Source organism: Lotus japonicus, chromosome 3 (assembly GCF_012489685.1).
Source record: "Lotus japonicus ecotype B-129 chromosome 3, LjGifu_v1.2".
In the NCBI taxonomy this organism is placed as follows: domain Eukaryota; kingdom Viridiplantae; phylum Streptophyta; class Magnoliopsida; order Fabales; family Fabaceae; genus Lotus; species Lotus japonicus.
In genome coordinates this window covers 65,981,125-66,118,730 of record NC_080043.1, presented here as the reverse complement: position 1 = coordinate 66,118,730, position 137,606 = coordinate 65,981,125, and the positions used below count along the sequence as shown (strand labels likewise).

The 137,606-nt window shown below is 35.8% G+C and overlaps 12 protein-coding genes, 1 long non-coding RNA gene and 2 pseudogenes across 19 annotated transcripts; 6 read left to right on the top strand and 9 right to left on the bottom strand.

Annotated features, from left to right (window-relative positions):
- The first annotated feature begins 16,173 nt into the window (after nucleotides 1–16,173).
- LOC130709485 (WAT1-related protein At5g07050-like) lies at nucleotides 16,174–20,035 on the top strand. The gene is made up of 7 exons (XM_057558856.1): nucleotides 16,174–16,580; nucleotides 16,878–16,940; nucleotides 17,047–17,163; nucleotides 17,913–18,183; nucleotides 18,660–18,821; nucleotides 18,920–19,071; nucleotides 19,637–20,035. Exons 1-7 carry the CDS (start codon nucleotides 16,372–16,374, stop codon nucleotides 19,806–19,808), a joined length of 1,146 nt encoding a protein of 381 aa, XP_057414839.1. The 5' UTR covers nucleotides 16,174–16,371; the 3' UTR covers nucleotides 19,809–20,035.
- Nucleotides 20,036–21,296: 1,261 nt separating this feature from the next.
- On the bottom strand, nucleotides 21,297–28,332 carry LOC130745362 (65-kDa microtubule-associated protein 5). Its single transcript, XM_057597549.1, has 11 exons — nucleotides 28,098–28,332; nucleotides 27,810–28,013; nucleotides 27,096–27,338; nucleotides 26,781–26,996; nucleotides 25,107–25,262; nucleotides 24,865–25,024; nucleotides 24,515–24,666; nucleotides 23,155–23,242; nucleotides 22,514–22,587; nucleotides 22,363–22,437; nucleotides 21,297–21,665 (listed from the first exon to the last, which is right to left on the bottom strand). The coding sequence occupies exons 1-11, from the start codon at nucleotides 28,164–28,166 to the stop codon at nucleotides 21,402–21,404; spliced, it is 1,701 nt and encodes a 566-aa protein (XP_057453532.1). The 5' UTR covers nucleotides 28,167–28,332; the 3' UTR covers nucleotides 21,297–21,401.
- A 3,616-nt stretch (nucleotides 28,333–31,948) lies between these two features.
- On the top strand, nucleotides 31,949–34,991 carry LOC130745360 (cysteine proteinase inhibitor 12). The gene is made up of 4 exons (XM_057597548.1): nucleotides 31,949–32,352; nucleotides 32,704–32,926; nucleotides 33,648–33,793; nucleotides 34,646–34,991. Exons 1-4 carry the CDS (start codon nucleotides 32,146–32,148, stop codon nucleotides 34,781–34,783), a joined length of 714 nt encoding a protein of 237 aa, XP_057453531.1. The 5' UTR covers nucleotides 31,949–32,145; the 3' UTR covers nucleotides 34,784–34,991.
- Nucleotides 34,992–36,020: 1,029 nt separating this feature from the next.
- LOC130745359 (uncharacterized) lies at nucleotides 36,021–41,330 on the bottom strand. Its single transcript, XM_057597547.1, has 6 exons — nucleotides 41,074–41,330; nucleotides 39,983–40,055; nucleotides 39,805–39,898; nucleotides 37,470–37,598; nucleotides 37,317–37,374; nucleotides 36,021–36,794 (listed from the first exon to the last, which is right to left on the bottom strand). The coding sequence occupies exons 1-6, from the start codon at nucleotides 41,104–41,106 to the stop codon at nucleotides 36,330–36,332; spliced, it is 852 nt and encodes a 283-aa protein (XP_057453530.1). The 5' UTR covers nucleotides 41,107–41,330; the 3' UTR covers nucleotides 36,021–36,329.
- Nucleotides 41,331–44,643: 3,313 nt separating this feature from the next.
- Nucleotides 44,644–55,099, top strand: LOC130744539 (mediator of RNA polymerase II transcription subunit 15a-like). Its single transcript, XM_057596713.1, has 13 exons — nucleotides 44,644–44,804; nucleotides 45,655–45,786; nucleotides 47,561–47,669; nucleotides 48,124–48,223; nucleotides 48,815–48,867; nucleotides 50,667–50,741; nucleotides 50,845–51,220; nucleotides 51,338–51,528; nucleotides 51,639–51,789; nucleotides 51,882–52,030; nucleotides 53,095–53,295; nucleotides 53,381–53,469; nucleotides 54,654–55,099. Exons 2-13 carry the CDS (start codon nucleotides 45,689–45,691, stop codon nucleotides 54,847–54,849), a joined length of 1,788 nt encoding a protein of 595 aa, XP_057452696.1. The 5' UTR covers nucleotides 44,644–44,804; nucleotides 45,655–45,688; the 3' UTR covers nucleotides 54,850–55,099.
- Nucleotides 55,100–57,681: 2,582 nt separating this feature from the next.
- LOC130745357 (uncharacterized) lies at nucleotides 57,682–60,531 on the top strand. 2 transcript variants are annotated; one of them, XM_057597544.1, is made up of 2 exons: nucleotides 57,682–57,803; nucleotides 58,561–60,531. In XM_057597544.1, exon 2 carries the CDS (start codon nucleotides 58,576–58,578, stop codon nucleotides 60,289–60,291), a length of 1,716 nt encoding a protein of 571 aa, XP_057453527.1. In that variant the 5' UTR covers nucleotides 57,682–57,803; nucleotides 58,561–58,575; the 3' UTR covers nucleotides 60,292–60,531. The 2 variants fall into 2 exon arrangements, with proteins under 2 accessions (XP_057453527.1, XP_057453528.1); XM_057597545.1 differs by lacking the exon at nucleotides 57,682–57,803 and adding an exon at nucleotides 57,831–57,977.
- A 485-nt stretch (nucleotides 60,532–61,016) lies between these two features.
- LOC130745358 (uncharacterized) lies at nucleotides 61,017–62,825 on the bottom strand. The gene is made up of 3 exons (XM_057597546.1): nucleotides 62,712–62,825; nucleotides 61,966–62,106; nucleotides 61,017–61,877 (listed from the first exon to the last, which is right to left on the bottom strand). The coding sequence occupies exons 2-3, from the start codon at nucleotides 62,008–62,010 to the stop codon at nucleotides 61,353–61,355; spliced, it is 570 nt and encodes a 189-aa protein (XP_057453529.1). The 5' UTR covers nucleotides 62,011–62,106; nucleotides 62,712–62,825; the 3' UTR covers nucleotides 61,017–61,352.
- Nucleotides 62,826–65,828: 3,003 nt separating this feature from the next.
- Nucleotides 65,829–71,312, bottom strand: LOC130745356 (cysteine-rich receptor-like protein kinase 10; annotated as a pseudogene).
- A 371-nt stretch (nucleotides 71,313–71,683) lies between these two features.
- On the bottom strand, nucleotides 71,684–75,090 carry LOC130745354 (cysteine-rich receptor-like protein kinase 10). Its single transcript, XM_057597542.1, has 7 exons — nucleotides 74,241–75,090; nucleotides 73,798–73,920; nucleotides 73,540–73,709; nucleotides 73,231–73,441; nucleotides 72,730–72,967; nucleotides 72,490–72,640; nucleotides 71,684–72,131 (listed from the first exon to the last, which is right to left on the bottom strand). Exons 1-7 carry the CDS (start codon nucleotides 75,076–75,078, stop codon nucleotides 71,823–71,825), a joined length of 2,040 nt encoding a protein of 679 aa, XP_057453525.1. The 5' UTR covers nucleotides 75,079–75,090; the 3' UTR covers nucleotides 71,684–71,822.
- Nucleotides 75,091–79,052: 3,962 nt separating this feature from the next.
- On the top strand, nucleotides 79,053–87,693 carry LOC130745355 (SAC3 family protein C). Its single transcript, XM_057597543.1, has 8 exons — nucleotides 79,053–79,347; nucleotides 82,235–82,335; nucleotides 83,403–83,624; nucleotides 84,561–84,782; nucleotides 84,866–84,951; nucleotides 85,091–85,187; nucleotides 86,407–86,499; nucleotides 87,179–87,693. Exons 1-8 carry the CDS (start codon nucleotides 79,077–79,079, stop codon nucleotides 87,341–87,343), a joined length of 1,257 nt encoding a protein of 418 aa, XP_057453526.1. The 5' UTR covers nucleotides 79,053–79,076; the 3' UTR covers nucleotides 87,344–87,693.
- A 6,825-nt stretch (nucleotides 87,694–94,518) lies between these two features.
- On the bottom strand, nucleotides 94,519–99,650 carry LOC130745353 (transcription factor MYB33-like). The gene is made up of 5 exons (XM_057597541.1): nucleotides 99,374–99,650; nucleotides 99,104–99,195; nucleotides 97,434–97,808; nucleotides 95,530–96,526; nucleotides 94,519–95,148 (listed from the first exon to the last, which is right to left on the bottom strand). Exons 3-5 carry the CDS (start codon nucleotides 97,788–97,790, stop codon nucleotides 94,844–94,846), a joined length of 1,659 nt encoding a protein of 552 aa, XP_057453524.1. The 5' UTR covers nucleotides 97,791–97,808; nucleotides 99,104–99,195; nucleotides 99,374–99,650; the 3' UTR covers nucleotides 94,519–94,843.
- A 7,636-nt stretch (nucleotides 99,651–107,286) lies between these two features.
- On the bottom strand, nucleotides 107,287–114,708 carry LOC130745352 (uncharacterized). 4 transcript variants are annotated; one of them, XR_009021705.1, is made up of 8 exons: nucleotides 114,488–114,708; nucleotides 114,277–114,398; nucleotides 114,090–114,167; nucleotides 110,245–110,414; nucleotides 109,804–110,130; nucleotides 109,625–109,714; nucleotides 109,474–109,549; nucleotides 107,287–108,040 (listed from the first exon to the last, which is right to left on the bottom strand). It is a non-coding gene; the product is annotated as an uncharacterized LOC130745352 (long non-coding RNA). The 4 variants fall into 4 exon arrangements; XR_009021704.1 differs by having other exon boundaries at nucleotides 109,474–109,714; XR_009021706.1 differs by having other exon boundaries at nucleotides 109,474–109,714; nucleotides 110,245–110,324; nucleotides 114,488–114,707.
- A 3,475-nt stretch (nucleotides 114,709–118,183) lies between these two features.
- Nucleotides 118,184–123,700, bottom strand: LOC130745351 (ABSCISIC ACID-INSENSITIVE 5-like protein 2; annotated as a pseudogene).
- A 4,979-nt stretch (nucleotides 123,701–128,679) lies between these two features.
- LOC130745350 (uncharacterized) lies at nucleotides 128,680–131,844 on the bottom strand. 3 transcript variants are annotated; one of them, XM_057597539.1, is made up of 2 exons: nucleotides 130,886–131,844; nucleotides 128,680–129,498 (listed from the first exon to the last, which is right to left on the bottom strand). In XM_057597539.1, the coding sequence occupies exon 1, from the start codon at nucleotides 131,783–131,785 to the stop codon at nucleotides 130,916–130,918; it is 870 nt and encodes a 289-aa protein (XP_057453522.1). In that variant the 5' UTR covers nucleotides 131,786–131,844; the 3' UTR covers nucleotides 128,680–129,498; nucleotides 130,886–130,915. The 3 variants fall into 3 exon arrangements, with proteins under 3 accessions (XP_057453522.1, XP_057453523.1, XP_057453521.1); XM_057597540.1 differs by having other exon boundaries at nucleotides 128,680–129,436; XM_057597538.1 differs by having other exon boundaries at nucleotides 128,680–129,397.
- Nucleotides 129,262–130,048, top strand: LOC130744538 (CO(2)-response secreted protease-like). The gene is made up of 2 exons (XM_057596712.1): nucleotides 129,262–129,469; nucleotides 129,789–130,048. Exons 1-2 carry the CDS (start codon nucleotides 129,262–129,264, stop codon nucleotides 130,046–130,048), a joined length of 468 nt encoding a protein of 155 aa, XP_057452695.1.
- Nucleotides 131,845–137,606: the final 5,762 nt, after the last annotated feature.

Genomic DNA, 137,606 nt, shown 5'->3' with positions numbered 1-137,606 from the left:
AAACCAGGTACATCGCCAGGAAAAACATCCGCGAAGTCCCTCACAACTGGAATATTACTCACTTCCGAATTCCCTTTACTCTCCAAGCTTAACAAAACTGAATACTCTTGAGATCCTTCATTCAGAGAGACGCTAATATGATTGGCGGATAGATACTCGGAAAGATCCGAGTCAGGAAATACCACTCTCTTTCGGCTGCAGTCCAGAAGACAATGGTAGTGGGACAACCAGTCCATCCCTAGGATAACATCTAGGTTCTTGAGAGTTAGGCACACTAGGTTAGCATGGTAAACTTTATCCCTATAGGTTACTGGGCAATACATGCATGCAGTATTGGCAAGCAGAGTTTTGGCAGGTGTGGTAACTATAAGATCGAAACTCAAAGTAGTAACGGGAAGTTTTAATCTAGCAGCACATTCCCTAGAGATAAAAGAGTGCGTTGCTCCGGAATCAAAAAGTACAGTTAGGAGATTACCGTCAATCTCGCAATCTCCCCTGATCAGACCATCAACCCCTTCAGCTTCTTCACCATCCATGGTGTAAACTCTTGCCTTGGCGGCAGGACGCTTCCCACGAGCAGTGTTAACAGCTGGTTCTGTCTTGGGTGCTCTGCATTGAGCAGCAGTATGCCCCAACTTGTTACAGTTAAAGCATTTGGGCCTCATGTCAGTACAAGCATTGGCATAGTGCCCAGGCTGCCCACATCTGTAACAGGTCATCTCCCTGTTCACAGTCTGACCTCCAGAACCTCCAGCAGTACCCACCATGGGCCTATAAGATCCTGAAGCAATTCCTCTACCTGCAGGACGTTGATACGGCCTCCTGCTCTGAAATCTCCCTCTGCCTTGAAAATTTTGAGAGCCCGACCTCATCGGCCCTCCTGTTCCAACACGGTTCAGTCTCCTGTTCTTCATTATCTCCACCTCAGTGGCTTTCTCAACCAAAGTCTGAAAACGAGTGATTCCCAACGGTTTCACCGAGTCTTCAATATCGGGCCTCAGCCCATTCACAAAGCGCTTGCACATGTAGGGTTCATCGACCCCATTGCGGAAGAATCGAAAGTGCTTGGCCAACGATTCCAGCTTGGCAGCATATTCCGGGATGGACATGCTACCCTGACGAAGTGTCAGGAATTGCGACTCACGCTCGTCCCGAGCACTATCTGGAAAATACTTTTCCAGAAAAGCAGCACGAAACGAAACCCAGTTCACTTCCAAGTTGTTTGCTTCCATCATTCCTCTGGCGCCTCTCCACCAGTACTCAGCATCACCCAACAGTAGAAAGGTTGCCATTCCCACCTTGGCCCCCTCAGCAGTCTGTAATACACCGAAGATCTTTTCAATCTCCTGGATCCAGAGATCCGCTTTGTCCGGGTCAGTACCCCCCGAGAACTTAGGTGGATCCTGTCTCCTAAAATCATTCAGGCCTCTGTTTTGATCCATCGTCACTTCCCTCTGGCGTTGGTGCTGATCACGTGCCTCCTCAGCAGCACGCCTCATAGCATTATCGTTTGCCTGTGCAGTCACAGCTTGGGCCATAGTGGCCATCATCTCAGCTAGTTGGTTAGCGTTCACCATGTTCTGCGAAATTAACAAACAGTTAGTGCTCATCATAAGATAGCATCTAATATAACTATACAATATGATTAAGCAATAACTTCAAACAATTCTAAGCGAAAAATCGCTTGGCAGACAATCAATTTTTTACTCTTTGCAGAGTCACACAACCTAGCACAGAAGACCTATTCCCCACGACTCCCAAAAGACTCGACTAAGCTCTGATACCACAATTGTAACACCCCGATTTCGGTGGCGTCACTTTAGTAACCAAAAGAAATACTTAAGCGGAAAAACGTGAATTATTTTTTTTCGACATTATAACTAAAGACAGAAAGTAATAAACTTCCCAACAAAAGATAAAAGAAACTACTATACAACTATATATACATGCCTCGCTAAATACAACCACGTCACGAGTAACCTCCAGTGACGGGTGACAGAAAGAAAGTAACGCCCGAAGGCAATATGTACGGTCCAAGGTAAAAATACTGTGTCCGCAACACTAAACCTCAAAATCTGAGAACAAGTTGGCCCAGCGGCCTAAGCAAAGACCCCCTTAAATCCAACCAGCTCCCTGTGATCTCCATAAGAAACCACACAAAAAGCTACCGGTAGGAAACTACCCTGTCCCCAAAACTGAAGCATGACGGTCAGAGCATCGACACTACTCCTACACTATCCCTACCCGAGGAGCCCACACTAGCACTCGATCCTACACACTAGCGCGGTCGTCATCCGAATCTGCATCCAGGACAACTAAGTCGACATACTCAACACTGCCCTCTCTGTCCACCCTAATGCGCTCCTGCACTGGCCTCTCGGGCTCGGGGCCCGGAACGAGATCCGCGACGACAGCAGCAGCAGTAGACGGACTAGACTCCGTCGAAGCCCCACCTACTGGCACCTCCTCAGAGGGGTCCTCATCATCCGAAGGGGATGGTGGCGGTGGAGGTCCTCCCAAGCCGGGTCCGCAGTGTACACCTGGAGGCAGGTTGAAGCTCACTATGTGCCTCCTCATCACTCCCTCCGTCAAGCGTCCGAATCGGTCGACACGGTCCTCCATGACCCGACCGGTGTAGGTCGCACGGTGGCCCTCGGAATCGACCACCCATGCACCTGGGTCGTCTTGATCAAGCATCTCGTACCTGGTTCCCCCCGAGGGGCTGACCATGGTAAACCAATCCCCCATACTCATCTGACAAATGGCGTAGTCCGCCCAAACACACACAGCAGACGCGAGGGTCAACTCCAAAGAATTATATAAATAATAAAACCAGATATAATATAGGGTAATAAATATTTGCCTCTCAGGCTTATAATTTTTGGGATAGCTTCCTAGGGTTGCATGTATCACAATAAATATAAAGAACCATAAAAACAAGTAGCATGCCTCAAAAATAGGATAAACAGTTACCAATCACACTCTGCAACTAAGTCAGCATGTATGATGCATGAAATGCAATGCTGGGTAACAAAATGCATTCCGGAAGAAGGATGGACATCAACGAGGCGGCCCTAACACCAGCCACGGTGGGTACCTTCCTGCTCGCGTGTCTCTTACACCACACAAAAGTAGTCAGATCAGCAGTGAACCCGTAGGTCTGCCATTCCGTCTGCTACTGAGGACCACCGTAGTGTCCTAAATATGGAAATCCGGGTCTTATGACCATTTTGGAATCCACCGAGGTCCGGTATCACGCCGTGTATTAACCTCAAAATGAGTGCATGAATGCAAGTGATTAGCCAAACAACGTCTCCGACCTCACCCGACACGTCGCCACGTGTTCTAGATAACTTAAAGTCTCTAAAAGAATACCCTAAGGTAAATGTCGATTCTGCGACAAAATACAATTAATCATAAACAAAAGAGTGCAACCACTCACGACAACTCTTCGAGTCATCAATGCTCTCACGAAGTCTCACGCTTCTGTGGAGTCTCACACATTCACAAAGTCTCACGCTTCAGTGAAGTTTTATGCTTTCACAAGGTCTCACGCCTCAGTGAATTTACACACTTGCACGAAGTCTCACGCTTCAATGAAGTTTCATGCTGTTCACGAGGTCTCACGCCTCAGTGAAGATCCATGCTTTCCACAAGGTCTCACGCCTCAGTGGAGTATCACGCATTCACAAGGTCTCACACCTCCGTGAAGCTTCTCGGCTCATCCCTTGGATGGCTAAACAAACTGCTCCCAGAGCGAATGAGTATCAACATACCCAGAACTCGCAATCTTCTCAACACTTGGATCCGACGACACTTCTCGTTTTCCAAAACTAAACTTCAATCCAAAGCTTGCATCCGAGATTGTTATCTTTATTTAAAGGTTTAGAGGTTGTTTAATATCTTATGAATTTTCTTTGTAAAAATAGCTCCTTTTTAGTCTTATCGTATTCCCTATGAGTTTCAAAGTTCCCATAATCCCAAGTAATTCCCTGAGAAGGTCTCGATCCATTGGAGCATGACAAGGTCCGAACTCCGTTCGTCCTTTTAAAACTCTCTCAAAATCTCATAAAAATTTGGCATGACCTGCCCGTAAACCTCACTCTTCAGAATCTCAGGTACAAGTGGAATAGCATAAATAAAACAGCTCAGTCAAAAGCATAAACAGCATATTCCAACACATCCTAAGTTAACCATGTAGCACATAGCATGTGAATCATTTAGCACACAATATCATGGCATCAATTACTCAACAAGGTCGGCCGAAGCCTCAGAGAACAATTCAGACATTTAGCAATTAAGTGCATAACACATAAATCAAGTCGAACTTGTCGACACCTAAAGCATTATCTAGTAATTCAGAGAGTAGCCCTCACCGGTGGGTCTTCCAGCTTCCTCCTCAAAATGTTCTTCAAGCTCTTCTCCTTGATTTCTGGGAATCTCCTCAAACGAACCTTATGCAAAAATCACAGAAATCAACACCAAGAGTCAGAAACTCAGCAATCAAAGAGTCCTAGGGTTACACAGTACACTACTACCTCCGTGGTACGACAATCTAACGCGTTAAGACAAGTTTTCGAAAAATCGGATTCTCCTCCCCCCTTGATATAGCTCTCGGCCACTTCCTCTAATTGGGAGGGTCGATTTTTCTTCGATCAAACTTGGTTCCTAGGTTAACATAAGCCGTAACTAAGACGGTTCTAGGCTCGGAAAAATTTTCGGATCGAAAACTGATATAGGGGTAGTTTGGTCATTATTTTTAGCTCAGAATTTCAAAATTGGATTTTTGAAAAACAAATTGGATGGGGACGTCCACAACGACGTTTATGACGACAAATCCTACTAGCACTAAGCCAAGTCGATAGATTAGAGCGTAAAGGTTGCGACTTTGCCGAAAAATGGGTATTTAGGGTAGAAATTGATCCCGGCGGCATTTCGTCGACATTTGACAAAATCTAATCCGCAGAACACGCTCAGGAGCATGCAGGGAAGAAGTTTAGACGCTGAAATCAGCTGATTTGAACAGTTTTTCAAAAACCTCAAAATTTTGAACTCAGAAAGTCGCAGGAGAAGTGGACAGAAACGACGATTCGAAGGAGAGTATAGATTACCTACCTCGGGGTCTTCGATTAGTGACGATCGGTGAAGCAAACGGGCAAGAAACGACGAAGATCCGGATCTCTCTCTCTCTCTAGAAGCTCGCGGTTTTGGGGGAGGGGAAATGGGTGTTTTTTCTCAAAAAATCTAATTTTCGAGCTATTTATAGGTTTTGGAAAAAACGGAAAAATGATTTTTTTGCGATTCCGATTTTTCCTGCGCATTCTAAGATAGGTTCTGGCGACAGAATTCCAGAACTCAAAACAGGATTCTTGGAATTAAACCAAAAGATCCAAAATCGGCATAAGTCGGTGTAAGTCGGATTATCCCGAAAAACTACTTTTTGCAGTGATCGTCGGATGAGAAAACTTCCTTCTGAAGAAAGATTAGGATTGACGAGAGAAATAGAAGAGCGCGGGTGGAATCTTCTTTTGCAGCTCCGAATAGAAAAAGTCTTCATCGTCTGTCGATCTTAGGTTTTCTCGAACTATCAGGGATTCCGTTTCGGCAAACTTCCGAGAATTGGAATTTGACGTTCGTACTTTCCAGGATTTCGCATCGAAATGATTGTTTAAGGACGGAAAAGAGAAGTTCTAACATTTCTCTGAGGATTTTTGGAATTAGTTTCCATCGTGTCCTAAAGCGTAAATTAACTATTCACTAATACCTTTGACCTAGGATTAAGCGTATGTTAGTCGTGCTATAACTCTTTCGGTTTTTCGATAAATTCTTGGACTTTTCCTGAACCTTTTTCCTTCCCAAATTTATCTTAATCAAATAACTCTTTTATTTTATTCACTTATCCAAAGCGTTAAAACTTGGGCCTTACAGAACCAGAGGCGGCGAAACCCACCGCAACAATGGCGGGTAGAGGAACCACAGCTGGAAGTGAAAACAGGGGCGAAGGCTGGACGAAAACAGGGAGAAGTCTGAGCGGAATATCAGGAGCTGAAAAACCCAAGAGATTGCCGCCACGAGAAAGCGAGCAGAGCCTCCACGAACCAATGACGGCGACGCCTCTTAAAACCAGAGGAGGCGCTGCCAGAGAAGGGGAGCGGCGGAGCGAAGCCTGAAATCGAACACTAGAAAATGAGGAAAAGAACTAGGAAGGAAGAAGGAGAGGCCCGCAGCCGTGAAAGGGAGAAGGAGCAGAAGGTTGAAGGAAAGAGGAGCCCACCCCATGAAGGGGAAGGGGCGGCGCTGAGAACCAAAAGCCTAACCCTAGATTCGTTTACTTAATAATAACTAAGATTATATAAAATTCAATAATAGTAATAATAACAACTATAAAAGACATTGTGAGAGCATCTCCAATGCATTGTTGCTAGTTGGGTTGCTTAAATGTTATTCTGGTGGGCCCAGACTGCCACATAGGATTTAAGCAACTCTTAAGTAACTCATGCAGAATTTGCTTTTGTCACGGTTGCTTAGTTTTTACTTTTAGTTGGGCCCTACCATATATTATATATTCATATTTTTTGTTTCTAACTAACCATGATTTAAATTTAAATACTAATTAATATTTATAACAATTTAAAATTGAACACAAGGATATTTAAATTTGATTTCAAATATAACAAAATTTTCAATTTGATTTCAATTTATCTGATTTTTTTTTCTTAATTTGGGCCAAAATCCATTCACTCAATCACTAAAAAATTCCATTACCGTTTCAACCCAAAAATATACATTTTTACTCCCAAATTAAACCTAAGCCACTAATCTCACCATTCATTCACTCAGCCGTTTCTAGTTTCAGGAAAAAATCACTCAGTCGTTTTTCTCTCTCACATGCTCATCACTTTCTCTCATCGTTCTTCCTCTTCCTCACATCACAGCCTGACTTCTCTCTTTCTCTCTCACTCTTCATCTTCCTCTGATCGAAGCCTCCCTCCTCTTCCTCTCCTGTGAAAACGATCGCAGCCTCACTCCTCTTCCTCTCATCTGAAAACGGATCGGAGGTTCCCTCCATGTTTTCCTTCACAAATCACCAGATCGAATGATCGAAGCCGCTAGATCGGACATGCAAGCCTCCTCTTCCTCTCCTTTGAACACGGATCGGAGGTTCAAGACATGCAAGCTGCCAGATCTAACCCAGATCGGAGATTCAGGACATGCAAGCCTTCTTTTCCTCTCCTCTGAATATGGATCGATGGTTCCCAATCAAGATCGGAGATTGAAGCTCAGAGATCGGTCATGATTCAGACTTCCTTTTTTTATTCTGTGTATTTTTTTTTCATAACAATTACTCTGTATATTTTTTATTTGATTCATGTCATGCTTCCTTTTTGTAATAAATTTTCTTTTGTTGTTTATTTTTTCTTCCGTCTGTGTTTCCCTCTTCCCTTTTAGCAAGTTAAGGAACGTTGCTTATTTAAGCAACGTTGCTTAACTCTGGGCTTTAAACAACTCCAGGTCAGCAAGCTCCAATGGAGCACAAAAATAAGCAACGCATCTTATTTTAAGCAACCCTGTTAAGCAACCTGCGTTGGAGTTGCTCTAAGGGCATGCCTTTTAGTATATAAATAAAAGATAATTGTCTCCACATTTCATGCTAAATGAAGAAAGTTCAAGGAAGCACTTGAAAAGGTCTCACATAGTTTAGATTGGTGGAAGAAATGGGAGATCAATGTTACATATTGACCTAAGTTTTTATTTGAAGATGTATCGACACCAGAAAATACTTTAAGCTTATATTTTGTGTTTTAGTTTTCATATATACTCTTGTTTTAGAGTTTTTTACATATCATTTAAATATTTGCTTTGGAAAAGTGCAGGGTCATGTATTGGATCAGGTAATATAGTTAATTGCTTTAGGCTTCAAAAAAGTACATGGTTTTCCCAACAGTAATATGAGAACCGATAGTTCGACCGTACGACTTTGATGATAGCTTCCGAAGAGAGACACAATAACATTGTGAAAGTATTATTTAAGAAGGTTTTAAGTTTTAACTATAAAAGACTTGGTATTTTAGCGGGTTTATTGTGCCTATTGCTATATAAATCTAGAAAGGTTTTGATGTCCATTGTACGCTTAATAATAATCTTTTGTTTTTTTACAACGAAAAATATTTATTGAAAGGGGTTGTTTAAATGATATATGAGAAAGTTTGGTTTAAATAATCCTTCATCCAATCACATTTAAGATAAGGGAATTGGAATATCTATATTTTATTTATTAATAAAAAATCTTATTGGTCCATTGGGTAGTGGGTTAGTACGTAACCCACATGTGTCATTTAGATAAAAATAGAAAAAAGAACATGAGAACACCTCTCTCATGAACCCCTCTTTAATCTTATCTTTATATTTACTTTTACAAATTTACTAGATATAATACTCGTGCGTTGCACGGTTTTACTTACAATATTTTTATACAATAGAGATAACACGTTGTACGGGTTTATTTACAACATTTTTAACATTGTATAAAATGATTATCGCTTAAATTAATACAAAAATAATAATTGTGTTTACACATTTCAATAATTTAAAAAAAAGACATTTCAGTAAATAGTATTAGAGTTCTATTTGTATAAATAATTAATATTACTCTAATTTAATAATTAATATTTATTAAATAAAATTGAATAGTTTTAAAAATATAATGATTGTTTTATTTAATAATTTGAAAAATAATTCAGTCAATTTGTAACAAAAAAAAATCAAGCAATAAGTTTTTAGTACCATCAAATAACTTGTATGAACATATTTTTATACCTTTTACTGAGAAAGTCATATTTTAGGAGGGTCAACTATAATTTCTCAAACTCGTTTACACTTGTCAAAATCGAGAACAATAAAGTAATTTTAACTTTTACAACTATAATAAGATATAACTTAAATTTATTCAACTTTAGTGATAAAAAAAATATTCACTATTAAGCTTCCTCAAAATCGTCTTTACTAATATATAATAAAATCAACAAGTTATATGGAGATTGTTTTTTCAAATAAGACACACATACATTATAGTTAATAGTAAATGCTCTACAGTGTCATTTTTAAATTTAACAATCTAAATTATTTTTGATTCGTGATATTTTTCACTAATGCAAAATTTAAGTCAATTTATAAGTTTATAAATGTTATTAATTAATGTAGGTAGTTGAAAGATTTTGACAATATAGTTTTTTTCGGTTTTTTATTTTATTAGGTCTAATTGGTTATTTGGTCCCCCACTTTTACATTTCTCACGACTTTGATCCCTAACAAAATTTAACTGCATTTTATTACCCCAACGTTGTTTTCCGTTAGCAACTTTGGTATTTCATCCAATTCCGTCCAAAAACTTATAGGTTTAGGGGTAAAAATTTAGAAAACCCCGAAAAATATTCTCTTTATCTATTCTTTCCACATCTTCATCACTCTTCTTCAAAACCCAGAAAATTAAAATCAGATTATCAAAAAATAGTTAAAATATTTGCTATTGGTTCATGTATTTTAATACAAATGTATGACGCTTTTACTTCTTAATGTATTTAATGAAATTTTTTACGTTAATTAAATTAAAAATAAAAATATTATGACTAATATATTTTTTAGTTTTTTTAAGTAAACAAATATTTTTAAATTATTATATTAAGTTATTTTAAACTTCTTACCACAAACAAATATTCTTGCACTCTTTTTTGCGCTTACATGTATCCTCCTCCAGAGGAATCCTTCTTTATAGGAAATCCTGCTCGAGCCGAGAACTTTCACAATATCGTGGAGTTAACTCTTTCAGCGAAGTTTTTTCATTCACAAAACTCGAACCTGAGACATTGCTTAAGGAAAATCAAGCATCCATATATACATATTTTTTTAAATCAATTAATGTTTTATATATTAAGATAATTATTTATATAAACTATTTTTTACTAACTAATTAAAATTTTTCACGTGTAAATTATGAGTACTTTTATCAATGTACTTTTTTGGTCGATAAACATCAGTTTGATTTTTTTTTTATTAGTGCATGTTTCATTCTTTTTTGTTTCACACTTTTTAAAGAACTAAAGTGTTATGTCATGTTCTACCTTATACAACAAACACTAAAATTAGTTGGTAGTTGATTAACTTATTGCGTTGTAAATTTTGTTGATTTGTTTTTATTTTAATGTATATAATGTAAAATGATTTTTTTTTTATTTCTTGATGTATTTGTAACAAACTTTCAAGAGAGTTTTACATTTAGTAGGTAGTTGAATAACTAATGACTTAACCAATTTTATTCATTTTTTATATTTTAAGGTTCAAAGTGACTTTTACAATTTAGTATGTATTTCATATTGTTTAATGCATTTAATGTAAAGGAGTGTAAAAAACTCAAGTCTCCTTTATATATATATATAGATTTGTACAATTTTCACTCTAATATTTTATGTAAATCATATCATTATTGATTAACAAATATATAGCTGTTGGAATCTTGAGTTCAAGTTAGCTTAGTCTCAAGTGGAATCTCGTCTGAATAATGAATGGAAAGGGTACATTTTTAGCTAACTCAAAACAACTACTGCATAAGAGAATAATTAAACAAATGCACCGTTTACATTTGAAATATTATGAAATGCAATCGTTGCCGTATAAAGTTTTTTTTTTTTTCAAATCACATGTATCAATCATATATTTTTTTAACTACATGTATCATTCATTAATACAACAACTGTTGCCGTATAAAATTCTTTTTTTTTTACCATCCATTAAAACAATGATATTTGAGTTGATTATTATTGTAATAATTAATGAGACCTGTCGCAAATGAAGATCTGAAGTTGTACCTTCGGCTCTACAACTCTTTGAAATGGTGATGACGTTGTGGTGCCGCCCAGTGATAGTACTTGGGATGACACTTGTGAGACTCAAGTAACAAAGGAAATATAATTATAGAAATATAACTTGAGAATTGGTGAAAGGATATTTGATGAAGAGGTTTTTCTCTACTAAAATTACTATCAATCTTTCAAGACTCAATCATAGTATAGTATCGGATTTTGTCGTCTCCACAGGGATTGTGTTGTTACGTACTAGTTTCACTAGCTAGACATTGTTTGAACAGTTCAAACGTGATATGTGTTTTATTTTAATAAATAAAGAAAGCAATAAAAGAAGTTTCACAGAGATACACAAAGAATAAAGCGTATTTTGAAAATGAGTTCACTTGGTTTAAACTTACTCTCAACCACTATACTCTTATAAGATGGAATTAACATTTAAGGTGCCGATAAGAGCTATTCACTTGCTAATTTCTTAGCTAAGCGAATGTACCCGTTGAAATTATACCCTTAATGTCTTAAGTCCTAGAGATAGCAAATGGATCATTATAGCATAACCCTACTCCATGAGACATTCCCAAACTTTGTTCCTAACCCGAGAAGTTCATGTCCTAGTTGATAGAATCTATGATAATCACTCAAGAAATCCTAATAGCTCCTAACTAGATAATCCTATCTTAGAGAGGTGAGTGTCCCAACTTGTCATTCGGTTTAGCGATCGCAATCCCAACTCATGATATTCATACTTAAGGGCTAATGTTTCCTATTGTCACCTAGAAAACCTCAACCCAACCTAAGACAAAGTTGTTCTTAAGATGACTGATGCAAGGGTGGTTCCTCTCATTAACTAAACACACACAAACTTCTCAATTGTTTGCAAATCCTAAAAATAATCACATAGATAGATACATGAATGCGCAAATAGAATTATTAAACCTAAGACATAAGTGTTTTCTCCTTTTTATGAACTAAGCATACATCGATTCAAATCACTTTCTTAATCTATTTATGAATTAATATAAACTCTTAAAATCACCAATCGGTCAATTGAAGCATTAAGCGTGGAGATAAACAACAAATAATGAAAATTTGCAAATTATAATTGCATAAAGATGTATCAAATAAGAGTAAAATCAAAGTACATCATCACAAATACTAAAATAGAGTCAAAAGAGGACAAAAAGTGGTAAAGAGGAAAGTGGAACCCAAGATAGAACGTAGACATGGACGTCCGGAGAAACTGTCACCTTCCTCCATGGTGCCCTAACATCGGCTCTCAAAGACCTATCCTTCCTCTCTACCAAGCAAGTGTCTCCAAGAGTCTCCCAACAGTGTTTAATAGGTATAGAATAAGAGAAAGATTAATAGATCCTCCAAAAAATATGTCAAAAACGAATTTTATTGTGGTTTTCGTGTTATGGTACGTGTTATGGTACGTGCATGCTTCTTTTTTTCTTTTTTCTTCAAATCTTCTCCTAAACTAAAGCAAATAAAAATATATAAGTGATAAAAATAAGATAACACCTTAAAATAAACTTATCTAATCCTAAATTAAAGCAACGAAATCCAAATAAAAATAAATAAGCCTAATGTGGCAAAATACTAAAACCAAATAAAAACATTAAAATGCATGAACTAAGCCTAATGTGAAAATTACCAAATTACCCTAAAAAATATGTTAAACTACATGCAAATAAACTAGGAAAATAGTCTTATCGGGTCATCAAGAACTATGAAACATACTCACTACTTACTTATTTCTCTCTTTAAATAGGTTGAGGTCGACAAGTTTGAGGTAACGCCAACGTCTTGCACTTCCCTCCATGTAGCGTGCTTTGGTGCGGACACTTTGATCCATTAGGGCTCAAACCAATCGCATGATTGTGAGTGTCTTAACTTGCGTGTCGCGAGGGATGTCATGGGTACATGAACGTCGCTCGTCTGCTCGTGTACGGAGATTGAAGGAATCAAGGATATGTCTACATCGCCTCCTACTCATGGGTGATGTACTTTGCGGCTGACTCTTTGATCTTTTTGGTATCTCCTAGAGTTTCAGGGTAAGCGATAGAGATCATTATGGATAGCTTCTAACCAATTCTTGGTTACAGTGCCCTGCCTCGTATGTCCTTGGTTACAGTGCCTCACCTCGTTTAATGGTTTTTTGGTCAAATGGTTTGAAGCGAAAAATTATTGTCTTTGGTTACAGTGTCTCACGTTGCTAATGTTGATGAAGGAATAAAGAGGTTAAGGAATGCATCTTAGAGAAGCCTCACATTGCCTAGCGTGGTGAAGAATGGAGTAGTTCAAGACTTAAAGATCTCAAGCTCCTTGTCTCAACATACCAAGTACCAACACCAGGAAACACTTTAATTAAGCTTATATTTGTGTTTTGTTTTTCTCTTATACTTTTTCTGTAGAGTATTATGAGAAAATGTAGTTTAAATATTTGCTTTGGGAAATGTTGGGGTCGTGTGGTGGTTGAGAGTGAAGTCCATGTGTTTTAACAATTTTCACATAGTGTTTATTCTCTGGTTGTCAGTTTTGACAACCACCGTGAATTTTCTCAGGTTTTAGAGTTTTCCACGTTTTATTCTTATTTTGTTGATTGTGCTCATACTTATTTTATTTCTTCAGCTCTATTATTTCATAATTGTGGTATCAGAGCTTTCGGTTCGATGGGATATTACATGTTTATATTCTATGTGGTTGTAGTGGTGTTTGGTCTTCCACATCAGAAAGAAGTGTGATATTGTGAATGTGTTAAAGACGAGTGAAACTGTGGAACTGTTGTTTAGAAAAGTTCTAGTTAGGAAAGACTTGGTATTTAAGTGTGTCTGTTGCAACCCCACCTCTCTTTCCTGGAAACCAACCTGGTGCACGGTTGAAATTTTGTCTTGCGACAAGTCATGGATAGGCTAATACAATCAAGATTACACAAGGCATTTTGGGCATGTAAAGAAAAAATTGTCCAAGTGGCACACATACATTGGTCGACATTGATGCAAGGTGTGTGTGGTGAAAGCGTGCACGCATTGGTTGACAAGGATGCAAAGTGTGTGGAGATAGCGCCTGGGCATTGGTTGGCTTTAATGCAAGGTACGTGGTTATATCGATGGCTGAAGAACTTCTGGAGAAAGCTAGCATGGAAGTTGCACTATAACTTTTCAGCATGGTTTCGACATGTAGAAATTATTGGGATGGTTTAGTTCCAAGTAAAGTGAAATTTTTAGGATGCATGGTTTAGTTTCAAGTGAAGTGTACTATTTATGGTGGAATATGATAGTATTCTTTGTTGGTGTACGCAGTAAAAATAATGATTTTTTATTAAGACAATGAAAACTATAATTGTCATATTAACGATGAAGGTTGAAGACCCAAGATGGAGAATATTAGAGTAAATTGTAACTCCCTCTGTTCCTGATCTTTTGTTGTTTTAACTTTTGGTCTAAATTCCAAAACTTTTATTGTTTTACAAACTCAATGCATTTTTTCTCAATTTATTCCATGTATACCCTTATTTAATATTATATCTCACACCTACCACCTCTTATTTTCACCAATCAAAATCATAACAAGTTTCTTAACCAATAACTATCATTCTCTTTCTTCACTTTAACTCAACATTAAATAAGGGTGTTTATGTCAACAAATATATCAATGATTGTGTTCTTAAACAATGTGCATAATCTTAAACAACAAAATATCAGGAACGGAGGAGTAATATAAGTCTCATATTTGATGAAGGAAGAATGTCTCGCTAAAGTGTGGGGTAAGTTGGTTTTAATGTTTGATATCTTGATGGCAAGGGTGTGGATCGCTTCTCTTCCATGACCGGGGTATGTTTTCCCCTGCTGCAACAATATTAATGGGTGATCTTTGGAACACATTCCAATGTTGTACTCCCTCCGTTTCAGAAAGTTTGTAGTTTAAGGTTGTGACATAAAGAGCAAGAAAACAATTATTAATAGTATAATTTGACTAGATTGCCCTTATTTATGGTGTTCTATTTTCAAGGATAGTGGTAACTATATCAAGAATTGCAATGAACATAGTGGATATAGAGAAAGTTTAATAAATAAGGGTATAGAAGGAAAAAAATTGGGAAAAGTGTATTGGCATCCTAAAACAACAAACTATTTGGAATATTAAAATCATAACCAAAATATAATTATAAACTTTCTGAAACGAAAGGAGTATCTGTTTATCTTGTTTGAAGGTTTCTACCTAATTATTAACATATGCATCGTTGACCTGCCTTCCATTCCAAGAGGGGAAGCTTTCTATGTCCTCTCTTTTTTTCTTTTTGTGCAACTCTCATATCGATATTTTCTAACTCAGAGCATGTTTCTCTTTTCTTATTAATATTACAATATAAATTTAAAAAGGTTGTTTAAGTGACTCATTAAAAATTTTGGGTTAAAAATCCATCATACAATCACATTAAAGAGAGTTGATATTTCTATATTTTATTTATTAATTATTTATAAAAAATCTTATTGGTCTATTGAATTGTGGGTTAGTAACCAACATAAGTCATTTAAACAACCCTAACATATTACTCCCTCCGTTCCATATTAACTGTTCATGGAGTAAGCAATAACAAACGGTTTCTTTGCAAAATGTTCAATTGAGTTCAATTTGTTTTCATCAATCAAATATTAAACATGCAGGGTTATATATGTAATTAAAATCATGGTTCTGTTCTATTGACTTGGTGTTACCAAACACAACACACAAAACATTATTGTCATGTTCCATCTTGTTCTATCCCGTTTCGTTCTGTTCTGTCATGTTCCATTCCATCACCAAACGCTACCTTAGAGTTTCAAGAGAGCATTAATTGATGTTTTTCTAAAAAATGCCCTTACAGAAATAATAAATGAAGAAAGACAAAATAAGTTCTAAAGGGTGATATAGGAAAACAAATAATATTTTTATGAAAATCAACATAATTAATTGATTTCCTTAATTTGTGTGAACCTTCTCTTCCTGGTCTCCTGGATAAATAGGAACAGAGGAAGTATTATCTTTCATGACATAATAAGCAATTACTTATTTATAGAAAGAGGAGAGCACGAAAAAGTTTTCCTTCCAATAGATCCCTAAGCTCACCCTATATTTTTTATTTTAATACATGTATAGGCATCTTTCCCATAAGGCAATTTTGTTTAATCTTACTTCAATTCATATCAGACCAGTTTTTTGAGCAGAATTTATCTCATATAATATTTGAATTGAAGTCTAGAAACTTATTTAAATTGAATAAGCATGTAACACTTAAACCAACCATCAGTTGTTATTGGTGGTCCAAATTAAACCCACATTGAAAGAGAGAAAGGAAAGCAGCATTGAAGAATATTACTACATGACGCGTAGCTGGTTGGTATAAATAGGAGGAGCCTTTCCGTTTCCACTTCTTAGGAAGAATCAAAAATCTTCTAAGTGTTCTTCCTCATTCTCCATAAGATACTCCCTCTTTGTCATCACTAAATTCTCCTCAAAAGCAGACAAAAAAATGAAAACTGAAAAGCTTAGGCTTAGTGCAAAATTCCTTGAGAAATCTAAACCCTACTTAGGCATGACCCTATTACAGTTTGGCTACGCTGGCATGAACATTATTGCTAAGGTTTCCCTCGACCAAGGCATGAGCCACTATGTCCTCGTTGTTTATCGCCACGCCATTGCAACTACTGTCATAGCTCCATTTGCCTTTATTTTTGAAAGGTATGTGTATGATAGTTGATAAACACACTCCATAGATATGTGATCACATTTGTATTATATTTGTCAATAATTTACAACAATTTCAATTATAATGTAGTTATTACTGCAATTTGTAACTACAATTTCAATCTAGATTGTGTTACAGTCTCTGCAGCGGTAAAATGACAAGTAATTAAAACTTTTGACTAATTCAACTTTTTATTAAATGAAGAGCTAATAACTGCTGAGGATCATGTTGTTATTTTTCTAGCATGAAGTTTTGTAGATTAATGGTAACTAATGGTTTCAATTTTACAGGGAGGGTCAGCCAAAGATAACAATCCCAATTTTTATGCAAATTTTCATCCTAGCTCTCTTGGGGTATGTTGCCTAACTAATTTAATAGTTCTTGCTCTCATATGAAAATGTATAAGGGTGCATATATACATCATGAATATGTGATTATTGTACTGGATTGACAAAACAGGCCTGTGATTGATCAAAATTTCTATTATGCTGGGTTGAAGCTCACATCCCCAACCTTCGCATGTGCAATAAGCAACATGCTTCCAGCCCTGACTTTTGTGATGGCAACGTTATGCGGGTAATTGACCAAAATCCATTTCCTTATTTTCTTCTATCTAAAGCATTGCTAAAGCCTATTTGGTTTTTTCAAGAATAATTTCTGCTTTCATTTTTCCTGCAGGTTCAGTTTTAATTACAAAAAGACCATCTTAAATATTTTCCCTCTTTTTAACTTTTAAAGATTTGTATAAGAAACCGTTAAAAATACTCGCTATCATTGTTTTTATTTGTAGGTCAACAATTGAACGGTGGATCAACTTAAAAATTATTATAAAAATTAATATTAGTTACTATGGCTTTATCTAAGGCCGAGTGTCCACCCATCTTAGTCTGTTTGAACAGTTAGATGAAAACAATTTTATTCTAATCTATAAAAAACAGTTTGGTTTTTTTTTTTTAAGTGAAGATTGACGCGTGTTAGAACTGGTGCTAACGAGTACCCAAACTTAAATACTAAAAAAGTCGTAAGGTAGTATCTATTAGTTTTATCTCTAATTAGTAACGGAAAAATTTTAGGGTTAATTTTTTTCTCTAATTAGAGATAAAATAGATGAAATTACCTTATTGTTGTACCCTAAAAAGCTCCATTTAGTATATATTATTCATATGCAAATAAATTTTTGAAAATTTATTTCTGATCCAGATTTTCTTACTTTACACCAAACAAATCTAAATATTCGGAAATAAGTATAAAGTGGAGACAATGTGATATTTTTGTAATATGCAAACTTGGAAAAACAAAACAAACCTTATTAATTGTTTTTAAAGGATGGAGAAGATAAACATAAAGAAGGTGAGAGGCCGAGCAAAGGTAGTGGGAACATTATTGACAGTAATAGGGGCAATGCTGATGACCTTATACAAAGGGCCTGTTGTGGAGATGTTATGGCGACAAATCAAACATGGCAATCCAGATCCTCACAATGAAACAAATGCAACAACCACCACCACAGGAGGATCTTCAAGTAAAGCTTGGTTCTTAGGCAGTATCTTCCTTATTGTTTCTAGCTTTGCCTGGGCTTCCCTTTTTATTTTACAAGTAAGTCATCTTATATCATATGATCACAATCCTCGATCTCTAAAAAATTCTCATGTTTCTTGAAGTTTGGTGTCTATCTCCTTTATATGTATATATAAATGGGCGCTTGAGGAATCCTTTAAATATTTATAAAGATAAAGATAGATGCAGTGTTTCACTTGACACACATGAGAGGATTTAAATTTCATATTAAGATCATATGTTCTCAAATGGTGTCTTATTTCTTATCTCAACTGAGGGAATTGTAACGCGTCAATTAAAAACTGCAAGAAATTACATTTATAATCTTACATGAGTAGTGGTTTTTTTATTGAAGTGAAGAAAAAGCAAATTAAATTTTTTTTTTCTTCCAAAATCTAAACCTTTGGAGGGCATTTTGGGAATATGAAAAAGTCAGGTGGTGTAATTTGAGAGAGGATTTTTTATATATATTACACAATTAATAACAATGATATATGTTTGATGCTATTCGGCAGACCAAAGCTCTTGAGACGTACAAGAATCATCAGCTAAGCCTCACTTCAAGTGTTTGCTTCATAGGCACTCTTCAAGCTACTATTGTTACTTTTGTTATGGAGCATGATCCTTCTGTTTGGAGAATTGGTTGGGATATGAACTTACTAGCTGCTGCATATGCTGTAAGAATTGAACAAGAACTTAAAATTTCCATTTTATAACAATTATTCATATTTTTTTATGAGTTTTTCCTTAACATTTTTTGTAATGTTTTAATTAGGGAATTGTGAACTCAAGCATATCATACTATGTACAAGGGCTAGTGATTAAGGAAAAAGGACCTGTCTTTGCAACTGCCTTCAGCCCTCTTATGATGGTTTTTGTTGCCATCATGGGATTCTTTATTCTTGCAGAAAAGCTATATCTTGGAGGGTAAAATTCTATGTCGCCTTACTTAAAATTTACATTTGTGAAAGAGTAGTTAATACACGACTCATTTCTTCTTCTTTTTTGTATATCGGAAAAATAAATTGTATTTGCTAAGAATCGAACCCTAAAGGCCAACGACAACATTATAAATCAATGATAATCATTTAAGCGAAGTTAAGGTAGGGCCATCATTTGAAAACAACCAATGAAGTGGAGTCGTTTAGAATCATGATTAGATTGTTGTGAGTAGGACTGAATAGTCCAATTGTGGAACTACAATATAACATAGAGAAAAATGGGTCATTGCCGAACTACTTTCATCAATATATTGGCAGGAAAAGAAAATATCCAATCACTTATCATTTCCAAATTTAATACAAATTACATAACCCTGATTAATCTAGTCGGCAAAACACATTATATTTTAACAAAATTGATTTTAGTAGGTCAACTTTTTTATCAAAATAATAAGTCTTTGTTCCATTATTAACTAACTAACTTTATAAGAAGTTCTCAACATTCATTGGGTGACTTACTGAATTTTTTGTTTTTGGCCTTTGGGATGCAGTGTGATCGGTGCCATCTTGATTGCTACAGGCTTATACTCTGTCCTTTGGGGGAAACACAAAGAAGAAATAGCAGATGATATTCCCTTGGCTATAAAGGGTGCTCAAGTGACTAGAAATGCAGGACTAGTGAATGATACCACGGATCATTTCGCTGAAGTCAAATCTGGCTAAAGAGGAGAAGCCAACATCCATACACATTTTTTAATGCAAACAACATTAAGCTTCTACAAACCTTGCAGTGTCTAAAACACCAGGAGTGTCCCATAAAGACATCGATGAAATTGGTCAAATCAAGAGTTTGATTTCACCAGGAGTGGGGTAAGGTTGCAAAGCAAGAAAAAAGAAGGGTTGTGAAAAGGGAAATTGATTTTTTGAATCTTGGGGTTTGTAATTGTTATGAATAATGCTTAATTGGTGAATTGTTTTCTCAATGCTCTTATGTTCCATTTGGTTTATGCATATTTTTTATGAGTCAGCCATTGACATTAGTTTCATTACAACTTTCATTATGCTTTTTTTGTACTCTGTGTGCATATTGTTTCAAGTAATAGATAGATTAGAGTCAACTCAAGCTTATGAGAGTCCTTGTTGCCATGAGTGGATAGAAAGTAAATGCAAACTTAGACACTTGGTCTTACAGAACTTTTGACACCAGAAGGTCGAAAGTTCGATCCTTATGAGTCACACTTCTAGAGAGATTTTTGACGTTCACCACACCGCATTGGAATTGCGAGAGGAATAGCTAAAAAAACATGTAGCACACGAATACATATGTAAAGTTCTGGCAAAATGGTCAGGGTTACATGCATTAATGATGAGTTCATCCTTCTACATATACTAAATAGAGAAAGAATTTAATGTTTTTTTACACTTTCACAATGCCAAATGCATTAATACTTGCCCCACTTAGTACGCAGAATGATTTGTATGAGGATAAATTATAAATTAAAGAAAAATAAGTGATAGATTTGATGTGATAGAAAGACAAATACATATGTAAAGTTCTTGCAAAATGGTCAGGGTTACATGCATTAATGATGAGTTCATCCTTTTACATTCTCCCTCCGTTCCTGATCTTTTGTTGTTTTAACTTTTGGTCTAAATTCCAAAACTTTTGTTGTTTTACAAATCCAACGTGGTTTATGTATCAAAACTCGTCGGGTAACAGCCATCTTATGGCAGATGTATTGGATGAGATTGAATTTACACCCTTCTCCAACTTGCAAAGATTAGCAAACCTAATTTGACCGTCAAAATACCATTTTCATTGATTTTTGTGGCTTTTAGTACACCATAGCATGCTACCATGATAAGCAAAACGTATAATGTCAAACATAGACGACATGATATGGTGCATTGCCTAATGGATTCTCTCAAAATTTCATATAAATTTATGACTTGATTCATACCATCATCATCGAACCTTACTCCAGCATTGTAATTTCGAATAATAGATCATAGATGGCACCTGATAGTTTGGTTGAAAGAAGCTATTAAAGACCAATGGTTGTATTTTTCTCCTAATTCTATCAGCCGACCACTTGTACAATTTTTCATATCAACCCTAGAACAGGCCTTGTCATCTTTCATTTACAGTCGATCCACAAGTTAAGATCAGCATCTATTTGACCAAAAAAAGAAAAGAAAGATCAGCCTCTATTTTGTTGCGAACTAGGCTAAATATAAAGTTTCAGTAAAGGAACAGAGCTTGTAGAATGAGCACATTTACAAAGCTGATTTACACAAGTCTAATTTTATGGCAGCCTAACTGCCTCTAGAAACAGAATCATCTTTTGGAAGAGCAACATAGTTCACGGGAATTATGTTATTCCCTCGAACACTTTCTCTACGTTCCTTTCCACCGGAGGTTCCATAACGGCTCGAAGGAGTAAGCATTCTGCGCCCATTTGGTGTCCCAACTATGGTGTTAGCAGTAGTGCTCTGACCCAGAGGCTTCTTTGTTGCAGACCTGGAACCAAAAAGTGCCTCTTGCTCTACAGCATGTTGTTCCTGCAGCCTCTTCTGCTCCTGTTTAGTGTTAAGAGTACCAGAATTACCAGATTCATGATTAAAAGTTCCAGGTTGATGAAAAATACCATAAGACTTTGTCAAAAAGTGTAAATACTACACTAGTCTATGAATTCTCAGAACATGAAACAAAAAAATCACAGCTGCCAATAGAAGTTTCAAACTTAATTTAAACCTTTGTCACTTAAGGTAAACATAATAATAGGGTAGATGGTGATCTTTGAAACAAATATGGTGGATGCACTGCTAGTCCCTTTTCTTATTTTAAAACATTTAAACTACATATTCGGTATGCCATTTTCATTCATTGTAATGCGTAGCCATAACAAACAAAAAATTGCTTATATAATTTTTTGGCAGGAATAAATGGAGAAAGACCACCATAAAAATGGCAGTAATAATCAGTTTACTCAATGACATTGTCAGCCCTTTGTGAAAGATGGAGAGTATTTCCGCATACATAAGGATTGAAGAGATTTCACATGCATATCTACAATGTTCAAGTCCAATTAACAATAAGCCAATGGCAAGGTCTGCAAGAATTCAAAGGTCCTTCCGTTCCGTCCTTACGAAGAAAACCAAATCATTTTTCATTTTGTACAGCCTTAGAACAAATAAGTCTAGTTTTCTTTTGCCAGTGATATAGAAGTGAAAGTAAACATTAGAAGAAAATAAATACTATGACTGCAGGCCATACCCGAGATTTTCGCTTCTCTTCTTCTCTCAGCTGTCGTTGTACATGATATTCCTCTAAGCTTTGTAACAAGGGAGCCTGAAAAGTAATTGAGTTGAAACCTGACTAATCTTTCCCCATATCATAATCAAAAACATAAAATATATATCATCACCTTCTCATACAAGAAAGGTATTCCTTTTTCCAACTCCCAGGCTTTTACTTTTGTAGTCAAATTCTCAACAATAGCTGCTCAGTAAAAACAAAAGTTGAAGGATAGTTAGCGTTAAACCATTAAAGAAACTAGCAGTACGAATATTACAACTTAGCTCCGTAGTATTTTATATTTTGCATAATTTTCTCCAATGAACTTTATTGTCAGTCCATTACATATGATATTATATTTATTAAACTCGAGATTGCACAAACAAATAGCACAGTTTTGTTGATAACAATTTTAGATTTGAACCAGAATTAGAATACAAAAACATATTCACAGGCCTAAACCCTAACAAAGAGTTCCCTCTCTCAAACATAAAATAAGAAGACTGGTTTTTTAATTGGGTAACTACACCCATTCATTTAGAAGAGATGTTATCATTCAAGCTTGTCCACAGCTTGCACTGATCTTTTATCTAACTGTTCATAATGGTTTAAATACCATTAACATTTTAATAGCTTTCTGATTCATGTATAAGAAGCAACTAACTTATGCAGGTCTCCCATTCCCATAAATGCATAATCATCGACCAAAAGAATTTGTAGATCATCATGAACATATACAAATGAAAAAAAGTTAAATAAATCATGACTTACATGGTATCTTGCTGACGACAATCCTAGCTTTCTCTGCACGTTTTAAATTTTTGTGTGCTCCTCTCACTGCACTGTATCGATTTTCATCCTAAAAATGGGATGAAAAAGAGTAAATGACGGAAACAGGACTATATTTCATGTATGTTTCTCTAAATAGATCTACAAACTAATGCAGAAATATGCATTTTTTATTGATCAATGGAACATAAAACATTGTAATTGCTGAAAATGACATAAATTTCAACTTAAAAAGTGGCAAAACTGTTGAAGTTCAAGGTGTTAAGTTCCGGTGGAAGAACAATTTTGTGCTAACGAGACATTCTCAAAAAGTATTCACGAATGATCATCTAGATTCTTTTATAATTCAAAGATAAATGTCACTTTACTGGTTTAGAGGTGATGTATTACATTCTAATATCAAAGTTAAAAATAAACAAATGACTTTGTCCTAGCTTCGTATTATTGTCAGTAATAATTTAAATTTAAACATTCAAGATAATGCGAATTGACCGAAGTAGATAATGCTTCAAAGACAATATTTCTTTTATAGATTTAAGCACCATAGACCGACATGTGAAATACCATTACCACATTTACACAGGTCACGAACAACCAAATATAGAAAATTTAACTACCAACCAATCAAAATCAACAAATTCCTTTAACAGAGAAAATATATAGCGTTATACTATCAATATATACTAGTAAACTGTCAAATACCAATGATCAAGCTCCTCTAATAACTTAAGCTGTTAAATAAATGCTCATAACTTATTTTATATCCCCTACGCCCCCACAAAACACAAGAACTTTTGGGTTTTAAAGCCTATGCAAGCAAACATACTCACATATACAAAGATATATGTGTGTGTGTGTGTGTGTGTGTGTGTGTGTGTGTGTACATAGTAATAATACATAGAAACCTATACACATAGGCGTGTGTGTGCGCGTAAATGAGTAGTGGGAGCAGCAACTCACAAGGATCAAACTTTTAATAACAGGTCAAAGACCAACTCTCCTAAAAATTGAAGTAGTTGAGAGAAAGCTCATAAATTGTTTACTATAAAAAAATAAAAAAACTACAATTGAATCACCGAGAAACAATTAAAAACTAACAACTTACAAGTATACAACAATCACTAGTTTGACATTGTACTTTTTAAGTCAAATTAGTGAAAGAGACATAAAGTCACTAGCTATGCCCAATAAATTTGCATGTATTTTGGTGACACTAAGATAATGACAAAGTTTATGAACTAAATATTTGTATATTTGTATATATAAAATGGAATCTATTGTTCTCCATGGCAATAAATTTCAACGGCATTAATTTAAATAAAAAACTCAAAGAAATATCTACCCTTTCATATTCATCTAACCACTTTTCCTCCTCAGCTGCAAATCTCCATTTCTCAACCCTATCTAAGATCTCTCTTCTGCTTTGAGCTTGCTCTTTGGCTTGTCTGATTTGATCATCCATGCTTTGAAGCAAATCAGACAGATCAATATTACCTGCAAAGCCATAAAAGCTTGTGTTTATAGGAAAATAAAAATTAAGAACAGACATTATGAAAGCATCTACTACAATAATCCTAGAGAGAATTTAATCCTAGTTTTAAGCACTCGCAAATAGATTTCAAAAGAAAAAAAAAATCAATAGCAATTTAGGGTCTATCAATAAATCATTAATAAAAGATATAGGCCATATACCAGATTCTATAAGGCTGGTCAGAATCTGTCTAGCAGCTTCACTATCCACATCCATGTGAACACCTCTATAAATTTCTTCAAGTTCATTCTGCCTCTTAAACACCAAATCCTTCATTTTACTGGCCTTCAGAGCATTTAAGCGCTGAACTTCAGCCTCAACCTGCAAAACATTTACATAATCAAGCAACTAAAATTCACATTATGCATGTGAAATTGCACGCTCAAGTCGATGAAAGTTTAACCTGCTCAATGACATCTGAAGAAAGACACCCATGTGTTGACACTTCGTCAACTGATGCTGAAATTAATCTAGTAACATGGTTAAAGGCTTTTTGCTCATCAATTGGCGTCTCTATAAGATCCCATAGATCAACCAGGAATTTAGTAAGTTCTTGTACCTACAAGAAAACAAATATTGATTCATAAATCTTCAAGAACATATTGGAAACCAAGTGCTCAATCAATGACCAATTACACCTAAGATTTTAGACGTTTACATGTATTAAAACAACAATGCACTATCATCCTCATGATCCCATCCTCAAGCCATGCAAAAAGATCCAAACTCATCCCGTTCACAAAAGACTCATGTCATTTGTATAGAAAAGAAAAAGGTATGGCTTTTTTTCATCCATCCTGTCTTAAAACTTCTTAAAGATTGATATTTTATTTTATACAAACTGCAAGAAAATTAGAGACCATGTATAAAAAAGAACTGCAATCAATGCCAACACCTTTCACATCCACTTTTGACTAAAATACAATCAATTAGATGAGGAGTTCTAGCTAGCAAGGACAACAAAAGCATTTACGTGCAACTTTGACACTTAACGGACCCCAAAATATAGCTTGAAACTTGAAGCATACCACTCTTCTAAAGAAGATCATTTTATTTTTAAATAACTTTCAGAAAAAGTTAACTGAAAATATAAATATGCAAAATGCTAAAAAAATGGACTCAATAATATTTCATTTGGAAATATTGCTCCTTCATTGTTCATCATTGTAACACTAACACCCCCACCCACCCCACATAATACATACACACATGTGTCTGTTTATTTATGGGGGGCACATATTAAGTGATAACATGAGAACTAAAAGAAGATAATCTTGGCTATACATTTATACATATATAGTCAATATTAATTTTTAAGTATTGCACATGTTAGTGTGTCCAGGTCATGGCCAGCATCCAGTTTGTGCTCATGCTTCATAACCCAAGGCATTAATACAATTTTAATCCTAGAAAACACAATCCGCTACTTAAAATTAAAATTGAACCAATACTATTTGGATTACTTTAAAGCATATACAGTAAAGATTGTGGCTTTAAGCTTCAACACTACATAGAAATTTTCACATACAGATCATATCATATGACGACCAAAATAGGCTCAAATCCTTTGTCCTTAGCCCCAGATCAACTATAACCAAGGTTGAATAGTTGGTAATGACTGGTTAGACCAACTTGAGTTAAAACACACTTATTGAGACTAATACACACTAGTCTACACATACAAATCCACCATTCCATCTCAATCCAATGTTAACTTAGATATAATTCATCATCTTGCTCGGTATAGAAGTGTTTGAGCTTCAAATGCAAGCATATATGCAATTATAATTCAGAACACAGTTAACCTCCTATGAATAAAAGGGAAGTGAGCAAATATTTCAGGCTGCCCCTTTAAAAATATGTCATGCAAAAAAATTCAATGTGAGAAATGTAGAATTTAGCTTAGGTAAATGAAACAGTAACTAACAACACAACTTTTACAGTGATCATTTGCAGTACATCAATTGAGATGATTCATGTATACTACTTGCAATTGCAACAGTAAGGAAAATACTACACATGAAGAAACTAAGCATAAGTACAAGCGAACTATTTTATCTAGATCATCAGAAGTCACCTTGAGTAGCCGTTGTTGCTTCTCCTGCTTTAATGAATGAATATACCCAGTTAGACTGGCAAGAGTGTCATTGCTAATGCTCTGTGGTGTACCTTTTGATGAATCACCCAAGCTTGGGTGAATTTCACTTAAAGTCTTCCAAAAATCAATAGACATTACAGCTGAAAGCTCACTAATAGTACTGATATGACTTTTCACTTTCTGCTGGCGCAAGATCTGGTTGGAGAGAAAAAGGAAGCAATATTAAGCAAAAAAAAAGAACTAAAAATCTGGAATTTACAATATTATATGACTATATTTTGAATTCGGCAGAACCTTTTCATTCTGAAGATCCTGGAGATGCGATTTGAGTTCGCCCAATTTCTTAAATGTCAGATCACTCTGATCAACTTCCTCTGAGGAACTTTTGGGCTGCTCGTAGCCAGCTATTTCAACACATATCTGAGAAATTTGGGACTTTATCTTTGAAAATTCCTTAACTCTCTCATCCTTCTTTGACCTCAAGTCCTCTAAGACAGGTCTTATGGTAGCTAATTGCTGCTTAAGCGTGCCCTTCCCCTTTCAAATGCAGAACTGAATTAGTTGAATAGGCATCTAGCTAATTCCAACAGTAACATGCTAATCATGCAGCCACAAACATGAGATGTTGGAATTCATCAAGCATGAATTGGAAGAAAATAATTAATAATAGAATCTGTCTGATACTATTATGGTAAATACAATTTTGAAAATTGTAGGCAATAGCATATGATAAAAATAAAAATAAAAATAGAATACATTTGTAAAATTCACTTCAAGAAATTACTATAATGTATAGATTCTATTAAGAGTTATGAACTACACAATCTTCTACCTCCATAATAATGAGGAAAAGTGAGAATAAATACTAAAATTGTGTTGTGATTTACATTAAAGCAACATCATAATGCTATTTTTTTAACACAAATTTTACTGCAAAACGGTGCATGATGTTGTGGTCTCGATAGCGAAAGCAACAACGCAGCAAAATGGGATGTCGACCGAACCTACCCGCGAGAACGAGGAAGACTCCCCAAGGGAAGAAACAAGATTGATGAGTTCAGCTTCAGCATCAGCCAACCACTGACATAACTCAGCCTTGTGCTTCCTCGTGGCGTCGACCTTTCTGCGATAAATGTCAAGGCACTCCTGCTCCAGTTGAAGAAGCATGTTGTCTCGATCACTATCACTCTCCCCAATCTCATCCCATATCATCTATAACAAAACAAACAACACTTGAATTTCAAATTCAAAAATTGGAAATTGGAGAAGCGAAGTGGATGGAAATTGGGGAAGAACCTGCAATTGGCTGAGGAGAGAAGCGCAGGTGGTGCGAGAGGGAGAGAAGGAAGGAGGCGTGGCCGCCATTGTTGTGAAGAAACGAAACCCTAGCAGAGACAGAGAGAGTGAAGAAATGATGAATCAGAAACGGCGTGCGTTTTGAACGTTGATGAAATTCATTGGTAGTAATGATGATGAGTTACGCAAAATCCCTTGATTTGAGTTTTGTCAAAACAGAATCGCGTTTTTCAAAACACACTGCTTTTAGGTTTTGGCGCCAAACCTCGAACCCCTACCTAGTAAGAGAATATTGGTAAAATAAAATATTGGTATTTCCTAAATCTGAAGATATTTATAGGTTTTTCTCAACATTTTTATTCTTTCGGACGATTTTTAGTGTTATCTCTACAATTTCTACAATAGTTTAAGTTTATATTCACAACCTAACATAGCTTATTTAAGGTGATTATTTAATTTTTTTTCATCTCAAAAGGTTAAGTTCTTTATTCAGTTCATAATTAATGTGAAAACTTTGGAAACTCTTTGGTTTCTAGTTAGATTTTCATGGAAAGCTATTCCAATTTTTAGTAGGAAGTTTTTTCAATTTTAAGTGGGAAGTTTAAAAGAGATATAAAATTGAGGAAAAAAAATATAGAGAAAATAGATGATGGAAGACATAGTATAACATTATAACGTTTGACGGCCTATCTAATCGATTACAAGACCTAATATTATTTTTGATGGCCTAAAGATTTTACACCTAAGTGAATATCATGTTAGTTAAACTAGGACGACTAAAGCGTGACTTATCTTGTTCAATAATAAGCCGAGCTGAATAAAGCCAACACATTAATGAAAAAATTGCAAGGTTGTCTAATAGTAGTTTTCATCTCAGAAGTCATACATAAAGATTTCATTACAACACACAAAGCCTAAAATACTGATTAGTGATCATGTTTATAAATATATGTTTAATCCTTCATTTACATAAATATTGCTCATTTTGCTAATACTCTTTTAAAACATTGAGTTTCTCTCTTCTTACTAGACTTGTACGTTAGATCGTCTTGGTAGTGCTGAAAGATCAGGATGGATCCCACAAGAAAACAATCTTGTAGTGATCGCCAAATCAGTCACGAAATGGGTAAAATCGGTCACTAAAATATTTAGTGACTGATTTAGCAACCGAATTATATCGGTGGTTAAAACGTTGGTCGCTACAGTTAGTGACCGAAATAATGGCTGAATTTAGCAACCGATTTTATAACCGATTTAGTGGTTAGAACGTTGGTCACTCCGAAGCACTACCGTGAAAGTTGTACTACTTAAAATGAAGGCTACTTCACATTTATAGACTGCGTCCGATTACTATTATTTGGTGCAATGACTAATTTTAAAGCTCACTCACTCTTGGCTTCCATTTTGTGTAATTACGGTTTTAATGGATTTCATGTGAGAAACTGCAAAGCTTATCAAAAAAATGTGAGAAGCTACAAAGTTTTGTCTAGTATTTCGTAATATTGTTCATGAAATGATGAATTTGCGACGAGAAGTCAAAAGGAAATGCTTAAGAAGAACACAGACTGAGACTGGTCCATGGTAGATGAAGATTGAATTATGATTCCACAGTTAAATATTATGGACATACATATAAAACGTATTCTACTGTAGATTGTAGATTGTGACTCTTCATAGATTTTAGATTAGCACTTCAAAAAATATTATGTAACCAAAAAAAATATTAAAATTAATATAAAAAAGTTCAGCATTAAATACACATGAAAATTATATAGTAAAAAATAGGTTAATAATGGACGGTAGAACGAACGGTGTTCCGTACTAGAGGCTCACTAGATCTAAGAGAATATTATAGTAAACTCTAGTAGACCCCGAAACCTACTTTCTTTTCTGACAAAATCAACCAAGCCTACTCATTTGGCATGGGCCTACTACTTCTATTGACTTGGATTCCTTTTCTATTGCTTCTCTCGCTTTCTATGGAGTCAAAAAGGCTGTAAATCAGGCTACTTTTGACGGCCATATGAATGCACACCCAAGGGAAAGAGCTTCCAATCTTGTTGCTACTCTTCCATAAATGGTAGTTCAATAGATGCTTCGTCACGTCCATTCTACTACAAGATGATGACATAAAGTGTATTATATTATTAATGAGTAAAAAACCTATCTACAGTGGAGGACCCCACTTTTTATAGTGGTGGATCCATGGTCCTATGTGATTTGAAGAATTGGGTCTCATATTCGAGGCCCAATTATACAAGTGAATAAAATAGGCGGGCAACTCTCCTTACTTGACCAATACCGTCCTAATCTGGTGACCATGTCCTTGTCGAGAGCCCACCCCTAACGATTTTAGGTCCCTAATCTTGGATCCTGCTTGCATCTATGGCGAGTCATAGGCTGGTGGATGACTCGCTCAGCCCACAAGATATTGTACTCGAATGTTTTGAGAGTTAAAATGTCTTAAGTTACTTCATTTTTTAATATTTTTTCATGAGTGCACTTTGTGCCTACAATCTCCAGGCGCTTGCCTAGCCCAAACGGAAAGGGGGAAAAATAAACTAAGAAAGTCTTATCTTCATTATTATTGAAGCTTAGTTTCCTCAATGCTTAATTGCAACTTTGGTCCTTGACGTTTACAAATTCCACAATGTTAGTCCCCCACCTAATTTAATTACACAGATGGTCCCTGACTTTGCTGCCCGTCTGCAATGTTGGTCCTGCCGTTTATTTGTTAAAAGAGGAGGCTTATGTGGATGTCCAATTGGAGAGAGAAAGAAGGACTAAAGAGAGAAGGAAGCACGTGAGTTGCACGTGAGACCTGCAACGGTCATCTTCTACCCTCTTCCTCCTTAAAAAACAGAGCAACGAGAGGAAGATGTTTCGAAGCTTGAGATTTAGCGAAAAGGGAAGAGATAAAGGACAAACGAGTCCCTAGAGGCGAGGAAGAAGGTTGAATCAGTTGCTGGTCTCTTTCTCTCTCCAATTCAACTTCCCCAGCAGCTAAGTGACTGTTGGATTAATGACACATAGAAAATTCATGTGATTCCTTTTCAGTTACACTATCATATGTTAAACACTATAATTGAGATTTAAAGTATCCTTTCGGTTACTGTTTACTGGTTTTGTAATATTAAACGGTTTCAAAACATAATCTTTATTATGATTTAATTTGATAAGAGAGGAGTTAGACTATAAAAGGGGATGCACAACTTGTGTGTGATATAGAAGAAAATAGTTGAGAACAAGTGATGATAGAAAATAGAATAGTTCTTCCTCTCTTTGAGAATTATGAGCATTGTTGTAGAGACTCCAACATGTGTAGGTTCTGAGTGCACAGTACCTTGCATGGGGTTGTGTTAACCTTGGGGAGCAAACCCGGCAATAGATTGCACCGGAGGTCTGCCGGAATTTTTGCTTTCAAGGCAGTGGTTCGTCCACGGCGCAGCTTTCTTCCTAATATTTCCAACAGTGACCATCCACGTAAACCTCCTCCATTAACAAACAAACGGTAGGACCAACGTTGCAGACTGCCAGCAAAGTCAGGGACCATTTATGTAATTAAATTAGGTGGAGGACTAAAATCGTGGAATTGGTAAATGTCAGGGACCAAAGTTGCAATTAAGCCTTTCCTCAAGGCTTCCTCAATAACAAAATGTTTACACATGGTTTCAATCCAAGAACAAAACCCGTCGTACAACGCGGGTAAAAACTTGAGTTTCCCTCTTCTTACTCTCTTGCACGATAGAGTGTCTTTGTCGTGGAAAGATCAGGATGAAGCACTACCATCAGGGCTTTTAGCCAAAGCCCTCCACATTAGCAAAAAAAAAAAGAAGCACTACCATCAGATATGGAGAGCTTCCTCTAGATGGGACTCAGGATACACTTGTCGACGTCTTAACACAATCTTGAATTAATTAAAGACAACGCGTATCAGACACGTGGAGTCCAAACTAAGCGACACGGATAAATCCAATACATCGTGTGTGTACTACGCCCAGAAACTGTGTTCACTGTCACTCTGCGTCAAACCAAAGCAAGAAACCGCATGAGATCTTCTTCTTCCATTCCCTTCTTTCTCTTCCTCTTCTGCGCCCTCTTCACTCTTCCACGATCATCTGCTGTCTGTTCCGAATACGATCACGTGTCAATGGCCACCAAGCTCGGAGGCATCCGCGATTCCCAAGGGTTTCAGAACTCCCTCGAAATCGACGCCCTTGCCCGTTTCGCCGTCGATGAGCACAACAACAAACAGGTTCTGCCCCTTTCATCGCTCTCTTTTAATTTTTGTCTAGTTTGTTTAGAATTTAGAGAAAAAAATTGGGTCTTTTTGATTCTTTGTGTAAAGTGAAGAAATGAAGAAATTGATTTGTTTGTTTTTTATATCGGAAACCCTCCGGAGTTTCGATCAATATGTCCGCTAATTCTGACCACTTGAGTTATCATTCGGGGACGAAGAAATTGATTTTTGTGAAGCTGAAGTTGTTTCTATTTGTAGATAATTGATATTTATTTGTTTGTTAATTATGATAAAAAAAAAGTGTGCTGCTTGTTTGTTTGTGATCAAATCAATGATTTTGGTGACTAATGTTGAGTGGTGTTGTAGAATGCGCTTCTGGAGTTTGGAAGGGTGGTGAAAGCACAGGAACAGGTTGTTGCTGGTTCCATGCATCATCTTACTCTTGAGGCCATTGATGGGGGTGAAAAGAAGATCTATGAAGCCAAGGTCTGGGTGAAATCCTGGTTGAACTTCAAAGAACTCCAAGAGTTCAAGGAAGTTGCTGGTGATGCACCATTGTTTACCACTTCAGATCTTGGTGTCAAAAAAGGTATGCATTTTCTACATTACTTGCGAGTATTCAACAGTGTCTGACTACAATAACCATAAGTGATGGTATACATGAAGCAAGATTCATCAATACCATGATTATATTAAGCTCTGGAGGACTGTAGTCAAGTAGGTAATTGGTAATAAGTACAAAATATTCAATGCATTTGAGTGATTGGAAGGCTCTGAAAAGGCCAAAACTTGGATAGTGTTAGCTTTGGCAGTGCAAATAGAGGTGAGGACTGAGGACCAATCAAATGGGAGATGGAGTCTATTGTTGAACTTAATCTAAATACGTTGAAGAAGTCATAAAGCTGTGGAAGACGAAAAAATTATATGGTTCCATGTCTTATGGGTATATCTAATCTAAATTCAGTACAAGACTAGGATACAGTTACATTAAGTTTCTTAAGGTGGGATTCTGTAAACTGCTACTTATCCATTAGCAATTTTCATTGAAAATGTAAAAGAGGATTTTAGGAGGGGAGGGGGAGGTCTGATTTTACTCCTCTATAAACCATCTTGAAAAATGGTACTTTCCGCATCAGTTATTTTGTTAGTACCATGGACAATCTAGCTCATTATAATCACTGTCATAAACTCGTGATGCATTAAGTTCTGTATCATTTATGGATGCTTCCCTTTTTGTGTATCTTCTGTCGATCATTTGAAACGCCAAGTGTATGTTAATATCTTCTGCTACTGTCTGTTTTTGTTAACAGATGGCCACAAACCAGGATGGCAATCTGTGCCCATAGACGACCCTCAAGTTCAGGATGCAGCAAATCATGCTATCAAGACCATCCAGCAGAGGTCTAATTCACTAGTGCCCTATGAGCTTCATGAGGTTGCTGATGCCAAGGCCGAGGTCAGTGCCCTTATTCTGTATTCTTTGAAATTTTCTTGGTCTATTTCGTTTCGTTAACTGGTTTTGATATGTCAAAGTCAGTTGGGTTGAATGGCTGGTTGTAGTTTGATGTTTGAATTTGCAATGTGGTTTGGTCATGCTGGCAAATATAGTGTAAAGAGAAATGGACTTGTCTATATCTGGTTTTATGAACTCCCAATATTACCAATTTCAAATGTTTTAATTTGAATGTAATTTAAATCTCTACTGATTGATTCATTGTCTTTCTCACTGTTCATTTTTGACACATGCATGCATAATTAAGTAGTCATATAAGGATTCTTTACTTAGGGTCAGAAAGATTGATATACAATACTTACATAGTTACTTTACATACATTAATAGTGTTTGGATACCAGTTGTGTTAAAGTGTTCTTTTTAAGCATTTTGAATTCGAAGTGGACAATAATGTTTACATATTTAAAATTTTAAATAGAGGAATGCTAATAACATACTTCTTGACACACCATTAGTGAGATCTGAGTCTGGCAGCACCAAATTACCTGAGACCACTCTCTTTAGTGGGGCTCTCTTTTTTGTGGGGCTACATCGGATTTTGTATTATAATAGTGTAATGAAGGAGAGATCTTGTTAGGGAATTCATTAGTTCTTTCCCTTTCCATGTTGGCATGTTCTTATTAGTATAGCATGAGAGAAATGTTAGTATCAGTGAGTTATTGCTCTCAAAGATATGTAAAATAGTAATTAAACCCGTAGGTAAAAAATTCTGCATATTTGGGCTGCTACTGGATTGGTTACAAGATTCTTTTATGATTGTTAATGCATATCCATTTTGACTAAATTGCTATACAGGTTATCGATGATGTTGCCAAGTTTAATATCCTTCTCAAGCTCAAGCGTGGGGAGAAGGAAGAGAAGTTCAAGGTAGAGGTACACAAGAATAATGAAGGGAGCTTCCACCTAAATCAGATGGAACAAGATCATTCCTAATCCTGATTTGAAGCTTGATCATATGGAAGCAACTAGCAAAATGTAGGAGACCCGGTTGACTTCTACATTTGTACTTTATCTTGATGTATGGATGTATGTATGACTCACATAAATAGTACTTATCTGATATTGCTCGTATTATTTAGAGTATGTATGTGTTTGTATAAATGTTGGGTGAATGTAAATTTTTACCCAATTCAACCCCTCACATCTTGGCTTTAAGCTTTGATCATTGGCTCCCTCACCAACGAAAAACAAACAGAGCCTATCAGAGCTTTTCCCTTTTCCCTGTGCTCTTTTTTTTTGGTCAAACCCTTTGCTGTGTGCCTTGATACCAATAATCGTTTTGCAATCTGTATGAGCTCATTTAACCAAGAAGCCTATAGTCCACGTTTTGACAAAAGAAGTTATGGTTAGTCTTACGACAAAATCTTTATGGTTAATTGACCTTTTTTTAAGAGCATAAGCCTAATTCATATCAATTGTTTTAAAACTTGAAGTCTTGAAGTGTTACGAATATTTATTTTGGCTTTAAATTTAGACTACTAGATAGTAGAATTATCATTGGTTTTAATTTTTACTGAATAATACATTCTCATATGCTATGATCCTGTGAAAAAAAATGGGGAAAGCCAGTGAAAGCAATAATCAATTGCAAACTCAGACTAGTGATGGTAATTTGGATCAAGGATTTACAAAGATTATTCATATATTACTTGCATCAAATAGTACTTGCAGGAGAAATGTAATGCTAACCTTCCTCTTTTTGGAAACACATAATTTGATGTCACTTAAAAAAGACCGAAGTATATAATACTATACACCTTAATGTGAGTTTTCTTACACCACTCTCACAAAGACGTAGCTTGGATAAACCTCACTAAACAAAGAAGCAAAGGAAATCTTCTTATCACACCACCAAGAGTATTCCAAACAAAAGATCCTTGCACTAGTTAAAAATGAATTTTAATACAACGGGACACTTACTATCATGCAGAGCTCGTTTGCATTGGCTTGATTCATGTCAAACTCTACATCTTAAGATCAATGACTACTTCACTGACCTAGTTCGTATTCAAAAAAACTTAGCTCATTTTAACAAGACGAGAGAAGGTTAATAATGCCACGATCTAGACATGTGCAACTTCAAATGATTTTACAGATTTGTCAATACATTGAGATTTAAAGGATATGCGAAATAACATTGAGCTTCCCATATGGTTATATGGAGCAATAGTTTTATGGTTATTCCCAATTATATTAAACTAAGTTTTGATGCATAAAATCAACTCCATATGGAACTTTGATATACATTATAGGCCTACAACAAGTACACAAAGCTAACATAACTGGTTAACATACATAAGCTACACATGACGTGAACATAGGCTAACATGGATAAACCATATTGAATTTTTTTCTTGAAAAGGACATCAAGATCACTTTTTTTTTTCAGCCAAAAGCATGGGACATGTTTCGACAGCTAGTGGATACTCATAATTGTCCATGAGCTTTTAACTAACTAATAACTAATAGATGATATTATTTACCCTTCCTCATCATAATCTTCTTCATCCTCTTCTATGTGCGTACCAAGGTTTGCAAGCTGCACAGAGTCAATAGCCATCTTGTCCACATCTGATAGTGACCAACCCGGAATTTCTTCATGCTGGCTCTCTGTTGGAGGTTCTGATATCTCCTGTTTAGCTGTTGTGCTTGCCTTTTTGTCCTCGTTTTCGTTGGTGTTGGCATTCAGATCAAGATTATGGAACTCTGCGCTTTCAGCAGGAACTGCAGCGTTCTCCTTTGGTAACTCCTTTGTCTCTGAACTATCATGTATTGTCATGTCTGTATTTGTGTCATGCTGGATGCCCTGCTGAACAGAAGCACATGGCTCAGGTTCAACTGCCTGATGGGGTGTCTCTCGCACAGCTGTTCGGCCTCGACCACGCCCTCTTCCTCTACCTCGGCCTCTACCCCTACCAGTACTGCCAGTGTGGCTCAACTCGGGCTGGAAAAGGAACATCATTGAACAAAACAGGCTAGGTTAAGGGACTTAGGCATGCAGATATTCATTCCTGCAAGACTTCAAGATTGTCTTGCGTTCCACAAGTTGCAAACAAGTATGGTGAAAACAGTTGTTGAACAAAGACCTAAATTATGTTTTTTCGTACAACTTAGGGTGCCCGACATGAATATTGTGAAGAATGAGGTACACATGAACATGTGGAGGAGTTGTAGGCTTTTTGGGTGAAAACATTAGTCAAGAATATAATATACAATTGTGAAGATAAAACATTTTTGTAGAGATTTTCTCTTCACATAAAAGTTGTTAGACATAAGTTAACATCTATGTTAATGATATGGACATTTTTATGGAAAACAGATTCAGTTTAAGACACATTTGAATGATTGCTGCCAACCCAATGGTGCTGAACGATGTTTAAGAAATTGAAGGCAGGGAATTGTAAACATCAATAGAGAAAAATAATGAAAGACTGAAGGTTTTCATACAAAGGAAAAGTGGAATTACCATCTTGCCTCTCTTCACCTCTTCATCACTGTCATTACAGTCATCACCAGCAGCTTTCCTGCAAAAAGTGTATACTATTGTTAAGTGCATAGATAGCTAAATGCACATCAGGAGGGTACAAAGCAAAACAATCAAGGATATTGGACTTCATACCTTCTTTTCGGAATGGTCCGATCATCAGCACTAGGCTCAGAATGGCCATGGCCATGGCTGTAGTCAGGAACTTTGCTGACTACGTCTCTCAGAAAGTCAAAGACGTTATAGCTTTGTACACAATGTTTTCTGAAAGTTACATTTACAACTCATCAGACTTCAGAGTTTGTAGTAATTATATGAGCTCAGAAAGCGGACAAGAGAAACAATATAATAGCATAATCAAACAGGATCTAAATTAGTTAAATTAATCAGTTTAGACAGAGATCTTAGGACTTGTTAAAGGCATTAAGGCAGTTCCCCAGTGTACTCAATTCTTTAGTTGTGTTAACAAGGTAAATTAATCAGTTTAGACAGAGATCTTAGGAGTTGTTAAAGGAAGTTCCCCAGTGTCATCAATGCTTTAGTTGTGTTAACAGGGAATGATTATGAACAAATCGGCCACCTCAAGAGGCTCTTGACTAAGGGCTTTGAGGTTATGGACCTCGGACGGCTTAAGTACTTCCTAGGAATGGAAGTTGCTCGAATAAAAAGGGATCTATGTGTCTCAAAGGATGTATGCATTAGATCTTCTGCAAGAAACGGTATGCATGGGTGTAAGACTCCCAACACCCCTATGGAACTAGTCAAGAAAAGTGGCGTTGAAGAAGGAGGCCATCCAACAAACAAACATAGGTACCAAAGTCTGGTTGGAAAACTAATCTATCTAACTAATACCAGAGTCAGACCCGATATCGGGTTTACTGTAGTATGACAAGTTGCTAAAGGACAAATCCCACTGAAACTCACATGAAAGTTGTCAACAGATTCGCCACTAACTAAAAGGCACACCAGAAAAGAGGACTTTACTTAGGAAAATCTCAAACAGGGGCATTGATGTATACAGGAATGCAGATAGGGAAGGATGCGTGACAGACCAAAAGTCATACACTGGCTGTTGCTCATTTGAGTGGGGCTATATAGTCACATGGAGAAGTAAGAAGCGGACTGTGGTGGCACGTAGCAGTTCAGAAGCCGAACTTAGAGCACGGCACATGATACTTGTGAAGGAGGTTGGTTAAAAAGGATGTTTGAAGAACTCGGAATTTCCACAAACTACACTATGATAGTATTATGAGACAATTTCGCTTATTGATAAGTCTTGTCCTAATCATAGCAGTGCCAGTTCGAGTTTGGCGAGTTGCTGAAAATATGAAAGCACTGGTGCTTTTTCTTTCGCCAGCGAGCGAAGACCACAGGCCAAACTGGAGAGGCTAAAAGATGGCGGGGGGATTGGTGGTTGGCTGAGACGCCTGGGTAAGCGACAGAATCTTACCTAGTGAAGGGGAGGCATGAAGGAACAGGGGCTATAGACTGGAAAATAATAACACGTGCTACAATTACCCTAACTATCACAATTACACGGTTCTACATTTCTACTCAACCTACATAGTGCCTAGATACACTATTTACATAAATTTCCAACAATAACCAGTGATAATTAATAGAACTTGCAGAGGTAATTAGGTTATGAAGTTAACCACTATATTATAGGGAATCAAAGAAATACACAATTGAATGCAAGTCAAACCATAGTTATTGGAGCTTCCATAAAGAAACCCTTATGTTTCATTGAACATATGTTTAATTTACTTTGGACCGTCTACCTTCAATTGAAATGAATATTTTCTCCCAATCTGATTGTCTGGATAACATAAGGATCTTGTGAATCTAGTAATTACCAATTAGTTTTTGAGGGAATGACTTATGAGACTAGGTTGTCAATCGAGCGCGACCTCGCCAGGATCGCAGCATCGTGTCGCAGCCACCCACAGAAACGGTGTGCCCCGTCGCGTCTCACTTCACCATCGAGGCCGATTTCGCGGATTTTCGCGTGCGATCACGGCGGGACAGGGAAGTTTACCCGAACTTACAGAAATGAGCTTGACTTTAAAACATAAAGTGGGGACTTTTAGGGGTCTTTTTCTGTGATTTCCACGTGGAAAGAACCCTACATGAGAAACTCAAAGTCGAGCACCTCTGCCTCCTCGACGAACCTTCGACAACCACCGTTTCATAGCCATCCTGCTATCCCAGTATTTCCGGTGGCTGCGACGCTCCGGGATCTGTGAGTGACAACTACGATTTGAGACTTGAACCATATTTTACTTGTATGACGAGGCACACTTCCTTAGGTCATTAGGTGTATTTCATGGGTATTAGGAGCAGTGGAAATTAAAATCAAAACTAAAAACATTGAAAGAAGCCAATCAAAAGAGACATTAAACTAAGTTTTTGAGTTAGTTCTTCACTACAATGAGATTGAAGAGAAGTAATAAATAGCATATATACTTACAAATGCAACGAATTCATGGTTTTTGCTCCTCTTTGGAGAGTTATTTCATAAGTGCGATCACAAAGATCTTGCAGAAATAGCTCTAGAGCTTTAGCTGTAAGGCATTCAAGAGTACAGTTAACAAAAATGAACAAGACAAACCCTAAAGTTAATAAGACAGCAAGTCGAAGAAACTCACAAACTAAAACAGGCACAGCGAGGGCTATCTTTCCAACATCCTCATCTGCTTGCATTATCTTTTTTATCCGAGCCTGCAATTTGATATTCCCATCACATCAAATAGTGTTCCTTTTATAAAAGCTCACTCCTTATAATACTTAAATACAGAGAAGATTTTAACAGAGTAATTTCAATTTCATAGAAGCAGCCTCTCTCCCTGTCTCCCCACCTAGCTCCTGTAGTCCTGTTTCCCCCCTCTTGACAATTAACATAATGAAAAATCATTATCATGTTATGCCTGTCAAGACTTAACATATGTTTTTGATTAATTATAGGTCACTTCTGTGTGGTGGGAAAATATGACGGCCAAAACAACTAGATAACACATGGCTAATTATCAGAAACCCAAGGATGTCTTCATATGGCTTCTCTCAAATGCTCTGTTCACGGTTGCTTACTTGCTTCCATGGACTTTCCATTACTGAAATCTAGAAAGAATGAACAGATTTTGTGTCATATCATTTTTGTTATCATTGTAGCAATCTGTTTCCTTTTACTTTCCATTTTTTTAGGATAATCTTATCCTCCCTCATCCGTCCACTTTTTTCTCCAAGAAAAAGAAAAAACAATAAGACGGCAATTACAGGTTTCGAAGATAATTACGCTTCACATACAAAAAAAAAAAAAAAGACAACCCTATCCTGAATTGATGAATTTATCATAGGTTAGTCCAGTGCCAAGCCAACAATGGAAAGTAAGTTCCACACTTGTCTAACACCAGATAACATAACCCCATCACAACTCTCATCACCATTCTCATTTGACACAACACATGCATCAATTAATTATAAATCAAAAAACTCCAAACAAATCCAAATTCAGAGCCCAAACTAAACCAAGCACTAAAAGTAACATCACACATCTCCATAATAACCACATCACTAAAAACCCATTTGCTTAAATTATCAATCTTCATAAAGCTAAACAAATAAAACCCATCAATTATACTAAATTACAATTTTTTTTATACCCATCATGTAAAACCAGAAATATCATGTTCAGTTGAATCAAAAGATTAAAACTTGGCAAAGAGAAAGCGGAAATACTCACAGCAGGGAAACGGGTATCGAGCTTCTTCTTCATGGTAAGCGATTTTGAAGGAGCACGGTGAAGTGGGGAATCAAATGAAGCAGAAGAAGGAGACCCAGAAAGTGAAATCGAAAGCTTTGAAGAAGAAGAGTGCCCCCAACGTCAACGCGATGAAACCAACAGCACCCATTGGCAGATCCGAAGGACAAGACACAGTGCAGCGAGCGACTGAGTTCGATTTCTCAGATTCGTTCAACGTAATATGCCTCCGTGCGGGTTTTGTCAGAGTCACACGTTGGTGACAGGAAATGTGTGACGGCCCAATAGCTGCAGAGGATTGAGGCAAAAGGAAATGAAAAACAATGACGTGTTGGTGTTGTGCCATGCTGGGGAATTTCCTTTCTTACTATGTTCATTGTGTTTGGTTGACGAGGGAAAATGAGAAGAGAGAAAGTGAAGTTACAAGATCATTCAAGGGTGAGATTAGGGACATTCACTTTTGTCACGATTTTATGCCACCACAAAGTGAAAAGTTTAAAGAAAAAAGAATAGAATATTTTGTAGTGATATAAAATCGCCACAAATGTAAATGTTACAAATGTTTTCCACTATGTTGTTATTCACCAATTATTTTTTTTATAGTATTTAAGTCGTTTGGTTTATTATGAAAACTAAAAACTATGGGTCGTTTGGGGTGGTTGCTGGTTTTCGGTTTTTGGTTTTCAAATGCAAATTTGAAAATGCAAATTTGAAAACAAAAACAAAACATATTCATAAGGAAAATGGAGCTGGAATGAGATTTTATTGTATTTCAAAATTGTTTTAACTTGTTTCTCAAAATCACAAAATATGACTTTGTGATTATGGTTTTTAGTTTCAATAACATGAAATTTCATAACCGCCGCCAACTCCACTACAACCACCGCCACCTTTACCACCACAATCGCCACTGCCACAACCAATACTTCGTTGTTGCCACCATCATCATCACGAAACCAGGTAACACCACCACACCTTTGTCGCCATCATAACCACCTCCACTGTCACAACCATTGCCATCGCCATTTGAACCACCACCGACATTGGCTCCACCACCACCCCTGGCGTCACCCTCCCCCAACACGGCCACGACCACCACCGCCGTCGTCATTGCCACCATCACCCTCCACCCCACTACAGTCAGTGTCGCAAGGTAACATCGAAACTCTACCACCAATGTTACTTGTCCCCTCCATTATCATGTCGCTACTACCACTCATTATCATGAATCCATAAAGTTGATCATTGTTGTGACTATTGAGAATTTACAAAGTTGACGATACATTTTTTAGAACTCAAAACCACAAAAAAAAAAACCGAATTTATAAAACTGAAACTAGTTTGAGTTTTTAAAACTTTCAAAACATAAAACCAAAAACAACCCCGAACGGGCCTAAATAATTTGGTTTGTGAGTCAAAATATTTTAATTTTCAGTATTTTTTAAATCACTAGTTATCAATTAGATTTATCATTTTATAATTTTAATTATAATCACAAATATTTTTATATATCAAATTTCATGTTATATATTTAGTATTTATTAATTTATAGCATTGGTTATTTTTTCAATTATTTTTATTTGATTTACTATTACTTGTTAAAGTTAGAATAATTTTAATTCTTCTTTCAAAAAAAATTAAAATTCTTAGTAATATTAAACATCACATTTTGAGTTTTTTTAAATTTGTAATAATTCCTTTCAAAAAAAATTGTAATAATTAATCCAATTTTTTTTACTAAACTACTTTCATAAATTTAATATTAATGATTCATACTATGAAAATTAATTTTTATATTTTAATAAGGCTTAATAGCTCTTTTGGTATCACGATTTTACACTTTTGGTCCCTCTAGGAAAAAATTAGCAAAAATAGTCCCTCACATTTACACACTTTTGTCATTTTAGTCCAATCATTTTTGCAAACAAATAAGCAATGTGGAGGACCAAAAGTGCTAATTTTTTTATTGGGGACCAAAAGTGCAAAATCATGATAAGTGAGGGATCAAAAGAGCTATTAAGCTTTTTAATAATTGAAACTTTGGCTTGTAAAATATCATTTAATGAATTTTTAATTTTTAAACTTAGCTCATCATCAATTCTTTCATTAATTAATGTTTCTCATCAATTTATCATCAAATAGTAATTAACTTAATTAATAATGTAACTCCTAATTAATATTTCAATATTATTATTAATACTTTTTTGAACGTTTATTATTAATACTAAGTACAAGTTATTTGTACTTTTATATATGATAAATGTAAGAATTAAATCATATATAGCAAAATATAATTAGAATTAAACAGTATTATATAAGCACTATTATTTTTTAAATTATTTAATTATTACGTGAAGGTCAGATTTGGTTGGGCATTTTAAACCCCAACCCATCCTCGGTTTCACCATTTGACAATGTTTCATAAAGAAAAGGACTAAAACAGCTTCATTTTAAAAAAAAGAGAGACATAAACCATTGAAAAATAATTTAATATTTATATATGTATTATTACTTATTAGAGTAAAAAAATTTTATATCGACACCCAATTATGATTGTTTGTCATGTCAAAAACAAATTTTAAATTTAATAAAATAATTAATCATATGACTGTTCAAATCATGTAGTAGACTATATGAACTGATTGGATGTCAATATAAAGAAGTTTTACCCCGACATTACATCAAAAATCAAAATTAAACTCTTACATAATACATAATCTTTGACTAAAAGCAAAAACTCAATAAATGTAAAGATAAAAAATGTATTCAAGTCAAAAGATTAATTATTTCTTCATTTTTTTTCTAAAAATATTGATGAGTATTCTAAAGATATTGGTTAATAAACTTTAGATACATTCTATTAGTAATTTTTTATTATTCAAAATAATGAATATTAAATGATTTCATGTTTTTGTATAATAGAGTTTGTCTTTCTTAACAAATGTTTTCTTTTTGGTGCTGTCTTTCTTATCATTTATTTATTTTTTCAAATTAAGATCTAAAAAATATTTTGCTTAATTTTATTATTTTTCGATGAATCATGTGGGTTATAAAATTAAAAACAAAGACAACTACAAGCCTCAACAGAAACAAAATAAAAAATAGTAGAACAAAAATAAGTAACAACCTTATCCTCAAAATAAAATAAAAATTAACCATCTTCCCTTTCATGGCAAACGCTACATCCAAACAAGAGACATAATCACACGAATTTTTTTTTGGCACAACACAATCACACGATAGTGACAAAGTCCCTATTTTATTGATTAATTATTTTATTTTCTTTGGACACCGATCTCCACAGGCAAACGCCCACATGATTAATCTGGCTCGGAATACAATAGTAATGTCTCTGACCATAAATATATTATTTTTGACCAAAGAGGGGATCGAATCCGGATAAGAGACCTAAACGAAATCCCTAAGAAAACGCACATTCAACACTTGTGTCACCGTATAGAGTTTAATTTTGTTTTTCGAAAAACCACAACAAATAGAAATTTTTCTACTTTTGTTGAGTAAAAGACCTGTTCTTTGGGGCCGTGACCAAAGTCCCCTCCCCGTTTTGAACGTGACACACTCACTCACTCACAATACCTATATATTCGCTAAGGTTCACTTTTCTCAACTCTCTCTTCACTTCATGTGCCCACTCTCGTTGTCACACCCAACACTCACAATCTTGCGTTCTTGATTTTACTCTCGTAACAAAGGTGTGTTCTTTTTTCTCTGTTTTTTTTTTCCTGAAATTTAATGTTATGGCTTCTTCTTGTTGATTGAGTGAATTCATGCATGTAATCTGATCATAGAAATTTTCAATTTTGATGTGGTTACAAAATTGATTTTTTCAATTTTTTACTGATGAACTTGATCAACAAGTTTTCTTTGTGAACGTGACATGTGAGGGGTTGGTTTACCTAAGTGTTGGTGAGTTTGGAGGTTGCCCTAGTTCTTCATTGTCATGTTTGGAATTTGCATTTTTTACATGTTTAGTCATTTTTCCTGTAAATTTATTGGCAATGCAGCAGCAGCAGAAAGCTATGTTAACATTTTTTTGTGTCTTTGTTGAAAAGATTAGGGATTTCACTAGTCTAACCTAGGTCAATTCCTTTTGTTGTAGTAGTACCCTGTGTGGCCTGTAGCCAATTTTCACTTAATTGAGGCCTGCGCGTAATTTTGTCTTTACCTGAGATGATGCTAAAATTAAGTACAGAAAGTAGTTGCTCTTCCTGGTTATTTAGAACTAATGAATTTCGCACATTGTAGAGTGGTTGCCAGGTAAAATGTATGAATGTTCATGCGTGTTATGGCAATGTAAAAGCTGGAAAAGAAAATTCTCTGTTACTAGTATCATCTCGGATTGTTATGTTGATAAATGCTGAGTCCTGTTTTTACTTGATCAGATACTGATGTAGTTTTTTCACTTCAACTACATAGCTAAGATATTTTTGGGGCTAGGGATTTTGCTACATTGGATTGATAAAGATATTGAAAATATTGGAGATTCATACTTTAAATTCTCTCCTGTTTTTTTTTTTTCTGACAAATATTTTGACCTTGTAGGGTTAGGGAAATATTGAGTACTTTTGCATACTGGATGGATGCAAACAAGGTAAAACCTAATGCACAAGGGAGCAACATTGAGACCAGAAGGTGGAAATTACCAGAGTTTCGTAAAAGAGTTGTGAAGAAAGTGTAAGAAACATACCCATACCAAAATATGATTCAATTTTCTCATGTTCTTTTCAATTATCATAGCCCTATGCATCATGTTGTTTAAATATATAAACTATCAAGTTGCCTAAGGGTGTGTTTGTCAGAGTTTTGGAGGGGAGGGAAGGGAATGGGGAGGGCTTCTGAGAGGCTTAAGAGAAGCCCTCCCCTTGTTTGGGAGATTTTAAAAAAGGGGAAGAGTTTGGAGTATTTCTGAAAACCCTCCAAGACCCTGTTTTAGTTTTGCTTTTTAATTCCCCCAAATTTCGGGGGTTTGTGGAATTTGGAACATCCAAACAATCGAATGACTTACCCTCCCTTTCCCCTCTCTTGCCCTTCCCTCCTATGTTTGTGACTTTTGGAGGCCATGGAAGGGAAAAGGGAGTCTAATGAGAAACCCTCCCCTTGTTTGAGAGTTTCTAAAATAGAGGGAAAGGGTTTGGACAATTTCTAAAGACCCTCCAATACCCTTCCTTCTGTTATTTTGTTGAGTTCCCTCGAGTTGAGGGTTTACAAGTGGAATTTTAAACTTCCAAACAAGGAGAGGGCTTACCCTCCATTCCATTCCCCCGCTCTTCCCCTCCCCTCTCATCCCCTAAAAAGTTACAAACAGAGCCTAAGAGAATGTGTTCAGCCGAGTTAAAATGTTGAAATTGTTTTGTTTTCGAAGCATTTACAATACTTAATTATCCTGGTATGTGACCGTGTCTTTTTGTAACGCATTTTTTTTTCAGCTCTGATTTTTATTTGTTCCTTCCTCCTTTCTGAGCTATACCTGGTTGAAAGTTATTGCTGTCCTTTGGTTCTAGAATGTATGGGAATTGTTGAGTTGGTTGATTGATTTTTTGGGTCTGATTGAGCTTGGCTGTCTTTTTTTTTTTTTCAAAAGAATCATTAATCTATGCATGGCTTATTCATTTGATCATGCTCCACCTAGAAATATTATTGTGGATGTTTCATAACATTGTTTTGATTTGGTTACTAGAGTTATAAGAATATTTGGAGTTTTGGACAATATACTCCATACACTTAACTACTTAAGCTTATATAACAAATGATAAGAAAAATATCCCACAACACATGTGGTGCTTTCATTAATAATAAGAATTTAACCTCTTTTTGATCTATGGAGTAGGTATTCAACTCCTTTCACTTCATACTATTAAGGCATTGATAAGTTCAATTATTTGTAAATATTTAGCAAAGTTTAGCATCCAACAGCCTTACAGTTGGGAATTCCTGCAAATGAGTGTCATTAGCCATTGCTTAAATAAACAGTATCATTAAGCTAACCGGATATAGGGTTATAGTGTAACTTAATTTACAAAAAATTAAATGAAGTTGTTTTATAAAGCCTAAGGGTTCTTGTTTGTTGTTGTGGGTTCTGTCTTGAGCGAGCCAGAGTTAATTTAAGTCATGGAATATTTGTTTTGTATGTAGATTACATATGTACTGATTGCTAAATTGGCTTGCTGTTTATGCTATAGGTATGAATTTTGCATGATCTGATCTTTTGATTTTCAAATAATGCTTCTGTTATAAAAAGTGTCTTACAGTTTGTCATAAAATTTGGGTCAAGTCTAGCTTTACCCTAAAAGCCAGCTCAGGGGAGAGGATTGTCAACACTTCATACTTTGGCTTTATCTCTAGTTAATGTGGGACCTTTATAGCTTTACTTGTGTCTGTATAACTTTTATTAAGTCCTCGAAGTTGATATGGACTACCATCTGTTTACATGTAATATTAATTGGCGCAGAGTGGATACAATAGTAAAGCAAGATCCGTATTGGGAACATAGTTTATCTGGGCTTATTACACATGCAGAAAAATTTGAGGAGAAAGTGAATGCTGCTGCCAGAAATGAGGTATCTAAGATGACATTACACATGTAATTATGGGTTTTCTAGTTTGTGGAACACTTTTTCCTTCTTGTTGGTTTTTCAGTTTAGCGACTTCATACTTTTTCTTCTTCCAATAATTCACTTTCAAATAGATAATTTCTTCATGCTGACTTTTGAATGACAAACTTTTGGCTTGATTTGAAGTTCTCAAGGGGCCTTCATATTAATTTTCTGTTTCCTTCTTATTGCCCCACTTTGAACTTGGCTTCATATAATTCTTATATGATATATAGCTTGTTTTTTTAACATGAGTAGCCATTATCTTGTTTATCCTGAATAAGTTGCAAATTTTTATTCTATCAAGTATGAATTAATTGGTTCTAACATACAAATTTAAACAAAATTATGTATTCTATCTCCATGTGATGAATTTGTTTTGAAAACAATAATAGTTTACCTACTATATGTCTGTTTACAGGCTGAGTACATTGCTACCATAACAGCAAAGTTAAAGGCAATAAGTTCACGACTTCAAAATGATGAACCCAAACACCTGCTCTCAAACTCTTCTGGCTCTGGTAACGCCTTATCTATTCCAGGTTTTAAAGGGGTTTAATATGTTTTCTAAAATGCTTCCACGGGATCTTTTTTAACCTTCAACATTGAACATTCTTCATTTACTGTGAACAAAAACTTAGAGTTCCGTACCTCTTCCTACATAAATGCCATGTTTCCATGAATTCCCCCATAATTCCATAATTCGGCAATAAGCATTAATCTCTTATTTCAAAAGTCATTAGTTATTTATATATTAGAATAAGATATATTTTTAGTATAAGATATATCGTTTTGTTATTTTATTGTTTAGATTTTTATCTTTAGACTTTGTAGTTGACTAGTAAGTCTATAGAAACCTACTCTACAAATATTGTACTTCTGAATAACATTAATAGCAATAAATAATCAAAAACACTTATTCAGACTACTTCCAATTTCAGGAGGTTTCAATCTTTTCCGCGGCGTTCAGTTGCTTTGAATCTAAATGGAATTTGGAAAATTTGTTTTTCTCCCTATGCAAGCCTCTTTTTACAATTGTTCCAAAGATACACCTATTTCTGATATCTTTCTTCAGTTTACCGAATGTTCATGTTTACCTATTCTATTTCTAGAGGCAGGAAAAGCTGCAAATAATGAAGAATTGCAGGAGCAGGTTTATCAAAAGGTAATAACCAAACTATTTCTTTTTACTTTCGCCTTGTTCTTCTTCTTCTTCTTGGGCCCCTATTTTTGTGGAATTTTTCTATCTCTGAAATCTGCCTTTGTATTGCATCGATAATTTGTGAAATTTTACGAAAAACTAAAGTGCACCATAGAGGATATACACCATGTATATTGGTATACTATGCTTCCTACTACAACAGCTAGACTGAAAGCAAACCATAGCAAGCTCAATTTCAGTTTCTAGGATCTAGAAGGAAGATTAAATATTAAAACGATATTGATGGGTAAAGTTTTGTGGATAAAAGTGACAAATGTCCCGGGATCACTTAATGCCGCAAGTTACATGATTTAGGTATCTTAGGTCCAATTTAGAAATGGTTAAAAAGATTCAGAATATGTAAGACATAGAAATCTAACTAGCTAGATGAGATGGATAATTTCTTCGAGGGTTATTTGTGATCAAAGGTTGTCTATCAAATTCAATGGAAAACTCTTTTAGTCAAACTATCTTTTATGGTAGTGAATATTCAGACTTAGTCAAAGCACTTCTAATAAATACCCCTTTCCCCTTCCGTAGACAACAATGTAAAGAACCTTGTGGGAAGTCTGACATGCATCCAATATTTGAAATCATCCATATCTTATTTTGTTTGAAGATAAATAATTACGAGGTGGATGAATTGCAATGTAATTAAGGTATGGTGCATTGCGATATGTGGATACCTCCCACTTCGTGATCTCTATCACAACTGCAACCTATGGCCTCTGCATCGACACAGCTCCATTCTGCCAATTGAATTAACCCTCAATGTCAAAATTATTTATATCTTACAAATGAGTTAATATATAAGTTGGTTCCTGGAAGTGTCCAGGTGTAAGCGACGCGTCAAACATGTAGGCGATTGTGCATCCATGTAGGCTGCTTTTGATACTTAACATTAACTTGTGTAGTTAACATGCCACGTCAGCATGAATCTGTTGTGGAATAGGTTTGAGTCCCTTAAGCATGTGATCCTGGACTCTATCATTGGATCCTTGTGTATTATCAAAACACTATTGGGAAGGGTTCCTGCTTTGGCGCGTCGCCGTATCCCAGGTGATTAGTCTCTTGCCTATTGAGTGGAATGGTATGGTGGGAAACCAAAAAAACACTGTTAACTATTTCGTTAAACATTATTAACATTAGTTGAGGAAGCACCAAATTTTGAAGATGGAAGGACATATTTGTGAAGTTGACACATTTGGGGGGTAATTTAAGCGCACATACTGTTAGGATCAAAGTTCAGAAGTTTCCACTTTCAGGGTCATTTAGTCAAGATTTTATATTAACTTCATAAATACAGATTCAATATTCAACATCATTTTCTGTTAGTTGGGTTGCTTTTTGTGAAGTATTTTATTGTCTATCTATGATATATAGTCAGTAATTTCACAGCATGTTGGAGTTGGTTTTCGCTTCGTTGTTTGATTGTTTCCATACAAACTTAACCTGGTTTACGATAATTTTTACATTTGGTCTTGCTTGAAATGAATAAAATCATAATATTTACCATCATTAGGATTTTCAAGCTACTTAAATAAATTTAGCAAATTCACGTGAACTTCTCTTATCTTTGTTCTGATGTTCAGAAGTTATATCCTTATGTAACTTTGTTTATCTATATTGTATTGGTTTGGGTTATGTTTGTTGGTTCTGATAATATACTTGCAGCAGCAATTATCTATTCCTGTACTAAATAATCATAAAAGCCAAACTTGAAGCTTTCAACTGCAGATGTTAATGGTACTTTCTTATTGCAGATTCAAAGGATGAAAGACACACATTTTGCGAGACTCAATGCCATTTACCAACAGATTTGTAGCAAACTTCGGCAGGTTGGTGATTGTTTCAGCAAAATATTTTTGTAGAAAATCCTGATTTTGCACAATATTTTTCTCATTTCCTCTAACCTTTTCAATTTATATTAAATTTCTCCAGCATGAGTCCTCTCCTCACGAACCAAAGACATTCAATGTGGAAAAGTTCAGAGGACATAAGAGACTATACGAAGACATTTTTGCAATGTTTAGATTGAGAAAAAGCCAGATTACCCCCGAAATCAGTGAGAGAGTAGATAGAGTGGAAACTTTAATAAATTCTATTATACAACATCAGAATCTTTCTTCACATCAAGGAAAACATTCAGCTGATGTCCAATCCAAGCAACAGGTTCTCCCACAAGTATTGGGAACGCAGAATGATCATTTAGCAAAGCAAACTTCTCAGCGTAACAATATGTGTTTGCAAGAGCAGCAAGTGGCAAAACAATATGGCAATTCAGAACAGGGTGTAAATCAACTGTCTATCAAAGAAGGTAAAATTCCCTTGAATTCAATTAATTCACTGTGTTTTACATGTTTAAACTACACTTTCCATCTTCTCTACGCCAGAGGTTACTAGCAAACATTTACTTGCAATATGTCACTCTCAGGCCCTGGAAAAGCTGTGCAACGACAAACACTCTGTGCACAAGCAACTGAAGCATCTGGTGTCAGCACCAATGATATGGGGTTTTCATCTTCTGCCTTGATTAAAGGAAGCGGTAATCTAAATGAAGTTTCTCATAAACCTGCACTCATTTCTGAAAAGCCAAGTGCTGCAATGCAACGTTTGATTGGAGTGGTAGGCCTAAAACTTACCATGTCCTTTCTCCTTTTTTGTGTTTCATTGACCCATAAAAGTTGCTTGCTTATGCAAAGTAAATTCTAATTCTAATTCTAATATACTTTCAGTTTACCTCCATGTCATCTGAAGCATTGGGTGCATCAATTGGTAAAATTAGAGAGGTAGTCCATTTGAATGATGCAATACCAGCGGCAAAATTTATAGATGAGCCACTAGAGATTGCAGGACAACAAAATCAACCAAGTCGTATCCCACAAGGTGTAGTCACACTACTAGAGTGTAATTGGCACCTGGTTTTGATGCATATTCTAAATCAAGATACGTGACTTGCAATGTTTTTGTTCAAACAGGAAGGAAAATGGCCTGCAACATTAATGCAATGGCCTTTGATACTTCTAGAAGTTGTGCTAGTACACATGAAAGTTTCAACCAGTTGACAGATGTTGAGGAACCTGACTTGGATTTAGTCGCATCTAAAGTAAAACGCTCTAGAATAGAGGTGATATATCTTCTTTCTGTTTTTTTTTTTCATGAATGCAATCTACAAAACTAGATATACCATATTTTATCCAGTGAAATCATGCTATTTTTTACGTTGCAGCTAGTTTCTCAAATTCTTTAACAAGAATTCATTTTTGGAATAAGATTATGTGTTTGGCTTATATCTAGTATAAAGGGCTTGGCATTTTGAATTGGATCTCACTAATAAACATGTGTAGGGTTTCCACCTTATTTTGCCATGGATTTCCTCTCTTATTTGTTGTTTTCTCTTCTTCCTTTTACATGTGTTAAGGATAATTCCTTATCCCCCCTTCATTTTGTATTTTTTTCCTGACTTAAACATGATCTATTTTCAAAAAAAGAAAATTAGAATGTGCTTAAAAATTTTCATAATCAAACTATTAATTACATCAATATAGATCTCAATTGATGCCCATATTTATAGCTGTTTTTTGTTGATGCCTTATTGCCAATTCACCTTAGCTTTAGTCAGGTGTTGAGAACTTACTGTTTGGACTTTTGGTGGCGTCAAGTCCCACCATTTCACTCCTTACTTTCTAATTTTCATGTATTTTAAATGCTTCCTCATATTGTTTTTTATGCTCCCACAACTTTCAATTTATTGCTACTTCGAAGAATTTTATTGTTACATTGCCACACTTTGGTTCACTATTGTTAGAAATATAATTTAAAACCATTCTAGAGTTCGATCCTTGTTCTCCCCCATTATGCTAATAAAAAAAGTTAAATTTCAGCACAAGCTAGGTGGACACGTGTATTGTCCGCACTTGAAGCCTAATGGCCTCTTACGCATGTTAGAAATATATCTTCAAATCATTCGTGTGACTTCACCTAACAGCTTAAGCTTTTGAGATAGTTAGTTCATCACAAAAATGTCAATTCATGTTATGTAATTGTTTCTTTGAATCACTTAACTTTGTCCTTTTCATGTATAATGACTATTGCATGATTGGCAACTACATAAATGCAGTTTTCTCATAATATTAGTCTATGCCTTGAAGTGGTCTCCTTCATGAAACCTTAGCATTGGTAACTCTGCAGGAAAATTGCGCTGTTTTTGAAGAAATAAAGGAGACAAACAATCAAATGATAGATTGTGAAATAGTTATTGGTGATAAAGACGACATTCAAAGTGCAGCTGGGGGAGATACTGAACATCCTGAAGGACTTGTTGTTAAATTCTTGTTCAATGCAGTAACTGTTAATCAGGACCTAATATCTCATTTTGCTGCTGATAAAAAGGTGAACTATTTTATATTCTGTTTTGAACTATTCATACTACTTTTTGGTACCTTCCTTCCATTGACTATGTATGTTGATCATGCAGTCCATAATCAAACCTTTATGGGTGGTTGTTCCCACAAGTTATCCATTTTCCTCACCAGTAATTTTAGACAAAATGCCATTGGATGTCAGGTTAGAGACTAATGATTTTGTTCTATTTCATTTGCTGTTTTACTTGTAAGCAAGTATCCATCTAATTTAGAGTAATAATCAAGTTATGTATGTATATCAGCTATAACACTTGAGTTATGATATGAGATCCCAAAGTTTTCACTATATGGAAAGCGTAATCCATGTTTTAATTTTGATGTCTATTCCTAAGCCTTGCATTCATGCATTGTTATAACTGTGCTACAGGTATTATCTTCTCCTACTAGATAATGATTAAACTCAAGAATATACATACACAATCTAATATCCACTATATTGAAATCAAAGTCTTCAAATACTTTGGGTGTCTTTATTCTAACTTTCAAATCTTGCATTCATCAGCATAACTGGATTATTATTTTTTCAACAAAAGAAAATTATTTTCACTTTTCCTGCATTTAATATTAGCCAACCTCTCTCGAGGAGGAGGTTTGTAAAAGTTTATGAAGCTCAAGGGAGGTTGATGTAGTCATGTTGGTCTCTGAGGGAGGCTTATGTAGATTTTATCTTTCATTAGTATGTTTGATTCCTTCTTAGGTTCATTTTCTGTATTTCATAAAAGGTGAAGTGTTACTCAAATAAGGCAAAATGCAACGCATTTGAATAATTTATTCATGCAATAATGTGATATTGCTTTGAGCACCAACTTAATTTCCATCGTCCACAGATTATCCACAGGATCTTTGCTTTGTATCATAATATTAAAACACTGCAAAATGATTAGAAGTAGTCTACCTTTTGTTCATACTTTTAAGCTAATGATTCAAAATTTCAAATACATGTTGAATGAAGTACGTGGTTGGTTTTTGTATTTTACGGTTTAAAGTAGTCCTATATTATTACTCCAATAATTAATCAATCATAAAAAATTTAGACAAGCATCATCTATATTTTCAAGTGAAATGTATTTTTTGTAAAAAGTGTTGATTCTTATCCAATTAGGTATTGCTCTGCATTCATATACAGGACTCAGTATGCTTCATATTTTCTTGATTACAATTAATTATCATTTTTTAATATTGATCATAAAAGCTCCTTGTCTGGCATCAGGAGATAAACTTCATAGATGAAAGATTATTTGTTATAGTTATGTTCTTTCATATCTTCCTTTGTTATGCTTTTAATAAAGTTTAAAATCTCTCGTTTCCCTTTTTCTTTAATTACAGTGAGGGCCTGCAAGATCTATCTGTGAAAGCAAGAACAAAGCTGAAACTTTATCTTCGAAGATTGGACCAACCCTTGTCAATTGGGGATGTAGCAATCTCATGGGAACATTGTGCCAGAGAAGCAATCCGTGAGTATGCCCAGGCCAATGGTGGAGGAATATTTAGCTCAAAGTATGGAGGGTGGGAGAAGTGTTAAAATTCTGGGTAATGAATTGCCATTTTGCTGTTTGTTCTCATAGGAAAAGGATATATCATGTACATTTAGAGCCTTGAATAGGTTGATGTACAGCAGTTTTACAGAAAAGTATGAGAACATATCAAGGACAGTTTAGTATAGTGAAATCATTTTGATGACAACTTTAAAAATGGATTAAATCAGTGTTCATAGTAATTCTTGCTCATGTTGCTCATGGGAAGGATTTGATTCTATAATTACCTACAAAACTGTAAAGGATGTATGAAAAACCAAATTTCTTACAGATGATTGGTTCCTTGCTAAAACTTATTATCTTTATCTATATAATGTACATGTGCTGGACTTTTACACCGTCAACTAAAATGTTTTAAATTATTTTCTACATATAATATAAATTTATACGATAAAAGTCTTATCCACTATGTGAGTCACACTTACGCCATTGAAGGTCTTCTTTGAACATGTATGTACCACCTTAATCAAATTTTCATCATCCTCTCCTCACAAATAACTTTTGCTTCTCCACTTTAACCGCATGACTTGAATTTCTTGCTACATCGATGTCAGTTTTCCTATTATTTTTGTAAGAATAGACCACGGGTACTTAAAGATACGTGTGTGGTATGAAGTTGTTCAAAGATCATAATTCATAGCTTAAAAGAATTCATATCCTTTTATATGCACTAGTTCCAAAATTGAATAATTCTCAGCAAGTTAGTTCAATCAATATGTATTCCCAAATAGTAAAGCTTGAAGTTGGTTTCTCTCGTGTTAACATTGAAGAATGAAGCCATATTCGTGTATGTGTCCTAGCCCTAAGGAACATTTAGTATTTACCTTTTATAAATTACAATTACAATCACAAACAAAAATGATTTTTTTTTTTGATAAAATGAAAAGGTCTGAGAGTTGGTAAGGACCAAAACTTCTTGTCTCGGAGGGTGAATCCATCAAACTTGATCAGCCTTTAACAAGTAATCCTAATGTGAGTGGATTTGGTCAGTGAGATGCAGAAATAGTTCTTCAAGATCCGTTATGGGTCCAAGGTCTCTTGTTCTTCTTGGCATCTATTATTTTCGCACAAATCTTTTTGGTTCTTAAAAAGAAACAATTTGAGGAACCAACTAGATTTTTATCAATGGTAAACCACAAAAAAAATTATATATTTTGTTAAAAGAAATCATTGAATCAATGAGTCAACCTTACTCGTTTAACTTTCAACCTATTTTAAAAGTAAATTAGATAAGTTGGGTCAAAATAGATTGAAGAATCATACACCTCACCCCACTTAAGTGGTCGTTGGCTCGACAAACCTAACCGGTTTTGCCAATTGCCACCCTAACCATCCCTTCACAAAGAGCACCATAACGACCCTATTTGCAATTGTAAGGTCCATATTTGCAAGACAGATTATCCCTTCACAAAACATGACATTATTGGACGTCATTATGAAGTTATATTGAATTTTATTTTAATTTAGAAACAAATGTAAAGTCCATGACCATGAATAACATTAGGAGGTGTTCTGGGAACTTGGGAAATACCTAGGTCTGGCCCCACACTCCCACAAAGGACGACGGTGGGACCCAGGACCTATGAGTTGACTTCCCTCAACCACCCTAGAAAGCTAGGGACTGGACCTACCACACGGGGAATCCTGGGCCGTGAGACCTCACTGGCGCCGCAGGAATGACACAGGATTGAACGACTGGGAGCCACCCGCGCATAGGACATGCATGACTATTCCGGGAACCCCAGTAACTCCTCCGCGAGAACGCCGCCCTTAAAGCTCATGCTCCACTGTGGCAGTGGACCAGAGCTGGGGGACTACTGTTCTGGGAAACCCTGGCACGGACGACCAGAGCGGACCCAGGACGGAAACCTAATGAAACAGCCACCACCGCCTGTGGACGATCACCGCTCCAGGAAACCCTTGAACGGACGACCGGAGTGGACCTAATGGGACGATCATCCACTAAACGATCGGTACCTCCTCCCGGCCCGCTTGGGATGGAGGAGACTTCCCTTTTGAGTACAAGACAATCATCGGGCCCACCATGTAGGGGTTGACCTATCCCAACCACCCTACGGTACTAGTGGTTGGAGGCACAGATCCCAAGGAACCCTGGACCATTGGATCACTGCTTTGCGACAGAGAGCAACAGAGGATCCAACGGCCTAGGATGAACCAAGTACGAGCTATGCATGACGTTGCATGGCTCCAACCCTAATTTCCCTTCGTGTATATAAGGAGGGCTCCTCCTCCATGTTAAAGTAACTCATTCTCTTCACCTCTTCACTTACACATTCTTCATTCCTCTACTTATTTTAGCATCGGAGTCCCTTGCAGGAGCCCCTCCCGAGAACGTCAAGATCGCCGCGCGTCACCGCCCCACCTCTCCTCTCACCTACCCCCTGTCTCTGGATAGTTTGGTCGCTCCCCGATCAGGAGGGAAAGTGATAATTCACTCATTTTATATACAAGCCCTCACTACCCGACATCATGTAGAGTCAAAGGTAAGGGTGTCGTTGGAAATCAAAACATAACAATAACAGGATTTATACTCAAGTCATTTTCAACTTCATGGGATCCAAAAACATTAAAAGTAATGTTTGTGATCTAAGGAATGAGTACTTTTCCTCCTTTGTTGTTCACTTTCCTTCTGACACAAATAATACAAAATGGGACCTCAACCATGTTACTTAAATAAATTAATTATAATATTTTTTCCCAACAACACCTGTCTATAAGGACAGAGAATGTGACACGTGGATAATTAACTAGAAAAAGAAAAGTAAAAGTATAACTATACTATGTTATATAAAGGGGAACAACTTCATATCATTAGAATACACAGCAAAATCACAACCAAAAAAGTAAAGGAAAGAAGAAAAAGGAGAAACAAACTAACGCCAATCATCTTCACATGCTCTGTTGTTGTTGTTGTTCATAGGTCAGGTTCTTTAATTCATTTATTCTATTGGGTTGTTCTGTTTTTTTCTGATAATTTTATTTATGTATGATTTCCTCTGTTCTGCTTTGTAGTCTGTGATCTGAATCTTTGTTGGTTTGGAGGTTTAGTTTCATGTGTTGGAGGCAAAGTTTGGATTTTTAGGATATTATCTTGGTGGGTTTGGAACCATTTCTTCTGAAAAATGTTTTTCACTTATGGCATTGATGACTGTTTTAACTGTTTTTTTCTTGAGGGGAAAGTGGAAGATGTGTTGTGTGGATACCTCAATTTCATAATTGTTAGCTTTTGTAATTTTTGATTCTGTGAAAAGCTTGAAATCATTTTTTTCCTCTCTAATTGATTGATGGCTTCATTTTGGATTTTACAATTTGATCCAAGCTTGTTAAATAGGCGTCTTAATTATGGGGGTGTTCTTCTCATTAGTTATGAGGCGCCTATCTGTGGATCTGTAGATTAGTTTTGAGTTTTGATTAGAAATTCCGTATATTTTATAGATCTCATGGTGTGAGATTCTCATTCTTTTGATTCTCAAAGGTTCTTCAGTTTTCTTAAATATTCTTGGATAATTTTATTATATCTCAATTATCATGAGTGAATTTAATGTTTTCTTTTCAACCAGAAGTTGTTTGTCCATATATGATGTCCATTCTGATGTTGCATATCAATTGCATTGCAATTTAGATGAGTCAAATCATAAAATGGAGATTAATTCTAATTTCTAAATTATTTTTTGCAGATAGCAAGTAATATAATGTCTCCATCAATGAAATCAAAATCCAAGTCCAAGGAGAAGGGCTCTGCAAAGACAAGTAAGGAACAACATAAGGGAGCATTTCAAACTACAGAAACATCATTGGTTGCTTCTACTGCACAAGTTCATGTAAAAAATCTACACTTCCCAAATACATCTGATACAGATGAGCATTCTAATAGTCCTCAGGGAACAGCCTCTGAGTGTGATTCAGTTTCCAACAACGGCAGCTGCTCTGGTGAATCAGAAGACCCTAAGGAGAAAGCAACAAATTCTGCTACGCGGTTGAATGTTATGCCTGGTTGTGATAATGACCGAAGGGATAAGATCCGCCTAAAGAATGAGAGAAAGCACCAAAGGCAGAAGGAAAGGAGAGCTCAGGAGTTGCATGATCGATGTGGCGAGTATCTAATGTTGAAGAAGCTAGACGCACTTGCAGAGAAGCTAGTGGCAATGGGATTCTCTTCTGAGAGAGCTACATTGGCTTTAAAGTTAAATGATGGTAAATTAGAGGAATCAATATCATGGCTGTTTGAAGGAGGTGAAGAAGAATCACAAACCAAGAAAACTACAAATCCGGAGGGTAATTTGAAAATTGACATAGGTGAAGAGCTTGTGCAAATTTCTGCTATGGGGGTGAAGTACAATTGTTCAAATCAAGAGGTTGAGAGAGTAGTTGTTGCTTGTGAAGGTGATCTTCAAAAGGCAGAAAATACCTTAAAATCTCAAAAGCTGAAATCACCTGTGACCCAGTCAAAGTCACAGGATTCTGCTGCAGCTTCAGTTTCAATGCAACAGAAAGGGAATGAGTGTGACTTTAACTATTACAAGGTAGGTGGTGCTGAATCTACTTCTCCAGATCCTGGAAGCAGGAATCTGCAGTCTCTCCATTTGAATCATCCAAATGAACTAACAGAGAAAAGATGGGGAGTTACAGGATCAAGCCCTTCTACTATGTTAAATATGGCACAGTCTATGCAAACATTGTCTCCTTCTGTTAAAGTAGAGGCCTTACCTGGTTCCCTTAGGAATGAAGGACGAATGATTCAAGGAGGAGTAAGAAGAGAGGCCTTAGTCATGATGAAGCATCCACAACTCACAAATCCCCAACAAAATTCTCAGATTTCCATCAATTCTTTACCTTTAGGGACATCTGGTTGGTATGTAAATAGTACTCCACTTGTTGAGAATGTAAGGTCCAATGGGAAGTTACTGCACACTCACATGGAGCAACTTTGTCAAGCTCCGTATAAGGGTGGGTTCTATAATCCAATGGGTGCATCATCACCTTCACCTACAATTTCCTCTCATCATCAGGGCTTATGGAGCAACAATGCATCTTCACTTGAACTAACAGTTCCATCTTCCTTTGGACTTGTTTCTGGTCATCAGAATGCAGCTAGAACATTCAGCTCACTTTCACACATGGATAGGAGTACTCGGGGCATGATGCCAGAATTTGACTACAACAGCGTAGATTGGAGTTTGGATTGCACATCATCTTCCAAATCAGGTGGATTGTGGCCAGGGACGTCATCATTGTTGAGTAACAGTGATGGAAATAGAATGGGAAGTTCCTACATTACTGGATTGCAAAATGTTGGCATGGCTAGGGATTCTTCATCTTCTGATGGCTTGAGAGAGTGGACCTCTCCTTTTGCTGGGAAGGACATGTTCAGTGTTCCTAGGCAGTTTGTCACCTCTCCTTCTCTGTAGTTGCATATCATGGGAGTTAAAGGGATGTGACTTATAGCATGTTTGGAGCAGCTTATTTTTTCTAAGAATCAATTATAGTAATATAGTACCCAACAACTACTCACACGAGCTTATCCCAGTATTGATTTTGACTTCATAATCTATTGTAAACATGTTATTATTCTATGTAGTCCTTGGAATGACTTGTCTTGATAACTGTTTCTGGTTTTTTAGTGAAATCATCTTCTAATTTGTGGTCTATGATTGTTTTTCCACCTAGTCCTCAAACATCTCTTCCCTTCACTTGCATGTGTTTTATTTGAAGCCCTTTTCTGAAGCTCCCATTTACAGGTGGAGGCTAGAACAAATGTGTTTGAGCATGTGACATTACATCACATATCCTGAATCAAGCTATATGCAAGAGGGAACCATGAAATCCGAATTCTTTAGGTGACAACAGTGATCATGAGTGAAAATTGGAATATGAATATATGATGCTGCCCATAAAATCTCTTCATTAATATTTTTCAAATTAATGAGTTCTTTTAACCTGTCTATTATATGGGTTTACATCTAGATAGGGGCAAAATTATTGTATTGCTTATATGGGTTTACATTTTTATTTTAAAAAATTGAGCTTTTATCCTACTTACAGCTTCAATTTCTTTCATTTTCCACTGAAACAGAGGTCCTTAAATCCATAAGCATGTCAAATATGAACTATTCAGCCCCAGTGCAGTAGCCCAGTCTCTCTCTCTATCTCTCTCTATCTCTCTCTCCAAAGCCTCTTATAAAGATCAGTTAAGGGTGGGGTAACAGGCAAGGTGGAGAGAGAACTTCGCCAAACTGCTCCAAACAGTAGTGAAAAGTACGACTTAAATTAAAAAGAAAATTCAAGGAACTCAGAAAGGCTCATGTATTCACAGTCTCTTTCAAATGACTATACCTCATCAATGCTTTGAATCTATACATTCTTCTACTTCGAACACATCAGTAATAATTTCCCAAACAATTTGAGAATCTAAGTTCAACAGAGTCCCAAAAGATTCTATACACAAAAACGTTCAATACACTGGTCACCCTTACCTCCACCACCAGAACTGTTTGAACATGTATATCTTTCTCATCCTAGTATTGTATGTCAGGAAGGCTCTGGCTTTGATAGGATCAGCATTCAAATACTCAAATGGAGCCTGTAATAGCTCAGCGGCATCAATGGAGCACTTGCTGCGCTCCATTGAATCAGCCAATCGCCGGATGCTTGATGCCACGGTCATCAATGCTTCTTGAAGCTCATCCGAGCTTCGAGGCCGTTTCGGAAGCTGTCTTAGAGGATGGACGACAGGAGCCTCTTGATAACCATTGGGCATCTGCTCATACTCTGGAGGCTCACTGTATGATTCGGTTCCATCTGTCTCACTCGTATTTTCTGAAACGGGAGATGCAAAGGAGGCGGATTCATCGTCACAATTCTTCATATTCACTAAGTGGTTATCATCCTTCACCTTTGCCCAACGACCGGGAGCTTGATAGTTTCCACAAACAATTTTAAGTTGATCATACATCTCTATCTGCTTTCCACAAAATCCTTTAGCATCAGGGTGTGCCTATTCAATGAATTAGAGGACATTAGAATAGGTACGTCAGATAAATTTATAAATTCAAAGAAGTGAAAAAGATCAAAGGTAAACTCACCGCAACATATCTCTTCCAAAGCTCAACACGATCACACTCGATCATCTTCGTATTTGGATTCCACCAGAAACCATCCTGACTCAGAATACCTTTTATTACTTTAAACCTCTTCTTAAGAGTCTTCAGACGGTTGATAACTTTCTGATTATTCAAATTTAAGTTGAAACGCGTGTTTATATATAGTTAAAGTCAAATCGATGCATAACTGAGCCAAGCATATCGTTTCCAGCCCAGCTTAAGCTTTAGATATCAGGTCATTTTATTACTCATGCACAGACTGCAGTCTCACAGAGTTAACAGAGCTTGCTCAAGGGCACTATTAACAAGCTATAGAACAAAATTCTATAGTTTGAAGTTGTTAAGCTTGAATCATGAAAAAAGGTTCCAAAATGGCCCAGAACAAACTCTACCAAGATACCAAGAATGTTTACTCTGATATCAAATACTGCCTACAGAAAATGAAGTCTAACATGCTACTCCTTTGTTTCATATTCACCAAATTAACAGAACCGCCACTACTACTAATAGTAAATGCTTACACTTCAAACTGAACAATCTAAAACCCATAATGGAAATGGAATCAATTCAGCTATTAACAAATTTGAAGCAGTTGCAAATACATCATAAGCAGTTTACTGGAGAGTGAGCACTTAAATTTCACCTAGAAATGCATTTTGTCAACCTGAAATCTTGAACCAAAACAATAACTGCATTACAGTGAAGAATATCATGCACAGAACAATTACCCAAGAACACCGGATCTTGAGGGTGAGCCGATAGGAAACAGCTGCGGAAATGGAGTCTATTAGGTTTTTTTTCTCGGGAAAATATGGGAAATTTTCTTTTGCATTTTCTTGATGACCAAACAAACGCTAGTAAAAGCAACAATGATATATACACACCTCATGTTTAAAACACTTCATTTCCACCTCTTTTTATTTCTATCTCTCTCCTCTTAACATCTATCACATCTCATATTTTCTCTCTCTTACTTTTTCTTTTCTTCCTATCTCTCTCATCCTCCACCTCTCTCCACCTCATTTTAGAGGTGTGAACATAACATTGGGGATCAGGTGCACACCGGTGATTAGGGGTGAACATGCGTCGGGTAGATCCGATGAATCCGTCCAACCCAATCCGATCCAATAGAAAAAATGTGGGTTGGATCGGACAATCGGGTTAATCGATTTTACTACAACCCAACCAAGTTCGGATCGGATTTCGGATTCAGTTCAAATACATCCAACCCAACCCAGAACCCATACATATAATAATATTTTTTTATAATTTTACTCATACTTTGAGTGCTAGTGTCGGAGTGATGACTTTTGAAACTTTGAGACTTAAGTATTTGTAGTTATTTGTCATATTTGAACTTAGAGTATTTGTTCGTAGTTATTTGTTACATGTTTATATATAGTTATTTGGCATGTTGGAGACATCTAAGTTCTAAGTGTCATGTCATGACATTTAGTGTTGTTTTTCACTTTTTAGGTACTATTTATGTTAGATTGTTTCATGTCATTTGATAATGAAGTTTTATGTTTTCATGATATTTGGCTATATGTCATTTATGTGGTATTATTTCATGCTATTTGATATGACTTTTTGTGTCTTTTTCATGCTATTTAGTATTATAACATATTTAGTATTTTTTATAACTTTTTATGAATTTATAATAATTTTTGTAAGATTTTTTAATATTTCAGATATATTATTATTTTAATATAGCGACCCAATCAATCTATCCAACCCAATCCGAACTTCGTCGGGCTGGTTCGGATCGGGTCCGAACAAGAAATTTGTGAAATCCAACCCAACCCAACCCAACCCAGACAATTTTTATCGGTTCGGATTTTATTTTGACCAAAACCCATCAAACTCAACCCATGTGCGCCCCCTACCGGTGAGCAAGATTGAGTGAAGGCCTTATGGGTGCACATAGGCCAGGTCAACCCAATAAATCCATCCAACCCAATCCAATGGTAAAAATGCGGGTTGGATTGGGCCAACGGGTCTACCGGATGGATTTTATTACGATCCAATCATCTTTGGATCGGATATCGTATTCCATAATAATCCATCAAACTCAACCCGAAATTCAATCATGTAATAATAATATATTATTTAATATATATTTTTAATAATTTTAATTTTTGCCTAACCTACTAATAGGGTATGTAATTTATGGAGACTTTGATCCTATTATTTGAGTGATTTTTAGGAACTTGGAGACTAATTTGTTTGTAATTACTTATCATATTTAAAAACTTGAAATACTTGTTTAGTTATGTGTTGTTGTATAGATGTGTGTAGATGGTAGTTATTAACCTGTGATGTAATCGCATGTTAGAGACTTGAAGTACTTGTTTTTTAATATTTTTCAATATTTCAGATTTATTTTTATCTTAATATAGCGATCCAATCAATCCATCCAAACCAACCCGAAGATTGTCGGATTGGGTTGGTTCGGATTCGTAGGTGAAAATTCACAAAATCCAACCGAACCCAACCCAAACAGTTATGATCGGTTCGAGTTCTGATTAGCTTGAAAATCCATCCAACCCAATCCATGTGCAGCCCTAGAAGGCCTTATCATTGAGAGCCACGTGATCGGAATATTCAACCCAAACAAGAGAATTTTACCTTGCAACTATGCTATATTCTCATTCATTGGAAAATAAAAAAATTCTGATTCATTTTTCTCTTGCATCTCATTTTCACCGATTTTCCCTTCATATCAATCATTTATCCATCATATGAATGTAGATTGGTGGACAAAATATTTACATAAGTTGATTTAATCAATAGTTTATTTCATAATTTTAATTGAATGATAGTATTTGCCTTAAAAAAAGTGTCATGTGAATCTTTCACTTATAAAAAGACTTCTTTTAACTTTTAACCATTCGAAATTATAAATTTAATCTTAAAATAATATAAAATACTAATTATAATTTACTCTCTTCTTCACTAATTTACCCAAGCTCACCTAACTGTCATCGCCTTTAGCTACCATCGCACGCAGCTAATAGTGCCGCCTCCAGGCACCGTCGTCTTCGAGAATCAAGTTATATTCACTTCAATTCAAACGCCACATCTCCAAATCAATAGTAACGACAACAAGCACGAAACATCGTTCAACTAAATATAATATATTAAATAGAACACATAATTATTTTTCCTCTGCCACGTCCAACCACCACTTAATAGGGATAGATTAATTAGTTTAATTATGTGTTTTATTTTAAATTTAAATGAAAAAAATTCCACATGGGCTCATTAAATGACGTGGCAACCACATGTGGGACTCCTGAAGCTTTTGCGTTGATCAACCCAACCGGAAGGACTAAAACCAATCAATACTCTAAAGGTTAGGGACGATCTCCCACTTTCACTCTGATGAGAGACTAAAACCAAAAGTTGTGTAAAAGTATGGGGAAAAAACAGCTTAAAAAATGTTTTTTTTTTGTGCTTTGAAAAGAAATGTATTAGCTCCATTTTAACTTGTGAACCTAAATTTAAACAAGGCGCACTATATATAAGAAACACTAGATTGCAATTGAAACAAGGTAGGAATGGTCTAATAACCCTGTAACTTTTTGGAAATTTTGTAGGATTATGCAACATGATTTAGGACTCATTGACTTCTAACTTTAGTGTTTTTTTTTTTTTGGGCACCTCTTGTGCTTCTTATTAATAATATTTGGTTTATCAATAAAACTAACAAGGTGTTGGTGTATGGTTGTAAACAAACTAGATCCTCGTAGTTGTCACGATGATAATACAAGTTTGAATCTTGAGAAAAATATTTGTTGGAAGGATATGCAACCATTTTTCGAATGGGTGATGACAAGAAAAAAAAATGCACACAAAATAAACCGAGATACATTCCCCTATTCCAGAATTTGATAATTACTTTCCAGTTCATATTATTTCAGGTATTTTGTAACAATCATCTTCAAGATTTAGATTACCATTTATTGGGAGCAACAAAGAAAATATGTTTTTATTCGGCGTCCCTTAATTACCTTGGTAGAATGTTAGAGATTGTTACATCATTAATAGAAAGATTATTGGAACTTCTTGAAGTAGATGCATCCTCTGGGCCCATTCTTCCAACTGAAAATGCAGGGGGTTTAGGTTTTGGAAGGGTAATTGTGTCACTCCCCAGCATTTCTACAACATTTGACATGGTTGGTCTATCTGCTGCATTTTCTTGAACACACAATAGGCCAATGTGTATGCAGTTCACAACTTCACTGGTTATGCAGGATTTTTCCAATTGGGAATCCATTAAGTCCAAACATTTTCCTTCACACCATTTTGTCCATGTCTGCAAGTAATTGTGAATGTTGCTATATAAGTTCTAGTTAACACATTCTTGATCAGATATGAATGAAAAACTTACATATAAGAGAAGGCCTTGACCATGTTCGGACAGATAGAATCCACTGTTCTTTTTCCCACAAATGATTTCTAAAACAAGTACTCCAAAGCTGAAAACATCGGATTTAACTGAAAATAATCCTTCCATAGCATACTCTGGAGCCATGTATCCACTATTGAAATCAGTTCAACTTTGTGTTAGTATTCTCTTAAATCATAGATTAATTTAGGACTAGGGGAAATTTTATTCTTTTTCAACTAATTAAGTGCTTAAAACTGCATTAGTAATAAATCTTATTGATAAAATAAATGTGAGGTGTAAGTGGAACTCACTAGGTACCCATTACTCTTCTTGTATTTGCCTGGTTTTGGCCTGTTTCAAATGCCCTTGCCAATCCAAAATCTGATATTTTGGGATTCATTTCCTGGTCTAATAGAACATTGCTAGCTTTGAGATCTCTATGGATTACTCTTAGCCGAGAGTCCTCATGAAGGTATAGAAGACCTTTAGCTATTCCATTCATAATGCTTAATCTTAGTTTCCAATCGATTTTCTTTCTTTTTTCATCATCTGTCAACAAAAGGACAGAAAAGATTTGATAAGAAAAATGACAATTCTATGGTGGACCTTGTCAAAAATTGGTACATCTATGAACCATGTTTTTACTACTAACATTAAGTACACATTATTTACAATATGCTTCTTATGTGCTAAAATAGATTTGCAGAGAAACTCTTTTAACTTGTGAACCAGATTTTTCTTGATCCACGATATATAAATCCTAAGAAAAAAAATAACTAAATATTTGAAATAGAAAACTTAAAGAAACTCCCAAATGCAAATCCTAAGAAAAAAGATCACTAAATATTTGAAATAGAAATCCCAAATGCCAAATATTAAGTACTGGCCTTAGCATGGAAAAAAGACCATACTTTTCTAGTAATACCCTTTCTTGGATATTTTTCAAGTTATAACATGACTACAGTTTACATAAGGTAACTTGAATTTAGTTCCATACAATTATCAGGAAAAGAAAATTGGCCTTAGCTTACTTGGATATTATGATCATTAGCTGTTCCCTTAAGAGCAAGAGATATCAATGTCATAGTGCACAACTCGTGAATCGGGATACTTACATCTAACTGGCAATAATATACAATAAAGTTGTAACCTACTCCCAACTACCTTAAAGCCCACATCATTATCACCTAAAGCAGAAGCCTATAATGCACAGTAATTTTTTTTAAAATGATTATTAAAAACTAAAAAGCAATAATGAAAACATACCAAACAAGTGAAAGTCAAGACTTGCATTGGACATGTATTCATACACAAGTAGCTTTTCATTTTGTTCCAAGCAGCAAGCCAACAGTCTTACAAGGTTTCGATGTTGCAATTTAGCTATGAACATTATTTCATTCTTGAACTCCTCTGAGCCTTGGCCAGAAGATTTTGAGAGCCTTTTGACTGCAATTTTTCTTCCATCTGGCAGAGTTCCCTGAAAAAATGATTGAAATGAATGTAAAATCATTTAGGAAAAGGTGACAATAACAAAGAACCTATAGCTAAAGTTCCACATCATTAGTAGTACCCATGTTGAACCAATTATTATGATTATATTACTCACCAATCACCTCATATTTTCACAAATCACCGCTCTCCTCATTAACTCAACCAATTACTACCATTCTCTCTAAAACATAATCCACTAATTAAATAAAGGTCTTTTAGTCAAGTTTGTATCAATAAGGAGTTTTTAAACTGTGCGCATAACTTTAAATAACAAAAGGAATTGAGGTAGTATCTTGTAAACAGGGCCAAAACCACCTTCCCCTAATTTACATGCCTCTGAAAAATGATGAGTGCTCTGCACTCTGCAGGATTCTGATTAATGGGATTGTAGGCAGGTCTGAGTTCAGAGCTTCCCCATTTGAAGATAGAGGAATGGTGTCACTGTCAGGTGTCAGCCAATCTACAAAGAGAAGTTTATTGAGTTTATATTTGAACTAAATGACCCTATATATATTATAAAGTATGTGAAATAAGCTAATTCAGACAAATGTAAGCATATGTTGCTGTAGGAAATCACCTTTTTTAACTCTATTCCTGCACCAGAAGCAGTAAACACTCAAACTTAATAGAGTTACTGACCCCAGCACACTGAAGCCAATGATCAAGTTTCTTGACTTACTAGTACCCCCTTGTCCGGCTGAAATAGCATAAGAAAATAACATGGTTATTATCTGAATATTTGGAAATATTTCTACAATTAACTCTGAAACTAAAATCAGTTCTAAAACCAAAATGAATTATGGGTAGAAGCTTTTTTTAGTAGCTTGTGGATGCCAGAATTTATTATGAGGAAAGAGAGATGGATCCAAACACGGTAAGGGAATTCTTGTGCTAGCAGAAATAAATTGTTATATAATTAGTAATTACAAGAGAACAAAGAAGCATTTAATGTGTGACCTGTTTGTGAATTAGGCACAGGAACTGAAGATGTTTGATTCTTAAAAGTGTAGAAGTTGTAATCATCATACTGTATCCCACAACTTATAGTGAGAACCTGCCACCCAATCTTTCTTTCACAACATTTGGGAACCTGAGTTAACATGGCCTCCAAACACTGCCTGCACCCCTCATTTGTAAGATCTCTGCTGCATTGCACTAGTCCATACACTCTCAGAGTAGAATTCAAATTGAACTCACTCATATAGAACAACTGATTGGTCTCCTTAGTTGCTTTCCTGATCAAACCTCTCATTTTTTTTTGGCTTAATACATCAAAAGGCCCCTGAAATTGTAAAGGGAATCAATTCTAGGGCCTGAAAAATTTTCGCATCAAATTGAGTCCCTAAGAAATTTTTTTTAATTTAATTAAGGACAAAATGTGTCTGATGCTGAAGTGTAGCCTACTCAGCTTTTCCACGTGGCATTTTAAATTTTTTTTAATTGAAAAATTCCAAAACTTAATTTATGTGGCTTTTATCTTTTTCTTTAATTAGAAACTAATGTTATTCATTTATTTTTAATTCCATCTCATTTCAATAAAAACAAAACCTATTCTAATTAAACCTTAAAACTAATCTGGAAGGGGAAAAAGTTGCAAGAGAAGGAAGAAGAACGCAGAAGAGAAGGAAGAAGGGAAGGAGAGTGATCCCGCCACCACCGCCGCTGGCTTCTACCTCGACATCAACGCCTCCTCCTCCGATCTCCACCACCACCGCTGGCCTCTGCCTCGACCTCAACCTGGAGTAAGATTCTGGATTCTGGGTTTCGATTCCATTGTTCCAAACCCTTCTCCTCTTCTCTTTCTCCTTCTCCTCTTCTCTGCTATTTCCCCGAACTGGATCCACTCGGTTGTTTTCTTGGGAAGAGAGATCTCGAGTGATTTTCGTTGACTCAGTGTAGGTTGCTTCTTCTGGACGGGTATAGGTTTAGGAGATTCGATTTGTATGTCAAATATTTGGGGTTTGGTGTCAAATTCGAAGATTGAATCGGTTGGATCTGAAGTAAAATATTGAGATGAATTAGGGTTTGGTAGATCGAATTGAAAGGTGAAGTCGTTGTCTTCTTGGGTGGTGGTGCGGATCAGGATGGGAGAGAGTTCGCCGAAAAGGTGCAGTTTGATGCGGTAGAGGGCACAGACTTCATCAGGGTTGGCCATTTGAGAAAGATGAGATGAGAAGATTGAAATTGAAATTGTTGTTTTGGAAAAGTCTATTTTATGGGTAAATTTTCTGGGTTTGGGGGAGGGGAGTGGGGTGATAGTCGTGGGAGTGGTGGGGTTGATTTGCAGAGTTGGGGGTTGTAGTGGGTGAGAGAATGAGGAGGAGGTTAGGGTTGAGAGATGGGATATAGAAAAAGGAAGAAGAAGTTGGGGATTATGGTCTGTATGTTGAGGATGCAGATGATATGGTGTTGAGGATGATGATTTTTTTTTGAACTCGAGGATGATGATTGATAAGATAAGATTTGTGGAGGAAAATTAGGAGAAGAAGTGATTGTGATAAGATTAGGAGATTAGGAAAATTAGTGACTGCAATTACGCCTTTTATTTTTTATTTATGCTTAAAAAAAATTTTTTGATAGGCATTTATGCTTTAATATATGAGTTGGAATTAAAAAATTAAGTTTTAGAATTTTTTTAATTAAAAAAAAAATTAAAAAGCCATGTGGAATTGCTCACTAGGACAAAATTGAGGTCTGGCAGCATTTGACCTTAATTGAATTAAAAAAAATTTCTTAGGGACCTAATTTGATGCGAAAATTTTTCAGGCCCTGGAATTGATTCCCTTTACAATTTCAGGGGTCTTCTGATGTATTAAGCCTTTTTTTTTATAAGCAATCAAACCTCTCATGAAATCCTCACCTTTCTGAATCTCTATTCTACTGGAAACATTTTTTGTTCCAAAACCGTGCCATGATGGGTCTGTTGTGACATTCCCAAAGAAGTTCTCATTGGAGTACCTTAGAATGCAGAAATCATACCATATGATGGCAGAGGCTCTGTTGGGGAAGCGCTGAAGGATTTCTCTGGCAGCGGCGGAGACGCAGAACTGGCAGAAGTATCCAACCACATCGCCACGACAATCGTATAGGCCATACACGGCATCATCATCTCCTATGGTGGTGTGGTTGAAGCCTTTGCTTGTGGCTGCATCAGTGGACATCCATGAGAGGATGGTGTCAAGATTGGTTTAGAATGAAGGGCTGAGAGGTTTCTGTGTGGTGTTATGGCAGTTATCTCCCATGTAGCTGAGTGATTGTGACTTTGTAACCAGTGGTTTGATCAGTAATAGTAGGAAAACAAGAGATATGGATCCAACATTCAGTTGTGTTCCCTCCATGGAGGTACTTTGCTGAGACAACAAAATATGTTATAGTACTACATGACTATATATTAATGTGGATTTGCTTCCAAACCATAAAGTTATTTTGAGTCATCCTAGTTTCCTTTTACAAGTCCACTCTTACTTTTCTGTTTTTGATGGCTGCTTTCATTAAATTATTACCACAATAGGCAAGACATTATGCATTGGATTACTTGGTTTGGATAGGAAGCCTCTTTATTTAGTTATGAATGTGAGAGTAAAACTTTCTATGATCAATAAGATTTATCATGTCAAATCAATGAAAATGATAGCGGTAGAGCGGAAGCGTACCTGAATGGATAGCAAATGGCAAAAGCAATGAAGAATAGGGGGTTGGGTGTCATATCAAATACATTAATACCTCAATTAACCGAAATCATATAATGTGACATTAAATTGAGTCTCACAAATTTACAGTCTATAATGCATAATTATTTACATATACAACCCAATATTGGATAATGATCCAACACTCAAGACCATATTCCTTCAGAATAAACTTTGATTTTACATGGAAACAAAAAAGAATAATACCTATAACAGTGTTAAATGCAGGGCTTGTTCATAGTAAAAGATTTATCCTGTTGAATCAACTATCTAGGTGAAATAATACTAACTGTTACATCATTAACAGAATTATCCTTGGAGTTAATAATAGTTGGACCTTCCTCATAGGCCATTCTTCCAACTGAAAATGCTGGTTGCTTGGGTTTAGGAAGGGCCATTGTGTCACTCCCAAGCATGAGAACAACGGTTGACATGGTTGGACGATCTGCTGCATCTTCTTGTACACATAACAAACCAATGTGTATGCACTTCATCACTTCGCTTTCTATGTATGATTCTTTGTTTATCGGATCGATCAATTCCAAACTTTTTCCTTCACACCAAAGTCTCCAAGTCTGCATATAAAATATGAAAAACTTTTTTTAGATATGTTATAGAATGTAAAAATCCATTCATGTAACACTATACTTTTTTTATTAGTTACTTCATGACATTGTATTAGTCTTTATGACTAAATGATAACAAAATTTGGTACTTGCATCATATTAAGCACAAGATATGTGTCTATATATTATCTATCCAATAAAAGGCTCTAACTTTTTTTTTTGGTACATCGGAAAAATAAAAAGCTCTAACTTGAAAGAGCATGCTAGAGATTATATACAAATATAAAACAATTTGTTTCATTCAACAGTCCTATCTCTTTCTAATATCAATTTGTTATTGAGATAATATCAGAAAAACCAAACTTACATATAATAGAAGACTTTGCGCATGTTCTGAAAGAAAGAATTCACCATTTCTTTTCCCATAAATGATTTCTAATAGAAGAACTCCAAAGCTGAAAACATCAGATTTCACTGAAAATAAGCCTGCCATAGCATATTCTGGAGCCATGTATCCGCTGTAAAATTTAATATAACACTGTCAGTTGTTAGTTGTGTAAAACTTTCTAGTGACATGTCTTGAAAGAGTTGCAATAATAACACTTACTAAGTGCCAATAACCCTCTCTGTTCTGCTCTGACTTTGGCCTATTTCAAATTTCTTTGCCAATCCAAAATCTGATATTTTTGGATTCATTTCATGGTCCAGAAGAACATTGCTGGCTTTCATATCTCTATGGATTACTCTGAGTCGAGAATCTTCATGAAGGTATAGTAGTCCTCTTGCAATTCCATTGATGATGCTTAGTCGTAGTTTCCAATCTAATTGCTTTTGCTTTTCCTCATCTGACAAGCAAATGAACATTGGATTCCTGTTATTTAGGAAAACAATACCAATTGAGAGTTGAGACTAATATATTATTCACTTTTTTCATTATAGTTGCTTAGTTATAGGAAATATGACTGGATATGATACTTCAAGTCTTCAATTAATCTCCCAAAATGCAAAATATGTCAATTTATAAGTAATTTCAGAAAATTTTGCAACCTACTATTCTAAGAAAGGCACAGACAATATCATCGTTTCAGGAAAGCAAATCAAAACGTACTGAATAGGTGAAAATCAAGGCTTGAATTTTGCATGTACTCATATACTAGCATCTTCTCATTTTCCTCAATGCAGCAACCCAAGAGTTTGACAAGATTTCTGTGTTGCAGTTTAGCTATGAAGATTACTTCATTCTTGAACTCCTCTAAACCTTGACCAGACGTTTCCGCAAGCCTTTTGACAGCAATTTCAGTCCCATCTGGTAGAGTACCCTGATAAAAAAAAAAAGGAAAAGGTAGAAAAAAGAAGAGGAGAAGTTAAAATGTTAAAGCCAGCCAAACTATGCATAGCTAAAGGAATTGATTGATACCTTGTAAACAGGTCCAAATCCACCTTCTCCTAATTTGGATGACTCTGAAAAGTTATTAGTTATCTTTTGAATTACAGCTAAAGGAATTATAGGAAGGTCTTCATTCAATGATTCCTCTCTTTGAACATGATCATTAGAAGCTGTAGGATTGGTCTTCAACAGCAATCCAACTGCCAAGGAAGCTAGGGAGTTTAAGTTTGGATATACTATAGTCTTATTGTCAGAGGCAGGATTATGAAATTTGTGATTTTTTTTTACCTTTACATAAACCATTCTTGCTCCAGGAATAATAGACACAACAAATTAGTAGAGCTACTGCTACCAACACACTTACTATGATAATAATCCGGTTTTTGGTATTTCTTCCACCTTCATGCTCGGCTGCAAAAATAACATAGATGAAAATGGTTTTTCTTTTTCTTTCACATTTTAAAAGGACACAAATTTGTTAAAAGCTAATTAGTATATTTAGCAAGAGCCATTGTTTGTTGAAATTTTTTTTTGGAGTCAAGAGTACAGATAGAAAACAAATCAAGCAGAAACATCAAAATCTTGAAGAGAGTCATGAACCAATTATCCGAAAAGCTTAAGTTGTTGGTTAAGTGACACATGAATAGTTATAACTATAACACGCTCCCTCACGCAGCAGCCATTGAGACTTGAAGCGACACATGAATGATTATATTTCTAAGAAAGAGTACCTGGATTTGGAATAAGAGAAGGGGATCCTGTTCCTGTCTGATTGGTAATCTGGTAGAACCTATAATCATCAAACTTCATCCCACAGCTTGGTGCCATAATTGCCCATGATACCTTTGTCTCACAACACAGGGGAACTATATCCAACAGAGTCTCTAAACACTGTCTGCAATCATGACTAGTAAGGTCTTTACTACACTGCAACAAGCCATACCTTTTCTCAGTGTTAGTCCAATTAAACTCAACAGTTCCCCAGTACTGGTTCTGGTTCTGGTTAGTTAGTTTTGTTATCGAACCCCTCATGTCATCCTGTGCTTTCCTAAGCTCTGTTGAGTCCTTTATGGTTTTGGACCCGGAAACGTTCCATGCCGGCGTTAAAGAAATTTTTCCAAAGAAATTGTAGTTGGAGCAACGAATGATGCATGTGTCATACCATATCATAGCTGTGACAGTGTTGGGACAGCGTTGCGCGATTTCTCTCGCGGCGGTGGTGAGACAGAATTGGCAGAAATATCCACTTAGGTCTCCTCTGCAATTGTAGTTCCCATAAACAGCAGCATCACCATCACCATCACCATTGTTGCCTATTATGGTTTCGTTATATACTGTGCCTGTGATGGAATCAGAGGTTACCCATGAGAGGAAGTTGTTGACATTGGATTGGTATGAAGTGGTAGGAGATTTGCCTGTTGTTGAGTTGTGGCAAAAAGTGTACATGTAAATTGGAGATTGTGCAGTTATTGTTGGGGTGAAATGGAGCAGGAGGAAAAAAAGGAGGAACATGAAGCTAGAAAATGAGCTTTTTAATCTCCAATTTCCCATAGGTAGAGCCATGCACATAATATATGAGTTATAATAATACATAGACACAAAATTAAACATTACTTAAAATTATTCAACAGGATTGAATAATTTGTGCTGCTAAAAATTAAAAATGAGAAGAATGTGTGTGTATGTGATGAAAGAGCCGTCAAGTTTGAAGAATTCATTCATAAAAGTAAATGAAAGGTTTTTAGAAATTCCACAAAAGCTTAACTACTTCTGAAACGGTCCTTTCAAAATTCAGGTGAGAAGGGACCTACCTGTAGCTGTAATGTAATGGCAGAAGTCATGGCACGCACGCACCCGCGTCATCCTAGTTCTAATTTTCCCATTCACATTCTGAATGCGATATCATTTTTTCTTGACTACTAAACAAACACTAACTTTTGGATGATATTTTGTTGGTTAATTGATACAATTTTATTATTTTATTATGAATTTTAATACATCGAAAAGATAAATTACACCCTTTATGATATATCTCTTGACCTTCTTCTCTCCAATCCATATGTCACCAAACTTTTATCACTTGAGTTATAATTCAGAGAAACAATTTTATTATTAGTTAGGAACAAGCAAGTTAATAAAGAAAATAGAAAAGAGAAACAAGAGATAAAGAAATATTTTGATGGAATACTTTGCTAAGTGCGGTTTTCCTTATATCATATCATAACATATCATATAGACATATACTATAATCTAAGTTCGAACCCCAAAACGAGTCAGCCTTGACATGTGTCATCCTCCCATCAAATCCTTAGTTAAAAACTTGATAGTCTCTCTGCAAGTGTCCTGAGTTGCCCGAAGTAGTAAAAGATATCGAACCAAAAGAGCAAAATATTGAATTGGTAGTTGTAACTTAGAAAGTAATAAAGCTGAAACGAGAACAAGATTATGATTGAAATAAATTCAAGTTCAAAACGCGCTAGGGATATGATTTCGTTAACCCTCTCATGCATTTCCCCAATCAATTATAATTAAGGATTCAATTAACTATTCAAGGTGCTTATCCTAGATGTCCACTTACCAATTCCTTGCCTAAAGTGTCTTCTAATGAATTAGTGATAGCTAATTCCTTAGTACATAATTCTAATTAATTAAAGATAAATCACATTCAATTCAGGCAAACACTAGCAAAGGAGGATCATTAAAAAACAAACCATTCTAACTTAGTCGTAGAAAATGAGATTCAGATGTAATCATTTAAGGATTAAATTCCTACACCTAAAAGAGGTGATTCAATTATACGCAAATACAACTCGAACCCATGCGTCAAGCTTGCAAAGAAGTACCTAACATGTGTGATTCTCTTGGTATGCGAAAACTCCTCATACTCCAATCTCTCTCAACCCAATAATTTTTTATACTATGTCTTTTCATTATTAATATATTACAACTAGTGTGATGACCCGTGCGTTGCACGGAAATTTTAGGTTGTTTATTTTTTTTATATATGAATGAATTAACTTAAATTCATTTAAATTATGATAATATATATTTTTTGTTGTTGAAGAAAACGTGATAGTATGTATCTTACATGTTACTTGTGTTGTTTAATAATAGTAAAAATTTCTAATATGTAAACATGATGATTTACCTTTTTTTTAAAAAGATAAAAAGGCTTGAGAGCAAACTCAAGAGTTTCTAATATATAATATCAAAAGGCTTGAGAGCAAACTCTTAAGCATGCAATACAAACCAACCAACATCGGTGGCAAAAACCTAAAAACACACCCAAAGACCGAGCCAGACAAAAACCAATCAGAAGAAATCCCAAGACAGAAAGATAGGAAAAGCTAGAAAAGGCCGGAAAGTAAACAGAACAGAGCAAACAACCCAAAAACCCAACGCCATGAACTGGATAATTTACTTAGTAAAAATAAGTAAATATATGTTCGTTCAATACAACAACCGTTAATTTTCCTATGCACAAAATCAAATACGACAAACATTATCAAAAACTTCCTTATACACTACATGCAAGGTAGAAGTATGTATGTTTCTTGCATCATACAATATACAAATTTTAAGCCCCCTCTTTGATCGTACTCTAGAGAGTTCTACGTACAACTGACCGTGAAGAAGAGAAAGATGAGAGTATACAAATTTTAAGACCCCTCTTTGATCGTACTCTATAGAGTGCTACGTACAACTGATCGTGAAGAATAGGATATTAGAGTGGTACATACAACTTCTAAATTACTTTGCTAATGAATTTATTAAAATAACTTACTATAAATTTGTTTAACTACTGCAACCAACAATGAAAAAAGGTAATGTCATGCGATCCAACTAAAATCCATCAATTTGGCATGACATACTTAAATTCGAACTTAAAAACACTTCAATAGTGCGCTCATCATATTCATTATCATTGTTGCTTCTTACATCAGATTCATAGGTGTAATTTTTTTGCTTTGGCAAGACAATCATTCTCTCGACTTGTATAAGGCTCATAGACTCAAAAGGCTCTGGTCATCAAATCTGTCTAAGCCTTTACCTCGTCTCATTTCTCCATTTGAAATTCATGCATAAAGTTAAAAGGATAAGCACGATGGCATGCAAGAATTTTGGAGTCAAGCTCATTGATATCATCTACGCCCGTCAATCTAAAGAATTCAGTCTCATGCTACCATCAACAACATCAGTGATGTCTAACATTCGACGACTGCAAACCAAAAACTCCTTCTAGAACATGGGTGTGCTAGTATCAAGCCCCTTGTCCTTGAGAGCTGACATATCCCCAATGAATTGTGCAATGATGATTGACGATAGATCTTCCACCGGCACCCTAGATTATAGTCTCAAATCCTCAATTGAGAGTCCTTCAAAATTAATCATAGCCAATGTTTAAAATACAGGCAGTTCAAAAATCTAAATAAACCTCAATCTAATACACAATATTTTTAATTCATAAATGTGATGTATTAAACCAATAGGTAGAAAAAAAACATTACAGATACATAAGATAAAAATGGTCTTGATTCCTTTTCTATGTACTATGGTCTAACTTCAAATTCTTCTTCTTAGTGCCCACCGACACTTGCAACTTCTTTGCATCTGGATATTTAAATCAAATAGGGTTTCTTTTGTCAACACCATCATTCTCATGACTAACTTCATTGTTGAATAGTCAATGAAGTTAGCTATATGTTTCACTAAAGTATGTTATGAAATTGAATCCTCAATCCGGAGCAAGCTTGGAATAAATCTAGCAAGGAAACCATCAGAAGCAAGTACACATCAAAAAACTTGGATAATTATACAAATAAGAGAAAAAAGACTTTAATAAAGAAAAGTGCATGAATATTAATGATTTAACTTCATCATGTCTATCATGCTCAATGACGCCTTGATTAAAGGCAAGTTGAAGATTTCCTTCAAATGCATTGCTAGTGTGGGTGCATATCAGAATGAGTGTTAGAACAATTTCAAAATTGGAGGGCCCTTAGGGCACATTTTCAGTAGATGTTTAATGGGTTAAAGCACAATTATAATTCGTACATGAATAGTGTCACTAAAAGGATCAATTATGTACCAATGTTCATTAATAATTTCTCAACCCAAAATCATAGAATTCTCTCTAGTCATAATAGTTTGCAAACAATTTTAAGTGAAACTATTAATTTACCAAATTCCAGTTTTAAAGGTTGGAAACATGGTTCTCAAATGGAATTTGAAAGAAAAACAAAAGGAATAGTCACAGAAGGGAACAGAACTATGGTAATTATGTTTTGACATCTCCATCATTTATAAAATAACAAAACTTCAAAACAAATAAGTATATTAGTATAAAATATATAATTTATATATAATTATACTGGTAAAATGTAGGAGATATTTGCTAGTTTAATACTAGAGTGATTTTACATCATATATTCTTACATGAAATTATTTACACAACCCCTTATTATTAAGAGTTAAAGTGCAAATACATTTCAAAAAATTGCAAATAAAATAGGTGCAAAATTTTAAAAATAACAAAAAAATAAAGTACCAATACTAATGCTGCTGAAATGGGGGAGAAAGAAGAGAGGGTGATGGAGGGTGGGAATGGAAACCAGCGCTCTTCTTTTTCCCAACCATGGCGTTCGCGCCGCCAGAATTTGGCTTCCAATGCCCTCCATCAATCCAAAGTTTCAAACTTTGCTCAAAGATCCACTCCTTCTAATACCAGTACAACTGGGTATGCTTCCACCTCTTCTTTCAATGAAAGTCAAGATCATGATGCACCACGTTCTTCTGATTCGGGTCCTATAGTTGGAACTTGTCCCTATATGTGCCCAGGTAAAAAAAATACCCACTTTATTAGAAAACGTTGTATATATGGTGGTTGTTGTGTTGTTGCTATTTGGAATACAATCATTTTTTGGTTTTAGTAGAGTTACAATGTTGGGTTTTATATGATAATGTGTCTTTTTTATTTATTTAATTATATTATAGATACACACTAAAAGAGACATGGAATTTTATTAAATGATTTGGACATTTGGTTTTGAGTGTTATAGCTTCTTTGTCTTTCTAATCTACATTGAGGTTATTTAGAGGTTATATTATATTTGAGCTGGTGATGTTAAGAAAGTGATGTGAATGAAGTGGTCTTGAGTGCTGAGGTGAAACTGTTTTCTTTTAAGATTGTGGTGGTTTTGCTTTATATTGCATTGGTGGTGAGATGATGCAGTTTAGGGATACTTGTTCAGTAAGGAGTCATGGTGTCCTTTTTATTCAACTGGTATTATGGCTTTATTATGTGCTTGGCAGTTGGCACATGAGATTCTGGTTTCTTGTTATCAGTTATCACGATGGCCTTGTCATGAGCTCAACATGCGAATGTCAAATAGGAACATTTTGATTGCTTTGTGATGCGGGAATTGTTACTTGCATTTTCTATAGATAATAAATAAGTTTGCTGTCTAGGCGTTTGTAGCATCCCTGCAGATAGTATCTGTCAGCATTTTAAAGGTTTGGGGAAGATGAGTAGAAGGATGCTAGAGCATTTCTCAGGGGATTGATTGAAATGTCTCTGTAAAAACGAACAAATCTAAGAGGGATCTAAACTGACCTGAGTAATTGGTAGAATAAAACAGCATCATGGACATGATGCTTAGTCACATGTCCTTACTATTAATGAAGTGATGTGGTCATGTGGCATCATGTTTTTGTAGAGTGGCAATAGTGGCTTGAATTACTTCCGTGTTGACTGCTGGTTAATAAACCATCCAATCCCTGTTTTCTCCTCTTTTTGTTCTACTATCCTTCATTCTTTAAGGGATAAAGCTCTAGGTTGTTACTTTGTTCATTCACACTGCCATCTCTAGCCGGCGACATCACCACCCATCACCTGTAGGTGATGAATTTTCTGGGGAAGCTAAGAAGCTTTTGCTTTTCCAGAAGGCCAACATGTTTCTGGGTTCTGGCAGGTCCAATCCATTATCCAGCCCATTTCGGCTCCATGAGTATTAATTTGCAATTGCATCACTCTAACTGCACTCTACTTTTTGTTTGAGTTTGAACTTTGAAGCCAGTTTTTGTACATTTTAGAGATACATGTTTTTGCTGCAGTTATTGTATGATGAAAATTATTAGTTCAACTTCAAATTGAAAGTAGGACAAGATACTCATATTTCAGAGAACAGATTTTGTTTTGTGCCATGGAGGTCAACCATGGAAGTAATATAGTGAATATACCTTGTAAAAAGTTGTATGGAGAGGTATTGGAGGGAATGGAAAGATCTACATTTAGTTTTCAATCACTCGGAAAAGGCCCGTGATAGAGTGCTTAGAGAAGTCTTGTGGAAAGTACTAAAGAAGAAAGGGTTTTGCATTGCTTTTTTTCTTTATGATGGGGGTTAAAACTAGTGTACAAATAGTTAATCATATAGGATTTTCCTATAGCTAACACCATAGGTAAACTTTGAGCCTTTACCTTATTTTACCTTTGTCGGGTTGTACTTGCTAACCATATCCTGAAAGCATGTTTTTTTTGTAGGTTATGTAGTCCTAGTGAGAGAGAGAGAGAGAGAGAGAGAGAGAGAGAGAGAGATTAAATGGTAAACTAGAGATGAGTAGAGAAAATTTGCAATAATGCAATCACATGGTTTCCGTTTAAGTAAAAGTAAGAAAGAGTATGTAGAACTGTAGATATGTAAGATGAGCAAGATTTTCACTGACACTAGCTTGAAGGTGAAAATTAGAGATCATACCACACCATTTTTCTTGTCATTAGATCTTACAACACCATAAGCTGCACAATTTAGGTATCTTTGTCATGTGTCATACAAAGTAATGAAGAGATAGAGGGGGATGTGAATCACAGGATTCAAGTTGGTAGATGATATGGTGAAATGCGATAGGATCCAAAATTGCAAGGTATGGGATTTGAGTCCTAAATCGAAGTATGAGATTCTGGTGTAGGGTTTATAAGGCCTTGGGCTCTCTAACTAGAACAACTAGCTTTTGTAGTATTGTCCTCCCAAGTTTCTTATCATGATGCTTCTGGTGCTATTTATGGTCAAACAATAAGAAAAAAATACTGAACGACCACGAGGAGATTCAGTATGCTATGGTATTGATTGTTTGATGGTACAGTACTAATAAACATAAGTATGAGCTGTGCATCATAGAGATGAGTATATTTTGATGGATGACTGAACACAAGAATAAATAAGACCAAGAATGAATGTATTAGAGAGAAAGTGATAGAGGTCAGTCCAGCCCAATGATTCGTTGTTTCTGATTCCGTTACGGCGAGTCGTATCAAAAAGTAAGAGTAGTACCTATTAAGGAAAAGGTGGTGGAGTAACACAAGATGGTTTGGCAACATGAGGAAAAGACCAATTGAAACTCTAGTAAGAAAAAATTATCAGATGGAGGATAGCCCAATAGAATAATACTAATAAACTCCATGGGAAACTAATAAAAAGGACTAAATTTAAATGGCCTCTTGGAAGAGTTTTTTTTACATAACGCAATGGCATCATTTGATTCATGTGGCTAATTCCATTTAAGGGGAAATGGCTTTTGTGGTTGTTGTTTATTTTTGCTTGTTGATTCATGGTAGTCTAAAGTTTTAGTAAACTGAGAGACAATAAATTGCAATTAGTGTTCTTCATAAGGAGTTCATATAAAATGTGTACCTGAAACTTCAATTTTCAAATGTTTTCATTGTCTACAGAAGGAGAGAGGGTCCAGCGTGAGAAACTGCGGGATTTGACAGTTTTCGAGAGGCTAAACGGTAATCCTGGAAAATCGTCCTCTGCTCTTGCGGTCAAGAAGGTACGGCCAACCTGTTCTCCCATGTTATCTGGTTCCACTTTTACTTTCGGAAGAACGCTTCTCACAGGATCAATATTTCTTCATAATCTGAAATGGGCCAAAATACCTGCTGCTATGTCGATAAAATTCAGCAGTAAATCTTTGACCAACATCTCCACCCATCACCAGTCGCCTTTTTAATTTTCTGGTTTTACTTCCAGGCATCATGCTGAAAGTACTTTTTAGCTATTTTTTAGGATCATCAGTGCTTTTAATGTTACTGCAAAACTTTTATTCTGTGATTAAATTGAAGATACCAGTTAATCAGTTATGATTTCTTCCTTGGTTTGATGATTCCCATAAAAAATTTTGGGGTCATTATATAGTTCAAGTTAGATTGGACATTGGACTGTATTGAATTTACATTAGTTATGTTGACATTGGACTGTATTGCTTAGTATTTTTAATTTCTATAGTCTGTTATATAGGTACATTCCTTTTGCTGACCCTTTAAGGAGGTGACAGCTTTACTGTACAGTTCAAACTTTATTACTGATGTGGGGTCGCTACACAACTATATGTATGAACCAACGTAAACTGGTGTTGATTGATTGATGACTTATAGTTTATAGTTCTTGAAAACAACTTTCCAATCCAGGAAAAGGTTAGGTAAACTAAGAATTGTGGTTGGCTTAGTTAATTTTTTTTACTAACTGGTAACCAGTTTATGAACTTGGATTGACCATTAGTTCTGACTTATGTTGATTTCCCTAAATTTGAATTATACCCACTAGGATTTTCAATATGATGAATCTCGCTGTGTTTCACTGTCCTCTGTTCATTCGTTAATTTCTTGCTCAACTTTAATATGATACATTATGATATAAAGTACATGTTTAAATTTGAAAAATATTTAGCATGGCTCATTGCAATGGGACATATTTAAAGCGTGTCATTCCCCTTATTTGTTGTTTTTCAGTTCTTTAGGGTTATATTTTCTATATAATCATTCATGCGTGGTTGTATAGCATATAAGTATTCAATATCTTATAGTTTCACAGCTTTTCATCTTCCATTTTACTTACTAGTTTTGCAGAACTATATCCTCCAAAGATGTTCAAGCATCTGATCTGCGGCCTCTTGCTGTATTGGAAGATACTTTAAATTTTCTTCTTAGCTTGCTGGAATCTAAGGAACATCTGTTTGAAGTAGTTCATGACTTTATCTTCGATAGGACAAGGTCCATACGTCAAGATCTTACTATGCAAAACATTGCAACCAAGAAAGCAATCTGCATGTATGAGGGAATGGTAGAGTTTTCTCTTTCAGATATTTTAATTTATATGCTTTATTCTTTCATCATCCATTGATATCAACATTTCTCTTGCACCACATTATGGGGAGATGATTTAAGTTACATTTCTGATACTTGATTTTGCAAACATCAGGTTTAGGTTAATTTCTTAGGTCCATTTATCTCAGATGCACTAATTATACTTGGTGTATTAGATAATCGTCCATAAAGAAACTGATTTTCAATGCATACTCTTAAGTCCAAATACGAGTCCTACACTACAGATCGACTTGGGAACTAATTTCATTTCTTGCTCCTTCTCAACCATGGTGGTAGGTTGATAAATTCAATGTGCAATTGGTGGTGCTTGCTTAGAATTGTTTCTGTATCTATCCTTACGTTGTTTTGCTGCTCTTTCTATATTTAATCCATTGTCCATCCACCCTCAAAATCAAAAGTTACTAAAAAATTAAGAGAGCAAGTTGAAGATAAACCTAAAGTGACAGTAGGGTATAAACAAAATGTATTTTAACGACCTAGCCGCAGGTATTTTGGTCCGTTTCAGATTATGTAGAAACATTGATCAGTCACTTATATCTCTTAATAGATTCTCAACAATCTCAAACTACCTTCTAATTCGAGAGCACATCTGGTGTTTCTACATTTCTCAATTTAAAAATAGATGATTTGCAACTACAACTGCTAAAACTAAGCTACCAGAAGGCGTGGAACCAGAGACTTTTTTATTATTTCCTATTTATCTTGTGCCGATATAGAGACACGCAGGCCTTTCTTAACATGCAAAAATTGATTGCAATGATTAGACAGTATAGCATGCTTATTGAAGCATGGACTTACGCTTACATTCTTTGAAATGATATATATATTTCCTCTCATCCTTTCAAGCTATGAAATACACATGATGAGTTGTGAAATATTTTTAATTATGCAGGTGAAATTTCATGTTGTATCACATTACAAGCTCTGGTGCTCTGTGAGTGATCCAAAAATCACATCAATGCGTCACCTAAACATGGAACAGCTCACAAAGACATTGGCTTCTTTATTCAATCTCTATGAAGCAAATCGAATTTCAAATTATGTGCATGAGAATGAAGCTGAGTTCTGTTCATTATACGTGCTTCTTCATCTTGGTTCTCACAGCAAACCAATGGTTAATCTCTACATCTTTGGTTTCTATTGTTAATTTCAGCCTTGTTGCATGCATCTAAGCATGGAGCTATTTCTGACCCACAGGGGGAACCACTTTCTTTTTGGTTCAGTCATGTATCAGCTCCAATATTGAAGTCAAAAGAAATGTGTTTTGCTAGGAGAATCTTACGGTAACCTTTCTTCTAATTATTAAATTTCTTAATTTTATAATTAAAATAATTTTTCTTTTGTTTTCTCATAAAGCCAATTTGTCATATTTAATAATTGTGAATGTGTGTCAATTGTGGATATTTTGTTTTCTATTGGCAGATCTTTCCGACTAGGTAATTATAAGGATTTCTTCTGTACTGCGGCAGCTCAGGCTACATATCTACAGTACTGCATTATGGAGCCTTATATAAATGAAGTAATTTCTATAACCATAGATTTCTTTTTTTTTCGCCCTAAAATTGCAGTACTTGTTTGTTTAGCTATTTATTTTGTGGCTGACTTGTTGCATGCATGCTTACCTGATGATTATTACTTTTTTTATATGTATTTTATTATTTTAATATGAGGCATCTTTTGCCATTTCAATAGTCACCATAATGAATACCCGGAAAAGGCTGGTTTATGATGGCTAAAAATTAAAGACCTACGAGCTAGAGGAAATGCAGGGGAATGAAATGGGAACATTTTATCAGAATCATCATTCGTATTTCTCCCATATTCCCATTAATCAGATATAATTTCCTACAATTCAGCTCTTGCTGATGCAAAATCTTGGACAAACATCCGCATCTCAAAATTCCAAACCAGATTTTAGGCACTCTACATGCAAAATTTAATAGCCATATAGACTGTGTTGTAAGGATCTTTCTTCCGTGTACAGTTATGTAATGTAAACTTCACATGAAAACAAATACCAGCTCCTCGCCCCAGTTTACTCGAAATTTCCACCTTTAATTTGTTATTGATGAAATTAGAGGTTTAGTCCTTTAATGTATGGGAAATGCAATAAGGAATACAGAGAATAAAATTCTATTGATTTAATATATAGGTGTTACAAAAGACAAAACATTGACCTTTATCTATTAAGCCATTTGGTTCTATAAGTAACCGGGTTTATAATAAAACCTGATATCCTTTGATAGGTAAGCCTTCTTTATTAGTTCATCCTGAAGTTTTCTTTGGGCTTTCTCTGCTTGTGTAGTGCTTTATTGCCAAATTTCACATAGCTAGTGACTAGTCCCAAGCCTGAACAGAAGAGTACGGTTGTGTTCGGCAGAGGATAGCCAAAATAAACTTTGTCAAATGATATAGGAAGAAGGAAAGAAAAAGAAAAAGACAACAAATAGAAAGAAAAAACTGTCCCAATGTTCAAATGTTCATTTATATAACTGACTAACTGTATTCTTGTTCAGTGATTAGACAACTTGTTACAGGCATATGTTGTGTAAGTGTGTGACCTATTCTTGTTTCTTGTTCAGTTCTCTTTCCTGCGTACATATGCATGTGAAATAAAAACGAATGAATATCACAAATAGTAAATATCTTACCATTTGAAAACGTATCAGTGCTTCTCATAATCTGTATATATAGTTTATGACAAGGGTTTTGCTTATGTGTAATATTTTATTGAAAAGGTTCGTGCATTGGCTTTATCTTGTATAAATTTTGGGAGCTACAAACTTCATCCATATCCTCTGTTCGACCTTTCAAAACACCTGATGATAAAGGTATGTATTTTGTTGTCTGCTACTGAGTGAACAGAAACACCTAAGCATGTAAACACAGATGTAGAGAGGATTATTACTTCATGTATTTGGTGTTAGTAGGTTGATTGTTATCTCCCGTATTAAGAAATCATGGAGGTTCGGTGTGGTACTTAATTCATAACGCCCTCCCTGCTAATAGGTTTGGTATTTTGGGATGAGCGGCTTAAGGTACTACAAGGGTCTAGATAGAATGAATGTAACTCTAAGTGGACACCTCAGTGAATTTTGTGCTTTATCTTTATTAATTTTATCAGTCTAGCAGTGAATATTTTAGAATTTCTTTGTGGTGTAGAGAGCGGTTGGGTAAGCAGTTTAAAAGTGCTTATGGGAATAAGCGCTTTTCGATTAAGTGTTTATTCATAAGCTAATTTGATGAACATATAGAAATAAGTTGAAAATATGTTATAGATAAGCATAGGTTTTTATTAATTAGCTAATTTGAATAGCTTATGAAAGTAAGCTCAAATTGGCTTTTAGGTAGGTCATAAGCTATTACTGTATAATCGCTTATGTTATAAAATAAGCTCAAATAAGTTCTTCCAAATGGGGCCTTGATCTATAAGTAGTAATTTTGTTATGTCAGTTTCAGTTGATCTTTACTCGCACATTGTGCTATATTCTGTTTTCAACTCTATGACAGGAATCAGATTTGGAATCCTTGTGCAACTCTTGTGGTCTTGAGACTTGTACAGATGAATCTGGAAATAAGTTACTTCCCACAAAGCAAAGTACCTTCAGCCATCCCAAAGGTGGATTCCAGAGCTATAGTTTCCTGGGCTTACAAGAATATGAAGGGCAGATTTAGAGATATTGTACGTGTGTAAATTGTATTAGACCTTTATAAATACATATATATGTGTATGTATGTATATTTTTATGTGTTAGAAATAAAGTTTGTAATAGTTATATAATAAAAGTAGCATGGTTACAAAAGGTGAAAGATTGTTAGTTACTAAGCATTAAAGAGCATTATTCATGTTGGCTAATATGTTTTCCTATGTAACCACTAAATATTTACTACTAGTTTTATGATTATTTGCTATGTTAATTGAGTAGTTATGTAATGGTTATGAAATACTCTATTGGAAATTGAGGATTATCTCATGTAGCATGTGTGGTAAAATTATAGAATTTCTTCATATTTTATCTTCTCAATCCATCTTTTATTTTTCTACTAAATTGATATCAAAGCTTAGGTTCTCACAGTTGAGAGAAACATTTAGTGAGTTTAGATGGCAAGCAATGACTTGAACTTGTTCCAATTTTGTTGTCTTAACGTAATTATGATAATTGGTGTCAGCACATGAAGGCATTGCTAGGTTTTCAAGATGCTTGGGAGGTTGTGAAGAAAGGTTATGCCCAACCTAAAAGTGAGGCTATTTGTCACCTAATGAGAATGAGAATGAGCAAGATCAACAAGCACTTACTTTCTTCTATCAAAGTTTAGATGAAATCATGTTGGAGATGGTGCCCAATACATCCACCTTTAAAGAAGTTGTTAGATTTTAAAAATCTCTCTTGAAGGTGTTAAAAAGGTGAAGTAGCACCTACACACTTTATGTGAAGAGTTTGAATCTTTAAGTACGAAGGATTTGGAGTCTATGTTGAATTCTGTCTTTGATGCCTCCCCCACCCAAAAGAAAATGAAATGACTAATGACCCAATTGAATACCATTAATCATCAATTTATGCTTGAAGTAAACAATTAAATGTGTTGTAGATTTATGTCAATGTTTGACAACAAAACTAAGTACTCCACTATTCATATACTTCTATATCCTCTCTGCACACTTCACTTTCAGGCTTCAGCATTCTAGGCGATGTACTTTTGTTTAAAGAAAAACAAGTTCAATTGATTAAAGAGACTATGATTGCCTCTAACACTAAGTATTTTAGGTATAATAGGTTTAAGGTTGTTGGAGCACACACCACACGCATACTAAGCCCACTCCACTTATCCTAAGCTATAGAAACATTATAGGTCAACTCTTTCAAGTCCAACAAGTGATATCAAAGTCCAAATATTCTCGCAACCTATGATAAAAAATAAAGCCGTAAGAGAAAGAAGTAAAAAAAGTTACAAAAAGAATGAAAAAAAAGGAACCAAAAAATTAATTATAGCATAAGCCCACATAGTCGACTTTTGACGTTTGAGGGGAGAGTTGAAATAAAAACAAGTTCCACATGAAATAGTCTAAGGAGACTAGAATGGTTTATATCATTGGATATTTTAGGTCTAATATTTTAAGATTTTTAGAACACACACCATACTTAGATTAAGCTCATCGAACTCACCCTAAAAATTAGAGAAATATTTTTGGGCCGCGCTCCCAAATCCACAATTTTTTTAATTTACTTTTGGGTGATATCCTTAACACATTAGATTGGTGCCTTCTGCCCCAAGTATTCAATATGTACATGAAATTAATTATTGATTTATGGTTGATTGTTTATTATATTCTATAAGCAATCAAAAAGCACATGTGAGTAAAAAACTATATCACGAAAGATTCTTCATTTGCAGGGCTATTTCCATGTACAGAAAGTGGATTATAAATGAGTCCTGAACATATATGAAAATATTGCGAGACAGCAAAGGTTATGCTCAAACCTAGGAATTTCAAGAGAATATTGAATTTCTCAATTAATTGTAATGTTCATGAGTCAATTTTAATCACCAACCGTGGCTGAAGTGAACATTTTGTTTATGGACATGGAGACAGATTAGTAGAGATGGGTAATTAGTATAGATGATCTATGAAACATAAAAAATGCTGGATGACAGAATCAATTACAAATTGAGAAAAAGAATGATGCATTGAATTTTTTTTTTTTTTTTTGTCTTTGACCAAGGTATTCTCACACCCGACAGCCGTGAGACTAATCTCTCGCCCCACGGTCAGCGCAATAAGCGGTAGGGGGCTGACCAAGGAGCTTTTTCTATTTGCAAGAGTTGGGATTTGAACTCCCAACCACTTGCTTAAAGGATGAAGTGCTGAACCACTACACCAACCTACTTGGTTATGATGCATTGAAATTTGAAAGTGCAAAAAAAAAATTCATTGTCCACCAATCAAATTTTAAAGATGTACTATGTCAAGAAATTAAATTAAATAAAAAACAGATTTTCTCACATTCTTAAAATTTGATAGACTTACTATGGCAAAAAAAACTTTACACCATCAGTGTATAAAATTTAGGCTTAATACATCAGAAGGCCCCTGAAATTGTAAAGGGAATCAGTTCCAGGGTCTGTAAAATTTTCGTATCAAATTGGGTCCCTAAAAGAACTTTTTTAATTCAATTAAGGATAAATGCTGCCAGACTTCAATTTTATCCTAGTCAGCAATTCCACGTGACATTTTTATTTTTTTTAAAATCTAAATAATGCCACATGTTATAATTAATTGAAAATCAATATTAATCCTTAATTAAATCAATCAAGCCCTAATTAACTCATCTAACCCCAAAATTTATTTTCCACCCACATCTTCATCTTCATTATGTTCATCTTCCACTTCCTCTTCTTCCATCAAACCCAGCAATCCAGAACCACCACCACCTCCTCTTCTCTCTTCCTCCTCCTCCTCTAACCCATCATTCATACCAGGAAGCGCAAACCAAACACGGCCTACACCCTGATCCTCGGCCGCTCTTCTCACCTGTGCCCGCGTGTGACCAGCGATCCGCGCCGCCCGAGTGCACCACTGGTCGCTCCAGCCTTCGTCTTGCTCGCACGCCCCCGCGTCGCCCTTCTGTCCCTCTGGCGCGTTCAGATCTGCTTGCTCCAGCCATATCCGGCGTCCAACCCGCGCGCCCAGGATGACCTAGGGCCCGACTCAAAATCCCCTTTGCTCTTGCTGGACGGTGGTGGTTTACCCACCAGCCAGCCACCACCACAAATCCTCATGCCTCCTTGATGCTTAGAATGCTTATTCGACTCATGAATGAGCCTTGATTGTTCTCTGTTGTTGCAGCCATTTTTTTTGTTTGTGTTCTGAGAAAGAAAAAGAAAAAGAAAAACAGAGGAAAAGGAGAAGAAAATCCCAGAGAGAGAAATGTTCATGAGCCATGAATGAGCTTTGATTGTTCTCTATTTTTTGTTTAGGTTTTGTTGTTGTATGTGACTAGATGCTAGATCTCTGGGGGTTGGAAGAAGATGAATGTTCAATTTGGGGATGAAAGGTTTTAATTAGGGATTGGTTATAATTAGATTCGGTTAGATTACTAGATTAGTTTATTAGTTAGATTTTTAGATTGTTTAGTTAAGGGATTATTAGATTAGGTTTTTATTAAGTTTTTTAAAATTATTTTTTCTTTTTTTTTTGTTGCATCGGAAAATTAACAAGACTAAAATTATTTTTCCTGATTAAATAATTGAGTTGGAATTAAAAAAAATTATAAAAGCGCCACGTGTAATTGATGACTAGGATAAAAATTGAGGTCTGGCAGCATTTGACCTTAATTGAATTAAAAAATATTTCTTACAGACCCAATTTGATGCGAAAATTTTACAAGCCCTGTAACTGATTCCCTTTACAATTTCAGGGGTCTTCTGATGTATTAAGGCTAAAATTGATCATAATTTTTCAAAGTTAGGAATTAAGTCACATTTATCTATCTTCAAAATGGCGATTTGTATTTTTCAATACTACTTTTGTCGTGCTCGTATTGGATAGAAGTTTATAATTGCTTGTGTTGATATGGAAACTTCCATATTTGATTAAGTGCGAAAGTTTAATTTATTATTACAAATGAAGTCTTAAAAGAAAATGATTTCAAGTAAAAAGATCGATAGTTTCATGATCGCAGTGCATTACTAAATATATTAGAAAGATTTCAATGGAGGGCTTGTAAAGTGTTGAGACCTGTTAGGCTGTTACCAAAGAGAGTGCAGTCCAGAAAAGAGAATAGAAATAAATTAGTTTTAAAAGGATTATCTAAATCACCCAAATTTTATATGTGGTAAAATTATCCTAGCTTAGGTGTCAGTAATATTTTAATGTGTTTTCAAAAAATAATAATTCATGATAAATGTTAAAATCTTACGGACTAACCTAAAACTAAGATAATTTTACCCTAAAGTTTCAAATGCGTATTATTTGAAGTTGTGTATATGAATAAACTTGATGACGAGCCTCAAAGTATAGAAATTTGATTCGTATACACGTGAAAAACCTATGAGAATAATGGCAATGTAATTCTTTTATGTAAGAGTTCGTAAATCTCGTATCACTAACCAAGCGTCTTGGGCTATTGGTATAAGGTTAGGGAATTGTTATTCAGATCCCTCCCACATCTATTCCAACCTCCCTTAAAATGCAAAAATACTAAAATGCCCTTATTGATTACAGTTCGTTTTTAGAACCTTTTTTCTTTTTTTTATGCAACCTATCGCACGTTGAAAGTGCGACCCTAACGCACTTTCAAAGTGAGACACCTGTCTCACTGTCTCATTTTGAAAGTGAGACAAAGTGTGTTAGGGGTCGCACTTTCAAAGTGCGTTCGACAGAGGTTTTTTTGGATTTCTGGAATTGTTTTGAGTACAAATAGATGTGGGGGGTCTGAATAACAATTCTCCTAAGGCTTAATCCAGTTTTGGTCCCCAACCTTTATCATAAACATGACTTTAGTCCCTCGCCGGAGTAAAGGTAGGGGTTGGTCCCCAGTTTTTTGCAAAATGATTGGCTTTGGTCCTTCCGACCGGTTGGATCAACGTCGGAGCTCCGCCAGCTGATGTGACATTGCCACGTCAATTAATGAGCCTAGGTGGATTTTTTTAATTTAAAAAAATAAATTAAAACACAATTAACCCTACTAAAAATCTTTCTTTTTTTCATTATCACCTTAATCCTCTAACAACCAAACCCAGAAACTCATCTTTCATCTTCATCTTCTGTTTGGAATCTGGAAGCTTTTGAATTCAGATAAATTTCTGAACAACCCTAACCCCCAATTTCCATGAAACCCTAATCCCCAATTTTAAAAACCCAACTACAACCAAACATCATGACATAACAACTCCAGAACCCTCAAAAATAAAAAAATACACGACACTGCACTTTGGGTAGAATCAGAAGAGAATGGGTTTTCTTATGATAACCAAATGAGATGTCCCTATTTCATCCTTGGTCTGTACAAGGAACCTGTTTGCAGGAGGAACAACAACAACAATAGCAACCTTTGTGTTTTGTCGGTTCTGAATTCTGATTCTTGACATGATTTTATCGAGGTCTTCTGGTTGGTTGAGGGGTTTCTCGGTTCTTGGGTATGGTTTGGGGCTAGGGTTGGGAAGATGAATTTCTGGGTTTTTAGAATGACAAACCTAGAAACACCACCAAGCTGAGGCAAATCGAAACCCAGGGGCCAGGGGGAGGGGGAAAACTCAAGTCTGGTGTTGGTGGGCATTTGATGGTGGTAGAGGTTGTAGATCTGGGTGTGGGTGTTGGCGGGTAAGAAGAAGAAGAACGTGGGTCTATGAAAGATGACAAATGATGATGATGAAAGATGTGTGGATGAAGATGATATTATGTGGAATGTTGATGATGATCCAGATGAAGAATGGTTTTTTTTATTTTATTTTAATCAAATGAAGATTTAATTAAGGGGTTTAATTATATTTTTCTTTTACAATTTAAATGAAAAAAAAATCCAGCGAGGCTCATTAATTGACGTGGCAAGAGCCACATCAGCAGACGGAGCTCCGGCGTTGACCCAACTGGCCGGAAGGACCAAAACCAATCATTTTGCCAAAAACTGGGGACTAATCTCCACCTTTACTCCGACGAGGGACTAAAGCCATATTTATAGCAAAGGTTGGGGACCAAAAACTGGATTAAGCCTTCCCATAAGGTTATGCTACAAGGATAACTTGGGTTCGAATCGGAACTCCCATGATGGATTCTTGGCGTTGTTAAAATAATGCTTGGCCAATAGCAGCCACACATCGCGAGCAGGATTAGATGAGGTGCGCGAAAGCTGACCCGAACACAAAACCAAAACAAAATCATTTATCACTAATACAATCCTATAACATACCAAATCAGTAACAAGGTAGCGAATAACTCACTAAGGTATGTCAAAATAAAAATGGATGAATTCTATGATACCCATATTTTTTTTTTGAGTATGGTACCTCATATAGTCTTTTAAGTTAAATTTTTGTTATTTTGTTCAGAAAAGACGAAGACTCATTGTTGCAATTTTAAAAAATTAAGTCCAATGACTCAATGAACTCATCACATCTTTTTCTTAAGTTTGTTTATGTTATTCAATCCACGATGTGAAAACTAAGGTCTTAACTTTAACTTGCAACTCTAGGAGAATCATCCAAGTTCATTTCTTGTCAGGATACTCTTCCTCTATGCCCCATCCATGTTGAACCTTGCAAATCGTCATCCATCCTCTTCCTCTAAGTTCAAATCGTACTTTTTCCATTAATTCATATCATTTTAGGTACCAAACATTAAAAATTTAAGGTGCCACAACATGCACAAAAAAATTTAAGTTAAAAAGAATCAAACTGGAATGCCGAGAGAAAAAATTAGACAACAGATGAAGAAAAAAAAATATTAACACAAAAAATAAACATTACTATTATAAAAACAAATATGATTAATTTGATTCATGTCTATGTCACTATTATATCGGTTATTCCTTGAAAAAATGTTAATATTCAAAAGACAAGACGAGTCATGTAGTTAGTTGCTTTCTATCCTTTGCACCAAAAAAGAGTCATGTAGTTGTTGGCAACTACTACATGGTGGAGCCAGCTAAATAGATGACTTGACGACCGCGTTTTTTCAATTAAAACATTTTAAGCTTCTAGTCATACTTTGCAAGTTGTAGCGTCTCCATTTCGCAACTCGCAAGTTGGCCACGCTTCAACATATGGTAATAAATTACCAAAATTTCAGACAAATCAAGATTATCTCGACCAGAATCATATCAACCATTAAGTTCCAGTTCAAACTAAGATCATGAGCAAAAAACATTACAAGACATTCTTAATCCATCCAGCTACATGCAGTTTCAAATGAAAATGTTCTACAAATTTATCAGAACTCAGTCTGCAAAAGCATTTGTGTACACAAGATTCATAGTGGTATACAATACATGTAACAACAGAACAAAAAATGAAAAAGCACAACCAAGCACGAGTCTCTGACCATGTATTAGTACTATAAATCACACCCAATATCAAATCTTTTTCAATCAGGATATATTAACCCTGATGATGCTAAAAAAATCACCAAGAATGTAATTGGTAGAAGAGTTTGAAATCACACATCCCGGAGAAGTTTCCTTAACCACGATCAGATACTTGACAAATTGCAGGCATGTTATTCCATGCACAAGAACAGTGCTCCCATACCTGACTTGATTTAGAAGTTCCAGCAGTCATGTGTTTGTAGTCAATCGCTGAATCATCTTCATGAAGAGTTGATGTAGCATTAGTTGTGATGGCTTGGCTCTTGACATGCCCAGAACCTTGCTCATGCCATTCTGAAGCAAGCAAGAAATCTGGCCGAGTATACAACATTGACATGGTTTGATTTTCACTGTCAGGGGTCCAGACCTGGTCAGCATACTCTAATTTCACAATGTTGCCTGCACATGAATTACACAGTTAAGGGGCATACCTAACACACGCATTTTCATAAAAACCAAAAAATAAAGGTGTCGTGATATACCAACTCTGTCATCGAAAAATGTACTATGAAGGAATAGTCAGTATTTTACTATTTTTAAGGACCAACATGTGCATGAGGAAATCTATGATTTGTGAAGTAAAAAAGTTACATCAGCCTTTTCAGGAGAATGTTTCCACAATTATTTTAAAATTTGGCACTTAATAAACTAACAAACTACAACAGGAAATCTTCAAGATAATTAACAAGTTTTAGATTATGCCAAAGAAGTATGCAAACATTGATAAGAATGAGGAAATGTTTTCAACGATCATCCTTCCACACACTAAAAGGTACTAACCATTAAAGGTCTGAACAGGTAGCCGCGCATCCAATGAATTTGCATTGGCACTAACAGCAGGGCACTCATTCAATATTGAAGATGCACCAAATGGAGATACAGGATCAGAATAGTCTTCCCATTCAGTCTCGTCCATGTAGACAGCAGAGCTGTCTGCTTTGTCACCAGGTGTTGCAGTAGATAAATTTGAACTCTTTTCATAACAATGGTTCTTTGAGCTTCTCAGAGTCTTTGCCTCATAAAGTAAAGCATCCAGCAGGCCACTGTTTTGTGGAGAAGGACAATATGACTCCAGAGTACTAATTGGAGTGGGAGACTGAATGAAATCATCAACTGATTCAAGTAAAGGAGGTGGGGGAGATGTGCCCCAGCTACCTAAATCAATTTCTGGATATTGGAGTGAAGGGAGCTCCAACTTCAAAGCCTCCGAAGATGGCTTAGAAGCAGAGGAATTGCCATTTGAAAGTGAATGGCTGTAACAAATTGAGCTGTGTGAGGAGGGACCAGGATCAAGGGCTGATTGCATACCAAATGATAGTGCAATCTTATCATAAGTATTATCCCGACTGTGAACAAATGGATAAAAATCATTTCTGTTCATAACATTAGAATCAAGAGATGGAATTGTTGACTCTTGAAGATGATTATGATAAGATGAAGTTGATGGCACAAAACTAAAATGCTGAGAGGAATCAAGTTCTTTCAGCATACTGCCATAAACAGAAATATCAGGAAGCTCAGGCGTATAAGGGAAGATTCCCAGGTTATCCTTCAAACTGTCGAATATTGCATCGTGTATCGCATAATTCTTTTTCTGAAAAAAATCAGGATGCACTCTATTGCCACCATTAAGTCCATCAGTGCTTTGGCCATGCTGACTTTCCTGCGATGCTCGTAAACACACTTCAGGAGGATAAAGTGGCAAGCCAGTACGTTGACACCTTTTGATCCGGGTGTTCCAGAAATTCTTAATCTCATTATCCGTACGACCAGGCAACTACAAAGTACAAACAAAAGAAATTAACCATGGATGAAGAAAACAAGCACAAAATGCTGTAGAAGATACTGACTGCCACAATTATAAAATCTTGTTCAGCAATGCATGATGGCATTACCTGAAATATCTTAATTCAAAAGTACTAAGACACTTACTTATAATTCATGGCAAATTTCCTGAATAATTTAAATCCTTCAAAATTACTATAAAACTATGATAACTAATAAAAATAATTTTCTTTGCAATTAAGTCATCCTCAAGAAAGAATAAAATACTGTATACTATCATTCACTATGATTACCATAGATACTGAAAGTGAACATTGCACACTAGTCCATTATGAACTGAATGTGCTTTATATTTGATACAACTGTTTGTTTCCCTATTTTGGCATGCAAATACTAATCCTTTTTCTCTGGGTAAAGGAGCACAAGTTCACAACATCCAACAGAATATGACATACACAACCCTCTAACTCTTGGCCAGGGACAGTTACAATGATGTATTCTATATCTCTGCTGTGTAAAACTATGACTGACCTAATTTGCAATTGTACTAATCCGTTACAATCGAGTCACAAATCACTTGCAAACAGAAAATCAAATGTTGTAAAGCTCTTTGCTGTGTAAATGTTGAGACATAGCATTAAATGATGCTTAAACTGAATGAGTGACGTTATGCATTAGGAAATTAACAAGTAAAGAAGAAAACAAGTTTATTAGATCAAAATTCCTTCCTAAATACACAAGGAAGACATAACACTGACGTCATCAATGGCAAATAGAATTCAAAGAATTTCACAAAAACCTAAAAACAATAACTAAATATCAAAACTAAATATGTAAGGCTAGGACAAAAAAATCACAATATGCTTACATGTGCCGCAAAAAAATCACAATATGCTTACATGTGCAGCCATGCGTGCCCATTTGTTTCCTATTTTGGCATGAAGCTCGGCAATCAACCGCTCCTCTTCTGCAGTAATAGCACCTTTCTTTAAATTTGGCCTTAGGTGATTAGCCCACCGCAGTCGACAACTTTTTCCACAGCGTAAGAGGCCTGTGTGCTTCTGAATAGCATTCCAGTTCCCCTCTCCATGCTTCTTGACATAATCTACCAAAATATCATCTTCAGCAGATGTCCATGGCCCTTTCTTCAGAACAACTCCGCAGACACGTCCTTCATAACCCTCATCATTCAACTGTGACCCAGTGTGATAGTCAGAAAGCACCTCATCTTCAATCTCACTCTTCACCATTCTCATCCTCTGTTAATATGGTTTCTGCCAAAACATTTCACAAGGGAAAGCCTTCGATTATTCGAAAGAAAACAGAGATAACACTAATAAAGGTCTTTCATTTGCATTCACAGCCACTAAATTTCATTTTACTCCTTTATTTTCAGATATTTCTTTTTCATGAGAAATGGGTAGCAAACCACATCAAGATAGCACAGTGATATTAAATGGTTCATATAAAAAAGAAAACAAGAGAATATATGACCTTTATGAAGACGCTTCAGAAACTAAACAGAATTACAACAACACTTAAATGGAAACGAAAATTACTGGGAGCAACATATTAGCCAAGCAGCTGCATGCTCTCATAAAGATGAAAGATGGTTAGTAGTGAGTATGTAACATAAAATTTTTTTAATTATAATTTATGATAAAATATTAATTTTGCAGTACAAATTATAACGTTGACACCTTAGCTATTGTTTTGCCACATTAGCAAATCAGCTTGTGTGTTTCCTTCAGTTGTAAGTGTCCGTTTATCGATCTAATTTGTCTGTTATACTTCTTCATTAAAAGGTGGTTTTGCTCTTCATGATTGACTTGAATAAATCACAAATTTGTTTCTACTCCATTTGGAGAGTCTTTTCCCCCCTTCCCTATTTAATTTAAGTATCTATTCTATATAAATATCTGTTTATATTATGTTATCACACTAATTCGATTTAAAAGATATATAGGTAGCTCTTTGAGGTATATTCTATAAATTTCATTTCTCCAAAATAATATCATACATTAACGGGTGAAAATTTTGCATACAAAGTTTGACTATTGAATGTAAAATAACGTCCTTTATTTCAAAAATAACTAAGCACCTGGGTTTATATCTAGTTCAATAATAAAGTTTCTAATTCAACAAAATTTGACTCTGTGTAACTCATGATGCCTGTCTTGTCTCTGGACCCGGAAAACACAGATTTTCCAAACCCATAAAAAGAAATAAAGCATGATATTCCATTACAGTGCAAATCTAATTATGCTTATTAATCCGGAATCAAATATATAAATAAATAAAATGTCAACACATGATTATAATACATGAAAAATCATCACCCAATTTCCACCCCTAAAATACCAAGAAGGTCAATCATACACATAACACCAAATCATTTTTCCCACTAAGTACAATACAGTAGTACAGTACACATTTATTACTATATTAATTACAAAAAGCCAAATCAAAGTGTCCTAATAATGATTAACAATCCCAAAATTTCTACCAAATAAATAAAATAGCAGCACCATAACAAGAAGAAAAAACAAAGAACGCTAGAAGACAATACCTGAAGATAGAGGTGTCACGCAAAATTCCAAAACGCCGACTAGCTCAAATTTGCGAAGAAGCTTGAATCAGAAGCTCAATCAAGCTCAGAAACTGAAGAAAACAAAACAAAACAAAAGTACGAGTGAGTTTCAAGAAAAACCAGCTCAAAATTCAGAAATCGATAAACGAAGTGTGTGTTTCTTGCAGTAACAACCCTAATCTGAAGGAAGAACGAGGTGAAAACGATGAGAAATGAAATTCGATGGGTTTTGAAATTGGAATTACGAACCGTGGGTTGAAGAGGATCCTCAGAGAGAGAGGAACATGGAGGAAAATTCACAGCAAGACTCCAATGTCGAAGATGATTGTGCGTGTGTGCGAGTGTGTGTGTGTGTGTGTGTGTGAGAGAGAGAGAGAGAGAGAGAGAGAGGGTGTTGTGTTGAAGAGGAAAAGAATGAAGTGAAGGGAGAAAGAGAATGAGAGAGAAGAGATATAGAAATGGTACTAGCACCAAGTAACACACACACCACCTTTCACTTCATGGTTCAATCAATGTTTGTACTCCCACCCAAAATTGATCTTCTAACTCAATGTTATAAATTAATTGTACACTATAATAGTATAATATAATATGCACAATAAATGGGAGATCTCTTTATCCCCCTATTTATATTGTACTTTTATGAGTTCTTAGTTTCATTCATTAAAAAGTGGAGTGTATTTAAAAAAAATATTAAAGAGAGAGGTGGAAAAAAAAGAGGAAAAGAAATAAGTAAAATCTATTCTATAAATATTGTACTTCTGAAAGAATGCTCCCCATTTCTCTCTTCATAAACCATAAGAGTAAATCCTATTATATTGGATCAATGGTCACTTTTGCCTCAAAATTTGACTTTGTTTTCACGTTTCAAACCGTTGTGTAATGTGAGCGCTAATATGTTTATTGTTTTAGTGTCTGATGTCCAAACTAACACCATAGCTAAGTTTAGAGGCTACCTACCAGTCTGTTCATCGTGGATTGGATTCTTAGTTTGCATCTCGTTGTTCAAAATGCTTTTCTTACAGTGATCTTGACCGACTCTATACAACCATTAGGTGTTGAAGATAACCTTAGTACATTGTCTCTGTAAGTTTCATTCTCAATTTTTTGTTTTTTGGTTTTAAGGCTTCAAATGGCGACCGAACCTATGACAACCCATAGAAGAATTAGTTAAGACTTGCAATAATCTCGGTCATATCAAGTATGGAAAGTTGTCTATTGTTTGCCCATGGTTTTAGCAGACATTGGAAAGGTTGACATATTCAATGTAGATATTCATCAAGACCCTAAATAATTTCCTTTTTTATAAAAAATAATATTTATAACAAGCTTAAATCTATGTAGGCTTTAGCTTGATGCGAAGTGTTGAGATATCTATTAGGATATATCCTATTGACATAATTTGTTAGGATATGATATGTTAGGATGAATTAATATTTTTTATTTTGATTTTATTGTTTAGAGCTAGTAATTGACTAGAAAATCTCTAGAAATTTAGTCTATAAATACTGTATTTTATTAAGTATCAATAATTATTTGAAAACTTTCAATTTCTCTCTTCATAACTTAAAATAATTAAATCCTTTAATTCCAAATAATTCTTGTTCAATTGTTGGATTATAAAAAAAAATTCAATTGAAATTTATTAACATTATAATCATCGGCTATCCATAATTTTTTGTTGTTGTAGGGCCGAAATAAAATACTAAATTTTTTTGTCAATGAATATTATATTTACTTTAAATAAATTTTTAATATTTATACACAACTCTTCCTTGTTTTATAATATTAAATTTATATATTATTGTATCTATGACGATCTTTTCAGCATTATCTCTTTCAATATATACAACCAATAAATTTATGAGAATGTCATCTTCAATCTTATTGCGAAGCCGAGTCTCAATAACTTTCATTGCAAAAACAAAAACTCACTCTGAAGATGTTATTGAAACATGAAGTGTTAAAACAAGATATATCAATATATAAACAATTGAAAATATTGTTTTTTTTTTCTAGCTTCAACTAAACCTTGGTAAATCGCGGATAAACTAGACATTTTTCTATGAATTAAGATCTTGGGAGACATTTGAATGATCTTGTTTTAGTTAAACGATCTAATCATTTTTCTATCTCGAGAAAATCATCCTCATAAAATTTCTCAACAAACTTATAGATTTTCTCATTATTAAATGATTTAACATTTTTCTTAAGATCTATACCTGAAGTAAGTAAAAGAAGTTTTACTACCTATGTACTAAATCTTCTATTTCATCCGATTGTTTCAAATCAAATACAAAATAAAATATTTCTATATCTATTCATCAATTTCTCTAGTTGCTGCAACAAGTGTTATAAGTTGAGCTCGAAGGGCAAAACAATGAATATAATAAACATGTTTACAGTTTACATTCTAAAAAATCTAAAAAATTTGTAGGAAGCCATACTTAGAATAGTCTATATATAAAACTATATAATTGGAAAAAATTAAAATTTTAGGGGGTCATATATAGCTATGTTAGCTCCTCCATAAAGACGCCTCGGGCTATAATATAATTATATATATAAATCTAGAGACGGAATTTAGAAGTGCATAGTTAAGAGACATAACTCTTTACAATGAATCCAACAAATATGAACAATTGGAGGTATGGTGTTTCAATGATTTTGGGAAATTAAATATGAATAGACAAATATACAATAAGAAATAACAATGATAGAAACAAATGCGGAGTATAAGATAAGATCCGTGTTAGATAGGGAAAGGAAGAATAAAAGGAAAGGGAGAAGAACATTAATGTTATATAATAAATTAAAAAATATGATATTAAAGGGGTTGGTGTGGGGTCCAGTGGAACCCATGGATGATGCAGAACATGCACATGACTTTATGGGTGTACTTGTTCTATTCAGCCAATATGGCAGGGTTACTTGCCACTGGCAGTGCTTCAACTTCACACGCCGTTGATTGAGTCTCTTCAATGATCTTCATATCAGTACCGGACGCGGAGAATAATAGAAGAATGTCGTTAACTTCCTACTTATATGGACAAAAATATAATAGGATGTTTAAATGGTCATACCTTGCATTAGAGTGTTTTTACTTTTTAACCTTTTTTGTACTCTAATCTTTGCTCAAGAAAAAAGAGCTGAGACTTGGCCTCTAATGACTATAAGTCTATAAGAGTGTTAATCGCAGTAGGTAAAAATTATGATTTCACTCGTCTATACTTCTCTATTATCGTTGTTGCCTCACTTCACAATATCTTGAGAAGTTCAACTTCCTTGAACTTGAGAAACATTTAAAGAGCCCCACAGTGGGTTAATGTTCACGTTGTGAACTATAATACCAAGATAGAGTAACACCACTCCAACTCTAATCTCTCATAATACAAGGGGGGGTGTCTTTTACATTTTAATTTCCCTCTTGGGCTGTTGTAGTCCAAGGCATTAGTTACACAACAAAGTTACTTAATTTCCTCAAATAAGTGATAATTCATACTTCTCCTGCACTTACACCAAATGAGAGAAAGATGAAAAAGAGAGAATGAGAGATGATAGATGATGTAATAAAAAAATAATTGAGAAATATGAAGAGAAAATTAGTGCAAATGAGATTAAAAAATAATAATGTGAATGAATCAAAATTTAATTCCCTCATGAAGTCTTGCTTGATCATGGCATGCATTTGTCTCCTTGCATATTCACATGAGCTATTCTGCTTGCTAAGTCTTTCACTTTGTCATTGTAATACTATTAGTGTGCTCTTCCACCTAAACCACTTAGCACAAACACAAGAATACTTTAGCTTGCACTTTCTAGCTACTATCATCTCTTAGATAGGGCTTATAAAAAAAATCATCTCTTAGATAGAGCTAAAAGTAGAGAAACCTGCTCACTCTTTTATTAAGTAGTGAAACTCGAAGAGGTTTGGAAGAAAGAATATTTGTGTAATGAGATTTTCATGAGGATAAAAGACGAATTTCTTTAGAAAACTAGTTTAATTTTAGTGGATAATCTTAGTTGAAGACCAAGGAATGAATATGACCCAATGAACCATGCATGAAAAACTTGTGTGAAGTCTTAGTTTGATTTTCGGCCAAATGACGATGGTTATTAGAAAAAACAAAAAGAAGAAGAAAGAAAATATCGTAAAGAATACCATATTTCTAGGCTTAAGCGCGTAAGTGGCCACAAATAACATCACCAAGCTCTTAATTTATTGGTGGCAAGCCACCAAAGCCAACGTTTTGTTCTCTGTATATAGCATATGCATGTCCATCTCCTTTAATTAGAACATTACACGTAACGTAACTAAGATATCCCATATTATCAAGTTGGGGAGTACTGAGGTGATGGTATGATATCACTAATGGGTCAAAATTATTGCTTCCTATAATGAGCATTGGCATTGTATTTCTTTCACCCATTTGAGCGAAGTTTCTTAAAGATATAATCTTCTTTAGGCTACAATAATTTGCGCCGACTCAAATTTGCGCGCAGGAAAATCCGAAGAAGCTTGAATCAGAAGCTCAATCAAGCTCAGAAACTAAAGAAAACAAAGAAAAATTACGAGTGAGTTTCAAGAAAAACCAGCTCAAAATTCAGAAATCGATAAACGAAGTGTGTGATTCTTGTAATAACAACCCTAATTTTGGAAACACTGAACTCAGGAAAAAAGAAGAAATAGAGAATCTGAAGGAAGAACGAGGTGAAAACGATGAGAATTGAAATTCGATGGCTTTTGAAATTGGAATTACGAACCATGGGTTGAGGAGGATCCTCAGAGAGAGAGGAACATGGAGGAAAATTCACAGCAAGACTCCAGTGTCGAAGATGATTGTGCGTGTGTGTGTGTGTGAGAGAGAGAGAGAGAGAGAGGGTGTGGTGTTGAAGAGGAAAAAAGAAGAGGAAGAATGAGAGAGAAGAAATAGAGAAATGGTACTACTAGGGCTGTCCAACAGTCGGATTCGGGCGGGTTCGGGCCCAAAATCCGGTTTCAGTCGGGTGACAACCACCAGGACCGCCACCGTCCGCTCACTGGTGGCGGGTGGTTCGGGTTCGGTTCTTTTCGATTGTCGGTTTGGACGGTCGTGTTCGGGCGGGTTGTATATCTAAAAAAAACGCAAAAAATAAACAAGAAGGTCGAAGAAATAGATCTGTAATAAATAAGGAAGATAAACATCAGATCTGTAACAAAATACATTGATTCTATATTAAAATCAACTTACAAACTAACAATGATCAAAAAAATCAAAATTTTACACTAGAAATGATGATGAAGGTGAAAAACAACAGATTGGTGGTGAGAGAGCTTCCATGTCTTCGTCTTCCTCAAGATCATAGATTTGGTGGATGTGCATGTCATCCTCTTCCAAAAGCGAGAACGAGATATGTGGTGGTGGTCGCGAGCGGGAGGACGGCGTGGGAGAACACTGCACTGGAACAGCTGTGGTGGTGGTAGCAGAAGCGAGAACAGAGTGAGAGAACGAGAGGGAGAGAACGAGGGTTTGGAGACAAATGAGAGAATAGAGTGAGGGGTCAGGCTATGGTGGCTGCGGGTTTGGTGAGAGAGGTAATGGCTGCAGGTGGTGAGAGAGGTGGTGGCGAATCTGGTTTGCTATGGTGGAATGTGGCTGCTAGGGTTTGATGAATGGTGAAAGAGGCTGAAGAGATTAGGTTAAAGGTGTTAGTGGGTCTATTTATCTGGTTACTTCAAAAAAAAGGCTTAATTGCACTTTTGGTCCCCCAACTATTGTCTTTTTGCGAAAATCATCCCCAAACTTCAAAATTAGCAAAAAATGTCCTCCAACTATACATGTCGTTCCACTTTTGGTTTGTCATTTGTCTTCCGTGAGAAGCTGATGTGGCTCCCTCACGCGTGTCTCACGTGACTTTCTTCAGAGAGCTTGATGACTGGACAAGTCACATGCTTCTCACGTGACTCTAAAATGGTTCCATGGTGAAGAAGAGGATGGAGGAGGGAGATGACCGTTAGAGCCTTTCAGAGTCACGTGAGAAGCATGTGACTTGTCTAGTCATCAAGCTCTCTGAAGAAAGTCACATGAGCCACGTGTGAAGGAGCCACATCAGCTTCTCACGTTAGTTTTCTCACGGAAGGCAAACGGCAGACCAAAAGTGCAACGACATGTATAGTTGGATGACGTTTTTTTGCTAATTTTGAAGTTTGGGGACGACTTTCTCTAGAAGGCAATAGTTGGGGGACCAAAAGTGCAATTAAGCCAAAAAAAATTAGAGCTGGTTCGGTCAGTCTAGAGCCCAAACCGAAACCGACCGGTCTGAACCACTCTAAACTGTTTTTTTCAACCGAGTAAGCCGCGGTCCGAATCGGTTCAGCAAAAGAACTGACGATTTTTACGGGTTCGGTCGGACCAGAATTTTCTGGACAACCCTAGGTACTACTACCCCAAGTAACACACCACCCTTCACTTCATGGTTCAATCAATGTTTGTACTCCCAAAATTGATCATCTAACTCAAAGTTATGTATGTTCAAAAAACTCAAAGTTATGTACTATAATATAATATGCACAATAAATCAACAATTATATATACACACCTCATTTTTTAAACACTTCATTTCCACTTATTTTTGTTTTATCTCTCGCCTCTTATCATTTATCACATCTCATAGTTTCTCTCTCTTACGTTTTCTTTTCTTCCTATCTCTCTCCTCATTCCACTTCTTCCACCTCAAAAAAAGATGTGTAAGTAACATTATTGACAATAAATGGGAGAATTCTTTTTCCCCTATTTTTTATTGAACTTTTATGAGTTTTTTTGTTTCATTAAATTTCGACCTGTTTAGCTGAATGAGTTTGGTTAAAATATCAACTTTCTTATAACCATGTAATTTTATGGTTAGAATAATGGTTCATTAACACTCTAAGTGAAATATTAGGTGAAGTAATAGGAAATGTAAATATAGATGGAAGACAATGTGAGTGAAAATGTAATGAAAAAAAAATGTTTGTGTGAATGAATTTTTACTTTTATAATTTTTTAATAGAAATGATAATTTCACAGCATTTAAAAATTAGAAATTAAAAAGGTGTTTGCTATGGTACCTTAACTCAAATCAATGTATGGTGCCCAAAATGAGATAATTCAATAATAAAGAAGCATGTACAGTTATAATTTTGATGTTATTTTATCATAGTGATGTAACGTTTCATTCTTAGAGACATGAGATTTGTAGGTTGTGTTTTTTTAGGCTTTGTTCATCCGTCAATCATGGTCATTTTGCCCGTATCTCAACTATCATCGTTCATCTCTACAACTAAACCATTTTTCATTAAAAAAACAAATTTTATGAGATGAAATTAATTGAATAGTAAAATGAAATGAGAAAATGTAAAATTTACCTAAAAAAATATAATAATCATCTATTAAATTACTCAATGCGGGTATCATACCCAAAATATTTTATGGGTACCACAGAATTTATCAATTAAAAAATGTTCTCATTTTAAAGTTGTTATTACTCTACCAAAAAATCTTAGATTTCTTATTAAAAATAAATTAGTATAAGTGTTTATGATGTTTTTAATGTGGTTTTCATGGGTGTTTTTGTTGGTAAAACCTAGCGAGCTTAAGGAATTCTAATATGCAGCACCTGAAAAAGTGTTGCACGACGTATCAATGAATAGTATAAAAATTTGAGGGTTAATTTAATAACTTAATTGACCTATAAAGTTTCAACATTTCCAAACAAGTTCTCATCTTTAAATTCACCGGAATCACTTTTGGTCGACGCATTTCTACCACTATTTTCACTTGTTCTTGGCCACCACCACCACCTCTAAGACCCTACCCCTACACACCATATTGTCACCTTCGTTCGGCAACCTCCATGGCCAAAACCTCCTTCACGTCTTCACATATGTTGCAACACCAGCTCATCATTTGTAGTCGTAGCTCTTCCCCCACAATTTAGGACCACTACACCTAGATCCAATCTCATGTATCTCTTCCATACCTACCTGAATGTGCCGAAATCCGATGGAATCAGTCCCTACGCTCAAACCGCAGTTGGCTATCATTTTTGGGGCTGGCTTTCAAATTCATGGTGGAGAAGCACAACAAAGGTGGATTAAGTACAGCACCAGCAAAGAAAGCAAAAATGAAATACAACCTTCGACAAGACAACAACGATCCATCCAATGAAAAAACAACAAAAAATAACACAAATCCATTCAACATGACCTCCATTGTCATAGTTTCATACCATAGTTTCTGGCGCAGCAACAACAACAACATCATGTACCGGAGGACCACGTGCACGCTCTAATTTTCTCAGAAGAACATACCAAACAACGATATTAGAGCAAAAGACATTGCCATCACAACCCGTAAAACAATTGTTGAAATGGCACACAACGAACGACACCCAAAGACACCCCATTGTCATAGTCTCAAACCATAGTTTCAGGCGCGACATCAACAACATCATGACTAACTTCTGCAGCATAGCAGTCACCTCAACCGTCGAAGGAGCACATGCACGCTTTGATTCGGTCAAACGAGCATACCAAACAAGAAGACTAGAGCAATAGTCATTGCCATTGAACCTAGAAAACAATGGACGAAACGACACGCAAAGAACGATACCAAAAGACCCCACTGTCATAGTTTCAGACGCGACAACAACAACAACATCATATTGGCTGAGTCCTACAGTACCAGCAACCACCACTAAAGGACCATGCGCACTTATAACCTGCGACTTAGCAACATGATCCTCATCTTCATCGGAACGTCGGAGGACGTGTGAAGAGACCATACATCTTCGTAACAAATTCCCAACAAATCACATTTCAATGGTGATTTTGCACCATACTTCAAAAGAATTAGACTCTTGTGAAATCCTTACTTGTTGATAGAGCATGAGAAATATCTGAAAACAATTATAGCATAAACAGAGTAAAGTCTTACGAGATTATAAAATGGAATTAAAAGAAGAATTCAAGTAAAGTCAGTTGCTCCATGTGAAAATTAGCAAAAATGAAATAAAATACATTTTAGAGCTATTTTACGTTCTCATAATTTTTCATAATTAATGAAGTGAAAAACATTAAACATTTAGGTAATTCAAAAAGAGCGTAGCTATTTGACACGACAGCCAATAGCACACCTATAGCACGACCGGTGCATTTTTCAATTTTACAATCACGGATTGAAAAAACTAAATCTATGTATAGTGGAAATCAGTTAATCATACGGTGGAAATCACTTCGTCACCTCTCGTGCCACATGTAGTCGTGCTCTTTATCTTTTTCCATTCAAAAAATATGTTAAGATGATACGTATTAATCTACCTCATTAATATATATATATATATATATGTGTGTGTGTGTTTGTCTATATATCGAGTTCATTAAGAGTTTATCAGAAATAAATTTTATTTATGTATTATTATTTGGTTCTTAGATATATATACTTAGAGCATCTTCTGTCCTTGTACCTTAGTCAGTTCATCAGTTCATTATTAAAAATTGTCAATTGGAGCAAACGATGTGGCATCATCTCGTTCCTTAAACTTAACATTTATTCCTTCTATAAGGAACCTATAAGGAAATTTGCTTTTTGGAAATTTTAGATTAAAACTTATTTTTTTCCCACTCACTCACATGGTATTATGGTATTGTAGGACCAACCCAAAAGTATGTCGAATTAAAAAATATGAATATATGTGAGTATTGTAGGACCAAACTAAAGTAAAATAGGAACTCACAGTTAGAGTTAAATCTGCATCAGAATCTTATGAGTTGCTTATACTCTATGTAGCACTTCAAACTCATTTGAATAGTGTTAAGAACTTAAAATAAGGTCTCACGATTGGAGATACTCTTAAGAATTTCTCTTTCAATATATGCAACCAATAAGTTTATGAGAATGTCATATTCAATCTTGTTGCGAATTCGAATAATAACAACTTTTATTGCAAAAAAAACTCTCTGAATATGCTATTGAAACATGGAGTGTTAAAACAAGATGTATCAATTCTATAAGCAATTGAAAATATTGTTATTTTTTCAGTTTCAACTAAACTCTAGTAAAACGCTAATAAACTAGACATTTTTCCATGAATTAAGATCTCGGGAAACATCTAAATAATTATGTTTTTATTAAACGACCAACTCCTTTTTTTCATCTCGTGGAAAACATCTTTATAAAATTTCTCAACAAGTTTACAGATTTTCTCATTATCAAATTTAAAATTTTCCTTAGGACTTGAACCAAGTAAAAGAAGTTTCACGAGATGACCAAAAAAAATATAGTAGCTAGATAGACTTAAATTGTAATCTACAAAAAAAAAGAGAGGGATACCTCTCGATGAGTAGATATCTAGCTATAGTCTTGTAAGGATTGATGAAGTCAATTTACTCCATATCTTCATCATCATCTGAAAATAACCATCCTCAATCTGGCAGAGAAACAACAACAATCAATCCAGAGATGAAGGTAAGAAGAAGCATACCAATTAGGTCTCGATCTGGATCACTACTACAACATAATTTGATTGAAGATATCCATCGGAGAGAATTTGAGAGAAGGGGGCAAAACACATCTGAAAAACAAAAGCAGAAAAGATAAGAAAATAATCTAAACAACAACAATCAATCCATCCAGCAGAGATGAAGGTAGGAAGAAACATACCAATTAGGTCTTGATCTGCATCACTACTACATGAATTGATTGAAGAAATCCATGAGAATTCCTACACCTAGAAAGGTAAGGTACCAGTAACTAAAAATTGATTAGAATGGATCATGGATGATTCAGTTCCTGGTGTATCATTTCTCCTACGGTGGATTGAATCACCCAATCTGTTAGTAACTTTGTTGTTTTGTATAGCACCGGTCAACATCAATGGAGACTCCGAATAGCTAATAGGATTACATAGATTGTTGGTGACATTTGAGAAAGGACTTCTACTGGATGATGGAGTATTTTCACATGACTTTGGAGTGCATTGCGTCATACCTGTCACAATCCCAAAAGGGGGATATCAGAGGTGCAAACATTGAATAGAATGAAAAATGATGAATAACTACAAAGTTTGAATGGGAGCTTGCAATACAAATTAAGAAGTCTTACCAGCATTCATCCTCTTGGAAGACACAATATGTTTCCGATTGGCTCGTGCTTTAGCGGTTCTGGATGCATCAGATCTATTGCTTGGCTCCATATGTGAGCATAGAATAACATGAATTTTTTTGAGTATATGAATTGCATTAATGCAATATAATAGAGGAGATCTAACAAACCTTCAAATAAATAAATAAAACTAACTCACAATCATTGAAAATAACCATCCTCCATTTGGCAGTTACATTCCATTGTAATTTCTGTAGTGTTTTTGTTTCTATATTTTTTTTCTCCTCAAACTTAAACTTTTTTTATGGACCTCTATGTTCTTAAACACGGAAGGTGAAAATGTGAGTGGGAATCAATTTTGGTACATCATTACGTGAGTGGGATGTAAGTTGGGGTCAATTTAGCATTATTTTCCATGTTTAGAGTTATTTTAATTAATCAATTATCATTTTCTTTTTTTGCTTTGTATCTTCACTTTCAAATGTGATTTCTTGTCAACGGGAACTACCAAAGTAAACACATTAGTGGTTATTTAAAGTAACCACCAAAATCTTGTCCACTTTGCTTCTCTTTATTTTATTTTGGGTTCGAGTATCCCTTATACTCTTTTTTAATGTAATTATTACTTGACTTATAAAAAAAAATTTGGTTCCATTTCTAAAACCATCAAGTTTTGAAAAAAAAAAAAGTATTACCCATCAATACCTAATGGTATGGAGGTTGAAATTATGTAGAAACATAAACAAATGGATAAGAACTCTTAGTGATGGAAAAGTCGGTAGGAAATTTTGAACGATCAAAATTTTTAGATATTAGAATTAGGGAGGTCTAACTCAAACAAAAGATAGCTCAATTATTTTGCACTACCATTTATAAGCACTTGATTGGCCACATCTCTAGGCAATCAATATAAAATTAAAAAGGATTGTCAAACATGTTAGAAAATATAAAAATTTAGATAGAATACTAAGATGTTGTCCTGAACTCATTTCTTTATTTGTCTAAGATGGGAGTTAAGCTTTATCATATTGATAAAATGTAAAAAATTGAAAAAAGTAAAAAAGGAAAAAAATGAAAGTGTGGATTTTTTTTTTTTGAAAATTTGAAAGTTAACGTTTTGTAACTTGATAAAAGCTATTGCCATTCAAGCTATTTATATCTTCAGAAAGTGTACCAGACTTCAGTGCCTTTTCAAGTGTGGCAAACTCTTCAAGAGTCTGAATTCACGATGGCAGACTAAATAGCAATAATAATTTTTTATTATAAAATATGTTAAATAACTAGTGGCTGTTTATGCATCTATAAGATGCATATATAATTTTGTGGGAAATAACACGTGCATCTATAAGATTTATTTATCATTTGTGTGGCCGAGATTAAAGGGGGATACCTTCAATGTGCTCCCTGCGTAATGGGACACGTATAGCACAGACATAATTTATGCCTCTATAGCTTTTTTCCTTAATATTATTACTAAACTTTATCCCTCTATTTTTTTCTTATAATTATACTAAAGAACAACTAAAGCCCACTTTGACCAAAAAAATAAACTAAAGCCCACTACCCATCCCTTAAACCCTAAGACAACAATCCTTTACAAAGCATTACCCTCCTCTTTCCTCTTTCAGTGTGCAGCACAGATCTCAAGGTTACAAAAGAGTCAAAGACAAAGACAGTCAGATCTCGAAGGTGATGATGACGATATGGAGTAAATGGACTCCATCAATCCTAGCTAGATATTGTTCTACTCTTGGAAAGGTATCCCTCTCTTTTTTTTTTGTATATTGCAATTTAGCTTCCCACGGACTCCATCATATCTCTTCTTCTATTATCAAGAATGTTAATCATGATTATGATTTCTACGCTTTTCATGTTTATTATGATTATTAAACAATAGGCAAAGGCTAGGGTGCATCACCCTTTCAAATGGTGTATGATTGCATCACCCTCATTTGACAAATTTACCCCTGAAGTAGCCTTAAATTTATAATCTATGCCATTGCACTTAGTGTCACGAGGGGAAGATTCACAAAGTAAAAAGAAACATAATTAAAACAGATCAGGGGCCACAAACAGGGAAGATTCAAAAATAAAGATCATCCAGCAGTAGTGTCACGAGGAGATCAGAGGAGAGGAATTCAGTACTCTCAATCTTCACCCACCCAGGTTTCACGTAACCAGCCAAACACCCCAATCACCCTAAAAAACGATTGATAATGGTCATGGTCACCTCGCAGAATTCCAAGTCCCAACCCAAATACTGCTAACACGCTGCTTTGATACACAACACTGGTTGCACCTGCCACTCATAATTTCAAAATCTGAAGCCCTGCACCTTATCGGAAAGCCATTGTCACGCCCTAATTTGGCCACTTTCAAATACTGCTTCAGAATCGTCCCCCCCCCCCCCCCGAGTTTCCGGCATAGCCAAATTGACCAAGCCATAGCATACCAAACAGTTCTGAAAAGTGTGTTTTGTTTCACAGTTAGGGAGAAATTTACATGCTGTTGCAGATGGTCCTTGCACCCTCTAGGTAGTACTGTATCCGTTCCAAGCCACTAAGTTCGTGGAACCACCAAATAGGAGAGAGTGCAAAGAGGGTAGTGTAGTCAATTCATTCTTCCAATCTCAACCGTCCAATATTTTATGATTATATCAATGGTGGGAAAGCTATCATGCACCAATACATGACATTATCGCTATTGTATCGTAGCCTTTGCCTAAACAATATATTGATGTGAACTCCATTATATATCCTATTGTTTAGTTTCGTTTTCATTTGTTTGTTTTCAGGGGCAGGGGCATCGGAAGGTTACATGGCCCAAGCCACCTGAAGGTTTTGTCGGCTTCTATGTCGATGGACATGCAACGGGTGTAAACACACCTGAGATGCGGGTCGGCATCGGAGGAGTTCTTGTTGGACGGAAGTATGATAGAGGACGGAAGCGTCATGGAGAGTTGAGAATTCTACAATGCTTCCAGCAGCGCTTATTAGATGGTAAGCATCACCAAGATGCCGAAGAAAGGGTTGTCTTCAAGGCCAAAGATCTACTGGAGCAGTTAAAGTGCAAGAAAGCTATCATTTACACGGATAATGATGGAGTGAGAGCAAAAGCAAATTTAATTTTTGAGAGAGAGAAATTGGAGAAGAAGGGTGAATTTAATTTTGAGGATTTGAGGGTTGAGAGGGTGGATTCAAAGGCTAATAACTCTGCTGATAAACTAGCAAAAGAAGCGTGTGAGTTACCGCATGGTAACATGGAAATCACTAAAAAGAAGTTCATGAAATGGATGCGCAACAGGCTGAAGAAAGATATTGATGGAGCCTTTTATTGGCAGAAGACAGGAAATCCAGGAAAGGCAGGAGAGCCAGCAGAGGAAGAAGATGGGTCAGCAGAGCCAGCAGAAGAAGATGGGCCAGCAGAGCCAGCAGAGGAAGAAGATGGGCCAGCAGAGCCAGAAGAGGAAGAAGAGTGATGAAACTTAATTAGTACTTGTTAGAATTCAAACATGGAACATGGTATGTTTAATTTAGAATTCAAACCTGGAACATGGTATGTTTAATTTAGAATTCAAATATGTTTAATTTAGAATTCAAACATGGAACATGGTATGTTTAATTTAGAATTCAAACATGGAACATGGTATGTGTTAAGTATGAGAGTACCTCTGTGGATTAGTACTTGTTAGAATTCAAACATGGAACATGGTATGTTTAATTTAGAATTCAAACATGTTTAATTTAGAATTCAAACATGTTTAATTTAGAATTCAAACATGGAACATGGTATGTTTAATTTAGAATTCAAACATGGAACATGGTATGTGTTAAGTATGAGAGTACCTCTGTGGATCTGGATGTGGCCTGGATCTGGATGTGGCCTGGATCTGGATGTGGCCTGGATCTGTATATTGAAGACATCTGGATGCGGATTTGATGTGGATGTCAAAAAATAAAAAACAGATAAGGATCAAAAACAGAGAAACAACAACAACAATCAATCCAGAGATGAACGTAAGAAGAAGCATACCAATTAGGTCTCGATCTGGATCACTACTACAACATAATTTGATTGAAGACATCCATCGGAGAGAATTTGAGATCTTGAATGGTGGGGAGAAACAGAGGAAGAGAGAAGGGGGCGAAACACATCTGAAAAACAAAAGCAGAAAAGATATGAAAATAATATAAACAACAACAATCAATCCATCCAGCAGAGATGAAGGTAGGAAGAAACATACCAATTAGGTCTCGATCTGCATCACTACTACATGAATTGATTGAAGAAATCCATCTCAAAGAAGGAGAGAATTTGAGATCTTGAAGGGGGGGGGGGGGGGGGGTGGGAGAAACAGAGGAAGAGAGAAGGGGGCGAAACAGAGGATGAGAGAGAAGGGGGCATAAGGATTAGGGTTAAGAAAGATGTCATGTGAATGAGTTGAAAGTAAGGATGACGATATCTGAATCTGAATGAATGGCTGTCAGACTGATAAATAATCAAACTAGAAAGTTGTTGTATATTTGTATTCACTTTGACTAGCAAATTGGGCTAATTGGGCTGCAAGCTGCAGCCCACTTTCATTTTTCACATGTTGACCACCGGAAATTAGGATTGATTTTCAATTTTGAATGCAAGTAAATATTGTTACCATGAAATTATTAGGATTGATTTTCTCTCTCCTCAACTATAATAAATAATAATAATTGATTATTTTTCCAACCTTTGATCACTTGGAAAACGTATAACCGCCGACTCAACAAAATTATTAAATGATCAAATTAAATTGTGCCAATTATTCCTCATAACAACCTAATTCAAATCATCACCCCAATTTTAGGAATTGCACCCCCTCTTTCAGTCGCATCCGAAATTATTGCCCACCCACACCATTATTATTAATTAAATTTCTCACTAAATGCCTTTCGATCCTAGTCTTGATATAAACCAAGGAAAACGTTTGAGGGAGAGAAAGAAAAAAAACAAAAGATAAAAATACTTATCCTCTTCTGTGTGGGGGTTGGACATGTAAAATTTGTATCAACACTATAGTTTTTTTTAACACTATATAGTAGCATTACATTGTCATATTTGAATAAGAAATTTATTTATATTCTTATAAAACTTATACGTAATATTATTCAATTTTTTTAATTATTTTTTGAATTACTTCAAATATTTAATTAAATTAGTAATTGATACACCTTTTTTTTTGTGGAAGTAATTGATACACCTTAAGAACCACCTCAAAAAGGTTGCTGGTGGGCTTTGTACCTCGTTGTCACCTCGTCCCCGTGGTCGGTCTAGGAAGGCGGTGCTTTCGGTTGGTGAGGTGGAGCATGAAGCTAACTCTTCTTCAGGTCTTGGGTCGGATCTTTCGGGTCAGTTGGTGCTTTTTGAACCTTCGACTACCAAGGTTACTTTGTGTGTTATGACAAGGGCAAGGGCAAGGGCGGCTTTGATTTTAGGAAAACAGCTGGGTTTGTCCTATGATTGTTCTGATGAGGTTGCCCTTCAAGGCATTGCTCAGAACATTAGGTCTCGCCGAGAAGGTTATAGCTGATTGGACTTGATGGGCTCTTTCGGTTTGTATATGGGTATAGGTTTTTGGCTGGTTTGGGTTGTATTTAGTAGGTATTGTTTAGGTTTTGTTTTGTGGGGGTGATTTACTTTGGTTTCTGGTTAGCTGTTTGTAGAGCTATCCTTCTTTCCCCTGTATTTTTTGTGTGCTTGGCTCACCAAGCCTCTTATTTATCTATATATTTCCTTTTGTTTTCTAAGAAAAAAAAGAATCACCTCAAAAAGAGTCCAAATCCTTTTGATTTAAAATTAATTCGTCAATTAATCAATTAATTCTTGTAGACAATTTTTTTAAATGCAGATAAGGCAACTAAACAACAATTTCAGCATCTAATAAGGCAACTAATCAATCACCTAATTATTTTTATAAAAAATATAATAAAAAATCATGCTTGAACATACCTGAGATAGGATGGCGATGAGGGCATAATGGCAAGAGGAGGATTCAGACCTAACCACCTGTGAAGATGAAAATTAAGAAACATAGGTCGTGGAGACGATATCTGAAAATTAGGAAACTGAAAACCCTAAAGCAATGAAAGCAAGAAACCCCTAAATCAATTAAGCCCTAAATCAAGATGAAGATACCACCGTCAAAAAATTAGATTAAGATACCTGAGTCGTCGCGCCGTAGAGGGTAGGGAGGCCTAGAGTGACGATGCTGCTCGGAGTGGCCATGAATGCTATAGATGAGAAGATTCGGATTTCATGGTTTGAGGATGGAAATTTGCGACTGAGAACGACACTGCTCACGAACAACGACACTGTGCAAAATTTGGGGGTTGGAAAATTAGAGCTACGACTGAGATGGCTGGCAATGACGAAACTGAGGAAGGGAATGATGATAAGTGACTGAGAACTCGCTGCAGTTAGAGGATGAGAAGAACAGAGCGTGAGTGAAGATGAACTCAGATGAGAAGAAATCGCGAGAGAAAGATGTTTTGGGTTGATTCTGCGTCACCAGAGAAAGAAAATTCACACACCATGAAAGTTGAATTTGAATGGAGAGATGTTGAAAAAGCAAGGAAGGTACCTTACCTTAGGGGGAGGTTGGTCGAGTGTGAAGTAGATGTCGTCGGGGTGCGAGCGGAGGAAGGAAGTGTTGAGGTGGGAGATGGAAGTGGCGGTAGCGGAGGAGGCTTTGTCATAGAGGAGGGCGCAGACTCGGAGTCCCAATCGGAAGGGGAAGAGAGGAAGGGAGCTATGAGAGAAGGGACGACGTCGGTGAGGGAAGACTGGAAGAGAAGAATTGAGGATTGAAAGGGTAGAGAAGGAAAAGAGATGAGAGAGGGGAATTTAAAACACGTTTTAATGAGAGAAGGGAATCAGGATGTGCCATGTATGCGATGACTAGGCTGAGATCCTTTCCTGAATGTATATACTATGGATGCTTTTGGAAAAGTTGTTTCCCTAGAAGACACATACACTGCTTTCTGGATGCTCTCATGCAAAGTCCTCTCATACAAAGGACACAATATAACACGAACCCCTAAAAAGGCTAAATGCAAGAAAGCAAAATAATTTCAGAATTGACATGTTTGATTACCATTTTGGATGCCTATTTGACATCTGAGCGAAAATATAAATTTTTCTTATTTCCATGATTGATTTTTCTTATTTTCATCATTGCTCCAACTTTACAACTCAACGGCTCTGCCGGAGTTGTAATCTATACAGCTTTCAGACCGGCCAAAGTCACTAAAAATGTGTTAATGAGAACACAGAGAGGAGTGAAAAGCTTGGGTAAAACTCATACTAATTAACTTGTTTTGTCATTGTACTAATGGACATTAAACAGAGGAGGGTGAGGAAGACGGCAGGAATGGTAGTGGCAGCAAGGACTATGGCTGTGTTGGTGGGTCGATGGATCACTTCTTTTATGAGTGCAGACCACGGTGCCTTAAGTTTCCCAAGGGTAAAGCTGGTTTTGGGCTTGTCATACTATAAAATCAAAGGGGGATTACTTTTGCTGCTGCCGGGTGATTTCTAACTACACCAGCCAATTACACTCTCAAATTAATTTCCCAAGTTCAAAACTAATTTCCAGAATAATTAAGTGGTATGTGGTAGAAACTAAAACGAAAATGCGCAAAATTTAGAAAAGTCACAGTACAAAACTCAAATGATATAGCAATCTTTAGAAAAAGAAAAGGCAAAATGGTAGAGCAAGGGAGAAACGTGTCTTCTTATGTCATTGAGAATGTAGGTCTCAAGAGCATTATTGTTTGATTTAAAAGCAAATGTCTTTCATCCATCATTGTTTGATTTAAAAAGAAACATGTTATAAAATTTGGCCTGTAGTAATAGATGATTTTTTTTTTGAACATCTCAAAAGAGAATATTAATAGTGACCCTATTTTCCCATAACTTCAAAAATGGCATGACTCAACGATTATGTTATCCCCAAGCCAAAATAAACTCAACCCATGATTAAAAAGATCATATAATGAACTCTGACAACAACTTTCACTGAAGGACTTTAGACAGGAGACATATAAAACCTCATGATAACTAAAAGCAAGCAAATGGATGCAAATTGCATCACATAGCTATGCCTGTGATACTAGAAGGAAGGTGTCAACCTCAAAAAACACCAAAATATGCATTCTCTGATACTCATATCTACAAACCACTAACTTATTGTTACATATCTCAGAGTGGAGCTGATGCTATTCGGCGAAGTTGATATTTAGGTTCAGGAGGTGGTGTACATGGAAGCATCTGCTCAAGCTCCTGCAAGTTGAGGAGAAAAAATTAATAAAATAGTCTAATAATATACAACAAACAAGGAAGTAAGCATGTATGAAGCAACACAAAAGATATATCACATTGCATAGATCAGGTGTCATCCATAGAGTATTTATCAAAATAATAAAACAAAAGAGATTTAGGCCCTGTTAGGAAGTGCCTATTCGAGCCATAAGCTCATATGCAAGTGTTTGGGAAAGCTTATGTAAATAGCTTATGGCCTACCTATAAGCTGTTTTGAGCTTATTTTCATAAGCTGTTCAGAATTCCAATTAACATACGAATAATAGCTTATGCTTATCTAACCTTATTTTTAGCTTACTTCAATAAGTTTCTCAAAGTAGCTTATGAACAAGTTCTTATTGCCATAAGAGTTTAATTAAGTTGTTTACCCAAACACTCCCTTAAATTATATATAACTTCATAACCATGCTTGCTAGTTTTGGTATGTTCACATGAATTGATATGAAACGTTATTCCAGACTTGGATGACTTAAGTAGAGAAAATTAGTTTAATTACTTGATTTATCAAGTATGAATAACATTTCATAAAACTCTAAATCAAGAAATATCAGTATAGTCAAATTATTATAACATCAGCTAGAGTCAATCCACAATGTAATCAATATACATGATAAGATAGGATGAATGACAGCTGTAAATACATGGTGCATCACAGTCCAAAAAAATGTTGTTCCTACAAAATAAAAAACCAAAACAGAAAGATAATGCACAGATGGGAAGGAGAGAAGTTCCTTTTGTCTTGAATGAAAACAGGAAAAGGGAAAAAAGCTAACAATACCGACAACGATGATGTCTATTCCCACTAGGTGGGATTGGCTACACGGATCAAACGAGATCATAATATCTTGTCGTTTATTAAGTTTATAGATATACCAGTTATCTCTAAATTTTTCTTTGGTGTATCTCTATCTCTAACTATCGAACAATTTCCATCTGGTCAACCCTCCTTACTGGTTTGTCCATGGGTCTTTTCTAAATATGCACAAACCACCTAAGACAAGACTCTGCCATCTTTTCTACAATAAGAGCAATCCCAATTTTCTCTTTATTGATTGTATATCTAATCCTATCTTATCATGTGTATACACTAATCCATCGTAACATTCTCATCTAACTGACACTGAACTTATTTTCTTGTTGGTTCTTTCCTGCTCAGCATTTAATCCCATACTGCATTGCACGTTTTATAACTATGCAGGATATATTTTCTTTAAACTTGAGTGGTACTTTGATAGGTTCAAAGTAAACTGAGAAGAATTCTTATAGATTTGCTCTGATTTCCCCACATGAGGAAGGACAGAGAAAGGAAAAGAGTGATACAATTTCTGTGGCTAATTCGAGAGATCTAGTTACTCTCCCTCCCAAATCAGTTCCAACTAATTTCCTAACTTCCCCACCCTTTTACTAACTGTATATATAACTGAGTAGTTTTCAGTTAGTTACATCCAGTAACTGTCATAGCTACTTAATAGCTAGCACTATTCTCAGGGTTCTAATCCCCTGTCACCTTCCTTCCCTTCTTACGATAGACCTTCACAATCGGAGGTCTAATCCTATCATACTTTTCTTTGCACATTCAAAGCATTCCTCAATTTCATCCAACTTGTTTGGATCCTATAGTTTACACTTGACATGCCCCTCTACCTCCCTATCATTTTCATGATATATCTCCTACCATTTTGTATGATGGATCTAAGGTACTCAAAATGCGGTGCTTGTGTTATTGAATGTTCTCCAAAATCCTACTCTATGCTAGCAATTGTGTGTCTCTTGCTAAACTAGTATTTCATTTGGCAATATCACTTTTACTTAGGCAGAAGCTATTTGTTTCCAAGGTTTTTCTTCATACCTCTAACCTTCTATTTATTTATTTTCTTCAACTAAGACTACATTATCTGCAAAAAGCATGCAATCATGGATATTTGCAGTGAGAACTTCTAGAACCAAGATAAAAAGATTAGGGCTCAAAGTTGTCCTTTAGTGCGCCCCTATAGTTATAAGAAAACCTTCTATGTCCTCACCTAGTGTTCTCATACTAGTTGTGATTGTGATACCCTTATACATACAGTTAATTGCTGAAAAAATTCTAATAATCATGTGCTTATATCATCCTGCCTGTCAAAGTATCAATGATAAAGTAGCATGGATAACATCCAACTTCGGCCAAGAATATCAAGGTATTTGGACTATCCATTTGTTTAATCTTTTGGAAAGGGGCTGAGACTAAAAGACATGTTTAAAATTAACTGAGATGCATCCACGTGTTATAAAGAAAAAAAGAATGGATATGAACAAATAGAAGAAAAATATATGAAAGGACAATTCACTTTCCCCATCATTGCTTCAAAAGATAAAGGATTTTAACTAAAAGACATGTTTAAAATTTTCGTCTCCTCATAGTTTATCCCAGAAAAATTTAAACAATGAACAATCTTTCTGCGTATTGAATCTCCGTTTCCATTAACGTACCAAACTTTTTAACAAGAGGCTCCAGAGAGAAAGTAATGAGTTGCTTGCCACCATAACCATACACTAAATACAAACTCATGCAGAAAAGAAACTCTTAATGACATTCAAATGTTAGATTTAAGTTCAAAGCCACCCAAGAATTAAGTCCAAATGTCAGGTCTTGACTGAAGAATCATAATGTGCTGAGTTTCCTATCTCCAGAAGAATGCAAATAAAAAATGTAATAACCGAAATTAAGTTTGTATTCTATATTATTCTGATAATGTAATCAACAAAACGAGAAACTACTCAATCTGAGGAGTGAAATTATATTCAGGGATTTGACGAAACATACTTAAAGAAATTACTAGAACTTCAAAGCAGAATCTAACCTTTCGTTTCCTTAGCCTTTCATTTTCCTCTTCAAGACGTGAGACTTTATTCTACAGTTCGTTTGTGTATGCCTGTTTACAATATTTATCATTCAGGTTAAGTGCTTTTAGAAAACAAACTGAAAAATAAGGACATACAGAACTAAAAATAAAGACAGAGAAAGATCACATGTTTCCTTGCTCTTGAACGGGCAGCAGATTCCCGATTCTTGATCATCCTTTTCTGCCTCCTTTCAACAGTCTTCCCCACCATGTCCTCAGGAGCGCTCCTTTTCCTTCCGGGTATCTGCATATCCGACACTGTTCCCATCAGAGGTGGAGGCAGTGCCACCTGGTTATCAGCATAAGAAACATCCAACAAAGCGCAACCACCCATGTGTAATGACTGTGCTATACCCTGGCTGGGCATATAAATCCCCATTAAATTTTGTTGTGGATGCTGATATTGTGGTTGTGGATACGGTATCCACTGACCCTGCGGAGGAAACTGCGGTACTACAACATTCGGATCAATCCCAGCAGTAGTACCATCATTCTTTTTATTTGACGATGCGTCTGAAACAACACCTGCTTTCACCAAGAAATCCTCCAACGTCATCTCTCCCAACGTAGGCTGTCTGTCTCGCGGCTTCTTTTCACTATCTTTGTTTTGTTGGATATCTCTCCAAACCTCATCTACTGTCTTCTTGCTGAGTGCACCACTTAATGACAGACTACCCTGACGCTGCGGAGCAGCTTGATTAGCTTGTGCTGTGCCTTCATTGTCCATTTCCAAGGATTGACTTGGCTCAACAGTTCACACACTATTTAGAAGTTCATCAAGATTCAGACTACTAAGTGGTTTCCCTAAATCGCCTAATTGATTCTGAACCTCATCAAGTGTGAGACCATACATAGAGTTTTTCCGCATCAAAGGCTGGAGTTGTGACCGTTTTCCATTACTGTCTCCAGCACCTTGAGACCCCACAGTTTGGATCCCCATTTACTAATGATTGGTTACAATTCACTCTATATCGTACAGTCAACTTTATAATCACCAGAAAACTGAAAGCAACTGATCCAAATCTTCAAACCTGTCCCAGAAAATTAGGATCTACAAAAGCCAACAAGCCCAGTAAGAGCACGCATTTGAACACAAAAGAAAACAGTCAATTGAAAGGAAGCAAGGAAAATTTTAAATTGTTTTGACAAACATGATATGCATGCAAGGGCAGAGCAGCATTTTCATGAGTATAATAACTTTAACTTTATAACTCAAAACTCATACTAGTCTGAGCAAAAAAGATCAGAGATCTTGTAATTCAGCAGCAGAATGCATTTCATTTCCTTTTAAAAAATGAAACCATGAAAACAACAAAAACTAGACAGAATTGTCAGCCTTTTTACCCACTATACAGGTTTTTTTTTAATGAAGATAAATAAAATCAACTTCATAAATGAACTTTAAACACATGAAACTTCTAGGGGTATAAGCAAATAAAACCTACTGAAAACAGTAAACCTTAAGATATCCTTTTCTGAAAACAGTAAACCTCATTTTCATGAGTAAACCTTTCTAAAGACAAAATAAAAATCACATATTTTTTTTCATTTCTTTTCTGATTTCTTCAAAGGGGTTATCAGAACTTTCATCCCATTGCATGCAAGCTCAAAGACAGAGTCACACAACTGCTTGAATTAAATTTTCCCTTGATACCCAAAACCCCATATTCAAAATAAACAAATGCCCTCTATTACTTCAATGAAAGAACACTTGATTGAAATATAAGGGCCCATTTATTTGACCGTGAGACATAGACACAGGACAACAGAATGAAAGGAAGAAGAAAAAAAAACGCAGAAAGGGGAAAAATCATCACCGTAAATTCAATTCTGAAACAGAAAACCCCAGAATCCAAAACAATTTTTTTTCAATGAATAACTTGAGAGAAGACCCATTTGCATGCAACCAATTCAGAGTCGCTGTTGTAGCACAGAAAATATCTCGGAAAAAAAAAATCTATGGGATCATACCCAGAATTTGTTTTTGACATGCAGTGACACAAAGACTCGAAATTTCAAGAATAAACCATAATGGGTAGGAAAGAGTGTGCTCGAAGGAATAAAACTGCATAAAAAACGAAGAAGAGAAACAAATTAACCTCTGTTTGTAGAAGAGGGACACCGATCTGAGAGTGTTGAGTGGTGATTGAAGCAATTGAAGAAGCGTTAGGCAAAGCAGTGTGAGGAACAAAGCTTTGACAACAACACAAGTGTGTGTGTATTTGTCGTACAATGTTTATTGTAGGAAGACAAACCAGGGTGGGTTATAGAGTTATTATACACCCTTCGTTCCTAAATAACGGGTACTAATTCTTGGCTAAATTTTGTTCCTAAATAACTGTCACTTTACAAAGTTTAAGAGAACATTAATTATACTTTATCAATTGTACCCTTCGTTAATTGGTGGTAGATAACTTGAAAAGTTAGAATTAAAAAGAGAGATAAATGTTATAATAGGAAGTTACATAGTAATAAAGTGTCAGTTATATAGGAACGGAGGGAGTAGTGAATTAGTGGAGTGAATCGTCATTTTAGTCCCTGAGAAAGTCAGCGTCGGTCATATTAGTCCCTAGAAATCATTAATGGTGAAAAAAATCTCTGAGTTTGTCTCCGTCGGTCATAGTAGTTCCTAACCACGTTGGGTCGTTAGTCCCTGGGATGGAACCAACGTTAAGTGGCACATAAACTCAGCCACGTAGGACAAAGTTATAAGGTGGTTAAATCGATCATTTTAGTCCCTTCAAATTGGGTTTAAAATTCCCAAATCAGTGAACCCTAGAACCATATCAAAATCCCCAAATCCTCTGAATCTCCAAAATTCCTTGTCGATTTCTCTCCAAACTGCAATTCCTGTGCTCTTTGTTGTTGAATCGAACATGACAATGGGTGAGGGTTCCAAAGGTCGCGTTCAACAGAGGTCAAGCACGAAGGGAAATGGTGGCAGTAGCTCATCTGTTAATGGCGGAAACCCTCGATGCAAATGCTGCGAAGAGGCAAAGGTGAGGGTGTCGAGGACAGACGCGAACCCAGGGAAAGCTTTTTATTGTTGTTATCTACCCAAGGTATGGTCTTCTTCCTCATTTTCATCATCCTCTGTTCTCATCCCTCTTTTTTCTGAAGTTCACATGTCACAGGGCCATGAGTCAAACTGCAATTTTTTTCGTTGGGTAGATGATGTAGCGGACACAGATGAATCCAGTGTTCTGGGTATGAAGGCTGAAGACTCTATGCTATTGAAGGAGCTTGTGGTCAAGAATGATGCTATGCTTGAGGAACTCTCAATGATGAAGGAAGTTATGCTGAAAAATGAAAGTGTGATTGAGGAATTGAGAACGATAAAGGGAATTATGGAGAAGAATGTTGGTTTGGTTGAGGAGCAGAACAAGTTTAAGAATGTAGAACTTAGGATGCTTAGAGGTCTTGTTTGTGTATTGGTTATGTTTATGGTGTTTATGGTGATTGACATGTCTTTTGTTGTAATAAGGGGGATATAAGGGACATGGTTATGTTTGTATTGGTTGAAATATGTTTGTAAGCTGACCTAATGCAATCAATCAATATATGGACATGAAAATTTAAGTAATGCACTATCATAGCTTTGTTGACTATTCAAGCAAATGACAATACTAAACAAGAAATCAATTGACAGCAAATTAATAAAAAGGTTTTTGTCATAGATGATAAAGATATCACATGATCATAAAATTATAGATGTCAAACTGAATCAAGTAATGCCCTGAGATCATCAAATATATAATATCTCATCAAAATAGATCATATGTCTAATTAAGTTACCTACTGGATAGTAAATAAACATAAGGACATAATTTATGTTCCCATAAACAATTTAAAGCACCACTGTTCTGGACCTAGATCTCACATGAAGAAGAGACCTTATCCAAAACCCTAGCAGACAAAGCTAGGAGAAGATAGAGTGTAATATATTAATGAAAAGATCTGTTTTACAATGAATGACCTCCCCTTTTATAATGGGATGGTCCAATATCCTAATGTTATACTAGTTGGGCCCTTAGGCCTCAAAAATCCTCAGCCCATAGAATTGGTCGCCCTATGGAGGTCTCGCCTAACCGTCCTATAGTCGCGCCAAGGTCTAACTCTGGGCGGGTCCTATCATTAGTAGGTCCCGCCCAGTCCACAAGCCCACAAGACACGCGCCCGAAGTATGAGGGCAAAGTGTCTTAATTATCTCAAGTCTTAATGAACATATGCCGCCCTTGGATGACTTGTTATAGAGATAACCCTTCGATTGGCGGTCACGACCAATACCCCAGGATGTCCCCCCACAACCAGCCTTCCAGGCTACATTGCTCTAATCTCGACTTGGGCAATAAAGCTCGCCCTCTATAAAGTATATAAGTCACTATAAAGCATATAGGTCGCCAACATGGCGTCATAAACATACAACCCACCGCAAGGGGCAACTAATAAAATTAAGTGTCAACAATGACATAATAAATGTACAACCCGAAAAATGGGCGACTAATAATCATAAGCGTCACCGAACCGTCCACGCTGAGGAGGTGGTCCGCTGGAAATCGAGTTTGGGAAGTATCTGACCAGCCCACAAGCCCACAAGACACGCGCCCGAAGTATGAGGGCAAAGTGTCTTTACTGTCTCGCCTCCCCATGATCGCATGTTGTCCCTCAAGGCTTGCATGAAGCTCGCCAATCAAATCATGCTCGCCTCTCTAAAGTAGATCGTCACGCTTTATGTGACCTGTTACCTGTCTTTCACATGTGTCAACTTGAAAATAATGATTAGCTTTTCCAACAATTATAATCATCATGCTTAATCGCCTCTTTATGACGAATCATAGTATTTTGAACGCCTTGGGCGTTGCTCTTTCTCTCTCATCCATCTTAAATGAACAAGAAAACTTGTATATTGGAAATTACATATCATAGAAATACTTAAACAATCAAATTTGAATAATTACATTCTTTAATCTTGTCACCTTGAACTAAGCAACAATTCTTTTAAGAACTTAATCATATTTCAGTCATTCCAGAAAATGCAAAAATGTGTAAAGTTTAGAAGATACCAAACTATGCTTTATGTTGCATCAGCTTTCCTTTCTTATAGGTCGCCTCCTTTTGAATGAGTAAATCCATATTTTGGAAAATGGGCGTGTCTTTCGCCCGCCTTTTTCACAACAGCTTTATTTCATTTGAATATCATCTGCATTAAGAAATTACCCTTTGCCCTTTTTTTAAAGTGCTAAGTTCACCGAGACTTGGCTCGCCGTGGCGAGGCTTAGTCATTTTGTTGTAATGGACCTCGCCCTTCTTGCGTCTTTTGTCTTTAAGTTAGTTGTGTTTTTTTTTTGTTCTTTTTTCATCTAGTTGTTTCATTGTAATAGGCCTCACCATTTTTGTCTTTCCTTTCGGTTGTTTCATTGTAATGGGCCTCGCCCCTTTTCTTGAATGAAATGAAAGTTTTATTTTTCCCAACTTGTGAACTTTTGTCTGCTTCATATATCTTACTGAGACTTATGCTTGCCATGGCGAGGCTTGCTTATTTGGCTTGAGGTTACTCAAGGCTTAGGCACATTTTACTGGCCTTAGTCCTTTTACAGACGGGGCTTGGTTTCTAGTGGCCGATAGAATTGCCAAGGCTGTGTATGCTCAGTGTCGACGCTTTCTTATTGCGAAAGTCTTACACGTGGTAGCTTGTACCTTTGACATCTTGTTTTCTTCTTTCTTTCTTTTTTTTTCCTTTTTTTTCCTTTGCCCCTTTTTTTGTTGATATATCAAGTTACAACTTGTTGTAACAGGAAGGGATGCCTCAACTGCATCTTCTTTTCCTCTTCCTCAACCTACTTGCTTATCAACATGTCATTTAGCCCGCCCATCTCATATTGCTCGTCAACAACATGCTATAGGCGAGCTCAACAGCTTCACTTTGATGTCACATGATATTCGGTATGAGGGAAATTTAGAATAGGTCATCAAAGTGATAGCACACAATTAAATGAACTTCTCAAAACAGGCTAAATCAATGCAATCTTGTTTGAGAGTAAAATGAAGGTACAATCATATGGCTTTACATAAGCAAGATATAATGTTGCTTCTACATTTCTAAAAAAGATCAACATTGCAATTGAGTCTACATATCACGAATTGATGTAAATTTTAATCAAAGTTGATAATCATTAAATAGATTTACAAATGTCAAGCACACTTAGAGAGAAAATATGATACACATTTCATTGTAGTATGAAGTAAAGCATTCAAGCAAAGCTGCAAATCTAAATCCATTTTTCTGTGAGCATTTCAGCATAAACAAGGATGAAGTTGGGTGCAGTGGCCAGAGGTGAGGAGTTGAAGGCATTGAGAGAGGAACTTGCATCATTGAGGCTGAGCAATGAAGTTGGAAGCAGTGAGAACGATGGAGATTGTAAACCCAGCATAAACAAGGATGAAAGAGTTTCTTAAGTCAAAGAAGTCCTTCATAAAGCTCGCGGATATTAAAGGGGGATATGGGGAAACCAGCGGTTCAGACTCATCAAAGATAGGAGGCATTCAGTTTCCTGTGAAGTAGTTCATCCATTTTCCTTTCTCTTCTGTTGTTACTTTCTTTTTTTTAGTTTCCTAGGGTTAGATCTCTTTATCTTGAGGCCTTGATTGGAGGTTAACATGTAGCTTTATTTTAATTAGTCAACTTATGTGTATACATTAAATTTGATCTAATGAAAATGTTATTAGACTATTTATTAATTTATTTGCCCACATAAAGCTATTAACTACTTGACATATGATTAAATGACTACAATATAGACTATATAATTGGATTCAATAAAACTTTGTTAAGATTTTTGGTTGTATCATTGTGTGCAGGCTAAGCACTCCAACAAGTAGATATATTTTTGTCTTATACTGATCCAAATGTCTCACACTTCGACCCAACCATTAAAAGTGATGATGGAGAAAATGTCTGGTTGAGGATGAATGGTAATTTTTCCAAATATTAGTTGAATTAATTATGTCACAAAATTGTTTAACACCAAATGGTCTCCTAAATCGCTGTACGACACAAGGTGTCATCATTAAATTAGTGAGTTTAACTTCTATTCTTCAATATAAAAAATTCATTATCTTTTAAACAATTACAATTTTAGATACATTTAACCTCAATGTATCTTTTTTTAATATTTCTAGCAGATTATATACTACTTTCTAATTTAATAAAATCATAAAACCATTTATTCCCCGCGCAATGCGCGGGTATTGCGCGGGTTTGAGTCTAGTTTTACAGGATGCTAAAGCCATGGGAATGATACTCATTGACGAGGACAGAAAATATGTTCCCTACTTCCCTTTGATGCTGGTACATTACCCTTCACAGAGGTGGGGAATCTAGATGGGTATCAAATCCTTAAGTACATAAACGCCACCAAGTAAGCATTATCAACCTTCACACATGGTGATCAGTGACCTAAGAGATAAAAATAACTTTTATCTTATGATGATTGGAAAAGCTGAAACATGATAAGCTATTACTAAATGCTGAGTCTATGATGCCTCCTATACAGAAACCCAACTGCAACAGTTCTTCCAACAGTAGAAGTTCCTAGATATAAGCCTTCACCAATTGTTGCATCTTTGCCCTTCAAGCCTTACAGAAAACATTCTCAAGGTAGTTTTCAACTTTTTGTTCCTAAATGCAGTTCATTTCACATCCATGAACCAAGAATTAACATAAGCATCTTGAGAACAACACACTCACTGTTTCTTTCACTAATCTGTTTTCCAGCCAGATGTCATGGCTCCAGGTGTTAGCATCTTCGCTGCCATGATTCCCAAAAGTGATGAACCAGGAAGTGTTCCAATTGGGGAAAAGTCATCCTTGTTTGGCATAAGATCTGGTACATCCATGGCTTGTCCACATGTGACAGGAGCTGCAGCATTCATCAAATCAGTACATGGAAGATGGAGTCCTTCAATGATCAAATCAGCATTAATGACAACAGGTTCAAGACCCACATCGAATTTGGATTTTCTGCAGTCAGGGAAATATGACATTCACGCAGTCAAGGAATGAGTTGTTTGATCAAAATTGAATGAGTTGTTTGATCAAAATTGAATGACTCATATGTTGAGCTTATCTGAGCCGTCCGATCTTATGAAAACGACTCAGATTACTTGAATGCGTGAATTTAGAATTGTCCTTACTACAGGGAACCCAGATCCATCAATATCGGTTTTCTTGTCTTTTAAAGATACATGAGAGAGAAAAAGGGAATTGAATCATTGATACTAATATTGTACTTTTCTTGTTCCATTCTTCAGCTACAACCTACAATAACATGAGGAAGCATGTGACCAACAGCTCAAACTACTTTGCCAACCCACATGAAATGGGAGTTGGGGAAATTAACCCACTAAGAGCTCTCTACCCTGGTTTGGTCTTTGAAACAGGTGTGGAAGACTACATCAGATTCCATTGTTACTATGGTTATTCACAGAATGCTGGATACCATTTTGGGTCTCTAACATGGCTTGATGGTAGACATTATGTTCATACAGTATTTGCAGTCCAAGCTGAATAAACTTGCACGTATACACACACACTAGCACATATTTAAATAGATTGCATAATACATGCCTGATTCTGATTTTGATTTTTTTTCAGTCTAACTTTTGTTTGTGTGGGAATGAGCTTTTTCCATTCACTAGAGTGAAGAGTCCATAATTCAAAGGAATAATTTATCAATGAAACTCATCTTATCCACTTGCAATTATTGGTTCTTAAAAATGAGTTTCAAGCAAGAAATGTTCCCCATAGAACTAATGTTCTAAAACTAGTAATAGGGTGTTCAAAATTAATTCATGAAAGATATTTTGGTGATGCTAGTCTATGCGTTGGTCACAGACCTAGAATGAGTCGTAACAATTAAATAAAATATATATGGATTGAGTGGATTTTTATCATTTCTTAACTAATTAACTTCCCAACCTAACAAAAGTTTCAAAAGAAAAAAGCGAAACTGATATCTCAATGCACAAAATCCCGATAACTAGATCTCTAACTCATGAACCCTACTTCCCATTTGTCAAAATCATTAACAATTTGACGTCCCTGAGGGTTAGCTCAAATGATAAGAGTTATGAGACATAAGGGTTGGGTGGGATGAAGGGTGAAGGGTCCGGGGTTTGAACCCTGAGGAGGGACTACTTTACCAACATTACTAACAACTAACAATTGTCTATAAAAGAATATTAACAATTTGACATTCTGAATCCAATTGTGTCAAATTTAAAAATTAAAATCCATGAGAAAAACATATTGTTCACGAGTTCCCAACAAGTTGACCACAAGAATCACATTCACACATATTTGAGTTGATGAGTGAATGAAAATAATAGAGCTTTCTAATAACACTTACTTTCTTTCATAACCTAAATGGCTGTCAAAACTAATCTGGTATTATCGGTTGCCGCATCTCCCGGATAAACTTGATGTTCTCCTCCAAGCAAGCTAGGTACTCGTCGGTCTTCATGACTAACTGCTTGGCGTCAAACAAGCACGTCCCCCTTAAGCTCATGAGCGCCTGATGAATTTCATCCCACCTGACATTCCCCAACTCCTCATTTAATTCATCCCACAAATCCTCATTCAATTCTTCTTGTTCTTCTTTGTTACAATCCCACTTGAGCTTTCTTAAGTCCTCAAGCAAAGAATTCAAATCTTTCAAAACAAACCATTCTTTCCTCATCTGGGATAAGTTTGTGATCATCTCATCGAAGGAAGCTACTCTGGCATTGCTCAATTTGGCTAACCACTTAGCACCCTCATACGTTATCTCATCCAAGTCCTTGATCCTAACAATTAACACGGTGGCTCTATTCCATAGCATTATCCTGGTTTTCATCGGATTGAAGGTCCGCCAGTCCATGTCTTCCACAATGCGGCGAAACTTGGCGGCCTTGGCGAGAATCCGATGGTATAAAACATTTCTGGATGCGTTGAACTCCGATAAGAATTGAAGATCAGGATCCAAGTACCTTGCCTTCAAAATATCCTCTGAACTCGAAAAATCAAACTGCTTCCAGTTCTTGTGCAATTGCGAGGCCCAATGATTTCTCATCAACGTTATGTGCTTCAACTTCTCCTGCAATTGCGAGGCGCTCCATTGGTTTCTCAAAGGAGTCTGATTACTGTCGGGCGAGTTGGGGTCATCGCCGGCACCACCGGAGGAGTTGAAGGTGCATAAGAGGCGGCGATAGTGGAGCAGACAAGGGTTTGACAAAGTGTGGATTCTAATTCTCAGGGAGAATGCCGCCATAGCTGAAGAAGAATGATGATGTAAAACCCTAAATTGATTTGGATTTTGGGTATAGAATTAGAACCGGTCTAGTTTATTTAAATGTCTAATTTTTTTTTCTAGGGTCTTCCTAATATGCACCACTTTTAAAGTGGAATCACTTACTTTGATCGATCATAGCAGGTCAACACATTATTATTATTATTTTTAAATATCATTAAAAAAAATTTATATATTAAATTTCTTAAAAAAAGATGTGTTTACATGTTATAGTAGGTTAAAAAAGTGGTGTAAAATTGCACCACTCTAAAAGTGGTGCATGTTAGAGGTCACCTTTTTTTTAACGTAAATGTCTAAATTAATTAAACATGTTTGTGTTCGGTTTAGTTTAGTTTAAATTAAGCTGAGGTTAAGTTCTGCTTATCATCCGCAGACCGATGCACAGTCAAAGAGGATTATTCAGTCGTTGTAAGACTTATTGCGAGCTTGTGTACTCGATAACAAGGGAAGTTGGGATGATCTTTTACCACTGATTGAATTTACCTACAACAACAGTTCCCATTCGAGCATAGAAATGGCACTGTATGAAGCTTTATATGGACGAAAGTGTAGAACACCTTTGTGTTGGTATCAAGATGAGGAGAATTTGTTGATTGGACCAGAACTTATGCAATAGACGATAGAAAAAGTTAGACAAATCAGAGATAAGGTGAAGACTTCTCAGAGTAGACAGAAGAGTTACACGCCGATTAGCGACTCAGAACCCTAGAATTTGAAGAAGAAGACCGCGTATTCCTGAGTGTTACACAAACTACAAGAGTTGGTCGAGCGATTAAGTCAAGGAAGCTCACACCAAAGTTTATTGGACCTAAAGAGATCACTCGTCGTGTAGAACCAGTTGCTTATCAGATTGCTTTACCACTATTTCTTTCCAACATTCACGATGTGTTCCACGTGTCACAAATGAGGAAGTATATTGCAGATCTGACGCGTGTTATCGAGCCAGACAACATAGAGCTGAAGGATGATTTGTATTTTGAGATGCCGCCAGTTAGCATTGGGGATACAAAAGTGAAACAGTTGAGAGGAAAAGAGATTGTATTAGTGAAGGTCATTCTGAACCAAAACACGGGCGATGCTACGTGGGGGCTAGAGGAAAAGATCAAGGAACAATATCCGAAACTATTCGCTAAACCTTAAGTTTCGAGGACGAAACCTTTTTTTTGAGGGTAGTATTGTAAGACCCTAGTTTTTAGAATAGGTTAAATAATTATTTTCTTATTCATGTTTAGGTTTCCGATGTAACGTGAATGGAACTTGATCAAGTGTTTACCGATTTGGACGACTTTATGAAGAAGAAAGTTCAGGAAATGACTAAGGATGGTACCATAGACAGTTTAAGTTATAGTTCGAGAAATTTCAACACCCGACTATGTCGAGAGTGTCCGAAAAAGGCTATTTCCGCTTCTAGATCATTGTTTACGCGGAATTCAAAATTTTTAGAAGAATAAGAACCTCCGAGTATTTTTCCCATCACCAGTGTTTCGCTACGGAACTCTGGACTGTTCACATGATAGAGTTAAGTTTTCAAGAATTTCGCAATAATAGAACATTTTTCATTAATTGAAGATTAATAATTGAATCGACGAAAATTCTTTACGAAAATCCACGTGTTTAGTTACTGTGTGACACTCGAGAAATCGGGGCGTTACATTTGGCTTCTCGGAAGTCCGTCGAAGCTAGGATTTAATTTCTCAGGGACTTTAATTAAGATCCTTAATGAAACGTTTTTCTATTCGAAGCTTTTAACGAAGTTTCCATCCTTGCTGTCACAATTCTTTCAGCAATTGCGATATTTCTTCAGAAGGAAGTTTCTTCATCCGACGTCAACTGCAAAAAGTAGTTTTCCGGCGTATTTTGGTCAATACTACGTTAATATCATTTTCTTCAATTCTCAGAACTTCATTTTGAGTTTTGGCATTCTGTCGCCAAATATTCACTGCTTATCGTCAGACGAAAGTACCAGAAGGATCAGTTTCGGAAAACCTCAAAGTTTGCTTTTTCGACGTCCGCTATAAACAGCGGGAAATGAGAAAACCCACCAAACAAGAGAGAGAGGACGCAAGTAGGGAGAGGGAGAGGGTGAGTTCTTCGCTGATTCTTGTCCGATCGACCCGATTTTAGTTTATGTGGATCGACAACGAGGTATTTTGCTACTCCATAACTTTGTTTCTACTTTAGTTGTCTTAAACCATGTCTTTCTGTGTTCAAAGTTTTGAGCATTTTCCAGAAATTTCTTTTTAATCCAATTTTTTCTTTCAATCATCTTCTATACCCTTCATGCGTTCCATATTCACCACCGATGCGCTCGGATTTTCTCTGAGTCGCCGTAGATATGAAAAACTGTGGAAATACCTATATTCACCAAAGTTCCGCTTTTTGAACCAAAAATTCACGACTTAACCTAGTGCCTTTAAACGCTACGATCTACGACCCTATCAAATTTGTTTTCAAAAATCTTAACTTTGAGTTTTGAGCTTAGAGTTTGGACCCAAAAACCCCTAATAGCATAGCAATTTCTAAAAAAAATTTCGAGCATTGATTTACCCTAGTTATACCCCTAAACTACGAGGAATTAAATTAGATCGGAGAAAAAGCCTCGAAACGCAATTAAGGTGGGAGTGGCCGAGAGCTCTATGTGGGTTTGGGGGAGTTTTTTTTTGTAAAAACTTGTATTTTGTCCTAGATTCTCATACTCTGAAACTTCTAAAGTTTCGTCGGACGTTAGTTGAAATCGTTTAAGTTGTTTTGGTAGATTTTGACTGAGTAATGTTGTTTTACTCAAAGGTTTGAGCTTGGGAACCTTTGGAGCTACCGAGGAATCGCTTGAGGAACTCGTGGAGTGTGGAGCTAGAAGAGATAGAGGTGAGGGAAACTTACTCTACTAGATAATGATTTAGGCGTCGATAACTTCGACTTGTTTATGTGACTGTTTGATATTAATTGATCTGAATGGGAAAGTGTTTTCTGAGGCTTATAACGTTGATAAAACTTGAGACTTGTGTCTCCGATTTCTGGGGCTTCGACCGACATATGTGTATAAGCTTTAATTGTTCTATGATTGATGTTGACTGAATCACATGCTTTATATGCTAAGTGGCTAATTGTAGAATATGATGATATGCCTGAATATGCGTTATTGGATTGTACTAACTGCTTGTGCAATTATTTTTTCGTATATTGTGATATCGTCGGAGTGTGGATAATGAGATTTTATGCCATGCTAGTGACGAAAACTTTTAAGAGAATGATCATTAGTACATCAACTTTGTCCGGCTGAGATTTGCTCAGTGCACGTAGAAGAAACAACTTTGCTTTAGAGTTAAGTTGATAATCTTTGCGTTGTGCTTCTGTCAGTTGAACTTTCTTTATCGGTTCTCCAGCATCATCTTTGTGAACGATGTTGTCATTTTCAATGATGTCCCATAGTTTGTAATTTGAGGACTCAATGAATAGTTGCATGTGGGTCTTCCAATAGGGATATTCGGTTCCATCAAAGAATGGAGGCTTGTTGGTGGATGAGCCCGTAGCTATTGCTAGATCTTCTGCCATGGATCTTTACTCTTCACCTGTTTAAGATGTTAGTTTCTAGCGACTAAGCTCTGATGCCAATTGAGATGCAAATAAGTAACACAAGAAAGGGGGGTTTGAATTGTGTACTTGAAATTTACGTTTTAAAACTTTAGTTTATGAAAAGAATATAAGTTCTTTTATAAAAATGTTAAGTGTGACTTTTTGTAAACGGTTCAGTGCAGCGGAAGTAAATGAGTGTAAGACCTGGATTTTCAGAACAAGCTAGTTTCCGACTCACGCGTAGAATCAGTGTAAGCGTGACAGGAGGTTGATATTTGAGGAAGATTAATGAAGAAGAAAGTTCAGGTATTGCTTGGGGAAGTTGCGTAGTTGTTTTCGGAGTTAGTGCGAGTCGTCTGCACACTTGCCTTAGGGCGAGCGTGTCCAGAATAGGCTATTTCGCTCTTAAAGCAACGTTTTAAGTGAGATTTCGAACTCTCGGAAAATTTAAAGATTCTCTTTATTTTTCCATCGACCAGCGTTTCATTTCGGAACTCTGGACTGTACGCACGATAGGTTTCACTTTTCGGATGTCCGCCGACGCTAATTTCTTTGCTTCGAAACCCTATTTTCGAGCAATGGATGAAGACTTTTTCTATTCGGGACTTCTAACGAAGATTCCGTCCGCGTTGCCAGACTTGTTTCGACATTTCCAATCTTTTTTCTGTTGGAAGTTTTGTCGTTTGAGCATCACAGCAAAAAGTAGTTTTTCGGGGCAGATTTACCGACACCGCTTTTGAGTTTTTCGATATCGTTTTTCCCAAATCCTAGATATTTGTTTTGAGTTCTGGATTTCTGACGCCAGAATCTCTCTTAGAATTCCTTGGTGATCGTGCTGCAAAAATCGGAATCGCGAAATTTTCATTTTCCCGCGATTTCGCCCGCCTATAAATAGGCGAAAAAGAAAATATCTTCTTCATTTTCACTCATTTGGCCGAGAATTGTAGAGAGAGAGGGAGAGGAGAGATTTCGAGAAATCTTGACCAATCTTCGTGCAGTTCGTCCCTACTTCTAGGTATCAAGGTAACTAACACGATTCCTACCTCTGATTGTTGTTTCTGTTGCGTTTCTGAAGCCGTTTCTGTGCTCTAAGTTTTGAGCTTTTTCTAAAATTGTCCGATTTCTCTGATTTCTCGCTTGGGTTATGTTCCTTATGTTTCCCTGAGTCTAAAACCTCTGTCAGTAAACTCTGATTGCGATTCATTTGTCCAGGATCTGAAAAATTGACTCAAAACTCTTTTTGTCTCACATTTCGAAACTTTATTGTCGTAAAGCTATAATCTGACTTCGTGCCTTTAGGATTTGTTGTCACGGATGTCATGAGGATCGTTGCTGTCAAATTTGTTTTCAGAACTGATAACTTTGAAGTTTTGAGCCTTTATTTTGGACCAAAATGCCCCTGCGTAGTCGTATTTCGGCCCGATTGTCCGAAAATTGTTCTGACAGTTTCTTTGCCTTAGTTTTACCCTAAAACTACCTTGTAAACTGATTTGATCGAAGAAAAAGAGCCGAAGCCCTTTTCTCCTTATGGCCGTGGGTTTTCCTAAGGGGAGGGGAGTTTTTCGTTTTCGAAAACTTGTCCTTTCGTACCCGTTTGTCGTATTCTGAAGCTTTGATGCTTTGTCTATCGTTTATGTATTGTTTTACGATCGAACTAATCGATTTTGTTTGAATTCTGCTTTGTTTTTCCTCCGAGGTTCAGTTGAAGGAACTTTGGAAGTTTCAAGGCATTCCTGTGAAGGAGATTTGATTTGCGAAGCTGGATTAGCTCGAGGTTAGGGCAACTTACTATATATTAGCTATGACTGCATGATAGGCGTCGATAAATTCGACTTATGTTTTATCTGATGTTGTTTTTGATGATGAGTTGATGTTATGATGCTTTTCCATACTTGTGATGTTGTGCTTTTGTTGGATTGAGCGTTTTGACGCAATTTCGGAGTGGAGATTCATTGATCTGGTGATCTTTGATATTTCGGGTTGGATGAACAACCCTAGGCAAGTCCAAATGTGGGGTTTGAGACTTAGCCATATGTTGGTTTACTTAGACTTTCCCCGGGAAATGTATTTTGGGTGGTTGATCTTTGAAAACTTAGAATGATAGAGCTTTGAAAAACTAAAGACTTGGGAAACTTAGACTTTGAGAAATAAACTCATAACTTGACTAATTCGAATTGAAACAATTTTTATTAACGTTTAAGCATAGGAG

Coding starts and splice junctions, on each gene's coding strand:
- LOC130745362 (XM_057597549.1), bottom strand. CDS start 28,166: ATGGCGGCCACGCCTCCTTCCTTCTCTCCCTCTCGCACCACCTGCGCT. Junction 26,997..27,095: donor AGGATCTTCAGAATGAAAAG/GTTCTGCCGAAT, acceptor CTCTCCAACCAG/ATCTTGCGCCAGCAGAAAGT. Junction 22,438..22,513: donor TACCTTTCTTGTATGAGAAG/GTGATGATATAT, acceptor ATTACTTTTCAG/GCTCCCTTGTTACAAAGCTT.
- LOC130745350 (XM_057597539.1), bottom strand. CDS start 131,785: ATGGCGGCATTCTCCCTGAGAATTAGAATCCACACTTTGTCAAACCCT.
- LOC130745359 (XM_057597547.1), bottom strand. CDS start 41,106: ATGAAGAAGAAGCTCGATACCCGTTTCCCTGCT. Junction 37,599..39,804: donor ACCATGAATTCGTTGCATTT/GTAAGTATATAT, acceptor TGTAACTTTCAG/AAAACATTGTGTACAAAGCT. Junction 36,795..37,316: donor AGGTGAAGAGAGGCAAGATG/GTAATTCCACTT, acceptor TTCCTTTTCCAG/CCCGAGTTGAGCCACACTGG.
- LOC130745353 (XM_057597541.1), bottom strand. CDS start 97,790: ATGAGAATGGTGAAGAGTGAGATTGAAGATGAGGTGCTTTCTGACTAT. Junction 96,527..97,433: donor GGGCACGCATGGCTGCACAT/GTAAGCATATTG, acceptor TGTACTTTGTAG/TTGCCTGGTCGTACGGATAA. Junction 95,149..95,529: donor ACCTGTTCAGACCTTTAATG/GTTAGTACCTTT, acceptor ATTCATGTGCAG/GCAACATTGTGAAATTAGAG.
- LOC130709485 (XM_057558856.1), top strand. CDS start 16,372: ATGAAAACTGAAAAGCTTAGGCTTAGTGCAAAATTCCTTGAGAAATCT. Junction 18,184..18,659: donor CTTCCCTTTTTATTTTACAA/GTAAGTCATCTT, acceptor GCTATTCGGCAG/ACCAAAGCTCTTGAGACGTA. Junction 18,822..18,919: donor TACTAGCTGCTGCATATGCT/GTAAGAATTGAA, acceptor TGTTTTAATTAG/GGAATTGTGAACTCAAGCAT.
- LOC130745357 (XM_057597544.1), top strand. CDS start 58,576: ATGTCTCCATCAATGAAATCAAAATCCAAGTCCAAGGAGAAGGGCTCT.
- LOC130745354 (XM_057597542.1), bottom strand. CDS start 75,078: ATGTGCATGGCTCTACCTATGGGAAATTGGAGATTAAAAAGCTCATTT. Junction 73,710..73,797: donor CAAGAATGGTTTATGTAAAG/GTAAAAAAAAAT, acceptor CTTCCTTGGCAG/TTGGATTGCTGTTGAAGACC. Junction 72,641..72,729: donor GAGAGGGTTATTGGCACTTA/GTAAGTGTTATT, acceptor TAAATTTTACAG/CGGATACATGGCTCCAGAAT.
- LOC130745355 (XM_057597543.1), top strand. CDS start 79,077: ATGGGGGAGAAAGAAGAGAGGGTGATGGAGGGTGGGAATGGAAACCAG. Junction 82,336..83,402: donor CTGCTCTTGCGGTCAAGAAG/GTACGGCCAACC, acceptor TTTACTTACTAG/TTTTGCAGAACTATATCCTC. Junction 84,952..85,090: donor TTTGCTAGGAGAATCTTACG/GTAACCTTTCTT, acceptor TTCTATTGGCAG/ATCTTTCCGACTAGGTAATT.
- LOC130745358 (XM_057597546.1), bottom strand. CDS start 62,010: ATGATCGAGTGTGATCGTGTTGAGCTTTGGAAGAGATATGTTGCG. Junction 61,878..61,965: donor TTTGGAAGAGATATGTTGCG/GTGAGTTTACCT, acceptor TTCATTGAATAG/GCACACCCTGATGCTAAAGG.
- LOC130745360 (XM_057597548.1), top strand. CDS start 32,146: ATGAGATCTTCTTCTTCCATTCCCTTCTTTCTCTTCCTCTTCTGCGCC. Junction 32,353..32,703: donor ATGAGCACAACAACAAACAG/GTTCTGCCCCTT, acceptor GTGGTGTTGTAG/AATGCGCTTCTGGAGTTTGG. Junction 33,794..34,645: donor TTGCTGATGCCAAGGCCGAG/GTCAGTGCCCTT, acceptor ATTGCTATACAG/GTTATCGATGATGTTGCCAA.
- LOC130744539 (XM_057596713.1), top strand. CDS start 45,689: ATGGATGCAAACAAGGTAAAACCTAATGCACAAGGGAGCAACATTGAG. Junction 45,787..47,560: donor AAAAGAGTTGTGAAGAAAGT/GTAAGAAACATA, acceptor TAATTGGCGCAG/AGTGGATACAATAGTAAAGC. Junction 52,031..53,094: donor TAAAACGCTCTAGAATAGAG/GTGATATATCTT, acceptor GTAACTCTGCAG/GAAAATTGCGCTGTTTTTGA.
- LOC130744538 (XM_057596712.1), top strand. CDS start 129,262: ATGGCTCCAGGTGTTAGCATCTTCGCTGCCATGATTCCCAAAAGTGAT. Junction 129,470..129,788: donor ATCAGCATTAATGACAACAG/GTTCAAGACCCA, acceptor TCCATTCTTCAG/CTACAACCTACAATAACATG.